Source organism: Trifolium pratense, linkage group LG1, assembly GCF_020283565.1.
Source record: "Trifolium pratense cultivar HEN17-A07 linkage group LG1, ARS_RC_1.1, whole genome shotgun sequence".
Classification (NCBI taxonomy): domain Eukaryota; kingdom Viridiplantae; phylum Streptophyta; class Magnoliopsida; order Fabales; family Fabaceae; genus Trifolium; species Trifolium pratense.
Window position 1 is genome coordinate 221,804 of NC_060059.1, and position 142,818 is coordinate 364,621.

The 142,818-nt window shown below is 34.4% G+C and overlaps 16 protein-coding genes, 3 long non-coding RNA genes and 3 pseudogenes across 25 annotated transcripts; 11 read left to right on the plus strand and 11 right to left on the minus strand.

Annotated features, from left to right (window-relative positions):
• Positions 1-5,230: 5,230 nt before the first annotated feature.
• On the plus strand, positions 5,231-10,598 carry LOC123921644 (extensin-2-like). Of its 3 annotated transcripts, none has more exons than XM_045974291.1 (4): positions 5,231-6,542; positions 8,452-9,256; positions 9,377-10,112; positions 10,198-10,598. In XM_045974291.1, exons 1-3 carry the CDS (start codon positions 5,372-5,374, stop codon positions 10,074-10,076), a joined length of 2,676 nt encoding a protein of 891 aa, XP_045830247.1. In that variant the 5' UTR covers positions 5,231-5,371; the 3' UTR covers positions 10,077-10,112; positions 10,198-10,598. The 3 variants fall into 3 exon arrangements, with proteins under 3 accessions (XP_045830247.1, XP_045830238.1, XP_045830230.1); XM_045974282.1 differs by having other exon boundaries at positions 5,231-5,821; positions 5,870-6,542; positions 8,452-10,112; XM_045974274.1 differs by having other exon boundaries at positions 8,452-10,112.
• LOC123921662 lies at positions 10,599-12,252 on the minus strand. The gene is made up of 3 exons (XR_006814140.1): positions 12,109-12,252; positions 11,664-11,877; positions 10,599-10,715 (listed from the first exon to the last, which is right to left on the minus strand). It is a non-coding gene; the product is annotated as an uncharacterized LOC123921662 (long non-coding RNA).
• A 2,588-nt stretch (positions 12,253-14,840) lies between these two features.
• On the plus strand, positions 14,841-17,343 carry LOC123883798 (protein NRT1/ PTR FAMILY 7.1-like). The gene is made up of 4 exons (XM_045932735.1): positions 14,841-14,990; positions 15,086-15,303; positions 15,431-15,987; positions 16,145-17,343. Exons 1-4 carry the CDS (start codon positions 14,921-14,923, stop codon positions 17,013-17,015), a joined length of 1,716 nt encoding a protein of 571 aa, XP_045788691.1. The 5' UTR covers positions 14,841-14,920; the 3' UTR covers positions 17,016-17,343.
• Positions 17,344-17,583: 240 nt separating this feature from the next.
• Positions 17,584-18,564, plus strand: LOC123910532 (AP2/ERF and B3 domain-containing transcription factor At1g51120-like). Its single transcript, XM_045961679.1, has one exon. The coding sequence runs from the start codon at positions 17,584-17,586 to the stop codon at positions 18,562-18,564; it is 981 nt and encodes a 326-aa protein (XP_045817635.1).
• Positions 18,565-21,377: 2,813 nt separating this feature from the next.
• LOC123898398 (non-structural maintenance of chromosomes element 4 homolog A) lies at positions 21,378-23,798 on the plus strand. Its single transcript, XM_045949335.1, has 6 exons — positions 21,378-21,692; positions 21,799-22,105; positions 22,209-22,302; positions 22,661-22,877; positions 22,969-23,060; positions 23,261-23,798. Exons 1-6 carry the CDS (start codon positions 21,536-21,538, stop codon positions 23,516-23,518), a joined length of 1,125 nt encoding a protein of 374 aa, XP_045805291.1. The 5' UTR covers positions 21,378-21,535; the 3' UTR covers positions 23,519-23,798.
• A 301-nt stretch (positions 23,799-24,099) lies between these two features.
• Positions 24,100-26,411, minus strand: LOC123898388 (cytochrome P450 76A1). The gene is made up of 2 exons (XM_045949326.1): positions 25,334-26,411; positions 24,100-25,105 (listed from the first exon to the last, which is right to left on the minus strand). Exons 1-2 carry the CDS (start codon positions 26,273-26,275, stop codon positions 24,464-24,466), a joined length of 1,584 nt encoding a protein of 527 aa, XP_045805282.1. The 5' UTR covers positions 26,276-26,411; the 3' UTR covers positions 24,100-24,463.
• Positions 26,412-28,202: 1,791 nt separating this feature from the next.
• LOC123907568 (protein adenylyltransferase SelO) lies at positions 28,203-34,701 on the plus strand. The gene is made up of 8 exons (XM_045957887.1): positions 28,203-28,863; positions 28,947-29,056; positions 29,168-29,224; positions 29,296-29,595; positions 30,120-30,367; positions 32,728-33,034; positions 33,118-33,391; positions 34,174-34,701. The coding sequence occupies exons 1-8, from the start codon at positions 28,516-28,518 to the stop codon at positions 34,426-34,428; spliced, it is 1,899 nt and encodes a 632-aa protein (XP_045813843.1). The 5' UTR covers positions 28,203-28,515; the 3' UTR covers positions 34,429-34,701.
• A 110-nt stretch (positions 34,702-34,811) lies between these two features.
• On the plus strand, positions 34,812-37,314 carry LOC123907578 (extensin-like). The gene is made up of 3 exons (XM_045957897.1): positions 34,812-35,492; positions 35,854-36,870; positions 37,013-37,314. Exons 1-3 carry the CDS (start codon positions 35,411-35,413, stop codon positions 37,042-37,044), a joined length of 1,131 nt encoding a protein of 376 aa, XP_045813853.1. The 5' UTR covers positions 34,812-35,410; the 3' UTR covers positions 37,045-37,314.
• A 1,193-nt stretch (positions 37,315-38,507) lies between these two features.
• LOC123902523 (inositol transporter 1-like) lies at positions 38,508-40,322 on the minus strand. Its single transcript, XM_045952281.1, has one exon. The coding sequence runs from the start codon at positions 40,210-40,212 to the stop codon at positions 38,713-38,715; it is 1,500 nt and encodes a 499-aa protein (XP_045808237.1). The 5' UTR covers positions 40,213-40,322; the 3' UTR covers positions 38,508-38,712.
• Positions 40,323-40,736: 414 nt separating this feature from the next.
• LOC123899651 (inositol transporter 1-like) lies at positions 40,737-43,582 on the plus strand. Its single transcript, XM_045950840.1, has 2 exons — positions 40,737-41,600; positions 41,882-43,582. Exons 1-2 carry the CDS (start codon positions 41,426-41,428, stop codon positions 43,288-43,290), a joined length of 1,584 nt encoding a protein of 527 aa, XP_045806796.1. The 5' UTR covers positions 40,737-41,425; the 3' UTR covers positions 43,291-43,582.
• A 2,130-nt stretch (positions 43,583-45,712) lies between these two features.
• On the plus strand, positions 45,713-49,193 carry LOC123914204 (inositol transporter 1-like). Of its 3 annotated transcripts, none has more exons than XM_045965259.1 (6): positions 45,713-45,944; positions 46,050-46,296; positions 46,377-46,783; positions 46,878-46,985; positions 47,060-47,245; positions 47,850-48,699. In XM_045965259.1, exons 2-6 carry the CDS (start codon positions 46,146-46,148, stop codon positions 48,510-48,512), a joined length of 1,515 nt encoding a protein of 504 aa, XP_045821215.1. In that variant the 5' UTR covers positions 45,713-45,944; positions 46,050-46,145; the 3' UTR covers positions 48,513-48,699. The 3 variants fall into 3 exon arrangements, with proteins under 3 accessions (XP_045821215.1, XP_045821205.1, XP_045821226.1); XM_045965270.1 differs by lacking the exon at positions 45,713-45,944 and adding an exon at positions 49,059-49,193 and having other exon boundaries at positions 45,984-46,296; positions 47,850-48,459; XM_045965249.1 differs by having other exon boundaries at positions 45,925-46,296.
• LOC123914211 (DNA damage-repair/toleration protein DRT102-like) lies at positions 48,815-49,945 on the minus strand. The gene has a single exon (XM_045965284.1). It carries the CDS (start codon positions 49,846-49,848, stop codon positions 49,030-49,032), a length of 819 nt encoding a protein of 272 aa, XP_045821240.1. The 5' UTR covers positions 49,849-49,945; the 3' UTR covers positions 48,815-49,029.
• Positions 49,946-52,426: 2,481 nt separating this feature from the next.
• LOC123914230 (F-box/LRR-repeat protein 14-like) lies at positions 52,427-54,731 on the minus strand. The gene is made up of 2 exons (XM_045965305.1): positions 54,608-54,731; positions 52,427-54,188 (listed from the first exon to the last, which is right to left on the minus strand). The coding sequence occupies exon 2, from the start codon at positions 54,172-54,174 to the stop codon at positions 52,771-52,773; it is 1,404 nt and encodes a 467-aa protein (XP_045821261.1). The 5' UTR covers positions 54,175-54,188; positions 54,608-54,731; the 3' UTR covers positions 52,427-52,770.
• A 1,696-nt stretch (positions 54,732-56,427) lies between these two features.
• Positions 56,428-58,564, plus strand: LOC123902969. 2 transcript variants are annotated; one of them, XR_006807790.1, is made up of 4 exons: positions 56,428-56,762; positions 57,033-57,166; positions 57,461-57,896; positions 58,273-58,564. It is a non-coding gene; the product is annotated as an uncharacterized LOC123902969 (long non-coding RNA). The 2 variants fall into 2 exon arrangements; XR_006807791.1 differs by having other exon boundaries at positions 57,042-57,166.
• A 2,162-nt stretch (positions 58,565-60,726) lies between these two features.
• Positions 60,727-62,483, minus strand: LOC123902310 (annotated as a pseudogene).
• Positions 62,484-70,906: 8,423 nt separating this feature from the next.
• On the minus strand, positions 70,907-74,134 carry LOC123884036 (annotated as a pseudogene).
• Positions 74,135-87,861: 13,727 nt separating this feature from the next.
• Positions 87,862-91,189, minus strand: LOC123883688 (transcription factor bHLH25-like). Of its 2 annotated transcripts, none has more exons than XM_045932601.1 (4): positions 91,066-91,189; positions 90,585-90,914; positions 89,160-89,507; positions 87,862-88,099 (listed from the first exon to the last, which is right to left on the minus strand). In XM_045932601.1, the coding sequence occupies exons 1-4, from the start codon at positions 91,102-91,104 to the stop codon at positions 88,013-88,015; spliced, it is 804 nt and encodes a 267-aa protein (XP_045788557.1). In that variant the 5' UTR covers positions 91,105-91,189; the 3' UTR covers positions 87,862-88,012. The 2 variants fall into 2 exon arrangements, with proteins under 2 accessions (XP_045788557.1, XP_045788551.1); XM_045932595.1 differs by having other exon boundaries at positions 90,561-90,914.
• Positions 91,190-107,898: 16,709 nt separating this feature from the next.
• Positions 107,899-108,843, minus strand: LOC123910597. The gene has a single exon (XM_045961759.1). The coding sequence runs from the start codon at positions 108,841-108,843 to the stop codon at positions 107,899-107,901; it is 945 nt and encodes a 314-aa protein (XP_045817715.1).
• Positions 108,844-109,218: 375 nt separating this feature from the next.
• LOC123910641 lies at positions 109,219-111,917 on the minus strand. Its single transcript, XM_045961811.1, has 3 exons — positions 111,517-111,917; positions 111,210-111,341; positions 109,219-109,624 (listed from the first exon to the last, which is right to left on the minus strand). The coding sequence occupies exons 1-3, from the start codon at positions 111,915-111,917 to the stop codon at positions 109,219-109,221; spliced, it is 939 nt and encodes a 312-aa protein (XP_045817767.1).
• Positions 111,918-113,191: 1,274 nt separating this feature from the next.
• Positions 113,192-127,750, minus strand: LOC123910738 (protease Do-like 7). Its single transcript, XM_045961943.1, has 17 exons — positions 127,561-127,750; positions 127,414-127,484; positions 126,446-126,463; positions 125,831-125,956; positions 120,512-120,570; positions 120,376-120,412; positions 119,789-119,914; positions 119,559-119,648; positions 118,138-118,203; positions 117,983-118,039; positions 117,799-117,864; positions 116,634-116,741; positions 116,041-116,121; positions 115,531-115,580; positions 115,094-115,259; positions 114,046-114,166; positions 113,192-113,437 (listed from the first exon to the last, which is right to left on the minus strand). The coding sequence occupies exons 1-17, from the start codon at positions 127,748-127,750 to the stop codon at positions 113,331-113,333; spliced, it is 1,539 nt and encodes a 512-aa protein (XP_045817899.1). The 3' UTR covers positions 113,192-113,330.
• On the plus strand, positions 120,927-122,814 carry LOC123902312. Its single transcript, XR_006807538.1, has 3 exons — positions 120,927-121,421; positions 122,303-122,354; positions 122,444-122,814. It is a non-coding gene; the product is annotated as an uncharacterized LOC123902312 (long non-coding RNA).
• Positions 127,751-133,790: 6,040 nt separating the features above from the next.
• On the plus strand, positions 133,791-137,789 carry LOC123903076 (annotated as a pseudogene).
• Positions 137,790-142,818: the final 5,029 nt, after the last annotated feature.

Here is a 142,818-nt window from a genome sequence, read left to right on the forward strand (position 1 = left end):
CGGATCGTATGATAATTTGTGTCCACTCCGTTAAATAAATATGATATTCGCGTCTGTTTCATATTGGTGTGGGTATCCGCTAAGCGGGTAATCCACAGATTTTGAGATATCCGCAGATATTTACAAATATCCATTGATGAAATGGCAAATTAGGATTATTATTTTTTATCGTAAATGAAAAGTTGTAAGAAGATAATGAAAATATTTACTTCAAAAGAGACGAAACATGAAAAGTTTTCTCAATATGAAGATAAAACATAATAATATGAGAAGACTATTTTTTTCTAAGATAAAAATCAGGGCCGGTCCCGACTATTTGGAGGCCCGGCTCCGAATATTAAGAATATACGCCTTAATAAAAAAAGATGCAAAAAATTTAAAAGGAATAATTTTTATTTAAATTGTAAATAATATTAATGACATAAAAAAAATTGTCATCCTTGTAACTAACATACAAAATATTCATATTTTAATCAGTAACAACAAAATACATTTTAACTACGTAAACATAACACCTCACTTCTTTAGCAGTTTTTGAAGTAAATTCATCGAAACAAATCTTCATATTGTATTTTTTTGTTCACAAGCTTAGTCATTTTAGTTGGGCCTTTAAAATTATTTTTTAACAAAGACAAATTAAAAAAAATATTGAGTTCTCATTTTATTTTTGTGAATCAATTTTTTTTAATATTTTTGTAGAGACTTACTACCATATAAATTTGATGTTTTCTCTTTAGGCCCCCCATGGTTCTTTTTCCCCCTCTGGATTTTACTTTTTTGCCCTTCAATAAAAACTTCAGTTTCTACGAACCGAATTTTTTTTGTCGTGAAAAAAAAAAATTCGGTTTTTGTTAACTGAATTTGAACTAGAAAAAACTTTGGTTTATGCGAACCAAAATTTTTATCAAGGGCAAAATTGGAATATTTGGGGGTATAAAAGATACATGAGGGGCCTAAAGAGAAAACATCTATAAATTTTTGTTGAGGCCCCCATAAAATGGAGGCCCGGCTATGCAGCACACTTTGCACTTGCTAATAGCCGGCCCTGATAAAAATACTAGAGTTTATATTTAAATAGGATCATTTAAGTAATTTTGCTAATTTATTAGCGTGTATGGATATTCGCGGGCACAAATTATATTTTATCTGCGGATATCCAGTAAACTATCTGCTCTGTGTTCATGACAGATTTTATTCGCAAATATATGGTGGTACAAATATTTTTGTCATCCCTATCTACGGGTTTGCTAGATGTTTGCCCAGCCACCATAATAACATCCATTATTTTCAGCTCTTTTACGATTAAGCTCATAAAATATTGATAAGTGATAACACACGATCGAGATAATCTTTTGATTGATTGCTGCCTAATTAAAATGAGGATGTCAAATCTACGTGGGGAAAGAATTTGCTACTTTTTGATTCTTTTTCCTCAGACAGAAGATACATATTCAAGGGGTCAATAGAGTGTAAAGGAAAAAGGAGGCGAGTAATTGTTCTTTTAAGCAATTAAAAGTAAAGGAAAAAATAATACTAGTAATTAAATTCTTAATTAGTACCCAAGTTACAATATTATATATCCTCTAGAACAAAATTCATTTAAAAAATAATATTTTTAAATAAAAATATAACAACATCAAATTTTACTTTAGAGATGTCATGTCGATTCCAAACCAACAATATAAGTTGGATAAAAAAAAAAGTTAATGAGATTTTACTTCTACAACTAGATTCTCTTTGATTTTAAATATAGGCAACAATTGATTGAACAAAGTTATATATTTAGCCTAAATTTTAGATTAATGAATTTTTAGTATTAAAAAATACAAGAGATACGGTATAATTTGAGAAGGTACGTACTAAGGATTTTAACTAACTAACTAACGTAGTATTATTGTACGTTTTATGAGGAAAACAGAAAAGCAACGTATTCTTTTACACATTGGATGACCAGTTTTAGAAGTTTCTACCTTATCCTTGTAAGTTGTAAGTTGTAAGTTGTAACTGTTAAATTATACTATACTAAGAATTACTAGCTAGATGCAATGCAAGCAAGCAAGCATGTGTACGTACGATCTGTGTAAGGGATATAATCTGAAAAATCAGCATCATCGTGGATGTTTCTTGTTTGTTGGATTATTCGTACATGCATGCATGTTGCACGAGTTTGTTTGTGAGTTTTTGTATAAAATTAATTTGATATTTTCTCTCCCCCCTGAATTTCCAATTTTGCCCTTGAAAAAACTTCGATTCGTAGAAACCGAAGTTTTTTTTTGCCTTGAAAACAAATTTCGGTTTCTAAAAATCGAAATTTGTGCTTGTGCCCATAGAAGAATACCTCAAACATCGAGGAATACTTCTATAAGCACAAGTATAAATATATAGTGTTAGGCACACTCATATAAAAGAAGTAAAAAATTAAAGAGAAATAGTTAAAATAATATTGATTGATGTGACTTAATTATTTTTCTTTTATTTTTTTAGATTTATGTATGTGTGCCAAAATAAAATTAATTTGGGCTTGTGCTCATAGAAGTATACCTCAATTTTATTTGAGGCACGCAACGCAACGCAACAGAACTTCTTGTTGTACATGAGTTGAGAGTGCTCGCGGAATCCAGAATTGTAACAAGATAGATAGATAGATAGATATAGTACTACAACTACACTACACCTAAACATGGGAATTTAAGAACCAAAAGTGGTCCTCTAAATGACTTTTAACATGAGAATTAGCTGTTAAAAACAAAAGTCATTAATTAATTATAAGCCATTTGAATTGAAAAGGGACTCACTCACGGTTATATTAATTATTTCATTCCTATTCCTTTTCTCTTTCTAGCTTTTTCACCCCACTAACACTACCGCGCTTATTGCTTGCTTGCTTGCTTGCTTCTATTACCTAATCAATCAATAAATTTGTGTTTGAAATTATCAAATCATACCAAGATTATTTGTTTTCCCTTCAATCCAACTACCACCAATGATTTGATTTATGTTATATTTAAAATTTAATTAAGAGACTTCCTATTATACGACATTGACTATTGATAAACGATGATATTGTATTGTATTGTATTGTACTGTTTGAGAAGGAGAGAGAGAGAGAGAGAGAGAGAGAGGTGCACGCTGGCTGGCTAGTGGCTACTATTAATTCACATGGAAAACAAACACATCTAATCTAAGAACACACACACACACATTCTATGAAATTTCTGATTCATGTCATCATGTGCCACATATACATACATACTATTACTATAATAATACTGTATGTATGTATAAGTATAATGTATAAAAATAAATGACGCATTCACTGCCAGCCAGGTTATTAAGAACAATAATAGTAAAGAAATAGACCTACTATGTATGCTCTAGTCTAGTATGTATGTATGATGTAACAAAACCAAAAAGTTACCATATTTCCTTCCTTCAATAAGTAAAGACCGCATCTAATAGGATGGATGGATGATTGTCTTTTTCTCATTTCCAAAGACAGATATTTGTCCAAAACATTATATTATACTATTGTATCATACAAAAATACCTGATTTTCTCCCTCGATCTACCACTTGGTCTGTGACTGTGAGGGCTATTTTTTAATTTGAAATCTAACACAAGTGCAGAAGCAATAATGGGCACATTTCATTTGTTTATTGACGTCATAATTTAATCATGTAATGTTAGAGCCGACAATGATCAGTTGCTAAAAGCTATGCACTCACCAAAATATTACTAAAATATTCCATTCATTCATTCATTCATTCATTCATTCATGAGGAAGCAGCCCTCTCCTCTATCTGGTCTGTTAGCCACCAAAATAATTCAATCAATTGGCATTGAAATGTTTCCATTATGTATGTTATGTACTACTATTACTATATATATATATATATGAATGAGTGTGCGTTTCGTTTTTGGAATCATTTCTTCTTCGATTTCTGTTAGTGAAATCACTCCATCCCAAAACAAGACAAAGTAGATACTGCCAAATTCATACCCCCACCATCAATGGATTCAATTGAACTTACAGACATTAACAAAAGGTTTAATATCATTTTCTGCTAAAATGTCCTACAGACCAAGACATTACTAAAGTTCAAGGCCGAAAATAACAATTATTATTAATTTCATTCGTCAAATTTAATTACTAATCTGTAAGATACTAATCTTTTCCTGATTACTGTCTGTTTCTAACTCACTCACTCACTCTCTCTAAAGTTAGTGTACCTCGAATATAACCTGCAAAAGCTGCAACATGCACTTTGAAGAATTCATGCATGTGTTGACAACAATCACATGTTAATTATCATTATTGAAAAATCACATGGCTGAGAAAATTCAAAAATAAAGAGAAAGTGAAAGCAGTTGAACTAAAGTGGAGGACTAGAGTAGAGGCCAACTTGTACTCTTATTCCCTCCCTCCCTCCATTAGCTACTAGCTAGCTATTATACATTTATTTAATAAAGTGCATAAGTGTATAATTAGGGAGAGGAATACCATTGAGAAAAATGATAATTTTCTACTACTGATTTTAGATTATCATGACAATCTGTATCGTACCTAACGAACACGTGTACCTGTAGAAAATAAGGCATATTCTTTATTATTACAAACTGACAAAAGCTTATGTTCAAAACTTGCAAAAAGAAATAAAGAAAAGTCAAATATCTTCAATTTATTATTATTAAACCAAATATATAAAAAAAAATGATCCAAAGTTTGTAATAGCTGCCAGCCATTAAGGACTTGAACAAAATAATGAATCAGTGATGCAAAAAGTATACCATTCACTTTCCCTTCCTGTTCCTGCTAAAACAATAGAAAAGAAAAAGAGAGAAATAAAGCATTTTGGAGTAACTTTTTTGTCAAGATAGGCAACTAAGCAGATGTGATAAAAGAATAGTAAGTTAGGGTAGGGTAACTTGTGTTGGATACTATACTATTACTGACTGAGGAGGAGGAGGAGGAGTAGAGATGCTGATTAGTATGTAGTATTTAAATTATTAGTAGTAGTTGGAAATTAGATGGTGACTTGTTGATGGCCATTTGGAGGAAAACAAATTGGAAAGAGAGAGTAATTTAATTTGTGCTTAAAAAAAAAAAGTCACAAGGCCAGCTGGGGGAAACATAGTTTAAAGCATAAAAATCCAAATTGAATATTTTGAATTGGTCCCTCCCTCATGACAGCTCTCTTTTAACGACTCATTACTATCACTATAAGTATAGCTCTATGTCATGCACCTTATATCAGTCAATCACTAACACCAAACCTCCCACTCCTTTCTCTCTGTATCCTAATCCATTTCTAATATTATAGTGGTGAGGTTCTTCTGATCAGATACATTGGCCATCTTTTGCCTTCTCCCCATGACTGCTAGGGGCAGTGACCCCCAAAGGGGTCGATTTCGGCCGGAAATGGCCATGGCATTGCTCATTGTTCTGATTTCTACTACTGTGGTTTCCGTTGCTGCTGATGGTTACCCATACAATTCTCCACCACCACCTTATGAGTACAAGTCACCTCCACCACCATATGAACATAAGGCTCCACCTTACGAGTACAAGTCTCCACCTCCACCTTCCCCGTCACCTCCACCTCCTTATGTATACAAGTCACCACCTCCACCACCGTATGAGCACAAAGCTCCACCATATGAATACAAGTCTCCTCCACCACCTTCTCCATCACCTCCACCTCCTTACTACTATAAATCTCCACCACCACCTTCTCCCTCACCCCCACCACCTTACTACTACAAGTCACCTCCACCACCTTCTCCATCACCTCCACCTCCTTACTACTACAAATCTCCCCCACCACCATATGAGCACAAAGCTCCACCATACTATTACAAGTCTCCTCCTCCACCTTCTCCCTCACCTCCACCACCTTACTACTACAAGTCTCCTCCACCACCTTCTCCCTCACCTCCACCTCCTTACTACTATAAATCTCCTCCACCACCCTCCCCCTCCCCTCCCCCACCATATTATTACAAGTCTCCACCACCTCCAACACCAGTTTACAAATACAACTCACCACCTCCACCATCACCAACTTACGTGTACAAGTCACCACCCCCACCAACACCTGTATACAAACCCCCGTACTACTACAAGTCACCTCCTCCTCCAACACCAGTTTACAAGTACAATTCACCACCTCCACCGTCACCAACTTACGTGTACAAGTCACCACCTCCCCCGTCACCTGTATATAAACCCCCATACTACTACAAGTCACCTCCTCCTCCAACACCAGTTTACAAGTATAATTCACCACCTCCACCATCACCAACTTACGTTTACAAGTCACCACCCCCACCATCCCCTGTATACAAACCCCCATACTACTACAAGTCACCTCCTCCCCCAACACCAGTTTACTACTACAAGTCACCTCCTCCTCCAACACCAGTTTACAAGTACAACTCACCACCTCCGCCGTCACCAACTTACGTTTACAAGTCACCACCCCCACCATCACCTGTATACAAACCCCCATACTACTACAAGTCACCTCCTCCTCCAACACCAGTTTACAAGTACAATTCACCACCTCCACCATCACCTGTATATAAACCCCCGTACTACTACAAGTCACCTCCTCCTCCAACACCAGTTTATAAGTACAACTCACCACCTCCACCGTCACCAACTTACGTGTATAAGTCACCACCCCCACCAACACCTTACTACTACCAGTCTCCACCACCACCCACATACACTCCACCTCCATATTACTACAATTCACCTCCTCCACCTGCTGTGTATCCTCCACATCCTTACCCACATCCCTACCACCACCCATTGATTGTGAAGGTAGTAGGTAAAGTCTACAGCTACAGTTACTATAACTGGGAGTATCCTGAAAAGTCTCATGGCAAGAAACACCTCAAAGGTACATTACATTCATTTTTTATTCCTTAGATTTTAATCTCCCTTTTCTACATCGATATTTATTTATAGCCAAATTCTTGGTGGTTAATTTTTTTTTTTGAAGAATTTTTGGAATGAGGTTCATATTTAATTATGTTTGTCTCAAGGCTGATGTTTGATATATTTAAGTTTAGTTATTTAATTTTCAAACAACAAAGCATTTTATCTTCTGCATTATACCCTTTACCTTTGAGAACACATATCTAATAATAAAAACCAACTTAATTCCTAAATAACATACTCCCTCCGTCCCAAAACATAAACAAAAATGAGGCAAAAAATTTGATATATTTAGTTCAAAATTTGGATCAAATACATTCATTTTTGTTGACCAATTTTTACTTATATTTTGGGATAGAGAGTACAATGTTTATTAAGAACCAACTGCATGATGTAATAAAGAAAATCAATATAATAGATAACCGTTACCTGGCTTATAAATATTAATATACTTTGGTACAGAGATAACTAAACTTGCCCTTCTTTAAGTAAGACTTTGTGATGTTTAATTGTTTGTCTTTATTTATATTTCACCTAGTTGTAACTTGTATGACATGAATTTCAATTGATTGTGTGATAGGTGCTGTTGTTGAGGTCAAATGCAAAGCTGGAAGGAATATCATCAAGGCGTACGGTAAAACTAAAAGCAATGGAAAGTATGCCATCACAATTCCAAACTTTAACTATGTCAAATATGGCCCCAAAGTGTGCAAAGCCAAGTTATATGCTCCACCTAAAGACTCTCCCTTCAACATACCTACTAAGCTCAATGAAGGAACTGAATTGACGGTTAAATCTAAAGACAAGTATGAAGTTGTGCTCAAGGCTAAGCCATTCGCTTATGCTTCTAAGCATAAGCCTTCACCAACTCCTTACTACTACAAGTCCCCTCCACCTCCTTCACCAGTTTACGTATACAAGTCACCACCTCCACCATCACCTACTTATAAGTACACGTCACCACCTCCACCTGTCCATTATTATTCTCCTCCATATTACTACAAGTCACCACCCCCACCATCACCTGTATACAAACCCCCATACTACTACAAATCACCTCCTCCCCCAACACCGGTTTACTACTATAAATCACCACCTCCTCCAACACCAGTTTACAAGTATAACTCACCACCTCCACCGTCACCAACTTACGTGTACAAGTCGCCACCCCCCTCCATCACCCGTATACCAACCCCCTTACTACTATAAGTCACCTCCTCCTCCAACACCAGTTTACAAGTATAATTCACCACCTCCACCGTCACCAACTTACGTGTACAAGTCACCACCTCCCCCGTCACCTATATATAAACCCCCATACTACTACAAGTCACCTCCTCCTCCAACACCAGTTTACAAGTATAATTCACCACCTCCACCATCACCAACTTACGTGTATAAGTCACCACCTCCACCGTCACCTGTATACAAACCACCATACTACTATAAGTCACCTCCTCCTCCAACACCAGTTTATTACTACAAGTCACCTCCTCCTCCAACGCCAGTTTACAAGTACAATTCACCACCTCCACCATCACCTGTATATAAGCCCCCATACTACTACAACTCACCTCCTCCTCCAACACCAATTTATAAGTACAAGTCGCCACCTCCACCGTCACCAACTTACGTGTACAAGTCACCACCCCCACCATCACCTGTATACGAACCCCCATACTACTATAAGTCACCTCCTCCTCCAACACCAGTTTACTATTACAAGTCACCTCCTCCCCCAACACCAGTTTACAAGTACAACTCACCACCCCCACCATCACCTGTATACAAACCCCCATACTACTACAAGTCACCTCCTCCTCCAACACCAGTTTACAAGTACAATTCACCACCTCCACCGTCACCAACTTATGTGTACAAGTCACCACCTCCCCCATCTCCTGTATACAAACCCCCATACTACTACAAGTCACCTCCTCCACCAACACCAGTTTACAAGTACAATTCACCACCTCCACCATCACCTGTATATAAGCCCCCATACTACTACAACTCACCTCCTCCTCCAACACCAGTTTATAAGTACAAGTCCCCACCTCCACCGTCACCAACATACGTGTACAAGTCACCACCCCCACCATCACCTGTATATGAACCCCCATACTACTACAAGTCACCTCCTCCTCCAACACCAGTTTACAAGTACAAGTCACCACCTCCACCGTCACCAACTTACGTGTACAAGTCACCACCCCCACCATCACCTGTATATGAACCCCCATACTACTACAAGTCACCTCCTCCTCCAACACCAGTTTACAAGTACAAGTCACCACCTCCACCATCACCAACATACGTGTACAAGTCACCACCCCCACCATCACCTGTATATGAACCCCCATACTACTACAAGTCACCTCCTCCTCCAACACCAGTTTACAAGTACAAGTCACCACCTCCACCATCACCAACTTACGTGTACAAGTCACCACCCCCACCATCACCTACTTACAAGTACAAGTCTCCTCCTCCTCCTCCAACACCAGTTTACAAGTACAAGTCACCACCCCCACCATCACCAACTTACGAGTACAAGTCTCCTCCTCCTCCAACACCAGTTTACAAGTACAAATCACCACCCCCACCATCACCGACTTACGAGTACAAGTCTCCTCCTCCTCCTTCTCCAGCACCAGTTTACAAGTACACGTCACCACCCCCACCATCCCCATCACCTCCCCCTCCATACTATTACAAATCTCCCCCACCACCTTCCCCATCCCCTCCCCCTCCATACTATTACAAATCTCCTCCACCACCCTCACCGTCACCCCCACCTCCTTACTATTACAAGTCACCCCCACCTCCATCTCCATCTCCACCACCTCCTTATTACTATCAAAGTCCTCCTCCACCATCTCCCGCTCCTCATACTCCCTACTACTACAAATCCCCTCCACCGCCAACGGCGTCTCCTCCACCTCCTTACCATTATGTGAGTCCTCCCCCACCTACATCATCTCCTCCTCCACCATACCACTACACATCACCACCTCCTCCCTCCCCATCTCCCGCTCCCACATACATTTACAAATCACCTCCCCCGCCAGTGAAATCACCTCCCCCACCAGTTTACATTTATGCTTCCCCACCACCACCTATCTACAAGTAAGCTCAGAATGCAGCAACGCCTCCCCTTATAAATCATGTAAGTTTGTAATCTTACATACATAAATATGCATATATTATAATTGCATGCATGAATCTTAGTAATACAAATTATTTTTTTCCAGGTTTTAGCTTTCATCAAAGAATAATTGCAACCTTCATTTGGAACAGAGTGAAACATTTACCTTCTTGTCGAAGTTCGTTGAATAAAAGTCTGAATGTATTATCTCTAGGCAGCAATATTTGTGATTCAGACAAGATTGAGTCGATTTCTTTGGTGGCCATCTTGCACATCTTGGTCTTGTTGTACTCAAGTGACATACAGATCAAAATGAGGAAGCAACATTTGAATGTAAATGTCAAGTGAAAGCCATAAGTACAGTCCACTTTTAGTGATCTCTTTAATTTATTTGTGCATAGATAAACGTGGTCGTGTATGATTGCTTTTATATTTATTGTGGCATTTTTGTATTGTGTTTGAAATAAGTGTTAGTAACCAAGAAGAACATTAGATTTCTATCCACAACATAATTTGTGTTTATTTCCAACAGCATTTGCATGATTGTCGCAATTTCAAATAGCCCCAAAGGCTCACAAAAAAGCTTCTAAACACCACAAAGAAAGTTGTCTGGTTCACATTTCTCTAAAACAAAAAAAAAAAATAGCTCATTTAAAACATTTCTATTATTGAAGTTTGAAGAGTTATGTTGTTACTGGCCAACTGCCTAATGACTATGTTAAGAAGTCTCACATCGGATGTGAGATGACCTGAGCATGGATTTATAAGTAGAGGCAATCATCACCTTACAAGTTGGTTTTATAGGGTTGAGTTAGGCCTAATTTGATTATTTTTTCACACATACACATATACCGTTTAATTTAGCTACAATAATCAACTAATTTCCTCCATCTATAGTGGTTGAAAATGTCAGCGTCAATATTTTAGTTACAAACTCTTAAAAACAAAAGTATAATCAGCAATGTTCAAAAAAAAAAAACATGAATCAATGTGGCAGTGGTTCAGTCTGCGGGGAGGAATCTATGGAGGAAGTCTAATATCCAAGTCAGAATTAGTAGTATCTAGTAATAGTAAACAGCATGGTAGTAAAATTCGTGTTCCGGAATGTAGAATCGCATGTTTCTACGATCTCGCAATCCCTTGGTGTGTTCGGCTATGCTCATAAACGTAAATTGGTTGAAACAGCTAAGATTGCCGCTCAAAAAGGTGGGAATGGGGGGAATCGTGTGATTCACGGGTCCAGTTCGCAACCCGGTTACTTAAAAAGTTTAAAACTCTAGAAAAAGCTTTTTTTTTACTGTGAGCTGCGAAGGTTAATTTCTCACCTGTTAGATTCCCACTAAGTCTATTAATTTGTTGAAACCTTCCCAATACCCCCACACTAAGTCTAGTAATTACTTTTGTAGTTACTATATAAAATTATAACTTCCTTTGTTTTTCATCTTGAGGTAATGACATACGCGTCCAATTTAGTTACTCTAAATATTTGAATTAAATTTATATTTAAAGTCATGCATAACCTATCTGTTTGTTATGATTAAAAATAAATTGTTCAAAGGTTATAGTATGAACCTTGTCTGAGTGGAGAGTTTCTTGACTGAAGACAATAAGTTCCACTCTTGCCGTGCTTCTCAGGCCAATTGCAATATTGTAGGTACGCTTAAGCAATTAAGTAGCAAGAGGGGTCAAATTAATGATGATATATATATATATATATATATATAATCTTCCCATTCACCTCCCACCGACGAGTTTCATCTGTGAAAGAATATGATGATTGCTTACTCTGCAAATCCATGTGATAAAAAATGAGTCAAAAGTCAATCAGAATAATTCCGTCTCCCTGTACTGTACATATATGCATATATAAAATTAAAATAAAATTAAAAAAAAGAAAAAGCAATATAGAATGTGTTTGGTTGAAATGATGTTGGGAGAGAAGTGATTTATAATAATATGATGCAAGTAGGGTAAGAAAAGGGAAACATATTCTACTGCTAGGCATTGAATCAAACACCTTACAGACGCGGTAAGAAAGAAAACAAGTGAACGAACAAACGAACGAGTAGGGTAGTGGTTGATTGATACTCTGACTGAGATAGTGATACGTTTGTGTTTGTGCGATATCGTTCAATTATTACGGCCTAACATCCAATTTGGTGTAACAACATTAATTATCTCATCAGATTCAGATTTGAGGACCACAAACATAACTATTTTCATTTTCACGGACTGCACTATTTCTTTTCTTTATTCTCTCAACGACCTCGTTTTTATTCAAAAATTAATTCAACTTTTTTACTAAATTGCACACAACTCCAAATAAAAATGTTTGGGCACGCACACTCACATAATTAAGTAAAAATAAATACTAAATAATTAAGTCACATTATTTAATAATAATTATTTTTATCTTATATTTTTTTACTTCATGTATGTGTGCGTAAACATAATAAATTTAGTGTAGTGCCTATGATAGATAAATAAGTTATATGTTTAATTACACCTCCATTTACTCTAAACATAATATATTTTGCGTAAACATCATCTTTTTTATATATGAGCATGAGTTGCTTGCAAACATCCTAAAATTATTTTATGTTTGATGATCACGTCTGACTCTACTTCCATGTCCTTAACAGATAATAAGTACAACCACAACCCATAACCTTAATAGATAAATAAGTTATAATTCGTTGAAGGTCCCAGAAGAAATGACATCCACCAAACACAATGTCTTCAACTGTACATCGCAGCTCTTTATCAAATAAAATAGTTGCATGTGAATTGGTTGTCACGTTCTTAGGCCAAAAAAAGTTTGAAGATATCAATGCATGATCGAAGTAGAAGTAGATGCATTAACTCAACAACCTTGACATTCTCTTTCCTGAGAACCCCCTCAATAAAAACTTTATCCTGAACAATTTCACTCCCAACACGAGCCTCTTAATGTCTAATGGAAACAATCCCCCAAGAAGTTTATTTCCATCATACGATGGTTAAAAGATCTCAATCTTACAAATATTTAAATCAAGATCCAATCTTAAATCTATCTCCCAAATTATATCAAATGTTTTAACTACTTCTCTACATCTCCTTAATTTATTCTAATTCTTCGCACGTACTTTAATTGATAGTGATTTTCTTTATGTAGTTTTGCAGATTAGCCATTGATCCGTACATTGTATTAGTATACTTTATATATTATTTTATTACGAGGAGTGCTACCAAACATTCTCTTTTAAATTGTCTCTCAAGCTCTCTCTAACTTTTCACTCTTTTATTTGTTAAAATTAATATGGTGTGTCACTTTGGAAATAGATCCCACATAGTAATTAAATTGGTGAGATTCATGTGAGTTTCACCCAATTAAAAAATGAGTGTCGGAAAGAGTGTTCATTCAAAAGAGAGTTAAGTGGCATGTTTGGTGGTTTTATACGGTTCGAATTTGCATGGAACCAATAATGAGCAATTCATGATAATATGTTATTATCAATTTATCATGGCTTATGCCTTAATCAGCAACCAAGGTTGTAGTAGTAGTACTTAATTCAGATGACCATGGGCATGGCTAAAAAAAAATAATAAAAAATTAGAAAAAAAGAGAATAGAATTAAAGTAGGACTAATATAATGACCATCATGCAACTTCATGAAATTTAAACTCCGTCCATTGTGATCAGATCATCCCATACAATCATCTTTATACCTTCTTTTTGTGGTTGTAATTACTTTTATAATATGGGTCTTGTTAACATGTGCCCTAAGGGCACATGTTAAGATATACCAAAATAGAAATTCAACATTTAATGATACAAGAAATTTAATGCTTCAAAAGTCAAAATGCACAAATTAGCATTTAATAATTTCTATTTTTGCTTCCTTAACATGTGCCTTAAGGGCACAAGTTAACATTCTCCTTATAATATTTTGCTTCTTCTTAAATTAATTAATTCTTTATTAATTATATGTGTGAACTTGCCCCCTTGAAACGGTAATCAAAATGAAAAAGAATCATTATATTGCAAACGATCATTTTACACAAAGGTATACGTAATATTGAAGGGACATGTAAAACTACAACAATATCATACTCTATACTACTATCTTTTAAGATTGATTTGCATTTATAAAAATAGGATTATTGGTATAAACTAAGAAATATCTTTGATTAATACACAAATTTTAATTAACTTTAATATAAGTGTAAAACAATTGATAAATAGCTGTAAAAAAATTGATAAAGTAGGTAAATATAACTTTTAAATTTAAAACAACTGATAAATGAAAAAATTATAAAAAAAAATTGACGATTAAGATTTAACTAAAGGAGAGCTTTTTTTTTTTTCTTTCTAATAATATAAATTTAAGATGAGAGGATAGTGCCTTAAGTTTTATTTTAATTTAAAAAAATACTTACAAATAAATTTACATTTATATATCTCTCTTTCAAATACTAAATCTTGTCCTTTTGCCACTAAATTAACTCGTTAGAGTTAAGAAAGTGATTTTGAATGTAATCACATGTCTATCTCCATTTACACTTAATCAATTTATTCAATTTGTGCCGAAAACCTTTGGTATCATGTACAACTATTTTTGTAATAATAATTTATATGCTATTGACCATTCTAAAAACAAAAAGTTACACGTATTACATGTCTTCTGTCCATATAGAATAGACCCACTACTACCTTAATTATCTTTTTTTTTTTTTTTTTTTTAACTTGAGAAGTTGCAAGACATGGTGAAAAGGCAAATGATTATAAATTAATATGTAGTAGTAGTAGTAATGAAGGAAATGAAGATTAAAGAGAAGAGGTAGTTATTATGGAAAAAAGTGGCAGAATGAATGAGATGAATAAAACAGGAGGAATCAAAGTTGCAACCCTTTTACTAGGTTCGTACGTACTACTAAACAAATGGTTGCTATTTTATCTTTGATTTTTCATTTGTTTGTTTTACTATTGAATATTTGAAATAATGAATATGCAGTGAATCAAGCACTAGCTACTTTAGGTTTCTTTGGAGTTGGGGTGAATTTGGTTCTTTTTCTAACTAGAGTTCTTGGTCAAGATAATGCTGAAGCTGCAAATAATGTGAGCAAGTGGACAGGAACAGTTTACATGTTCTCATTAGTAGGAGCATTTCTCAGTGACTCTTATTGGGGTCGATACTTAACCTGCACAATCTTTCAAATTTTCTTTATTCTGGTAACAAACATTCAATATATATTAATTAATTTTACCATCCATCATTGTAATTGTAACTTATGGTTAACAAATTATTATATATATTTTAAATTTTCTGTATCTGTTTTTGTATAAATAAATTGAATAGGGGTTGGCACTGTCTTGTTTGTCATCATGGCGTTTCTTGATCAATCCAAGTGGATGTGGTGATGGGCATATTCCTTGTAAGCCATCAACAATTGGAGTTAACATTTTTTACTTTTCCATATATTTAGTTGCTTTTGGTTATGGAGGACACCAACCAACCTTAGCAACATTTGGTGCTGACCAATATGATGAGAAAAATCCAAAAGAAAGGAGTTTAAAAGTAGCTTTCTTCTGTTATTTTTACTTTTCTCTCAACGTTGGATCTTTGTTCTCCAATACTGTATTAGTGTATTATGAGGACACAGGGAAGTGGACAATGGGTTTTTTGGTATCATTCATCTCTGCTATCATAGCCTTTTTGACCTTTTTATCAGGATCTCCACAATATAGATATTTGAAGCCATCAGGAAACCCTGTGGTAAGAGTTGCTCAAGTATTTACAGCTGTTGTCAGGAAATGGGGTGTTGATCCACCCAAGGCAGACAAGCTTTTTGAGCTTGTTGGTTCTAAATCTGCCATCAAAGGTTGTAGAAAGATTCTGCATAGTGATGATCTACGGTAATATTTGATTTTGCTATAGTGCATGGTTATATATATATATATATATATATATATATATATATATATATATATATATATATATATATATATATATATATATATATATATATATAGTCTTGACTCTTGAAACATATTAATGTTGATGGGTGTGCAGATTGATGGACAAGGCAGCAACCATTACGGAGAATGATGACGAGGAGAGTCGAAACAATCCATGGAGGCTTTGCACAGTGACTCAAGTTGAGGAAACAAAATGTGTATTAAGAATGCTACCGATTTGGCTATGCACAATTACTTACTCAGTTGTATTTACCCAAATGGCTTCACTGTTTGTTGAACAAGGAGATGTGATGAACTCCAAGATAGGAGAATTTCGTTTGCCAGCAGCTAGCATGTCTATATTTGACATATGCAGTGTCCTTGTATGCACCGGAATTTATCGCAAAATCCTTGTGCCATTAGTTGGAAGATTGAGTGGTAATCCAAGGGGAATTAGCGAACTTGAAAGAATGGGAATTGGCTTAATATTTGGAATGTTGTCAATGGTTGCATCAGGTATCACTGAGATTGTAAGACTGAGAAATATTATTTGTAGCCAAAAAACAAGTTCAATGAGCATATTCTATCAAATTCCACAATATGTTCTAATGGGTGCTTCAGAGGTTTTTATGTATGTGGGTCAATTGGAGTTCTTTAATGGTCAAGCTCCGGATGGTATAAAAAGTTTTGGGAGTTCACTTTGTATGGCTTCAATGTCTCTTGGAAACTATGTGAGTAGCATGCTTGTTAACATAATAATGGAAATCACTGCAAGAGGGCATGACAAAGGTTGGATTTCAGAGAACCTCAACAAAGGGCATATGGATAGATTTTTCTTCCTTCTTGCAGGACTAGTTTCTTTTGATTTTGTGATTTACTTATTTTGTGCTAAGTGGTACAAGAGCATCAATGTTCAAGGTGACCAAGAGGAGTTAGAGTTGGATGATTCTAATAATAGTAAATCTGCATCCAAAGGCCAACCTTAATTTGTCAACAGAACAAGATTGGAGCTGAGTGTTTATTTATTAATTAATAAGGATTAAAGATTATATATGATTTAAACAAAGCCTGTTGGATGGTGGAGAAATGACAAGACAATAAAAAACGGTTCATAATCATCATAACATGAAAAACAATATTATGAGCCAAATAGATTCAGTTTTCCTAAATTAAGCCCAAGAAACTTGACATTATGTTCGTAACTTAAACTTTGTTACCTAGTTAGTAGTTTGGTTTAATTTCTCAACTAACTGATAGAGTTGTTACTACAACCGAATATAGTTCATACCGATGATGATTAATTATCATTTTACACGACAACAGAATACCATATATAATAATTAATTGTCCTATATATATATATATATGCTTTCATCCATAAATCAATCATATGCATGCATGTGTCTGTGACCTTAATATATTAATTAGGATTCAACACCAACCCAATCACATTAATATTTGTGTACCACTTGCTGTTTCATTAATTATTTGCGTTGTTTTCTGAATTTTCAATTACAACACAAAATAAATAGATGATTCTAAACTCTGTAATAAATGGCCGGGAGCTATGAAATGTCATGTTCAACTGAAATAAACAAATTGGCAAAACGTGCGAGGTATGAAGCAGAAGGGTCTCAAAAGTTCAAAGGTATTGTTCCTCAACAAAACGGACATTGGGGTGCACAAATATACGCAAACCATCAAAGAATATGGTTAGGGACATTCAAATCCGAAAGAGATGCTGCCATGGCTTACGACAGCGCCACCATTAAGCTTAGAAGTGGAGAAAGCAATAGGAATTTTCCATGGAATGACCAAACAGTTCAAGAACCTTTTTTTCAAAGTCATTATAGCATGGAAACAATTTTGAGCATGATTAGAAATGGAACCTACCAATCTAAATTTGCCACGTTTCTTAGGAACCAAAGCCAAAGTGGCATTGTTGGGTTGAAGAAGAAGAAGGGTGGTGGGGAACAATTTTCTTGCACACAACTTTTTCAGAAAGAATTAACACCTAGTGATGTTGGTAAACTAAATAGGCTTGTCATCCCCAAAAAACATGCAGTTACTTATTTTCCTTTGGTTTATGACAACAATATAACTGCAAACGAGAACGAGGATCATAAGTGCAGCAGCGATGTGGAGGTTGTGTTTTATGACAAACTAATGCGATTGTGGAGGTTTCGATACTGTTATTGGAAGAGCAGCCAAAGCTATGTGTTCACTAGAGGATGGAATCGATTTGTCAAGGATAAGAAATTAAAGGCTAAAGACACCATTGTGTTTTATACGTGTGAACCTATAATAAATTTCAAAAAATGTGGTGATCATCATGAACAACTCTTTTCATTGATTGATGTAATATATCATAGAAAAAAGGGAGAAGATGCCAAACATGTTTTGGAAAAAAGGATAATAATTTCCAATGAAGTGGATGATGAAGAGACTCAAGGTAGAATAGATTTGAATGCATTTCATTCCACACATAATAATTCAGATACAAGATTTAAGCTCTTTGGCGTAAGTATCAGCTGAAGAAATATTTAGTTTGCAGCTTTAATGTTCTCCATCGTCCTTTGTTTTTTAGGGAAAAAATGTTACTCTTAATGTGCAAGCAAAATGTATTTTATTTGAGTTTAGAAATCATATAAACTAGGAATTTCAAAGATATAGGAAGAAAAGTGAAACAAGAGTTGGGATATTTTTCTAGTTGTACAGCTACTACGAAATGCATATTAATGTATTAGACATTTGATGACAGTCAATTATATGATGTTTTTAGTACTATTTTAGAATAGTTTTAGAAGCAATTGAAGACCAAATGCAAGCAAAAACTTAAATATACGAAGTTACTCGATCAAGAATCAAAAAAAGTGGAAAATGCACAAAAAAAAAAGGGAAAAAAGGAAGAAATTGAAGAATTCCTAGTTCATGAAATTTAAACAACCTCCATTGGGCATAAACGAGGACAGTGCAACGATAGGACAGGTTTCATTGTTATTTTGGTGCATTTGACATAATCGAAACGACAAGATTTGGAATGACAATATTCAGTCCCCGAGCCAAGTTGGAAGCATGACGTTCGTCGTATGGAATAAGTGGTTTACCGTTCACCAACTGCAGCGTCATAACATTGTTCCTGTTGAAGATCCTAGGCTGGTTCAGAGGGAGAAACCGGGAGTGGGGTGAATAAAATGCAATGTTGATGTTGCGTTTGTAGTTGGGTCCGGTGTTACTTCTATGAGTCTTTGCTTTCGTGATACCAATGAGCATTTTGTGGCTGACTTGACTCAATGGCAGCAGCCTTTTTTATTCCATAGTGGAAGGCAAAACATGAGCACTATTACATGCTATGAAAGAGGCTATCCATCGTGGATTTGAGCAAGTTCAATTTGAAAGTAACTCAAAGTTGTTGGTTGACGCTATCCATTCGAGAAGACGGGATGATTCAAAATTTAGTTTAGTTGTTAACGACATTATTCTTCTTATGTCATCTTCTTATATAAACTTTGAGGTAAAGTTTGGTAGGAGACAAGTGAAATTGGTTGCTCATACTCTTGCTAGAGCGGCCAATGTTTGGATTAATTTCCATAAATTTGAGATTATTCTTTTATATATTAAAATTAGTTAATGATATGAATTAAATTTGTTTGGTTAAAAAAAAAAAAAACTACGTCCATTGTGAATTGTGATCATCTTATACAAATCACAATTTATACTTTTTTTTTTCCACAAATATATTTTTATACTTCGGAACTCAATTATAACTTTGAAAAAAGAAGCAAAACTTTGGATTACGTTTGCATGTCAAACCGAAAAAAGAGTCGCAAAATCATTTGAGTTTTTTGTGGTTGTAATTATTACTTTTATAATATTTTGCTTCCTCTTAAATTAATTCTTTATTATATGTGTGAACTTGCCCCCTTGAAACGATAATCATGACGAGTCCATGAAATGAAAATCATGAGTCCATGAAATGAAAAAGAATTTCCTCAACCACATTTTACATAAAGGTATATTGAAGGGACATGTAAAACTACAAGAATTTCCTAAACTCCAAAATACTCTATATACTAGTATCTTTTTGCATTTATAAAAATAGGATTATTTGCGTAAACTAAGAAATATCTTTGATTAATAAAACAAATTTTAAATAACTTTAATATAAGTGTAAAACAATTGATAGCTGCAAAAAAAATTGATAAATAAAAATATTTGATAAAGTAGGTAATATAACTTTTAAATTTAAAACAACTGATAATGAAAAAATTATGAAAAAAATTGACGATTAAGATTTAACCAAAAGAAAGATTTCTTTTTTTCCTAATAATATAAATTTTTTTTTTTTTTTGGTTTTTCACCACCAGTTGAATCTGGTTTGGAGGTCAGTTATGGCATCAAGTGGTTCCAGTCCCCTCCCGATCGCAGTTGTGGGGGATCGAACCGCGGTCCTCCCTACCAAGTTCAGCGCCAATCACCACTGAACCAACTAACGATTGGTCTAATAATATAAATTTAAGATGAGAGGATAGTGTCTTAGTCCTTTATTTTTTTAATTTAAAAAACACTTACAAGTAAATTTAAATTTATCTCATTTTATCCACCTTAATGGAGAAATTTTTTTTTAGTTATTAGACTACTTGACCAAAACATATCTACTCTCTTCTACCATACTTACTGAGAGGTCATTGGAGAAGATGTAATAAAGATGACGTTTGATGTCCGTAATAACAATGGGGACTCAACCACCTAAATTCTACCCACATCTACCTCATTCCTAAGATAAACAACAAAACCTTACCGAGTGATTTTAGACCCATATCCCTTTGTAATGTCAATTTGAAGATTATAACAAAAACTATAGCTAATAGAATCAAAACAATCCTTCCTGATATTATTAGCTTCAACCAAAGTGCTTTTATAAAAGGCAGACTTATCAGGGACAATACACTTATTGCTTATGAGATTTTCCATTATCTTTCCCGCACTAAAATCATATGTTTAGAATACCATACAAGATGGCCTATCTCATTAGGCCATCTTTGTTTGTTTTTTATGATGTTTTCTCTTCCCACCGCCCATGAATTTTTTATCCTCCTTGAATTTCTAATTTTGCCCTTGAAAAAACTTCGGTTCGTAGAAACCGAAGTTTTTTTTTGTCTTAAAAACAAATTTCGGTTTTTAAAAATCGAAATTTACTCTGAATTTGCACTAGAAAAAATTCGGTTTCTACGAACCGAATTTTTCTGCAAGGGCAAAATTAGAATATTGGGGGTATAAAAAATTCATGAGAGGGGAAGAGAAAACATCGTTTTTGATAGGTGGCGCAAGAATGTTTTAGTGATGGACTTTTGTTTGGAGGAGAGGTCCGAAGTTCGTGGGCCAGATAAGTAAGCCTATATTGCAGCGAAAAGAAAGAGAAGTGAAAAAAAGGGAGGTTAATTAGATTTGAGCAGCGGGAAAAGTAACCCTCAGTTCTGTTCAGTACTGTACTTAGGGTTGAAAAATGTCTCGCAACAACGACGAAAGAGAAGAAGAAGCGTTTCGTCGCGTGAAGATAGAACGCCTCAATGCCAATGATAACGCACCGGAAGACCACCAAGATTCTTCCAGCCGCAGAATCATCCGCTCCGAGTTTCTCAAACTCAAGTCTCTCATCAACGGTATTATTATTATTTCTTTCTCTTTTTATTATTATCATTTCAATTCAATTTCAACAAGAAATAGAAACTAACCCTACTAGTTACATTGATTCTTCGGGGGTAACAGAGAAAAAGGATGATTTGATGAACACTGATTCTGACAAGTTCGATTCAATCCTTCATGAGTTTGACAAATTACATGACAAAGTCAAAAGACCTCGAGAGCAGGTTGCTGACGCTGAAGCACTTCTCGATCTAACACACAATTTGCTTGGATCCGTTAAATCTCTTGTCAACGAAGGTGTTACTCCTTCTCAGTTTGTTTCATCTCTTCTCAAACATTATGCTCACCCACCCAACACTTCAATTCACTGGCAAAAACTTGGCATTGCTGTTTCCCCTATTTTCCTCACGGTTCATGCTCCATCTACCATGTTAGTCTCTTTCTTATTTTCCATTTTCCTCATTGCGCATCTATTTTTATTCCTTTTTTTTTATTATTCAACTATCTTACCGTTTTTCTCTCTTTCTTTCAAGGCTCGGCCCCATGGAAAACCAGTTGAAACAGCGCAAAGCGATCATGCCTAGAAAGCGAGCTCCCCGTGCAACTACAACTGCTAGGCCTGAACAGGTAACATACATTACTCACCTTCCTTTTTAGGTTCCTTATTCTTGGTTTGCCGCCTTTACATTTTCAGGGTTTCTATTATATGCTGTGCATTGATTTCCTTGTTTCACTTTTTCTACTTGTTTCCCCCCTATACAACAAACAAACCCTAACTTCATTGTGTGCATGTAAATAATAAAGTGAAGGTTCTTACATAAATCCTGGACAGTTTGTTTTTGAAATGTTCGACTTAGTAGTAGCTCTTTTGTTGCTTTGGTTGTTCCAATTGCAAAACAGATTTGGAATTGATTTAATGGTGTTTTGATTTGTATGCTCTTAAGTACTTTGGTTTTTATTGCTGCTTATTGTTTATTTGGAACAGCTGGATGATGCTGTTGGAGGCGAGAAAACTGATACTGACAAAAACATGTCTATCATGTTTAACATATTAAGGGAAAAGAAAAGGGTCCAACTTGAACACCTGATTTTGAACAGATTTTCATTTGCTCAGACAGTGGAAAACTTGTTTGCCCTCTCATTTTTAGTGAAAGATGGCCGTGCTGAGATCATTATGGATAAAAACCGTGTGCACTATGTTGGTAAGACTTGCTTTTGTCACAATTAGCTAACTACTTGCTTCTGATTTCTTTTTTGTATTTAAATTAAATATATGCTATGCTATCTTTTCAGCACCCAAAAATGCTCCGGCTGCCAACTCTGTAATGTCAAAAGAAGTTTCTTACACTCATTTTGTCTTCAGATATGATTTCAATGACTGGAAGGTATAAACACACCCTCTTCTTGTTAAGTGGAACTTTGAATCATGAATATTAATGGAAATTTCTTACACTTTTTTTCTACGCATTTTGGTTGCTATGTTAGTTATGCTGACAAATAATACATTACTCTGTGTTCATTAGAGGTCCTGTACATTAAATTATGATTCTTTTGGTAACTCTGTTGACACTGTTTCCAAATTCAGATAATGAAGGATGTTGTGGCTGAGGGTGAAGAGTTAATGCCACATAGGATTCAATACAGCAACATGGTTAACTCACCGGCAGAAACAAGCGGTGACAATTCACAACAAGCTGCAGCTGTGACTCCGATTAGAAAGATATCCAGAAATCGGGGGCGGGTTCTGCAGGAAGAAGTTGTTGTGGAAGAATCGCCCGAGTGCAGTGATGAACACTTTTCTAGAGCTGCTGCAATACGAAGGTGTAAGCGTAAACTTCCTTAAGAAGTTTCATATTAGGTACTGAATCAACTTAGAATGTCCCTTATTAAGTTTTTTAATGTAGAGAGGATGTAAATAAATGTAGATCTGTAGAAGTACAATGCCTTTGAAAGGCTGGCTTTGTTATGCAAGTGCTTATAATGCACCTTACATTCCCTCTTTTGGGTTTTTGGAATGTCAATTCTTGTGCCATTTCTTTTAAGTACAGTCTGTTGAAATGTGTAAACAGGTTAAGCGATTGGTGATTGCCTTGTGAATATGGTGTCTTTTTTTGTTGGTCAAATACATGATTTGAAAACTCATTAAATCTCAACAAGTAAAACGGTTTGTGCAAGTTTTGGGGGGTGGGGTGAAGGCAAAATTCAAACTGTAGTTCTTACATTTATCTGAAGGATATTTTATTAGTACTTTTGTGGCTATGTTTATGTAGGTGAAACTTCTGTGAAAAATGAGAATTTAAAAGGAAAACTACTTTATTTTTAGTTATAATTGAATCTCCTTTGATCTATGTGGATTTAGGTAAGTTTTGTGTGTTTATTTTGCCGATTCTGGTTGAATTTTGTCAGAATAGGATAAGAAAAACTGATAGAGAAGGTGGACTAATCAACATAAATGGTAAACTACAGCCAGTGCATGAAATTGTTTTGTTTGTTGAGACTTCTGGGCTTGTGCAAAGAGCCAATCCAGTGTGCATGAAAGGAATATGTAATAGATACATCTTCATATGTAGCAGTATTTTACATTCAAAATGTCCGCACATTAATCAAACCACGATTCTTAATAAACAATATGCAAATCAGGCAGAAAGTAATTAACTCTAATTTACTACTAGCGTAGCAAACCAAGATGTAGAAAAGCATCAAAGCAACTGTTCATGATGATGACAAGTCTTAGACAGCAGCATGTTTGTACATTTTTGTTTAATTTGTAGCTAACTGGTAGATGCCATTATTGTTTCGCTGCAACATCAACAGGGGTTCTTTTGTAAGGCACAGGTATGGCTTTCAAAGGAACAGCTTTTCTCAATGTTATTCCCATTCCCTCTGTCATGTCCATATCCTCTGGCTTCAGGCCATCGGGCAAAATCCAATCAAAGTAGCTGAGGAGTGAGCCTAGTGCCAGTGGAAGCACACGCGAGGCAAGAGGCATTGCTGGGCACATTCTTCGACCTGAACCAAAAGGTATAAACTCAAAATGGTGTCCCTTGTAATCTACCATGTTTGGCTCCATAAACCTTTCTGGCCAGAACAATAAAGGAGCATCCCACACTTTTGGGTCCCTCCCAATTGCCCAAATATTCACTAAAATTTGTGTTTCTTTGGGAATGTAGTAGTCTCCAATCTTGCAAGAGTCCATGGCCATGTGAGGAACCAAAAATGGAAGAGGTGGGTGAAGTCTCAACGTCTCCTTGATAACTGCTTTGAGGTAGGGAAGTTTCTCTATGTCATTTTCCTCAAATTTCCTATCTGCTCCTATTTTGCTCCTTAGTTCCATTTGCACTTTCTTTAGCGTTCTTGGGTTGTGTAGAAGTTCTGCCATCGCCCATTCTAGTGTGCTTGTTGTCGTGTCTGTCCCCGCAGTGAACATTTCCTACAACCGTATATTCTTATCAATGTTACAATCGGCCATGTTTCTCTCTATGGAATCTTCCATTTGACAATATTTTTTTTGACAAATTTTTACAATATTTTAATCTTACTCTTATATACTTACGCAATATAACGAGTGCTTGAAATTCGAATTCACATATTAGTGTACATATAATAACAAGTAAAACATATATGTTTTGTATGGCAAATTTAAAGTGAAGGGACTTACAAAGACAACAACGTTAATAGTCCTCGAAGTAAAACTGTAGGGCCCGCCGACACTGTCGCCACGAAATTGCAAGAGTACATCCAAAAAGTCTTTGTTGTTTTCATTCCCACCGTCAACAATATCATTTTCCATCCTTTGTTTGATGAACCAACCTGCTATCTCAAAGGCTCTTTCAACATGAAACTGTGTGTTTCTCCTTATTCTTTGAGGGTCAAACCTCTTCAATATAGGAAAGAAATCTGCAACGTTTGGTTTCCCAGCATATTTCATAACCTTAACCACATGATGATAAAATCTAGCCCCTCTCTCCATTTCAGGGTCTAACAAGTCCTTTGAAAATATAAGGTTCCCAATGAGATTAAAAGCCATCAAGAAAAAGAACTTGCCAACATCAACACCATTCCCAGACTCACGAGCAGCTTCATCTATCAAGTGAACCATGCGGTCTATGCATTTTGCACGCACACCCCGCATAGCATCTAAGCGACTTGTGACAAAGAACTCGGTGGTGCTCAAGCGTTTCAGCATGCGCCAGTGGGCGTTGTATTGAGAAGTTATGAGTGAACCTTCACTACCATGCCCATGATTCCCTTTCATGGCCTCATAAATCTTCCTTCCAGCAAGAGCAACATCGTTGTTTTTGAACATGTCACAAGCTACTTCACTCGAGGAGACAACGACGGTGCACATGGAACCTAGCCAAAGGGTCATGATAGGACCATGTTTACGAGCAAGTATTGTAAAGGACTCGTGTGGAGGTGACAAACCTATCTGGAAAATGTTGCCAACCACTGGCCAACATCTTGGTCCAGGTGGAAGTTGATGACCAAGTTTCGTTTTTTTATGTTCCATCACCATTGCCAACCATATCCACACCAAAATGGCTAATACCAAACACACAACCCCGTAATATTCCATATTCTCACTTCCCCTGCTAATCATAATATTGATTTATATACTTGCTTTGTGGTACCACCAAACAAAAGCATCTATGTCATTGTCAGCCAATGGGGGAAAAATCATTTCCTATCTATGACATGTTGTACCCTAAAAAATGTTTTTATAATGTACACCCCTTGCAATAAATAGCCAAGCCTTAAACTGTCTTATAAATCGAGGTTGACTACATGGAGCATATTCTCTCATGATTATTTTTTTTGGGTTCAAGTTGTCAATATATACTAAAAAATTAAATTAAATAAAACTAGTAACAAAGATCAGTGACATAAAAATATGAAATTACTCTCCAATTAATTCGTCACTAAATTTTGTAACGGATTTAGAGAGGAATTTTATGTTTCTTCTCTCTAAATTTCACTTGCTAATTTAACCTTTTTTAGTATGACTCATAATTCAACCTTGCTAAATCAATGACAGATTAATATTGGCCCCTTCACTAAAATGAAGTCGAATTTTTTATTTTGACAAGAGAATGTTTATAGTATTTCATTCATAATAACCCACTTGGGTTGATGCATTGGTATTGACTTGGGACCTGGGAGTGTGCTCCTTTTGAGGTCTGAGGTTCGATTCTCTCTAGCGCCAATTTGGGTGGGTTAATTTAGCTTCTTAAAAAAAAAAAAGTATTTCATTCATAATCAAGTTCCACCGATAAACATCAGAATAGGCGATATTCACCGGGACTTATACATGTGAGAGCAAGCTATAGATGAGGCTATTCTTGCGAGAGCATGAACCACCTCATTCGCTTGGTTAATAATTAATTATACAACTCAAAAGATTAGAAAAATAAAATTATAACAGGTCTTAAACAACAAAAAAAATGTCCGAGGTTTCAATTTAATTTTTATAGAATATTTTTGAGATATCATATATGGTCCCCCTAATCTAGATGACTGGTGAGCTTGAACAATGCTTATTGGTTACACTATACTCCGTACCAATTTAAAATGCTAGTATATATTCACAACTGCCCTGGAACTTTTTATACGTCGTTTGTGCATGACCATATATACAAGCTTATGTTTCATAGTGAATTTTGTAATATTTCTGAACCACATAGTTCACAATTCAAACAAAAAAGGGAAACAATTATTGGGCTTATTTATTTTATTATTAATCAAATCCATATCTTTTGCTCAAGATATACTCTGTCTCATTAAAAAGAAAAAACAACACCTATAACATAAGCAATCTTGTTAGAGACGATGCAACTTAAAAACTTGACACCTTCCAATTAAATTAGGATACTATATCTCATACGAGATGTTACACTAATACCTATATAATATTACTAGTGTAGCATTTTAAAAAGATACAATGATATGTTGGTTCAAATAAAAAATGGATAATTTATGTCTTTGTGTTTTGGCTTAGCTAGGCTGGTTATTTAGGTGGATGTAAATCACTAGTGCGTATGCTTTCCATTTGGACGAAAAAAATCCACCAGCCAAATTCAAGTTCAAACCAATTCAAATTTAAATTGAAGATATATATATTTTTTTTTATAATAAGTAGTCTTGAATGCAATTTTGACCATAGATTTACCAATTGCTCTATTTTGTCCCCTACTTTCAAATGCTCGGATTTAGCTCTCGAGGTTTACCCCCCTTTTGCATTTTGTGGTCCCTCTTGATAATTTTGATCCATTTTGACCAAAATTTTACTTATGTAAATTTTCTTTTACATGTGTCAAAAAGTATGTGGTCATGTTAATTAGTGCCCCGAACACTAGTTAAAGATACAAAATTCAGAAATATGGTAATTGATTTCAATCACAAAATAATATAATTGTTTTTTATTTGTTCGACAGAAATAGTAAAATTCATTTTATTTACCAAAAATATAATTTTTTTTATCAACAAAAAATATAATTCATTTTAGTGGATGAAAATGTAAAATTAGAGTTAAATTTAGAGGACGTTGTTACGTGTATGCTTATGAGCAACAGATAAGGCAGTGTGACACACAAAAAAAAACCCACTATGAATCTAGTCTAGTATGAAACTAGGATGTCGTGAAGAACATGAAATTAGAGAAATTGTAATGCAAAAATTTTTGAATGATAATTTTAGTTTTTTAAAGAATAATTTGAATTGCAAATTAAGGATAGTGTACCTAAGCTACGTGTTGGTGTTTGTGTTGACCCGACCGAAATGGAAAGAGAGAGAACATGAAATGAAATTTTGATAATATTGATTGAATAGAAAAGAGAAGAAAACATGATGGTATTACTAACTCTGAGTCTCAATACAACAACCTTATTATTCCCTCGTTTCTTTTCTCATTCTCACTCTCTTCTCCTACGACGCTGCGCCACAACAACAAGAAGGAAATTCCATTTATACCCTCGCCGCAGTCGTACTGTTGCATGCTGCAGACTGATGGATTCGCCAGAGGATGGATTGTCGGCACCGCTGTTAGACTCTGTTACTCAAGATTTTAAGAATCAAACCCTTCTCATCAGCCCTAATAATAATAAGAAGAAGAGCCTCGAAGATCTCAATTGGGATAATTCCTTTGTCAGAGAATTACCCTCTGATCCCAGAACCGATCCCTTTCCCCGAGAGGTTCTTATTCAATTCAAATTAGGTCTTTACAATCTCGATTGATTAAAATCTCTGATGATGATGTTTGTTTTGTTCTTCTTTAGGTGTTGCATGCTTGTTATACAAAAGTATCTCCATCAGTTCAAGTAGATGATCCTCAACTCGTTATATGGTCTCAATCTGTTGCCGACCTACTTGACTTGGACAATAAAGAGTCTGTTCATTCATTCCCATTCCTATTCCTATTCCTAATTGTACTCTAGTATTATTATTATTATTATTAGATCCATCATCATGTTACTAAATTCATCTCTTTCAATTTCAGATTTGAAAGGCCAGATTTTCCCCTTTTCTTCTCTGGTGCAACACCTTTGGTTGGAGCGTAAGTGTACTTACTATCATATATCTTTTGCCTGATTAATATGCCCTATCATTCACATTCCTTCTATACAGGTTGCCTTATGCTCAGTGCTACGGTGGACATCAATTTGGTATGTGGGCTGGCCAGTTGGGTGATGGCAGGGCAATTACTCTTGGGGAGATACTCAATTCAAACTCTCAAAGGTGGGAACTGCAGCTTAAAGGTGCCGGGAAGACTCCTTACAGTCGTTTTGCTGATGGCCTTGCTGTGCTCCGTAGCAGCATCAGGGAGTTCCTTTGCAGTGAAGCTATGCATCACCTGGGGATACCAACAACCCGTGCTCTTTGTCTTGTTAACACTGGAAAGTTGGTCACTCGAGACATGTTCTACGAGTATGCTTTCTCAACTTTCACCAATGCTCACTTTTTATAATACGTGTCTCAACTTACACTATTGTTAATTGCCTCTAGCTTGTTATGGTTTATTCCAAATTCCAGCCTCTGCATATTTAGATGATAAACCAAGTTCTTGTCTTGCAAAGTCGTGGTTCATAGAATGAATGACATAATGAATCCTTTTTCCCCTATATACCATATATGTCATGAATAAACTTCTCTATATCTTAGCATTTTCAATATCAATTTTTTAAAATTCAAGTGTCATATTCAATGCATAGTAGACTTAACCCTTAGTTCACCAAACAAAAAAACAAGTAAAAGTTGTATTTTAATTTTGTATTATAAAAATATGGAATTGGAGATCAAAACCTAGGTTTGTGGAAGAGTCTGCACATATAAAAAATTAAGTACTTTTATATGTTGGAATGGGAGATCAAACCCTGAGTTTACAGAAGTGTATTATTCTGCACTGATGAAAAATTAATTACTTTAATATGTTTTTGATATCACACATGCAGTGGCAATCCAAAGGAAGAACAGGGTGCAATCGTCTGCAGAGTTGCTCAATCTTTCCTACGTTTTGGTTCATACCAAATACATGCCTCCAGAGGTAATGAGGACCTGGAAATTGTTCGTGTTTTGGCAGACTATGCTATTAAGCACCACTTTCCTCATATCGAAAACATGAGTAAGAGTGAAAGCTTATCTTTCAGCACTGGCGATGAAGATCATTCTGTCGTGGATCTTACATCAAACAAGTATGCAGGTAAATAATTCTTTTAGGAGGGGTTACTTTTTTACATCTAAATTTATGTTGAAGGACTGAATAGCGACGAAACATTGTTGCTCAGTTTGGAGTTTGAGAACTGAATAACCACTTTTGAGTGGTTATTCACTTATTTGGCCCTTCAGCTTAAATATCAGTTTGGCTAATGCCCTAATTTCCTCATTCATTGTTTTTCGTGTAAATTGGTTACATGAATTCAAATGAGTAGCTGAAACTTGGGGACCAAGTAATCCTGAACTTAATGCCCAAACTAAAAAAGTCAGCTGTTACAAACATAAGTAAGAGCCCAAATACCTTACAAATTAAGAAAAAAATCACAAGACTAAATCCCTTGCGTAGACAATGGTAGTACTAGTATCCAATGTTGTCAATGAAGGATTGGCAGTTTTTGCCAGAGGGACAAAATTCTGCCATATAAACATGGGAATGCAACCTGTGGCGCCGCCATGGCAGGTGGTGTTTCACACATTGCCAATGGTGGCTGACACAAAACCTGCGATGCGACACCATTCCGTCACAACTGCCGTTTAACAACACTAGTAGTAGTACCTGATTTTGTAAGGCAATAAGATGTTACAGTCTATAGAGATGAATAACATAACTGTTCTAGAGATGAATAACATAACTGTTCTAAATTGTAAGGCAATAAGATGTTACAGTCTAGCCCAACACACAAACTAGTGAAACTTTTTCTATCTTGGACTGGTCAAGCTTATATTTTCTGGATTAGACTGTCTTCATCATACTATGATATGATATCAAATTTTGTACAAAACTACTGTGTGGAGGTATGGCTGTGATTTTCTGTAATTAGTGTTGAGGCTATAATACAACTTCCAATTTTGGTTGAAAAGGAACGATGATAATTTGCACCATCTATTTTCAGTGTTTTTGGTTTACTTGAATGTAAATAAAAAAGAAAAGAAACTTCATTTTTCTTTCTAGTGAAAAAGCACTTGTTAGTTTTTGTCATGTTATATCTTCTAGATCATTGCTATTCATGTGTCATAAAGAAGGTTATTTGGCTCCTTTAAAACTCAGACAACATATTTATTTTTATTTCCAACAAGATGATTCTGGTATCTATGTTATGAACCACGTCATTCAGTTGCTTTTTCTGCCTCAGACTTGGAAGGCCACTCAGCAGTGGTCTTGACCATGCTAAAAGCTACACGATTGGCCAGTTGCAGCATGGGGTATATAAGGGATCTGACACCCTAAACAGGGAGACTAAGAAATCAGGGTGTTTAGACTATGGAGTGAAAATCTTTACCTTTATGTATGAGGACTGTTAAGAGTGCCACATTGGATGAGAGATGGCCAGAAAATGGGCTTATAAGTGAGTGCAACCCTCAATAGTGTTGGGCGTGAGGGGGTGTGATAACTGATAAGAGTCCCACATTGGATGAGAGATGGCCTTAACGTGGGTTTATAAATGAATGCAACCCTCACCTTAGTTTTGTAAGATTGAGTTAGACTCACCCCAAAAATTCTAATAAGGAGTTTGGGAGGCATTGTTCCCCTTGCAGCATGATGATGCAGATTTTTTATTATTACCAACAAGATGATTCTGTTAACTATGTTATGAACCTGAACATTCAGTTAATTTTCCTGCCTCGGACTAGGAAGGCCACTCAGCAGTGGCCTTGGCCATGCTAAAAAGCTCTACAATTGGCCAGTCGCAGCATGGGGTATATAAAGGATCCGACACCCAAAACAAAGAGACTGAGAAATCAGTGTGTTTAGACTATGGAGTGAGGAGATAACACCCAGAATCATCTTTGTCATGGTCATGGAAAGAAATTTCTTTATACACCAATTCCATCGTATTCTGACGGTTGTCCAAGTGTATCGCTTCATTATGTTGAGTAAATTTAATTAGCCAGGTCTGTTATTCTTGGTGTTGGATGTGGGTAGCCTGGATGGGGTCCAAGTAATAGGGTTGGTCTGGTGGCAGGACTTTGGGCCTTGCCTAGTAGACCTGTATGGCCCAGTTAATTTTTTATATAAATTGCTTTCAAGCACTTTTTGAAAGTAGGGAATAAGAGGCTGTATGAAGTTAAAATCTTGTGTATGATTTTGTAAAGTGGCTGTAAATTGTCAACATTTCCACTATCACTCCAAATTTAACAAACTGTCTTATGTAGTTACACACAGTTACCAGAGTACACTTAACCTCTGTATTATAACTTTACAATTGAACCATTTTTTTTACTAGTGACATGATTCTGTCATCTTCATTTTTATGGGCTTATTCAGTTGCTTTTCTGAATTTTATTTAAAGTATAACTACAATGCTGACTAAATCTTTTGTTCTTTTTAATGGTATTCTATATCAGCATGGGCAGTGGAGATTGCTGAGCGCACTGCTTCCACGATTGCTAGATGGCAGGGGGTTGGTTTCACTCATGGTGTGATGAATACGGATAACATGAGCATTTTGGGTCTTACTATTGATTATGGTCCATTTGGGTTTTTAGATGCTTTTGATCCTAAATTTACCCCAAATACCACAGACCTTCCAGGTAGAAGGTACTGCTTTGCAAACCAGCCTGACATTGGTCTATGGAATCTTGCACAGTTTACCTCAACACTGGCATCTGCTCATTTAATAAATGAGAAAGAGGCTGACTATGCTTTGGAAAGGTAACATTAACATTTCTAATAGCCCCCCCCCCCCCCCCCCCCCCAATTGGAGAAAATTTCACCTTATGGTTGGTCTGTTTCAGATATGGAACCAGATTTATGGATGATTATCAAGATATAATGACCAAAAAGCTTGGCCTCCCTAAGTATAATAAACAGCTGATTGGCAAACTTCTTACTAATATGGCTGTTGACAAAGTTGATTATACAAACTTCTTTCGTACACTCTCAAATATTAAAGCGGACACAAGCATTCCAGATGATGAATTGTTAGTGCCACTAAAGTCAGTGCTGTTAGATATTGGTAAAGAGCGTAAAGAAGCATGGACAAGTTGGTTGAAAACCTATATACACGAGGTATAATTGTTTTATGTGTTTTTCTTTGGTTATCTAATGCACTTGTAGAAAATAATGCTTGAACCAAAAAGACAAATAATATGTCTAAGCTTATTATGCCATATTTATAGTGAATTATTTCATTTATTTTGTATCTATGGGGTTTGATTGCACAATTTTTCTCAGCAAATCTGTTGCCTTGAAACTTATGTCAATTTTTTGGTTTGGCTTATATATATTTATAAAGAACCTGCGGAACTGTGATGTTGTTAGGTGTTCATATCCATTTGCTAGTCATCCCCATTTATTCTTCGGCACAAAAGTTATAATATGTACCGCTCGCATCATATGATTTGACTTTTGACAAGGTTCTACCTTAATTCCTCTCCCTTTTAGAATTTTCAAGAGGCACAATCTCTTGGATCAATGCTTGTAAAGTTTTTTGGTTTATTTATCTTTATTTAACCAGAAGTTTCTAAAACGCATACTATCATTGCAACATTTCTGTTCAGATTACAGATACAGATGAGCAAGTACTCGTTTTTAAATTAGCTGAAGGCTTTGAATATTATTGGGCTTTCCAAGTAGTGTCATGGATTTGGGCACCTTCTGAAATTTTGGTCGTCATGTCCATGTGATATGATCAGTGTCATTTACTTTTTTCCTTGTCACAAATTGTTGATTTGATAAGATATCGACCTTCTTGTTGCATAAGTTGCAGTGATAATTTATGTGTGATTAATCAATTGACCAAGATGGCTTGTGCTTTTGACACCTCCCTTTATTGCTTTGGGTTTATGCAGCTCTCTACCAGTGAAATTTCTGATGATCAGAGGAAGACCTTGATGGATATGGTAAATCCTAAATACATTCTCAGGAACTATCTCTGCCAGACTGCAATTGATGCTGCAGAAATCGGTGATTTTGGAGAAGTTCGTAGACTACTCAAATTAGTGGAACATCCTTTTGATGAGCAACCAGGAATGGAAAAGTATGCTCGCTTACCCCCAGCATGGGCATATCGACCAGGTGTATGCATGCTTTCTTGTTCCTCGTGAGTTGCCTGCTTAGGTAGGCATGTTCCAAATAGCAGCAGAAATAGGAGAGAAGGATTTTAAAAAGTTGAAAACACAAAAACTAGGAATTAAACAAAACAAAAAATAGTGTGTATTTGTATTGTACTAGTATTTTTATTTATTTTTATTTTTTGTCAAAAATATTGTACTAGTATAGATGAGTTGGAAAATGATACTGGAAGAAACATCTCCAGTTAGACACAAAATTGGATGCACTTTATATAAAGTTATGTTACAATTATTCATTTTATTTAATTCTTTGTTCTCTTAATTTTTTTATCAACCATGAGAGAACTTCTATGCATAAATTCTAATTGAGGTTTATAATACTGAGTCGTTTTTCTGTTTTCATATCTAATTGACAGTTGGTTTGTATCTAATGTGACAAATCCCTCTTTCTCACGCCACAAGAAGGGAAGTTCTAGTCTTTCATCGAGGGAAAAAGAGAGTTAGCGAGCTTTGAGTAGAAAGCAAGCAAATAAAAAGGAGCTTAAAAAACCAGACTTTCAACTTTTCCAAAGGGCCAAGTAAGCATATATACCACCATGAAATGAGCTCATGGAAACACAAAATTATAGTAATTGTTTAGACGGTGCACTAATAATACCTATAAAATACACATTTATGAGAGACTTTTTCTGCACTTTTACCTTTCCTTCATGAATACAATACATCTCCAACCAAATATAGCAGTGCATCATCAAAGTTGTCACCCAAAGAATCAATCTTTATCCCAAACAGAACCCCTTGTCTACTCTTCCCCAAAGTATCAATCTTTATCCCAAACAGAACCACTTGTCTACTCTTCTTCGTTTACTCTTGGCAATTCTATAGGTTGCCAAATAGCTTGTATATGTATATAAAACCTCCCATCGTTCTATCTTTAGGTCTTTCAGTGCACTGGAACTGGAGTGCAATATAATAGTGAAGTATCTGGTGGCATTGCAGTAACAGCAAGTGGATCATGGCAACAAGCAGAGGAAGAATGAATGTTGGAATACTAATTTTCTGCCTGTCTTTAGCTACTATTTCTTTCACTCATTGTGGTAAGCAAAGCCATCTTTATCCAAGGGTAAATTTGTTCATCCACGTGTCTTTTTTTCTTACCAATTTTCTAAATTGAAAATAGAGGGAAATCGTACAAAACATGTCATCCTAAATTCGAAGTTACTACTAAAATAACTAACCAGGAAAAGGAATCCATTATCTTGCATAGATGGGTCGTATATGGAAGTTGTTTGCATGTCATATTTAGATGCATCTTTATAACTTGTTTGTGATAAATAATAACCAAGAGTATAGTTACAATTGCATTGCATTATTATGTTTGTTATTGAAGTCAAACAAATCTTATATGACAGTAACTTCATTCACAGTTGAAAAGTCTCTTTACTTCCCACTTTGCAGATGCAGATAAATCAATAAGACTATTGAAAGCCCCTAAACACAGAAAGAATGTAATCAACACGAATCCAAAGAAGTTGAAAATAATGAAACATTTTGATTTTTACCCATCTATATATTCATCAAATGCACAACCCTACAGTATTAGCTCTCCATTGTCTTTGCCTCCTTATGAATCAATAGCTCCAGAAAACAGCCCTCCATATTGTGTATATCCACCACCAAGTAGCAGTACTCCTTCTATCAATGTTCCACCAACACCCACAGGCTCTCAACCTACCCTACCATCACCAGATCTTCCAGCCCAAAGCCCACCTCCAACCCCAACAACCATAACACCTCCTTACTATTACTCTTCACCTGATCTTCCAGCCCAAAGCCCACCTCCAACCCCAACAACCATAACACCAAGCCCACCAGAAAATTTTCCAACACCTACACCAACACCCGAAACTGTTCCAAGTCCACCCAGTAATATACCAGGCTCACCAGAGCCTATATTTAATCCACCCATCATTTATCCAGGCCCACCCGAGTCATCGACGAGCCCTCCTTATTTTGAGCCTGCCCCACCATACTATGAACCCACACCACCATTCATACCTTCCCCTACTGGCGGCAGTGGATCCATCCCCAGCCCACCAAGTACTTTTCCATCTCCTAGTGGAGGCACTGTCCCAAGCCCTAGTGGAGGCACTGTCCCAAGCCCAACTGTGTTTCAGCCACCCGTGGTCTATCCACCACCAAGTGTCCTGCCGCCTCCCAACACTGCCCCACAAGCAACCTTGTGGTGTGTGGCTAAGGCTTCAGTTCCGGACCCAATCATTGAAGAAGCTATGAATTATGCTTGTTGGTCAGGAGCGGATTGCACTTCGATTCAGCCCAATGGGCCTTGCTTTCAGCCCGACAGTGTATATGCACATGCTTCATATGCCTTCAATAGTTACTGGCAGAGGACTAAAGGTTCTGGTGGCACTTGTGAGTTTGGAGGGACAGCCATATTGGTTTCGGTTGATCCTAGTGAGTCTCATGATCATAAAAATTATAGATTTGATTATACATTTTAATTAAGTAAACTTTTTTGGTTAGTTTTATGCCAAAGAAACTCATAATTGATCCAAGTTTTGGTTTATCACTAATGCTACTTTTTGCTTTTCAACAGGCTACGATGGATGTCACTTCATCTACAACTGATCATGGGAATTTGTTTTATTTTTCCTTCTGCCTTTGGAACCAAGCAATGTTTGAAGAGTGGAGACAATCTTTCTTCCATAACTCCCCGTTTTTCTAGTGAAAATATGTTATCTCACAGACACAACACAAGCAGATTTTGTATTTTGTAGGTAGTGTAGAATAATATCATTAACTATTTTTCTAGTTTATTGTCGTTATCTAAGTAAATTAACTACTTTGTAGTACCCAAAATGGAAAAAATGACAATCACCAATATTAATTTCCTCTTTTTCTCTAATTGATACATCTATTGCTTTACAAAATTTATACATTGTTACCAAAAAAAAATTTATACATTGTATTTCATATTTTAAATTAATTTATATATACACTCTGTGTAAATAAATTTTACATTTTCAATTGATCATAACTACTTCTAAAACCTCACACGTGATCGGTTGTGATGTATTCATAGTGTAAAACTTTACAATGACATGACATTGCATGAAAGTGCGTTTCAAAGGTCCCGTATGGTCAATTTTAAATTAAAAACAAAAAAAAACAAAAATTATATATGAAGTGTGCCTCTTCATTTAGCATGTACACCAAGGTCCAAGGCTTCTTATATTTGTCACAAACTTTAAGTGAAGTTATTTCATTAACTTTCAGATAAAGGTTTCCAATCCTTGCTTTGCCAGATTAGTAGGAAAATGATTCGAGTATTAAAAGGTCTTTAAGTTTTGCGTTTGTATCAAATATATCATTTAAGCTTTTTTTCTTCTTCAAATAAGGCCCTTTAAGATTTTAAAATGTATCAACTGAATCCTTCAAATTATCATCAAATTGGGAAAATCAATAAATCTGAAGAACTATAATCATCTTCGTCCGTCAAATAGGTCCTTTATCTGAAAGTTAATGAAATAACTTCACTTAAAGTTTTTGACAAATATATACGTGGTGCATCAAGAAGCCTTGGATCTTGGTGTACATGCTAAATGAAGAGGCACACTTCATATATAATTTTTGAAATTTTTTTAATTTTAAAATTGACCATACGGAACCTTTGAAATGCACTTTCATGCAATGTCATGTCATAGTAAAGTTTTACACCATGAATACATCAAAATCGATCACTTGTGAGCCTTAGATCTTTGTTCTGTTAAACAAGTGTGATATTTGAGTAGATAAACACATGTAATTAATGACTCGTGGGTGAGCCTTAGATCTCATATTCTGAGCTCGGTTTGTAACAATGAATATAATTGATCATGCAGCTTGCAGCTGTAGTAGCACTGTATGTGTAGAATGAAGCTGATAGAGACGACTTCTTAGGCTGGGTTTTGAAGCATTTCACCACAGTTTATTCTCTTTGTTAACAAGTGTATATGACTTGCAATAATCATTTTAGAGATTTCAAAACAAACTTTAAGGGAGATTTGGAAGTTATTTGACATAAGCCTCAAACAAAAGTTGAAGTATTCATAACATACATATATAAATGTATTTATTCATTTGTATCAAAATTCAATCCAGGTAATATCCAAGCTTAAAAGAAAAATATGAAAGACTTGGAGCATGGATCACTCTCTAGTGAGCTTAGTGAATGATCCATTCCACACATAAATACATTTATGTTGCATATATATGTAGAAGGAAGGATAGAAGACTTAAACATATTCATGTAAAAATTCATTCACTTGCTTTCTCCGCATGGCTTTCTTTGTTGTAGTTCTTCCCATAGGCTCTCTCCTTCCATAATAAATCGACTTCTTCGAAGGTCAATCCTTTGGTCTCTGGCATGTAGAATATGATAAAACCAAGAGCAACAATAGACACACCCAATAGAACCATGAAACTCTGACCAAGCCCAATAGCATCGACAACAGAAAGGAAGCTGGTAGACATAATGACACTGCAAACCCAGTTAACAGTCGCAGACATACCACCACACATACCTCTATACTCTTCAGGATAAATCTCAGAGTTAACAGTCCAAGGTACAGGTCCCATTCCAGGTGCAAAGAAAGCAATATACAAAGCCAAACCAAAAACAGCAAGCCCACCATATAGTTTTTTTGTATTTCCCTGTCCTATAATATAGCACGATACTGACAAAACTATCAATGCTCCAATAACACCAGCTAAACTACCAAGAGCAAGCTTTTTCCTACCCAATCGGTCAATAAGGTAAATTCCAAGAATAGATCCTGCAGCATTCATACCAGATACAATAAGGGAAAGGAAAAGAGCTGCTTGGTTTGATTTAAATCCAGCCATCTGAATAATGGTAGGACTGTAATACATAACAATGCTAATACCAGCAAATTGCTGGAAAGCCTGAAGTCCACCACCACAGATAAACGCCATTCTGATTTCCTTCTGCCTGAAAACATCACTGTATTGAACTTTAGCCATACTCTTACGTTCTTTCTCCAAATTATCTTCCAAAAGTTGAATCTCATCTTCCAATCGAGGAGAATCGTATATCTTGGAAAGAACACGAGTTGCTTCTTCTTTCCTACTCTTCATGTATAGCCATCTTGGTGATTCAGGGAGAATAGTCATGAGAATAAGTTGAACAACAGCAGGTGTGCCAGCAATACCAAGCATCCATCGCCATGTACCAGGAACTCTTGTCAAACCATAATTCACAACAAATGAAAGAAATTGTCCTCCAGTAATCATAAGATTATTTGCACTCACCAATCCACCTCTGATTTCCGTGGGAGACGCTTCCGCAATATAAACGGGAGCAGTTACAGATGCCATACCCACACCAAAACCAACAAGCAACCGACCCGCTATTATAACATATGGATTTGGTGCAGCAGCCATTATAAGAGAACCGGCGATGAAGTTAATGTCTGCGGTAATAGTGGCTATTTTACGTCCCAAAGCATCGTTTATAACACCTCCAATGGCAGCGCCGAAGATTGCACCTAACAACGCCATTCCAACTATTAACTCTTGAATGAAGCTGCTTTTCTTGACCATATCAAAATCCTCTTTTATGTATAGAAGCGCACCGGAGATGACACCGGTGTCATAGCCGAAGAGGAGACCACCAATGCCGGCGGCAAATGTGGTTCCAAGAATGTATGGATTTTGGAACATGGAGATTTTGCGTTCAGGGTGCATCTCAAGGTAGCCGGAGCTTCCGGCCATATTCACTGGCATTCCGGCAACCATTGTGACTCCTCAGTGGCAGCGGAACCTTGTTTGAAATTGAAATTGAAGAAAGACAAAATGAAGTAAATGCAATGGAAATTAGGAATAGGCAGTGATGATGGAATGAGAATGAGAATGAGAGAGAATGGTGTTAGAGATGATATATATATATATATATATATATATATAGAGTGTGGACAATGCTAAATATGGATGGATGGAGTTGAGACAGTTGTGTCTAGAGAGTTCGAATGAATTGTTCCAAGTAATTCTCAACCATTTGAGGTTTCAAATTTAATAAACAAAAAAAGGAAAGACGGCGTTCTTAGTTGTTAATTTGCTTGCAAGTAACTAACTAACTAACTAACTGCTGCATTCATATTCCTATTTTTAGCTTAACTTCCTCATATTATCTCTCCTGTTCTAGTTACTTTAAACATACAGCTCAAGTATCGCTAATACAACTTTATCTTAACCACTCATTAATTAGTAAATAACCTCCCTCAATTTTATTTTATTTATTTACTACTTTTTTAATACGTACTGCATGTGGGTGGGTATGCTACAAAAAGTTATTATTATACATCTAAACTCTTTTATTTACAAATAAATTTTAGAATTTTATCCCACAATTTAAAGATCAAGTCAAGAACCAATAAATTTGTTGTAATGTTATATTATATGTAGACTTGTTCCATAAAGTAGAGTTTTGGGTGGCTGATTGTGAGGATCTAAAATGTTGGTTCGTTCATTGAGTCCATAGGGAGGGAGGAGGGTATAGTACGTACTGATTCATTCATTCATTCACTCACTGCATCTGTTTTTTGTCTTTACAATTTTTAATGTTAATAGAAAACAACATTATTAACATCAAATACTAATTATTTATGCATGGTAGAGATATATATATTTTTGAGGAAATGTATTTGACAATCAGAATTAGGAGCGTTTCTAGCTAGCTAATGGTATAATATAATCATCATCTTCCAAATTAATCAATCCTCTCCTCCTAAGGAAAATAATACAATCTTAAAAAAATTCCCAGCCATCATCACCTCACGTACGACAATAAGATCGTGGTTTACATTCAGAATAGGCGAATCTTCTCCGCCTACCATTTTGAGGGGGGGCTAGCTAGCAATTAGCATTTCTTGGCGCTGCTGCTGCTGCTGCGACTATATATATATATAGTGGCAATTAATTGTGAGAGTCATTTTAATTTGGATTTAGGAGGATGGCGGATAATAATCTTATTACTACTAGTACTACTACCATACAATCTGCGCCAGGAAGCTCAGGGTATTTGGAATTGTATCCTGAACGCAAAATGTCCTTTTTTAAAAATCCCTATATTCTTGGTCTCGCTGCTGTCGCTGGCATTGGTGGTTTGCTTTTTGGTTACGACACAGGTACTTTCTTATTATTATTATTATTTCAATTTCAATTAGTAGTGATCCACACAAACATCAATATTAGCAGTAGAGAAGCATCATATATATATATATATATATATATATATATATATATATATATATATTGCATATACATACATATGTTTGATCCATGCATCCACTAACTAAGATCTTGTCATGGCATATGTTAATGTGGTCGTAATATATTAAGAGCGACAAGAGTGTGAATTATTTCAAGCCTTGCTTCATGTAAAAATTTGGCACATACATGGATGCAGGTGTGATATCAGGAGCTCTTCTATATATAAAAGACGATTTTGAATCGGTTAGAGAAAGTAGTATGCTGCAGGAAACAATAGTGAGCATGGCAATAGCTGGTGCAATAGTTGGAGCAGCAACAGGTGGTTGGATCAACGATGCTTACGGACGGAAAAAGGCAACTCTAATTGCAGATGTTATCTTCATTATTGGAGCATTTGGTATGGCTGCTGCACCTGATCCTTACATTCTCATAATTGGACGCCTTCTTGTTGGTTTAGGCGTCGGTATTGCTTCTGTCACAGCTCCCGTCTACATTGCGGAAGCATCGCCTTCCGAAATCAGAGGTTCATTAGTCAGTACTAATTCTCTCATGATCACCGGCGGACAACTCTTATCTTACATAGTTAACCTCGCCTTTACTCATGTCCCCGGTACTTGGCGTTGGATGTTGGGTGTTTCGGCCGTCCCTGCACTTATTCAATTCATTCTCATGCTTTTACTTCCTGAATCCCCTAGATGGCTCTTCATGAAGAATAGGAAAAATGAAGCTGTTGATGTTATTTCCAACATATATGACTTGGCTCGTCTTGAAGACGAAATTGATTTTCTAACGGCTGAGGCAGAACAAGACAGACACAAAAATAAGAATGTTAAATTCGGGGATGTTTTTAAATCTAAGGAAATCAGATTAGCGTTCATGGTTGGAGCAGGACTTATGGTATTCCAACAGTTTACTGGCATTAACACAGTGATGTACTACAGTCCAACCATTGTTCAAATGGCTGGTTTTCGATCTAATGAGTTGGCTCTACAAATCTCACTCTATGTTGCTGCAATGAATACTGTTGGAACAGTTCTTGGTATTTACCTCATTGATCATGCAGGGAGGAAGATATTAGCTCTTTGCAGCTTAGGAGGAGTGTTTGCGTCTTTGATTCTCTTGTCTGTGGCATTCTCAAATCATTCATCAGCAGCAGCAGTATCAAATATTACCGGATGGCTTGCGGTTTTGGGTTTGATACTATATATTGCATTTTTCTCCCCCGGGATGGGACCGGTGCCGTGGGCAATGAACTCAGAGATATATCCTAAAGAATATAGAGGAATTTGTGGGGGTATGTCAGCTACTGTGTGTTGGGTTTCCAATCTCATTGTGTCTCAGACATTTCTTTCTATTGCTGAAGCTTTAGGCACTGGTCTCACTTTCTTGATTCTTGCTGTCATTACCGTGCTTGCGTTTCTTTTTGTGCTTATCTTTGTTCCTGAGACTAAAGGATTGACCTTTGATGAGGTTGAACTGATATGGAAAGAGAGAGCTTGGGGAAGCACCAACATTAACAACATCAGAAACAATAACATCAACAACAACACCAACAACAGAAATAACTCTGACTCGCAAAATCTTCTTGGGAGGGACAATGATTAATAATCCTAGCTAGCTAAATTATTTATTTTCCTATAAAAATGAATAACACAGTACATGTGTAAACTTGATAGGAAAATTTGATAGTTTTGAGCATTGGGAATGCTGAGGAAGAAAATGCTTGATTCGGCCTTTTGTTTCTTTGAGTTATTATATCTGTAAAATTAGTATTTTCAAGCAATACAAAATAGAGTAAATTCCAACAATAAGATTGAAAACTGAGTCAATATATACATTATTTAGTGTCAATCTTACACATTACATTTATTTCAATCAAAATTCTCCATTTTAGCATTCCAAATTTGCTACTTGTTCACAACCTACCTTGGTAGCAAGTTTAGTTTTTAATTGAAACATGAAAGGAACATTGAGAGAAATGTGTGGATGATATACATGTAAAAGTACTCTCATGTTAAAATTGTTAAGACTCATCAAGCATAATAATATCATATAGTTATTGTTTGTTAGTTCTAATTGTTAATCCTGAAACCAAGAAAAAATCAACAGAAATCCTAAAACCAGTCCCTGTCATCGCATTTTAACAAGTAACACCACACATTTTTAGCTAAGGGACAGTGGCGCAATACATGGATTGTATCCTCAACAATGTCCACACAATGATTACACCATGGATCACCAATATGCATTTTGCTCTTCCGGTAATTTGTTATTAAGCGATCATGGCGAGCTAACCAAATAAAACTCCAAACACGCTCCGGAACAGTTAGCTGCCATATGCTTAACCACTCTTCCTCCCAGTTTTCATCATTGAATTTTCATAATAAATTGTAAGCTGAAGCTATTGTAAAGCTGCCATTGTTGGTTCCGCACCAAGCTATTGTCAACATCGGCATCTATCTCCCTGAGACGGCAGCATAGCATGCAGTTTAGCAATAACATTTTGTGGCAACCAACCATGGGAGAAGTAAATCAACTCTCCAATCACCATTTGTGTCAACTAAGTCCTTCACCATTAAATTATGAAAATTACCTGGAACTATTATGGCCATTTCTTCAATATATTTTCCCGGGAACAACCATCTATCTTTCCACGCATTCACCGAATTTCCATTTCTAACAGACCAAAACTCATGAGCGTCAAAATCTTCTCTCCATAACTTAACCAAACTCTTCAATAGTCTGGAGTCGTGAGTTTTAGCTTCAACATGCTCAAAATTGGAATTTCCTCTACCATACTCTCCTTTGATCACATCAATCCACAAGGCCTCTTTTCCACTCTTACTGGCCCATCCTAGCTTCATGAGACAAGCTGTGTTCATATGCACTAACCTTCTTAAACCCAAACCTCCATACGCCTTTGGTTTACTTACACTCTCCCAGCTAACCGCGTGATATTTTCTACCACTGTCATCATCACCCCATATATAAAGGCTCGTTGAATTTTCTGGATCATGATGGGATAAATAGGAATTGCTTCGATAACCGACTTCGAAAGCGTGACTCTCCCAGCAAAGGACAATTGCTTGGCCTTCCAAGCTGACAATTTCATCTTTACTTGATTAATCAAATAATTATAGTCCGACCATTTTGGCGCTCTCCCCTCAAGAGGAACACCAAGATACTATCCCAAAGACGATGCTTCATTAAAACCAGACATCATAACCAAGTTTTGCCTAACTTGTGAGCATACATTTTCTGAAAACACGAGGCTTGTCTTTTCCTGCGACACCTGTTGACCTGACATTTGGCAAAACTGGCCAATAATATTTAAAACTACATTCATTTGAGCAACAGTAGCTTCAGCAAAAAGAATTAAGTCATCAGCAAAGGAGAAAGTGCATTCATTTGAGCTTACATTTTTTGAAATATTTTAAGTACACCAAGGACAAAGTTTTGTGTTAAAAAAGAGTAATATTTGATTTCTTTAGTATATCCTAAGAGCTTTTGTTGATTTTCTCATATTTTATGAGGAGTAATTAAAAGGAAATCTGAATTTTATATTTTGGGTTACTATTATATTGGTGTGAAGTTTTCATAACCGTTAGCGATGACTAATCTTCGTCAGGGAATCTGTGGGGCACACAAGGCTTCTAGAGATGAGGCTTTTTGGCGAAGCCAAGTCAATTTCGGGACACCAAACCCACCCCATGTTTCAAGAGGAAGGTCTATCTTTTAGCTCCTCCCTTAAAAGTCGAATGTAACAAGACCGTAGAATATTCGAGGACCACAAAAAGGGGAAGTCAACTGTTGCCTCTAATCTAAAAGGGTCCGTGAGTTCTCCCCTTCCAATCGAAGAATTTTATATTTTGGTGAACACTCTATTACTCAACTTATATTGTTGAGCTTGAGCACTCGTATAATTTAAACAAAATTCAATGCTATATCATATTTTTATATTAGTTTATATTTAATTTTTTTAGAAACTGACCAACATATATAATAACGGACAACAAACTGCGCCGTTATCTTTATCGGCTGGTAAAATCAATCCTCGTAAACGCTATATCTTTGCAAAACCAATCTATTAAAAATTCATATTTTAAAGATGTAGTACTCGAGTATATAAATTGGATAATGAATAATTGGATAAGAAATAGTTTGATTGATAAGAGGAGTGGAGGTTGAGCTGAGTCAGCTGAAGGTGGCATATAACGATAGGCACGCACGTTGGCAATTAAGTAAAGGTAACTAATAAGGTAGGTAGGGTCGTGTACATTTGTTTTTTTTTTTTTTTTTTGATACAGTGAGTGTATATTCATTCATTTTTATTCCTCATTTCTATTAATTCTATGTCCCGCCAGAGATTGCCATTTTTGTTTGGGAGTTTTCAATACTACTAGTAGGAAGGAGAGAATGTGACAATACAATTTGGGTTGGTTGGTTGGTTGGTTGTTACGATGACGATACCAGCAGTAGCAGCAATTGTTGGAAGCTCTGGTTACTTGGACATTCATCCTGAAAGAAAAGTGTCTGTGTTTAAGAACCCTTACATTTTGGGACTCACTTCTGTGGCTAGTATTGGTGGATTGCTTTTCGGCTACGACACTGGTAAGTACCTGCTATGCTATGCTATGTTTCTTATACATTATAGTAATTTGTTTGATTCCTACATACATACATGCATACAGGTGTTATATCTGGAGCTCTTCTGTATATTAAAGATGATTTTCCTGCCGTCAAAAACAGTCATTTTATCCAGGAAACTATTGTCAGCATGGCAGTTGCTGGTGCTATTGTTGGAGCAGCTGTTGGTGGTTGGATTAATGATCATTATGGAAGAAAGAAAGCAACCATCATTGCAGATGCTATCTTTATTCTTGGAGCAATTGTCATGTCTGCTGCACCAAATCCTTATACTCTCATACTCGGCCGTGTTTTTGTTGGTCTAGGTGTGGGTATAGCTTCTGTTACTGCTCCTGTCTATATTGCAGAATTGTCACCCTCTGAAATAAGGGGATCATTAGTAGCCACAAATGTCCTTATGATAACTGGTGGACAGTTTATTTCTTATCTAGTCAATCTTGCTTTTACACAGGTTCATTCTTTTTCATTACATACCTATTACCTATAACATTCATTCATTCTATCCCATATACTATATAACAAGTTATTTATTCTTAACCAACCAGGTCCCCGGGACATGGCGATGGATGTTGGGAGTTTCGTGTGTTCCGGCAGTAGTTCAGTTTTTTCTCATGCTCTTGCTGCCTGAATCCCCAAGATGGCTCTATATAAATGTAAAAGAATTTCTATATGTTTGTTTACCTTCAAAAACTAATTCTTTATTATAATTATTTTCCTTCATGTGCAGAATAGAGAAAGTGAAGCCATTATTGTGCTCGGTAAGATATATGACTTTGATCGATTAGAGGATGAAATTGCTTTACTTACAGCTCAGTCGGAGCAAGACCGCCAAAAAAGGGATGATGTCAGTTACGGGCATGTTTTTAAATCAAAAGAGATCAGACTTGCATTCCTTGCTGGAGCTGGATTGCAGGTAAAACATAATTTAGAGATGCCCTTATTGCAAAATAGTATAACTTTTCTCATATTGAAAGGACCAAATGTCCCTTCTAGTTAGGCTTAGACATAATAAGCCTTTCTCTAAATATGTGCTTCAATGAACGATATTGAGAAATAAGTAGAGTACTTACCTAGAGTTATGATTATGTACTAGTGAGTAGCTTGCAGCACGCCTCTTTCTCTTTAACTTCTGAACGATAGTTTTTGCAAGTTTGCTGATAACTATGTTTCTTAATACTAGTATACACATGTTCTATGTTATGCCCTTAAAGGTTCTTGGTTACTAAAACTTTTTAAAAAAAGAACAAAAGAAAGACTAATTGTTCAGCTGACTAATGACTATCCAGTGTGATGATTATGATAAAGCAACATCTTCAGCCACATTGCATAAAATTGTTTCCGTGACGTGGGAGGACCATAATCAAGTAATCATATTGGTTTTCAGTCTCACATTATTTTCTTGTTGCTTGTTGTTGAACGTAATATACATGCGATCAATCATATCATACTTATATTCTAGAAACACTTTGGTGTTTGGTTCTGAACTATTTATAATCCCATACTTATTGGTTGTACAGGCCTTTCAGCAATTTACAGGTATAAACACAGTGATGTACTACAGTCCAACAATCGTCCAAATGGCTGGATTTCACTCTAATGAGTTGGCTCTTCAACTCTCTCTCATAGTTGCCGGATTGAATGCTGCCGGAACAGTTCTGGGCATTTACCTTATTGACCATGCAGGGCGAAAAACATTGGCCCTATATAGTTTAGGAGGAGTAATAGTTTCTCTGATAATCTTATCCGTATCATTTTTTAACCAATCATCTGCCACTACTACAAATCAAAATGATTTGTATGGGTGGCTTGCGGTTGCTGGTTTGGCCCTATATATTGCATTTTTCTCGCCAGGGATGGGACCTGTGCCGTGGACAGTAAACTCGGAAGTATATCCACAAGAATACCGAGGAATGTGTGGAGGCATGTCAGCTACTGTGAATTGGATTTCAAATTTGATTGTTGCACAGTCCTTTCTTTCTATTGCAGAAGCTGCAGGGACTGGTCCTACGTTCTTGCTTCTCGCTGTCATAGCTGTTGTTGCATTTTTGTTTGTGGTTTTCTTTGTTCCAGAAACCAAAGGATTGACATTTGATGAAGTGGAACTGTTGTGGAGGGAGAGAGCTTGGGGTAAGAATCCTCACACTAAAACCCTTCTTGAACGTGGAAATCAATCCTACTAAGAATCCATCCTTTTGTAGTCCTCCTAGGAACTGTATCCATTTTATACATTGTGCTTATTCTACGAATGAATTTTGATTCATGGGAGGTGGGTATGATCAGGTAATAAATGTGTCGTTGTTGCTATGCTATGTAATTCTTCTTTCAAAAGTTAAATAAATGAATACATATAATATAAGTTCCTATAAATATTTACTTCTTTTTTTTTTTTTTTTTTTTGGTATTCAATATTTACTTCTTTAGGTTTATTGAACAATGGCCTTAGACACTTATTAGCATTTTCTTAAAAAGGAAATATGAGATGTTTTCTGGTGAATGAATACTTTACTGTCTCAAATTATCAGTAGTCCATACTAATTCTATTTCTATGAATGGTTCTCTTACCAGCCTCACATATAGGGGCTACATTTGAAAACAAATTTAGTAACCTTAATTAAAATAGGAATATTGAAACAAACAAAGTAAGACAAGTGAGGTTATTATTTATTATTATTCCACACAAACCTAGAACTAGCATAATCAGTTGGGTAATTCTGTATGAATTGCAGTATTGGCAGCAGCATCATCAATATCCTCATCAAAAAATATATCCCAATGACCATCCCACTTGATGAAGAGCTCAGTGTCCTCATAGTACTTCACTCTATGCACATCACCAGCAGGAGTAAACAAGTAATCCCCAACTGTTAGATCGTACATCTCTTCCTTTGTCACATTCCAAACACTCATCTTCCCTTCAATCACTACGAAATCGTGCCCAAACGTGTGGTGATGTGCCGGCTCTATGCTCCCCGCCTTGAACCTCACCAACGCTGATGTCGGACTCTCCCTAAAAATCTTGATTGACCCTCCCGGAAGCAAATTGATTGGGTTCAGCTCCCTGTTGTTCACGGCCAAAGAGCAAACCGCACATGTGTCAACCGTATCTTCCTTTCCAATCTTGGGCATTTCAATTTGAGACTTGTCAAGAAACTTGTCCATCTCATGTGGCCACGGTCTGTTGTCATTTGCGGGACAGGGAGACTTGAATGGCGTGTTCAACCAGGCGTCTACGATCTCAATCGCTGTTTCCGTTGAAGTGTACCTGCCGGATAAGGCGAGTACATTTGAGTTGTTGATGGAGCGGGCGTTGACGGCGTCAGATGGAGTAAGACAGGTGGTGGCGAATACACCTGGGAATTTGTTGGCGAAGATGGAGACGCCAGCACCGGTGCCACAGGCGACGAGACCACGGACCTCCTCCGGGGAAGAAGAAGACAATGCAGATTGAGAGACTCGACGACCGACTTGAGCTAGCGCTGATGGAATAATAATAAAGGGTAATAGAGTAAAATTCATTGGTGGCGTGTTTTCGTGGCAAAAATACTGCAAGGTAAGTCGTGCTGTTTAGTTTGGTGTAGTGGTTGTGTACTTTTTTGGGTGTTTTTGTAAGTTGCAATTGCAATTCTTGTGAGTTATTTATGGTTTCGTTACATTGACTTTTATTTTTATTATTATTATTACTACTATGATTTTATTTTTTAATGGAAAAATTACATTAATTTTTTTAAAATTATTATATATATATATATATATATAAAATATAAACAATTCTATCAAAGTAGCTAGGAAATAATATAAACAACTAAATTAGTAGTAATTGTTGACTTATCCTGTTTAGTAACTGTTGTGGGTTGAAGATGACACATGTGTGTAATGGTATGCTGCATCACAGCTTGAGCGCAACCGTATGTGTTTGTTTGTGTTTTGCCTCAATGCATGCCTAAAGTCAAGTCAAAATATTTCCATTTATTTATTATAATAACATGCTGTTATACAAGTGGTGTACTATGTCTTTCCTTTGTTGGTGGGTTATCTTTGTTGGTGGGTTATTTGTGAAGTGGGTAACTCAACTAGTTTGAACTAAGTGTTATAAGGTAAAAAATAATAACTATTTGATCTTGATCTTCAAAATATTTTTTTAGATAAAAGTGTATAAGAGACTTATGAGTTATCCTCAATTTTTGTTTCTGATTTGTTTTGAAGCTAGAGTAATATCATGTTATTTGACCTCATATTTTTAGAGAATTTGCTTTTAAAATATGTCTCAACTTTAATGCTATATTCGGTACTATTTGTAGGTTGCTAATCAAAAGGAAAGAGTTACTACAAAAAACCCAAAAAGAAAAAAGGTGAGTATTATAAGCTCTATGCTGAATGTGTATATATATATATATTCTCTGATTTTCTAATGATTGAAACATTTCATAAATCTAAATTGTCAACAACACTTTTTGGTTATTTGAAATGTAACTGTTTTTCCCTTCTGTTTTTAGTTACATGCTTAACATCTCTCGATGATGCTTTTTGTGCCTGCAGACTTTAGCTGAACTAAAAGAAGAAGAGAGTTTGTTATCGAAAGAAAGGAGAAATTTGAAAAATGTACTAGCCATCGTTGTCTAAACCATTCAACTTGGAGATATACATTTTATTATGATTTGTATTATACTAATAAATATTGTTTGAATTTCTCAACAGGAGCTGGCGGCTTTGCGCCTAGCTGTCGAAAAAGAGAGAGACACTAATGAAAGTTTAAAGAGAATGAAGGTGACCTCTCTTGTTCACTATTTGTAGTATTCTGTATTAATTTGGATATAATCTGGTGCATTATAATCTAATATGCCTCGGCCTTTTATAACAGCTTGATTTCGAGTCACGACCGAACTCTAATAACGCTACAACCTCTAATTCATCCCAATTTGTGGAGGCAGTATGTTGTCCTTCTAATTCAATCTCCCCCAAAATTGTCACACATAAGGTTCTTATTGATGATTCACACGTTAATGCTGCAAATGCTCCTCCGAAAGTAGAAGAGATTGGTAATCAAGAACCTAAATTTGTTCTCCCAGACCTAAACTTGCTTGTGGAGGAGGATATAAGCTATTAGCAAATGATAACAGTTTGAATCTTCTCCTCGGCCATTGAATTTGGGTTACAGATGATGCGGTATAATATATCATATAACACGCCGGCCAGTCTAACAATTTAGGTTTTTCTAATGTAAGTGTAGATACTAAACCATTCATTTCCTCACCGACTCAAAATTGAGTGTGGTTGTTTTTATTACATTTATGAATTTAGTCTAAAACTTCCAACATTTCAAGTTTAGTTTGATTTTTTATTTGTTTTTGAAATTGTTCAAAATTCTTTGTGGCAACCCTACTTCTTGATCACCCTTTATTATAGAAATTCATAAGGTAAATTAATAAATGTAATTACGTGTTCTGCAAGTAGTTGAAGAATTTTGGTTCTTGTAGTGAGTGAGGTTGTATTGTATCCATTATGAATGAAGATACAAACTTAACAGCCCTTTGGTGGAACTCTCAAATTAATAGACTGAAACGTATTCTCACGTATTCTCAGTTACTTTGAAATATTAGTCTCTGCAGTTGCGAGTAGATAATATCTTGATTTACCCAGAAGAAATGTAATCGATGCCACATTAGCCACTGATTCCTTTCTTTTCTTTTGTTTTTTTTAAAAAAGAAAAAAAATATATCTTTTTGACCCGAGATAAAAAAATTGCGATTTGTTGGGTTATATACTTCATTTAATTCATTGGACTAAGCAGATGTTAGGCCCATTTTAGTTTTAGTGGTGTAGTTCAATTTTTTTATTGAGGTGTAGAAGTAGATTGATAAAAAAAAAAAAAGAAAGAAAGAAACTACTCCTCAATAGCTAAAATAATATAGATATTCACTCCTCCTAAATTCCTCCCAACCAAAAGCTCACTATAACATTCTCCTTCAATTAAACCAAATTAACAATTTATAAACTTTATAATTTTAAAAGGTTTAACTAAATGTATTATTTTTATTGAGTTTTTAGTAATATTTTTTCAAAAATCAAATGGAGATGTTGATCGTGGACTCTGTCCTTCAATCCAATATCAGGTTTTCATGGTAATGAAAGGTAGGTGGACATTACAAGGAAAATGCCAAAGCATGGCACAGAAAGATAAAGCTTGAAAAAAGCTCCAATTTCATTTGTATTTTGTAATGAAACATTGATTGGATAATATACATCACATATTGCTAGAAATCTATTCTTCTTTTTTGTGACAAGAAATACATTTATTTGATGTAAAACAAGATGTACAAATTAAATACAAGAGAACAATCTTATGTGTGTGTGATATAGTACAACATATATAGATATAGATATAGAGCAACATTGTGGATAGTCGAAGACTTTTCACCATGTCTATAAAACCCAACAGATTCAATACATCCAAGATAAATCTTGCCTGAAAGACACAAACTTTGCAGCTCCTTGGACTCCTCTTTCAGAAACTTGAGGACAATCTTCAACGGCCAAGATATCCAACTTGAACGATCCAACAAGCGGCTTTAATCCATCATCTGAGATTCCCAAACACTTGCATAACCGTAAAATACACAATCGAGGAAAATGACTCACAAGCTGTAGACCCTCATCACTAATCTCTTGGCACCTCACAAGTTCAAGAGATTCAAGATATTCTGCAGTGCAAAGAGCTTCCATTCCAACATCATTGAAGGAATAAACGTGATCAAGGGCAAGCTGCCGAACCGGGCACATTTGTATTAAGCAAAGTATTCCACTCAATGTGAATGAGGAGGACGACGGAAACTCCCCATCAGAAAAAGATATGCTCACTGATTCAAGCTTTGAGCAGTTTTGAGCCAAGGCGTTCAGACTCTCATCGGTTAATCTCAAAGGATTATTCACCAAGGAGGGAAGAGAAAAATCAGATGGAACTCTAAATGAAACCGATCGAAGGTCACTTGATCTTTGAGACAAGGAAATTATGTCAAAGTCCCTTACACCAACACACATGTCCAGGTGAACTTTTTCCAAGTTCTTGCACTTGCCTAACACACAAGCAAGTCCTCTTCCAGGGCTTATGATGCAATTCACCAAAGTTAGTTCTACCATATTTTCACAAGGGACTTGTTGCTTTTGCCAGCTATCTACAGATAGTCGATCATAAACTTTCATATATCGGTAATTCGCATCAACTTCAAACTGCAACCTTTTAAGTTTCTGCCAACCAGGGCCAAGCTTAATCAAGTCACCTTCACCAATAGCTCTACAATTCCTAATGGAAAGATCCTCAAGTGTTCCAAGTTTGCCAAGATATTCAAGCCACTCGACACTACTCACATTGAGACACCTTATAAGGTGAAGCCTAGAGAGATTCTTGCAACCAACAACAAGAGACAGTATTCCACAACCCGTTATTCTCGGATTGAAATTCAAACTCAAAGATGACAACTTGGAAGAAGAAGCCAAGTAACGGAGACCAACATCGGTAATAAAAGTGCAGTAACTTAACGAGAGATCACATAATAAAGGGCAATGATTTGAAAGAATTAAAAGACCCTTATCATCCAATTGTTTCCCTAATTTCGACATCCAGCCAGAATCTGCGATCTCTACTTTAGACAGGTTGAGAAACCTAATACATAAACTCGTTAAAGCTTCATTCGCAGGATCCATTCCACATCCAACCTTAAGATAATGTCTCTGTGCATTATCTAAATAGTAAAGCCTTTTACAAACCAATGAAACATTGTTTCTGTCACTAATTTTCTTTATTCTACTCAATATATCCCATACTATATGATCTGGTATATTATCCATCAAACTATTCTCCTCTGCAAACAAAATTATTATTCAAACAAAATCATCATCTCAGACTCATACATTACATACTTATTGTGACACAAAAAACATGTTTTTTTAATAATCCAACATCATGTGTGTTTGATCCTGTGTCTGTCATCTAATTTCCAAAACCAAAACACAAATAAAAATAAGATCATGTAATGTAATAATTAATTAATCAGTCAGATCTGAATTTTTTTCCGAAAAGGGGTGATTAATAGTTAATTCAAATTTGGGATTAATTATAAAATTAACCAACTGGGTATTTGAATTGTGTGAGAAATTGAGAATCAGGTTTAGTGTGGTGTAAAATTGAAATTGAAAAACAATATATTGTTAATGTTTTGGGTAGAAAAAATGATAATATGATAATTAGTGAAAGAATGAAGTGATGAATTGAATCGATTACCTTAGAAGTTGATATAATGGATCAGAAATTCAGAATTCTGGAAAATGCCACACCACCAAGGAAGGAACGAAACTCATCGAAAGTTGCGAATGAATTATTAGATACGGAGGAGTGTATTTTTATATTATTAATATGAATTTACAAAATTGATAGTTCCATTGAAAGTTTATATCGTATAGATCATTCATTAATTTTTTTAATTTTCTTGAAAATAATTTAATACGTTATTGACACCCATCAAGATTTATGTTATTTAACAACGGTTAATCTTGAACTTTCAATCAAACGGTGAATTTTGTAAAATTCGTATTCTTTGTAATGTTATTCGTGACTGATCCACCATAGACCACTTGATTAAATGATCCATATTAGAATTTACATATTTTTATATTTTTGGTCGAAACGAATATTTTGGTAATTGTTAAATCTTCTACGGATCTATTACAAAAAAAGAAAAAGAGAAAGAAAAAAAAACTCTTCTCACCCCGTGTTTCTTTTCTACACTCCTTTTTTCATTTTTGATCTTGTATAAAAATTTCGGAATGTGTTTTTTGAAAAAAAAAAGTTTAGAAGTTTTTCCTAAGGCAAACAAAAATTCGGAGAACGCGTTCCGAAATATTTATTCAAGGAAAAAAATTGGAGAGTAGAAAAGAAACAAGGGGTGAGGAGAGAAAACTTTAAAAAAAAACTTCAATGGATCTCAAGGCCCAAAACAACTTCCTATATTGGGTTCTTTTTTTCGTGCCACAGCATTTTTTCACGCGTCTCCTAAAATGACTAAAATACCCCATTGATATCTATGTAGCAAATTCATTTTGTACCATACATAGCGAGTGAATTTTTTTATTACTTAACCCTAACATTTGCACCCTTCACATCTCCCATATCTCCCATGAATGAAAATAATATGAAAAAACACGGTTCGCTAGTTAAAATATGAACTGAAACACTGTTCGTTACTTGGAGCGTGAACTAAAACACAATTCGCTATTTAGATTGTTAATTTAGTTTGCACTTTAACTAGTGAATCTTATAAAGATCATATATTGATTGGCCACTGGAACGACTGGTATATTATCGACCAATCTCTCTCTCTCTCTCTCTCTCTCTCTCTCTCACACACACCATATAATTCTATAAATTGAATTTTTTTAATCACTCGCTTTGTGTTTCATTCAAAATATTTTTTTGGGATGAAGGAAGAGTTCACACTTTAACTTGCAGATCGTGTTTCATTCAAATAAAATCATGAGAGGTGAGTGAAGGGTGTGAGGGACACAAAATTTAAATTATATAAGGTTCTCTACCTAGGTAACGAACTTTGTTCGCTACTTAGGTGACGAACTGTTTTTTTTCTCAATTATTGGTACTTGGGACAAATAATTTTTGGAAAAGCGGTTTTTTTCCTCTTATAATTTGGGATAAAGAAATTGAGTTGTTTCCCTTATAATTTTGAACGGATGGAGTACTTAAATAAAATTAAAAATTCCAACTACGACCTCATTTTCATTTTTACAATTGAAATAATCATTTAATTGATATCAATTTGATTAAAACAACGAAAAATAAACATATAACTTATATTGAATTGACATCAATTATGTCATTATTATAGTCGTGAAGATTTTTTTTTTGTTACAATATAGTTGTGAAGATTCGTGATTTTTACTTTTAAAAAAATATTATTAATAATTATTAAATTTTTGATAATTTTAAACACTTTGGAGGTGGGGGATCACGGCAAAAATTAATGTCCATAAGTCTAAATTTATGTATGATGCATAAGTGAATTACAACCACTTGATCATGTAATTCTTTTTGCCACGTGTTACGATCTCAAGTTGTCACCCTGTGAACCTGAGTCACAGGATCACACATCTCTCACTTCTCCACTTCGCCTTCTCTTCTCTGAATCGCCACCGTCTTTCTTTTGTTCATCGCCACCGTGACTTCGCCGTCGTGTTTGTGTTTCTTCTCTGTATCGCCTTCGCCGTCGTGTTCGTGTTTCTTCTCTGTATCGCCACCGTGACTTCGCCGTCGTGTTTGTTCTGTGTATCGTCTTCTCCATCACTCAAAAGCTGCGATTGAATTCTCAAAATTGGAGATTCAATTTGCGCCTAACTCTAACGATATTCTAATTTCATCTTGGGATTATGTAAGTTTCGTTTTTCCTTGTTAATTTGATTTTGTTTATGATATTCTATTAGCTTCTAGGTTTTGATTTTTTATTAATGTTCATGATTTTTAAATCCATCCATGAATGTTGTTTTTGCCTGAAACCATTAGGCAAGTAGTTTGGTTTCACAAAAAAGACTATCAAAACCATTAAACATTTTAATTAGTTGGTTTTAGCTTATGTATTTTATTGTGTTGTAATGTGTGGGTTGATTATTGTATTTTATTGATTCTGATATTGCTGGACTAGAGTATGCAGCAAAGTACAAGACCTTGATCTACCTTATTGATTTAGCATCTGCTGAGATTATTGCTGACATGCCCAGCGTGAATCGATTATTCAGATAACCACTGGGTCAAGAGAGCTTGACAAGATATTGGAAGGTCAGACTCAATCATAAATACTTCCTTTATGTGTTGATTATAAAATACTTCTTCTTACTCACCTAGTATATATCTTAGTCAAGTTGAAAGGCTTGTCCAGTTTTTATATCTTAGATTGATGAACATTTTATCAATCTCTTCAATGCAAAAAACAGTAGCTAAGGTTTAATTATAAAATTATGGCACTGCTAATGATAGATTTGTATATATATTTTAAATTCCTAGTGTAACCTTCATTTACTGTAGCTTCTATGAATATGAGAGAGCTTAAATATCTATTATCTAAATATGCAGTTAAATCTTACATGGATAATGAATTAAGTCCTACCATTGATGATGGAACAAGTTTGCAGTTGCTCCCAACAGAAGAAACTGACATTCTAGCTAATCTGCGAGAATCATCAGATCCCGTGTAAGAAGGGATACAATGTTGTGATTATTGATGAGTGCCACATCTTTCTGATAGAACAACTGATGAGAATCTCACCAAATATTAAACCTTGTGTAAGAGAAGATGCATTGAAGCTAACACTTGATTTGAAAGCTAACATGAAAGAAAATACTGAAAATTCTTTGATGGTTCTCGGTTTTCTAATGCTTTTGTCGATTTATGGATTGGTTACTTATTTCAATGAAGATGAAGTCTGTTTGGAGCTTTTTGCATTTGTTGCTCAGCACAAAATAGCGGTGAAGCTGTTTGAGGCCCTTGGTTTTGCAAATAAACTTTCAGGTGTGTTTTAATTTAGATATGCTTTGTTTAGTCACCGGTATGTCGCTTTCCGTCTAAGTTTTGGCATGTTACATCATAAGATTATCAAATCTATATTGCATATTTGGATCTTGTCATGTCTTGTATGTTGTTTTGGATATCAATTCTTGTTGAAAATAAGTGCAAATTGTGAACTTGTAGAAATTGATAGAATGTTGTTTGCATCGTATGTTGAGAATGTGGAATCTTAGAACTGTGTTTCAAATATGCTTTGCAAGTGTTTTACATCTGTTTTCTTAGTATTGTGTGTGGTTCTTTGGATGAACTTGGAACCATTAAATATGTTTCAATGCTCCTGGTGTGTTTTGATGATGTGAAGGTTTCTTGCACTTCGCAGATTTTGTCGAGAAACTTATCAAGAGGAAGCAATTTGTTGTGCATATTAATTGGCTGAGAAGAATCAACAAATTTTTGTGCTAGAAATGCGGTAATGGAAACCTACTAACATATACACTATTATTGTTCGGGTATATATTCACGTGTAAATGATTTCGACAGGACTCTCAGTTTCGTAGTCTTAGTTAATTCAAATGAGGCTTGTACCATCCTTGAATCTAACTAATAAGTCACAATAGTTACATTTGGTCTGCATCTCAGTACCAGCTTGTGCAATAAAGTGATTACATACATGTGACAGACGTCTATGCCTACATGTTTTTCAATTAAAACTGCCTGTTTTGCTATCAGCATAGACACTGAAACCATTAATATTGGTAAATAGTTTCAGTATATAACTTACTGAAACCATAAAACCATACGTATGGTTTCAATGTTATATTTCTCTTTTTTTAGGTGTTTAGTATAGTGAATGTGTTCTTGATTTTGATTTTTATTGATTCGATTGTGTTTTTGTATAGGTTTTGATTCAATTGTGTTTTAAATGATTGTATATACCCCTACATATAAGAGAGGAGAATTGTCTTCAAATCAACCCATGAACCTAAACCTCGGAAGAGAGACAATGTGTTGGATTCAAATGCACGTCCTTCAAATGGGTTGATTCGAAGACCATCCTTATATTTCTCATGTTGGGAGAGCATCCTTAAGGAGGTTTCAACTAATGGAAGTTCCTGAACCTTTTATCAAAAGTGTATAAGTAACCGAAACCATTTAACAAGACTAATGGTTTCAGTGTATAACTTACTGAAACCATTTATCAAACATAATGGTTTCAGTGTACAATTCCATCATGGGCTAATAATATTCAAAATCAAGGTTATAATATTGAAAAGCATAAGTATGAAAACTCAAATCAAGAGTTATTTCCTTTCACCAAAATAGCAGCGTTTTACGTGCACTCAAAATAGCAGCGTTCGCAGCGTTTTCCACTGAATTTCCACAAGTGGAAATAGAAGCAATTACGTGCACTACAAATAGCAGCGTTTTACACTGCTTTTCCACCAGTGGAAATAGAACATTTTACACTCCTTTTCAACTAAAACTGCATGTTTTGCTATCAGCATAGACACTGAAACCATTAATATTGGTAAATGGTTTCAGTATATAACTTACTGAAACCATAAAAGCATGCGTATGGTTTCAATGTTATATTTCTCTTTTTTTAGGTGTTTAGTATAGTGAATGTGTTCTTGATTTTGATTTTTACTGATTCGATTGTGTTTTTGTATAGGTTTTGATTCAATTGTGTTTTAAATGATTGTATATACCCCTACATATAAGAGAGGAGAATTTTCTTCAAATCAAACCATGAACCTAAACCTCGGAAGAGAGGCAATGTGTTGGATTCAAATGCACGTCCTTCAAATGGGTTGATTCGAAGACCATCCTTATCTTTCTGATGTTGGGAGAGCATCCTTAAGGAGGTTTCAACTAATGGAAGTTCCTGAACCTTTTATCAAAAGTGTATAAGTAACCGAAACCATTTAACAAGACTAATGGTTTTAGTGTATAACTTACTGAAACCATTTATCAAGCATAATGGTTTCAGTGTACAATTCCATCACGGGCTAATAATATTCAAAATCAAGGTTATAATATTGAAAAGCATAAGTATGAAAACTCAAATCAAGAGTTATTTCCTTTCACCAAAATAGCAGCGTTCGCAGCGTTTTCCACTGAATTTCCACCAGTGGAAATAGAAGCAATTACGTGCACTACAAATAGAAGCGTTTTACACTGCTTTTCCACTAGTGGAAATACAACATTTTACACTGCTTTTCAACTAAAACTGCTTGTTTTGCTATCAGCATAGACACTGAAACCATTAATATTGGTAAATGGTTTCAGTATATAACTTACTGAAACCATAAAACCATACGTATGGTTTCAATGTTATATTTCTCTTTTTTTAGGTGTTTAGTATAGTGAATGTGTTCTTGATTTTGATTTTTATTGATTCGATTGTGTTTTTGTATAGGTTTTGATTCAATTGTGTTTTAAATGATTGTATATACCCCTACATATAAGAGAGGAGAATTGTCTTCAAATCAACCCATGAACCTAAACCTCGGAAGAGAGGCAATGTGTTGGATTCAAATGCACGTCCTTCAAATGGGTTGATTCGAAGACCATCCTTATATTTCTCATGTTGGGAGAGCATCCTTAAGGAGGTTTCAACTAATGGAAGTTCCTGAACCTTTTATCAAAAGTGTATAAGTAACCGAAACCATTTCACAAGACTAATGGTTTCAGTGTATAACTTACTGAAACCATTTATCAAGCATAATGGTTTCAGTGTACAATTCCATCATGGGCTAATAATATTCAAAATCAAGGTTATAATATTGAAAAACATAAGTATGAAAACTCAAATCAAGAGTTATTTCCTTTCACCAAAATAGCAGCGTTTTACGTGCACTCAAAATAGCAGCGTTCGCAGCGTTTTCCACTGAATTTCCACCAGTGGAAATAGAAGCAATTACGTGCACTACAAAATAGCAGCGTTCGCAGCATTTTACACTGCTTTTCCACCAGTGGAAATAGAACATTTTACACTGCTTTTCAACTACTTTGAATGTACTACGATTTTGGCAACAAAACAATTAAATGGCGATATGACTGCGTCATAATGGTGTACTACTATTTTACGGACATTAAATTTACAAAAGCTGGATTTTCAAAATAAGATGAAATATTCCAATCCTCAGTAGTAGAAGTTATTGTCATAAGAGCAACCACAACAGATCTCATGCTTGGACATAGTTGTGGATCCTTTCATTGTACATGCTTTGGCTAGTTTTGCTATCTGCAATGTTGAAAAATGGACAAAACTTTATTAATGTTGAAACTATTAATTATCACACAATAAATTTAATACTTCATATTATTTGTACATTGTAAACTGAATCAATTGAGTAGTTATCTCCAAGTCTAGGATCCGCCAGATTTTTTAGAGCTTCTGTCGAATTCGGTTCATGATCAAACACTTCATCAAACTGTCAAAAAAATCAACAAAATAACTTCAACCAATAAGAAAGGGAAATATGTCATTAGTCTTCTTAATTATTTATGTAAGTAAATTTCATACTATTTTGTATCTTAACAAACATAATTTCTGTTTATATAAAATTATTAGGATACTACTTGAAAATAATACATGAGAATTACCAAAGCTACAAGGCCTTTTACTTCAGGACCATCATTGATTACAGCTTGATTAGCAGAAATTAGTTCATATAGAACAACTCCAAATGCATAGACATCTATTTTCGGAGAAAGAGCGATAACACCATGCGCATATCTGTCAATAAGGGAATGTATCAGAAAGAGACAAAAGAGCTAAACCCGTAGGTCTAGTTTAGATTAGTTTCTAACTTATGGAAACTTTATAATAAAAATGAGTTTATATGATTCATTTTAGTGAAACTTATTTTTCAGTAAGTACTTATTGATAAGTTTATCTAAACTGACTCATATCCATTTATTGGTCTCAAATAAGCCAGGTTCTTTGTTTCTAAATATCGCCAAATATCGCAAATTCTATGAAAAAGAAAAGTTTGCTATCCACTGGAAAGATTAAGAATTCATCATACTCAGGTGGCATGTAACCGAATGTACCCTCCGCAACTATAGCAGATGAAGTTGAATTTTCAACATCAGCAAGCTTTGATAATCCAAAATCTGCAACCTGCAATGTAAAAGGAACTATGAAGGGTCTCACATCTTGATCCCAAAGCATAAAACCAGAAGGAACATCTTCAACAATATTACCGCCATTGCTAGTTTTTGAACGATCATCACATATTCTGTCACATGAAAGTCTTGTTTCTGTGTTTTCATCTGCATCTTTAAACTGAACATCTTCCAAGACAGGGTTACAATCCTTAACAACAGATGCCAAAGGAGTTAGAGTGTTTTGTTTTGGAGGTGAACTTGAAGTTTCAACAGAAGGAATAGAACTAGAATTTACAGAGGACACAGTAACAGTGCCAACAATTTTAGGATCTCTACATTTTGATGAACTTGCTCTTATCTTCCACCATTTTTCATAACGTGTGGTAACATCGGCATCCGAAAATCTAGATGGAAAATATACACTTGTATCCAAAATATAATTAGGAAACCATTTAGTACATCCAAAACATCTAAAAAAAGTGAAATATAACATTGAAACCATAAGTATGGTACAAGTTTGTAGCATATCAGAATCAAAATCAAAGTAGGATATAAGAATAATGTGAAACCAAAATACTTGCCTAATGGTTTCAGACAAAACATAATGCGAAATCAAAATCAAAATCAATAACAGAATTCATGCATATCAGAATCAAAATCAAAAACAAAATCAAAGTACAATATCAGAATCAAAATCAAACATAATTCTCAAATCAAAATCAAAATAAAAATTTAGGTCTAACCTGTTTTCTTTTCACCATTTTGTGTTTGGTTCGTTCAAATTGGGGGTGTGGATAGCAATGGACTGGACTTATGGACGGTGCATAAGCTTGGGCTTATGCACCAAAACTGGACCCGGGGACCACTGTGTTATGGCAGACCCATTTGACACCAAATTCTATCCATTTATTTTTTTATCTAATGATTAAAGTTTATTTGATATCTTTTTTTTCTTACAAAAATATAAAATAAATCTTCTAATAATTAAAGCAATAATTTATTTCCTAAATTATTTCTGGCTTACTTCAAACTACAAATGTTCCTAAATTTTGCAATTAAGAAATACTTATTTTTAGAAAACAGTTACAAAACCACTTTTAACGATTTTATCTTACTCTGTTGGAACAAAGAGCACAATATTGTGTAAATTGAAAATAAAATTTTTGAGTCTCACTTCGGGTACTAGAATATACTAGTGTGTATAGTATACTAGTGTGTATTTGGAAAATAATTAAATTAACTCTTATTTATTTATTTATTTAATTCATGATTAATTTGGAAAACATCACGTGGAGAATGCAAAATGAAGTAGTCAAAGGTCTTGAGTTCTGGTACCATATATCTAGCATTGTTAGTTGTTGCTTGATAGGGTAATATATTGGTTTAAGGGTTAAGCCTTTACAATTATTATAACTGCTAGCTGCCGCCACAAAAATAGAAAAAAAATAGATAATTGAGCAAATAGAAGTCGGTGGTATTGGTGTGAGCATTTGAAACCTGTGTCCTTCATGAGGTTAGTAAGAATTATGTCATTCAAAGATACTCTTGTCACATACTATTATTACTGTTAACCCGTTGGAAAATCAAATCAAGTAGTATGTTGAAAAGTATAGAGAGTACATATGGTCAGGTATTTTTTCTTCCGTTTTTGGAATATTATTAGTCGAAATGATCTTAATGAATCATATGATGCTAGTTTTATTTAAGCTCTAAGATTATGAGATGATCCGAATACTAGTGATGCAGTAACTAATACATATTTACCTGCAATTGTTTTTACATCTTAAAAGAAGTAAGAAACTCTTTGAATTTTATTTGGCTAAGATTCTTTAAGGTGTTGTTATAACTAACTAGAATGATTTTGCAAATTAGATAGTTTTGCAATAATTTTTGTTCCTAATAGTTTAGCGAAGAATTAAAGTTATGTGGTGAGTAATACTAGTATTAGTATTATTCTTATATTCAAGAGTGATTCTATTATCACAGTTCCTTCAAATTTAAAAATGGTCATAGCGTCATATTCCCTATGATTTGAATGGTCTTAGTTACCATATAAAAATGGTCTCGGTACCATATTAGAACGGTCATAGCACCGTATTAGAATGAACTTAAAACCACCATAGCGCAATGGTTTTAGTATCATATTTGAGGGTGTAATTCTTGCCCGATATCTACGGTGCAGTATTTATCGGTATCAGTAGAGAACTGGGCTGTTTTATCCTGGAGACTTCGTGGTTGATCGTCTGCCTTGCACAATTTTGGGCAGTGCCGCGAAACGTCTTAAAGAAAGCGTATTCACCCGCGACTCAGTCCAGTAATCTCTTCGGTGGCTGAAAATTATTTTTTAACGATTTTGAACATCGGAAACAACAATTTTAAGACGTTTCTTTCTGCCATGTCTACCGAAGAAATTACTGGCTCAAATTATGATGTTGCTAACTAGAACAAACCATTTTGGTTTGAAGGGAATCACTTTAAAGATTGGCAATAAAAAAAAAATTATGTTGTTATAATAACAACAGAGTTGCTATTATTTTGAAGGAAGATATTCCAATTTTACTTTAAAAAATTTAACAAGCTATAAGGATAAATGGCTAAGTAATATTCCCTCAAATGTCTGATAACATGTCTTCGCATTGACGAAGAAGTTAGCAAGAACATAAAAAGAAAGTATTTGTTGTCTCGAACAACAACACTAAAAAGTAAATCCACCATTATGGAATGACCCTGGATCACAATGTATCTTATACAATTGTGATATACTATGTCATATGGCACATAAGTGCAGTACCGAATCAAATACCGCTACACAGACTATAACAAAAGAGTTAATTGTTATATAATTTACTAAGATCAACCTTGTTGGTAGATCAAGTGGGTGGTGGACAGTTTTTCCTTACGGGAATTTCTATATAATTTTTTGTCTTACTTTGTACTATGGGATTCAATACCTAATATAAATGGACATGAATTGATTCCATTCGTGCAATCTTCATATAGAAGCACAAAATATAATTTCCCATTTATAACGAGTACGAAACTATTCATGAAACAATTGTCTCTTATATAATGGTAAAATGAAAAGAAAGTATAAATTCTTTGATGAGCTGGTTGTTATAATCATACTTAATTTCGGCATTGAAACTCATTTTTATGAATTGGTTGTTTTGTGCTAGATAAGTGTCTAATTACAAGAACAAATTTCTAATTATGAAATTTTGAAGAAAAGACAATCTAATTTGTCTTATTTTAGAACTTGGTTTATCTGGCCTATGTTTAAATTCCAGAAATCAAGAGAGTTAAACTCACTAGTAGAGCCTATGAATATGTACTCATTGAGTATATAATTGATAGTAAAGCTAATAGGGTTTATGACCTATATGCTAAAATGGTGATAGAATCGAATGAAGTTGATTTATATAAAAACAAATTTCTCTTTAAATTGAGAAATAGTGGGGGCACTAGTGGGGGTATTGCAGCTGATCACATTCTAGTGATCAGAAGCAGTTATGAGAACATCGAACAAGATGTTACGGAACCTCGAAGAGGTAAGATAGCAATAGTTGATAAAGAGTGTGAACCTTGTTGCATGGTTTATACATTAGAAGAGAATCTAACTAGCTTTCAAGAAGCGTTGTCTTCCTTGAAGGTTGATATATGGCAAGAGGCCATAAAAGATAAGATAGATTCTCTATGGTCTAATAAGACTTGACATTTGAAAGAATTGCCTCCTGAGTACAAACCAATGAGTTGTAAATGAATTTTGAAAAATAATCTAAAACATTATAGAAATTTTGATAAATACAAGGCTCACCTTGTTGCCAATAGTTTTAGAAAAAGAAAAAAATAGATTTCTTCAAAAGTTTTTCTCTGTCACAATAATAACATCCATAATGGTACTAAAATATTTTGATGCTATTTATAACTGAATAGTACACCAAAGGGATGTCAAAACTATTTTTCCTTTGTTTTTATGGTGACTGGAAGAAGAAATTTATTTAGAACAACTTGAATATTTTGTAACTCATGGGTGACAAGAAAATTAAATTCTATAAGTTATACAGTACTTTATATGGTGTTAAATAAGCCATAAGAAATGTCATGAAGAGTTTGACAATTTGATGATATCAAATGAATTAAAAGTGAATGAAAGTGACAAATGTATTTACTATAAATTAGTAGATAGCATTTGCATTATCATATGTCTCTATGTAAATGATTTACTTGTTAGAGCAAAAATTCATGTTGTGAATGGAGTGAAATCATTGTTGTCTAACAACTTTGATAAGAAAGAGTTCGAAAAGGTAGACGTAATCTTATTTATTAAGATTATTAACTCATAAATGAGAATTCTTTAAATCAATCTCACTATGTTGAGAAGATCTTTAAGAAGTACAATTACTTTGGCAGTAAACGTACCTGCACACCTTACGATCCAAGTGTAAAATTATTTAAGAACATTGTGAAGGTGTTAAACAAATTGAGTATGTGAGCATCATTGACAGCCTTTGGTATGTCACTGATTGTATTAGACCCGACAATGCATTTGTTGTGGGTATTGTTGTCCAGGTTTATCAGTAAACCTAATAATGAGCATTGATATGCTATTGACAGGTTCATGAGATACCTTAAAAGGACCATGAATCTCAGATTATATTAGCAGAGATTTCCTGTTGTACTTGAAGGATACAGTGATGTAGATTGGAATATATTGTCATATGATTCCAAAACAACTAGTAACTATATTTAATATATAGTAGAGAACTGTATGTTGGAAATCAAAGAAACAGACCATATTGGCTCTGTCCACTATGGAATCTGAAGTGATAGCATTATCGACTGCTAATGAAGAAGCAAGACAGTTGAGATACTTGCAAGATGAGATTCCTTTGTGGAATAATCAATGCCAGATGTGTAGATCCATTGCGATAGTACCGCGGCTATTGCATAAATTGAGAACCGTTATTATAACGGTATGAGACGTCAAATAAGAAGAAAGCACAGCATAGAGAGAAAGTTACTCTCTAAGAGAGCTGTAAGAATGGGTCATGTACACACTGATGAAAGTTTAGCAGATCCTTTGACGAAAGGAATAGCTAAAAATGAAGTCCATAATACATCAAAGAAGATGAGACTAATGCCTATGAATTGCTCATAATGGTAACCCAACCTAAAAGACTGGAGATCCCAAGAATTAGGTTCCAATGGGTAAACAACAAGTTGTGAGTGGTAGTAAATGATCATGCAAGTGAAGAAGCATGAATCCTGAAGCGAATGTGAAAGGATGAGATAATAGAAACTCTTAATGAGATCTATACTCTAATATGAGTGGAGTACCAAGCTTCAGGAGTACTCCAGATAGACTCACCTATATGAATGTGGAACTGAGGCCGGTTCCTATGGAGTTTTGGGGTGAACTCCTAGAGCGTTCATGAAACCGGGATACACGTGCAGGGCCATTAAAGCACGGGCTTTTAAGATACACCTTAAGAGAGGTTGTGTGCGGGTTTGAGAAAAATCTGAGATAGAGTTCAAGACAAGCGTCACTCTTGTTAAATCGGGCTCTTACTTGCTATGTGAAGGTTCAAGACAAGCGTCACCTTTGCTTATGCACAATCTTATAGAAGCATTCTATGCTATTTTGGAATTTTCTTTTAAATTCAAGTGGGGGATTGTTGGAACAAAGAGCACAATATTGTGTAAATTGAAAATAAAATTTTTGAGTCTCACTTCGGGTACTAGAATATACTAGTGTGTATAGTATACTAGTGTGTATTTGGAAAATAATTAAATTAACTCTTATTTATTTATTTATTTAATTCATGATTAATTTGGAAAACATCACGTGGAGAATGCAAAATGAAGTAGTCAAAGGTCTTGAGTTCTGGTACCATATATCTAGCATTGTTAGTTGTTGCTTGATAGGGTAATATATTGGTTTAAGGGTTAAGCCTTTACAATTATTATAACTGCTAGCTGCCGCCACAAAAATAGAAAAAAAATAGATAATTGAGCAAATAGAAGTCGGTGGTATTGGTGTGAGCATTTGAAACCTGTGTCCTTCATGAGGTTAGTAAGAATTATGTCATTCAAAGATACTCTTGTCACATACTATTATTACTGTTAACCCGTTGGAAAATCAAATCAAGTAGTATGTTGAAAAGTATAGAGAGTACATATGGTCAGGTATTTTTTCTTCCGTTTTTGGAATATTATTAGTCGAAATGATCTTAATGAATCATATGATGCTAGTTTTATTTAAGCTCTAAGATTATGAGATGATCCGAATACTAGTGATGCAGTAACTAATACATATTTACCTGCAATTGTTTTTACATCTTAAAAGAAGTAAGAAACTCTTTGAATTTTATTTGGCTAAGATTCTTTAAGGTGTTGTTATAACTAACTAGAATGATTTTGCAAATTAGATAGTTTTGCAATAATTTTTGTTCCTAATAGTTTAGCGAAGAATTAAAGTTATGTGGTGAGTAATACTAGTATTAGTATTATTCTTATATTCAAGAGTGATTCTATTATCACAGTTCCTTCAAATTTAAAAATGGTCATAGCGTCATATTCCCTATGATTTGAATGGTCTTAGTTACCATATAAAAATGGTCTCGGTACCATATTAGAACGGTCATAGCACCGTATTAGAATGAACTTAAAACCACCATAGCGCAATGGTTTTAGTATCATATTTGAGGGTGTAATTCTTGCCCGATATCTACGGTGCAGTATTTATCGGTATCAGTAGAGAACTGGGCTGTTTTATCCTGGAGACTTCGTGGATGATCGTCTGCCTTGCACAATTTTGGGCAGTGCCGCGAAACGTCTTAAAGAAAGCGTATTCACCCGCGACTCAGTCCAGTAATCTCTTCGATGGCTGAAAATTATTTTTTAACGATTTTGAACATCGGAAACAACATACTCTCATAAGAATAGAAACTTACCAGTTCACCATTCACCATTGAAGAAAAAAATTTAAAGTGTTTTATTCTTGTTAAAAGCTGAATTGTGTAGGTGAGCATTTGTTAGCCATGTGAACGGATAAGATTAAGAAGCACGTGTTTATCATGTGAGATGCGGACGGGTGAAAAGTGAAAACGCAAGAAAAATGATAAGAGATAGAAGAAAAAAATGAACCTGCATCGTTGTCTGGCAATAAATATATCCAGCAGTAAGTGATAACTGATAAAGGAGAGAGGGAAGAAAAAAATAAATAGAGGACCATTCTTGTCTGCCAAAAATAGACATGTCCGTAGAATCTCTCATCAACCTTTAACCTCACCCATAAATAGAAATAAATGTTTACTACCGTTAGTAAAAGATTTAATCTCTATAAATATTATTTTTTTATTTATTGCTATAAGCGAAGATTATAACCACTACTCTACTTTACAATAATTTTTTTTTGAACTTGTTACTATCTACTCCCTCCGTCCTAAAATATAAAGGAAAATTGGTCAAAGAAAGTTAATGTATCTAGTTAAAAATTTAGACTAAATACATCAACTTTATTTGACCAATTTTCCCTTATATTTTGGGACGGATGGAGTACTTAATAGGCCGAGACTCTTACAATTTGGACAAATTTATTATTGATAGCATTCATATTTTTTTACTCTAACTTTTAATGTTAAAAACACATCTTTCAATTTTTAAGTGAATTTTTTGGGACACATCTTATTTGAAGTATCGATACATATCAAAATAAAATATGTACGGAAGTTTCACTTTTTTTTATTTAATAGTGATATTGATAGTTGGACGCGAGAAAGAATTGTCTCAATTGAACTTTTCTCATGTTTCTCAATTGAAAAATGCTTACCCTTAGATTCACTTTTCCTTTTATTTCTTCTCTCTCACATGCCAAATCAAGGTCCGCGAATTTATTGGACTCCCAAGTTATAATTGAGAGAATCCTTTCTCATGGGACGGGACACACATAAATGAATGCACATGTATGTAGGAGTATTTTTTTTTAAATTTATATTTGACCTTTTATTTTTAATTTTTTTTCTTGACTTTTTATTTTTCAAATGCTAAATAGTGTTATTTTGAATCAAAAATTAGTGGATTAAACTTTCTTAGGTTAGTTGTTAAAATAATTTTTAATTCTTCTTTGTTTCAACGAATCTAACGGAAAAATTTGAATCTACATCTTAAAATATCAAATGTTGTTAGTGTGATCTATAAATGAGTAAATATTAGATATATAAAATAAATGAGTTAATTTGGCAAACTATTGTGTACCTATCTAGAACTCTGGAGAAATGACGTTTTCTTTTCAGAATGAACTTTTTCTACTAAGTGTCTGGAAACTTTAATCTTGGAAATGGTTTTTAGGTAAACATCAGGGCTCCCCTATTCCTTTTATGTATGGGGGTATGCAACCTATCTTTTGCTGGAACCGGTAGAGTTTGTTGGGGTATTGAGCTGGGTTTTGTGAGATCTAATTGATTGGTAGTCTCTTGTGTCTGTCCTACTTGGTGGTTGATCCTTGTCTCTCTCACTGAGGGGTCCTTGGATCTTCTTGTGGTGAGGAGTTACCAGTGGCGGATCTAGGACCCTGAACCAGTGGTACATATTTTGCGGTCATATTTTTTTTTAAATTGTTTAGTGGCAAAAAAATTTACCTTTAAAATGAATAAGAGAGAAATTTGCTTTCGCATTCGACCTCTACATGTTATAATGTTTATGTTTACAATGACAAGTTTTTTTACTTTGTTAATATTTTTTATAGCACACGAAATATATATTCTGAATTAGAAAATTGCAATTATATAAAATTATTTGATTAGTTAAAAGAGATAAAATTAAAAATAAAAGGATAAACTTTAGTAGAAAAAACTACATCAATATATAATATTTATCATGACTATACTAATGCATAGGCAAAACATTGAATAACCGCCAAATTGGTCTCTGACTCTGTAACTCACTCTCAAATAGGTCCATGACTCTGTCAATATCTCAAATTAGTCCCTGTCTTTGTCAAACGTTTCTCAAATTGGTTCATCCGTTAACTAAAAAATGCTATAAGTTACAAAACCAAAAATATAACTAACAAACAGAAGTTAACGGAGGGACTAATTTGACGGTCCACGTCAACAAAGTTAACGGAGTCGGCAAACACAAGTTAATGGAGGAACCAATTTGAGAAACGTTTGACAGAGACAGGGACTAATTTGAGATATTGACAGAATCAGAGACCTAATTGAGAGTGAGTTACAGAGTCAGGGACCAATTTAGTGGTTTACTCGCAAAACAATTTAATTATTAAATCTATACGTTTTTTAACCAACAAATGTACATTCATCTCTTTGGCCTAGTGGTGTGGTATTTGATAGTTTTGTTACAAGGCATGGGTTCAACTCCTACATATGTGGATCCGCCACTGTAAGTTTCAGTTTCTATCGTTTTTATTTCGTATTATATATAATATTATTTGCCTTTAAAATTAAAAAAACATTTCACACATGAGTACACATGATCAGGTCATCATGTTCGAGGATTTGGAGAACTACTCATCAGCAATTGCCTTACATTATCCACCAGATCGACCACCCTCATTTTGAATGCGTCGTCCATCTGTAATTCATCAATATACATAAGTATGTTTTTCACCGTTAAATCAATAAGCCGCATTATATTTATTTGATTTGATTAAATGATGAAATTTATTAAACAAGTTATTGATAAAAATTAACTTGTAAATTATTATATATTAATGTAGAGCATAAAGATTTGGTGATGCGTACATACCTTGGCAATGATAGTAATGCCAAGAGTTGAACCACCAAACGGCAATATGCTGGTACCAGTGATTAACAAATGAAGATTTTCAAGCATTTCTAATATTTTGAGTTCAATGCCATTTTGTTTCTCACAAGTGATGTATAAGAGTATATTTTTGTCCAACACTTTTGCTTTGACATAAGGGAGCAATTCATTGTGGAGTATGATCATATATAGGTTCTTTGCCTCTCTTGTTTTGTTGTTCCTCGTTTTTGGAGTTGTTTCACGTGATTGATAGTTCCCATAACTATAGAAGCCTTGTATGTCTGTATAGGGGGGAATTAGTAAAATATACAAAATGTCAAAAAAACATTTGATTTTAATTTCAATTAATTCACATGGTTGTGGTTCACTACTAGAAGAAAACATACTTATACACCGACAAATCAATCGCTAAATGGAAAAAATTGGTCCCTAAATCAAATAGTGACTGAAAATTAAGAATAAATAATTAAAACTAGTACTAATTTATTTTGTTTTATCTCTTATAACTCTGCATTTTTATTTTCTTTAAAAATTGATTTATGTATAGTCAGTTAATTATGATCTATAATACCATTTTCTCTTCAATTTAATTTTAACACTATATGAAATCCATCAATTTAGTTTATGTTATTATAATTTTAGTATTTTTAGGGATTAAATTATTAAATATATTCTCTTATTTTTTTAGGGCTAAATTTGTGAGAGTGATATTTTGGGAAGTAAATTGACGGTTTATAAAAAAAATATTATTTAATGAGGTTTTAACTAATTTTTAGGATTTAATTTTTATATATTGCCAACTATAAATTATTCATAATTATTTTTAATGCCTTTTAACTGAAGGACTTTCGAATGTAAAACTTTTTACACTACTAATTTATACAGATTAAACTCAATTTTTGTACTAAAACAAATCCAAATTATCATATTTTTTACCAAAAAAATTATGTATATTTTCTTTTCTTTTTTAAGAAGCTAAATTATTTTCTATTCCTCTCAAAAGAAGTATATATAGAAGAAAAACTGTTTAAAAAGAAGTATTTAACCAATGGTATGATTGGATTCCTTGCAACAGATACAGAGTTTGAGAGAGTGGAAGACTTGAAAAAAGTTAGATTTATAATATGAGGGTATTTATCTGTGAAACAATGAGAACAAGTCATATGCAAATTTACATGCAAATTCAAAAATTTGTTACAAGTTAGTTGCAGGTACCACAGATAAATCCGCTTATGCGACTTATTCTCATTGGTCGATGAAAACTATTATCAAATTATGAAGGGATAAAGTAGACATCGCTGTATATAAATTTGTAGGCATCACCATATAGAGAGTGGATCATAAAAGAAAATTTCCAGCTCCAATACCATATTAGCTTTAAAAAAAGAAAACCTTGCATTCATTAGAGACTAAGCCTTGTATTTATGCAAGAGGAAAATGAAGCAAATTGTGGCTGGATATTCTGCAAATGTATTGTCTAAAGTCATGTGTAATGTGATAAGTGATAACAATAGTACTTTCTTAGGCATCTATATATGCACAACTTGTACTAGTATGTTTCTAAAATAATTTGCTTAAAAAGAAATCAAATCAAAAGAGAGAGTAAATAATTTGTTGAAATTAATAGTACGTATTACCTTCTTCGAGTGAGGAATTGTAGCTGAAAGCTCTATGAACTTGTGTGCCAGTTCAAGTCTCCTTTGCCTCTCTACCATTGTGTGTAGAGTCTTAGATCTGCTTCCGATAATCTTATTTTCTCCTTCTTTTGTAATTGCTTTTGCTTCCGAGCTCTTTAGTTTCTCAGAAGTCCTCTTTTTTGCTGAACATGGCGGAAGCGGTGGCTTGGAAGATGTCACAGATGGTTTTAAGGGTATTATCGCGGAGTTATCAAAAGAGGCACTAATGCAAGTTTTAGCGGACGTAGACAGATGAAGTAGCTTTGGTGACCTCTCAGAGCATACAATCATCTCACTGGAAACTACCGTTGGTATATGGCAAATTTCTTGTAGTGTATCCTCTGTGACAGTCTCGGCCACGGCTGGGGCTTCTAAAGACGATTGATGTACCATGTAGTCACCAAGGTAGTTTTCTTCTTGTTGGCACATCTCCAACCAATTTTCAATATCCATTTCCTATATATAAAATTAAACAAAGTGTCATATTATATTATATACATATTGAAAAGTTAATATATTTTCAAATTCTTTGAATATATACCGTATGAAGATGCCATATATCCTCCCATGACTGCTCCATAAGAGTTAAGAAATTAAGGACTAGATATGGCTTACTCCCTATGTTGTTTCTACTTTCCCAAGTCACAAGTCAAGTGAGGATAACTGAAGTGTACGTATATAAATTAAGGTGACTACTTCTCTACCCTCACATAAATTGAGGGTAGTTGCCCTATGCTGATGTGGCACCAATGAAATTCATCCACGTGTATTTAAGTCAAACATAATTAATTTCTTACCATAAATTATTTTGACTACTTTTATTTTCAATTAATTATATTTTATGTTACTAGTTTTCTTTAATTATATTTTAGACTATGTGTAAATATAATTAGAATTAATTTGATCATTGAATGCTTGTTTCTAAATGTTATATATTGATTCTAAAATACCAATGTTATTAGTAAAAAAAAAAATCAATGTTATAGATTCGAAAAAATAAATATATATCAATGTTAGTTTAAATAAAAATAATAAGAGAACAAAAACAACAAAGAAAAAAAAAACTAATATCTCTAATTTAAATATACAATTCCACTTGTACATTTATTAAATGAAATCAAATAATGCTTCAAAAAAAATCAAATCAAATAATTCATGCTATTCCGGTGTAAATACTCCCTCCGTTTCAAATTACTTGTCGTTTTAGAAAAAAAAAATTGTTAGCTATCTAAGTCACTCATGTAAATTCCAAATATTTAGGAGTAGTTGAAACCGTAAAAGATTATATATTTGGAAAATTAAAGTTTGTTTTTTTAAGTTTTCAAAAAAAAATGTTTGTTTTTCAAAAAAATTGGTACATAACATATTAAATTTATTGGAAAGATAAAGTGCGTGGAAAAAAACAAAATAAGCTTATTGGTGAATTAAAATAAGGGTATAATAGGAAATTAAGTGCAAAAATACACTTTCTTAAAATTTTTTCCTTCTAAAACGACAAGTAATTTGACACAGAGGGAGTATATAGTATTTATTTTTTCAATCTCTTTAAATCATTGCATAGATTAACGTTGGTCGATATGATGTCGATCTTAGAAAAAAGAGGGGAAAAAATTAGGTTAAGTAATTAGGTTTAGGTTTGCGACAATGGTCCGACCTTTCTTTTAGTTCAGATGAACTATTTATATTTTTACTTGTGATCAATAGTTAAACCCTAAACAAGTTCAAGAGTTAGTTCGTCTTCTTAAAATAGTCGAACCTTTTCATTTTGATCGGATAAATTTCAGGTAGACCGCACTTGTGATCGATCAAGCTTCTGTGTGATTGTTTTGCGACAATGGTCCGACCTTTCTTTTAGTTCAGATGAACTATTTAAATTTTTACTTATGATCAATAGTTAAACCCTAAACCCTAAACAAGTTCAAGAGTTAGTTCGTCTTCCTAAAATAGTCGAACCTTTTCATTTTGATCGGATAAATTTTAGGTAGACCGCACTTGTGATCGATCAAGCTTCCGTGTGATTGTTTTCCGACAATGGTCTATATTTCCTTGATATAGTGCAAGTTTAAGAGTATGTTACTTGATATACCTAGTCTCTATTTCCTTTTATGGAAAGGCAAAACAAATCATTTTTATTTATTACTAGATCATTCCTTACAAAACCCGTGTCTATTGCATATTGTAACCCGAGTAAACTGTGAAATACCCCCTGAAATTTTAAAATTCGTCAAATACCCCCTGAAATTTGGAAATTGACAAATACCCCCCTGAAATTTTAAAAAGTCAACCAAATTGTCTTCTGGCGTGGACTCTGACTGGTAGTGCAAGGGGGCAATTTGATTGACTATTTAAAATTTCAGGGGGTATTTGCCTATTTCCAAATTTCATGGGGTATTTGACGAATTTTAAAATTTTAAGAGGGTATTTGACGGTTTACTCATTGTAACCCATTACTTGGTGCAATTAATTCGATTCATTTGAGTTTTGAATTTTCAATAAAATGGTAATAAACATTGAATTATATTCCTTATTAGTCAACAATCATAAATCAAATTCTTCTTAACTCAGTGGCCAATCAATTGGATCAATTTTCTTGATTACATTCTCCTAATTTCATTTTGTCTTCTCTAAACTATTTTGTTTTTAATTTTTTTCCGATATGGACAACCAAAGAAAACAAAAACAAAATGACGATGAAAAAATAAGTAAAAAAAAAAACAGGAAAAAATACGCTAAAAAACATAACATCTAAGAAATTGAAAATCACAAGTTTTAGAATCTTGAAGAAATCCGATAGATCGGTGGCGAAGACTACAGTAAAGATTGACATCGGATAACACAAAAGCGGAGGAGCCGTAGAATGCTAACATGACGGTGGTGGAGGCTGCAGCAGAGATTGAAAGCATTAAGAAGAAGAAGAAAGTTTTTTGACAATAAGAAGAAAGTTTTTTTTTTACGCGAAGAAGAAAGTTGTTTGAGACGTAATACAATTTGAAGAAGAAGCAAACAAATCAGAAGTAATTAGGTCCAAAATATAAATTCATAGAATATAATACATAAAATATAATTAAATGAAAATAAAAATAAAAATAGTCTAAATTACTTTATGGTAAAAAATTAATTATGTTTGACTTAAATAAATGTGGATAAATTTCATTGGTGCCACATCATCATAGGGCACCTACCCTCAATTTATGTGAGGGTTAATTAGAAAAAACCATAAATTAATGACTCTCATTTTTCCACCTCAACTGTCAATTTAAAAATACTTCACACAATCTAGAAAACGTGTTTTTATTATTTTTGGAACGGAAAATCTAGAAAACATGTTATTACAGGTCATTAAAATTTGTGACCAGAGGTAAATATTAAAAAAAAAAAATTGTGAGATTGTACCAAACGAAAAATTAATTGTGATAAGATATTTTTATTTTTTTTAAAACTCGGTATCCGGCCTTAAAACCAATTGTGATAAGATATTTAATGAAGAAAAATATTTGGTAAGAGGAGTAATAATTTAGGGTTTGGATCAAATGACATAAATATGTCAAACTTAATAATATAACACATATATGATAATTGTATCACAAAATTGACCGTTGGATTGAAATATATTATGTCAAATTTGCTTAAAACATTAAATAACATGATATTAAAAATAAAATAAAAACATGATAATAAATAATTATTCAATAGATACAAAATCAACAAAACTCTAAGACATTAACGTGATTAAAGGCCCGTTTGGATTGACTTTTTTGAACTTATATGTACACAGCTTATACAAATAAATATATTTTTAAGTATTGTTTATAAATTTGTTAAGGAATTTTATGAAATAACAAGGTGAATAAAATAACTCCCTTAAAAACTAAGAGCAGCTGATTCTGTAAGAGCTTCTTCCTCCACTTAGCTTATAGTCATAAACTCATAACTATTGTTAGATTCTCACTATCATAAGTTATAAGTGAATAATTGGAAAGAGAATAACAATCTTACCAAATTAACTACTCCATATAAAAATGAAATTTCTAGTAACTACACAAAAGAATTAACCAAATAAATATGTAAAAAAGAAAAAGTTAACCTAAATAATACAATTATCTTTGAATGTTCTCATCTCTACACGTGACATTGCACTAATCAGTTGGAATATTCAATAGATGTGAATGCAACAAAAAAAAATCCAGTAGATGTGAATCTGACCTATCTTTTCCGCTGCTAAGCAACAATTTTCCATCAATATATCGTGATAACGTAAAAATTCCTATAGATGTGAATCTGACCTTTTTTCTTGTTTTTGAAAAACATAATCACATGTGTTCTCAGGAGAAAAAAACAAGAAGAGAGAATTTAATCATGGCAAACTCCATCGTGGATCCTCTATTAGCAGACACCACCTAATAGAGGAAACTCCTATATTCCACAATCTCATTCTCCCCTTATCTACAATGGAGCTCTCATTTGCATACATTATTTATTTATAATTTTTTAATAATATAATACTTAATAAATACTCAATCGATTTCTCCAATTTTTCTAACAGCTCTGCATTCTCATTTTCTAACACCAAAATATTATCTTAATGATATAACATGTTGATCAGAAGAGGTGAATGACCAATGAACCGTCGTACTGTAGCGTCAAACAACAATCGTCCATCGGAGGGGGGTTTGTACCTGCATGCGCTCCGATGCCAAAGTCAGAGAAAACACAGACACAGAAAATAGAGAGAGTAAGAGTGAAAGAATGAGAATAGAATCTCTAGCTCTCCTGTCAACACCAGATCAGAAAGTAAGAGCTTTTTCCATTACTACCTTGAAACCTTTTTATTGATCCCATATCACCATCAACCTACTTTTCAACCATTACTCATCTTTTAAATCAACATCTCACCAACTACAAATCAATAACAAACAACCTAAACTACCACTTTACAAATTTCAAAAACCATTAAACTACTTTTTGTCATGTTATTGGCTGGTGCACAACCGGAGAGGAGAAAGAAACTGCCAGAGTTTGTTCGAGTGGCAGAAGAGGAATGTGTTTCCTTCTTCTTTACGAACTTCCCGCCATCGACTACTGAGATAGAGCTATGAAAGACTTTTGGAAAGTTTGGAAGGGTGGGGGATGTCTTCATCCCATCCAAGAGAAACAAGTTTGGTCAAAAATTTGGTTTTGTGAGATTTAGATTGGTCACAGATGTGGAGAAGCTATTGGATAAGTTACAGCAGATATGGATTGATACTTTTATCCTTAGGGTGACTGTTTCTAAGTTTAGGAGAGATAGTAACAAAACCCTTCCCATTGACACACATGAGGCTCCTTTGAGAACTAATGGTGAGAGTGAGACTGCAGTTAATGGGAGTTCTTTTGTTGATGTCCTCAAAAGCAACAGGGGGATTTCATTTGCAGTAGCAGCTCTGCCTTTGCCACCACCTCGTACTATCATGGTTGATGTGTGCAATGAAAGATTAACATCTCTAAAGGGGAGTCTAGTTGGTTTCCTTAGAAATGATATAGATTTTCTTGCTTTATCTGATAATCTATTCTTGGCTGGCTTTCAACAAATCACGGTTTGTAAACTTGGAGGAGGCTTAATTCTCTTTAGATCAGAAGTTTCTGGCTTGTTAGATAACTTTATGAATTCAAACTCTAAGTGGTGGTTGGAGTGGTGCACCAAAGTAGTACAGTGGTCACCAGAGTTGATTACTTACAAGAGAGAAGTTTGGTTGTCAGTTTGGGGTGTTCCTATTCATCTATGGGGACAAAGCACTTTTGTTAAGATAGCAAACTGCATAGGGGATTTTATCAAGTTAGAGGAAGCTACTCTAAAGGAAGATCGTTTGGATAGAGGTCGTATTCTCGTATGGTTACCGGCAACGGCAAAGATGGTGGATGAAGCGGTGGAGGTGAGAGCTGGGGCGGCCTCTGTTATGGTAAGGGTTATTGAGGAGAGAGATGGAGAGCTGCTGGGTGCGTCGTTTTGTTCCCGCAACGAAGGCTCCAGTGTTGGTGAAGGTTCCGAAGCAACCGCAGAAGGTTTCCGGCATGCTCCAGCCGACTGGGATTCCAACGATGACTACAATCCTACTAGATTGGAAGTGGAAAATCTGACACAAGATAGGGTTTCAGAATCGATGCAGAAAGACAAAGAAAAACTTTCTCCTTCTAGGTGTTGGTCAAATAGTCAATCTCATGGTACAGACTCTAGTTTTGTTGCTACTGCTAGGTTGAGTGAGGATGAAGCAGAGTTTGAATTGGGAAGTGAGAGGAGAAGATAAGTATCCTTGAGGTGTCACAATTATATTGGTATAGAAGAACAAAGAGTTTCAACTTTGTCTCCAAAGTCAGCAACAAAACCGACCACGCGCGTGTGTGAAGAAAACGTAGATACACAAAAGTTTTGGGAGATGTGGATGTATGTGACAAAGTGGGGCCTGTTGTGGGGTCCACCTTCCCCCTTGCTTTTAAACATGGGCTGAATCAAATTGGACCTCTGTACTTGGAATCAAACCATCAAAGGGAGGTGCAAATAGAAGACAAGGCTTTGGATGTTGTTTTGGATCCCCAACGAGTTTTGAGCGAAGCTTTTGAATCTGTTGACCAAGAGAGGATAATTTTCACGAGGCTAAGAGATGAAAGGATGGCAGCGTTGGAGAGCCCAAATTCGAGCACGAAGAGTTGTCAAACCCTGACACATTGTGTGGGGTCTCATATTTTGTCTCCGACGTCTTTTTCTTCGTTTCTTTCGGACTTACCACCGGATCATGTTGTTTCTCCGCCAGTGCGAATCCAAGGACGTCATGGTCGACTGCCTAATTTCAAAAAACCTTTGTTATTATCTCCGCATGAGCTGCCTCAACCAGTCATTATCGTCACAAAAGAAGGAGATAGGGGTATGTCAGCTTTGGTGAGTGCACAACCAAGCAGGTTATCTTCTCAGCCTGTCCAGGTTGATCCAGGTATTACATCCTCTCATTTCTCTGTTGGACTTGTGCATTGTGGGGAACCTATCCCTATTCCATCGGGGGTATGGGCAACCCAGGGTATTAATCTTACTATCCAGTTGGAGAGTTCTCCTCTCCATTGTTCTCGTCAGTTGATTCCTATGGTGAGTAATATCCCAGGGGGCTCAGGTGGTTCACTTAATAGCAATATTTCCAAGAAAGTTTCATCTAGAGCTAAGGAGATTGGTTTTTCTTTTGAATTGAGTGATTCTTTAGAGGTAGAAAGATTGGAAGTTTTAGAAGATCAGGATAGCGTGACTAGGGTGGGTAAGGAGAATCAGAGTGGTGTTAGATGATAGTGGGATCTATTAATATTAGAGGTTTAGGGGGTAGAATAAAGAAACAAAAGGTGAAGGGGTTTATAACCTCTAATCACCTGGATTTTGTGGCAATTCAGGAAACTAAACTAGAGTTTGTGGATGAGGGTCTTTGTCACTTTCTTTGGGGTAACAAATTTTGTTGTTGGAGTTATAACCCCGCTATAGGTAATAGCGGGGGAATCCTCTCTATCTGGTGTTGTTTTAAAGGGAATGCAGTGTTCTCCTTTTGTGGCCCGGGCTTTGTGGGAGTTTGTTTGGAGTGGGGAGTTGCTCGGTCTCGCTGCTTTGTTGTGAATGTCTACTCTAAGTGCTCTTTTGCTGAGAAAAGGATTTTATGGAGTAATTTGGTTAATCATAGGAGAAACCTTCTAGGGGATGTTTAGTGTGTTGTGGGGGACTTTAATGCAGTTTTAGATCCGTCTGAAAGGCGGGGTGGGGTGGGTCGAAGTGTCACGAGGATCGATAGAGAGATGCGTGAGTTCGGCGAGTTTATTTCCCTTATGAATTTATTGGAGCTTCCTCTTTTAGGGAGACGTTTTACTTGGTTTCAGCCAAATGGTGGCACCGTCAGTCGTCTGGATAGGTTTCTGGTCTCAGAGGGTTGGTTAGATGCTTAGGGAGAGGTTAGTCAATGGGCACTTCCTAGAGATGTATCAGACCATTGCCCTCTAGTGCTGCGGTATTTAGATCAGTTGTGGGGTCCAAAACCGTTTAGATTCAACAACTATTGGCTTAATCATAGAGATTTTTCGGACGTGGTTCAACAGAGCTGGGGGCAAGAGACCCCCACAGGTTGGATGGCATTTATGTTAACTCAAAAGTTGAAAACTCTGAAAGGGGATCTAAATAGATGGAATAAGGAGGTTTTTGGAGATATTGAGCTTAAGATTAAGTTGGAAATTGAGTCCATTGAGAACTTTGATCTCAAAGCTGAAGCAGGACAACTTTCTCTAGAAGATGATAGGGCTCGAAAGTTATGCCAGGAAAGTATGTGGAAGTTATTGAGATTTAAAGAGACTCAGATTTTTCAAAGGTCTAGGTCTCGTTGGTTACAAGAGGGTGATGCCAACACAAAGTTTTTCCATAACAGTGTCAGACAAAGGAGGAGGAGGAATTCAATCCTGGCGCTTAGAGTAGGAAATAGATTGGTAGAGAGTGTTCATGAGGTTCGTACTGAGATTGTGGAGTATTTTAAAAGACATTTTTCAGAATCAGTATTTAATCGCCCGACTCTTGATGGTATGGATTTTAATAGCCTGGCGGATGATGATGTTGCTATGTTGTCAGCCTCATTCTCAGCTTTAGAGATAGATGAGGCGGTGGCGACCTCTGAAGGAAACAAAAGTCCAGGACCTGATGGTTTTAATTTCTCTTTTTTTAAAAGATTCTGGAATCTCATCAAAGGGGAAGTGGGGGTCATGTTTAACCAGTTCTTTACATCTGCGAATCTTCCTAGGAACGTTTCTTCATATTTCATAACCCTTATTCCAAAGGTGGACTCCCCTTTCAGGATTAGGGATTTTAGGCCGATCTCTCTTGTAGGGTCTTTATATAAACTCTTGGCTAAGGTCTTAGCAAGTAGATTGGCGAATGTGATGGATAAGCTCATCTCGCCCAACCAGTCGGCTTTTATACGGGGAAGACAACTTGTAGATGGGGTGGTGGCAGTTAACGAGATTATTGATCTTGTGAAGAAGACTCGAAAGGAGTGCTTGATTTTTAAAGTGGACTTTGAAAAAGCGTATGATTCGGTTAGTTGGGGTTTTCTTGACTATATGATGCGTAGATTTGGCTTTGGTATGCAATGGCGTAGGTGGGTTAGGGCGTGTATTTTCAGTGGGAATCTTTCTATCTTAGTTAATGGGAGTCCAACGGAAGATATTAATATTCAGCGAGGGCTTAAGCAAGGGGACCCCCTGGCTCCATTTTTATTCTTGTTGGTGGTGGAGGGATTAAGTGCAGCTGTCAGAACTGCGGAAGAAAGGAATTTGTATACAGGGTTTAAAGTGGGTAACTCCGGGATGTCTGTCTCACACCTCCAGTACGCGGACGATACTCTCTTCTTGGGGGAGGCCACAATGGAAAATCTTTGGTCAATTAAAGCCATCCTCCGAGAATTTGAGCTTGCTTCGGGTCTTAAGGTCAATTTTGGAAAGAGTAAAGTCATGAGGGTAAATGTTAGTGGTGAATTCCTAGATGTGGCTGAAAGGTTTCTACATTGTAGTCAGGCTTCCTTGCCCTTCACCTATCTAGGCCTTCCAGTCGGGGCTAATGCTCGAAAATTGTCTACTTGGAAACCTCTTATTGACACAATTTCAAGGAAGTTGGGGTCTTGGAATAATAGGTGGATTAGCATGGGAGGTCGGGTGGTTCTTCTTAACTCGGTTCTTAATTCATTACATGTCTTCTTCCTCTCTTTTATGAAGATGCCAGTAAAAGTGTGGAAGCTGATTGTTGGGCTTCAGAGGAGGTTCTTATGGGGGGTACTGGCTGTAATAAGAGGATAGCTTGGGTGAGTTGGTCAAATATTTGCAAACCAAAGAAAGAGGGGGGGGGGGGGGGGGGGTTAGGCATTAGGGATCTTCGTTTAGTCAATAACGCCCTGCTTGCTAAGTGGCGGTGAAGGATCCTTACTAAAGGACTTGGGCTCGGGCGTGATATTATTTTGGCTAGGTATGGTTCCTTGTTCCCAGCCCCGCATCTTGCAGGTCGTCCCAATGGTGTAAGAGGGGTGTCTTTGTGGTGGAGTGATGTCTCCTTACTAGGGACTCGTGTGGACTCGCACTCAGATTGGTTTTCTGAAGGAGTGACTAAGCGGATTGGCAATGGGACTTCGACTTCCTTTTGTTTTGACCCTTGGGTTGATGGTGTTCCTCTTCGGACTCGATATCAATCTCTCTTTCAAGCGTCTGACCAATGTCTTGACAGAGTCGCTGATATGGGTAGTTGGGTGACAGGAGAGTGGGAGTGGGAGCTTAGATGGAAAACGGATCTTGATATGCAAGACCAAGATCTTCTTAATGATTTGATGGAGTCCTTGCGTCAGGTGCGTTTTTCAACTACAGAAGACGAATGGTGTTGGAGGCATGAACCAAGTGAGTTGTTTTCGGTTAAATCAGCATATTTAGTTCTTGAAGATGGAGCTAGACTTCAAAGAACTCTCCCAGTGATTGACTTCATAAATCTTGCTAGGGTTTGGGATTCTTGGGCCGCGTCCAAAGTGATTGTCTTTTCGTGGCAACTAATTCAGGATAGGGTTCCAACTCGACAAAACCTTCGTAGGCGGAGGGTGATGGTAGGAGCTACTGATATTTCTTGTGTGTTTTGCGGAGCGGTTGAGGAGTCGGTAGATCACCTTTTTGTTTCTTGTGATTGGATCTCTCCTATTTGGTACCGTGTTTCTAGGTGGTTAGGGATCGAGTATGTGCCCGCCAATAGTATTATGCAAGTTTTTGAGAGTTTCTTTGGGTTAGGTGTGGGGAGTCGGGTTCAATTAGGTTTGATTCTAGTATGGCATGCTGTTGTGTGGACTATCTGGACATCCCGGAATGATATGATCTTTGTCGGTAAGTCTTCAACTGTTGATGATCTTATGGATATGGTGAAACTTTCCTCCTGGAAATGATTTATAGGTAAAAACCCTGATAGCCCTTGCTCCCTCTACGAGTGGGAGGTGCAACCTATATTGTGTTGGTCCAGTAAGACAAGGTGAGCTTGTGGTGCCTGGATCTATCAGGTTTTGGTTGAGTAGTATCTCTTCGGGTGCTCTCGTTTAGTTGGTTTTTTCTCTTTCCCCCTATTTTGGTGTCTTCTCTGGGCGGTTGTGGTGGTTTATAACCTTTGGGAGTTTTCTTTTTTTGTTTTAGATCTTTTTCCTTTTTTGTCGATGAGTACTGCTGGTACTCCTGATTTGTACTCAGACTCTCATTATTTATATATATATTTATCCTTTTGCCATTCAAAAAAAAAAAAGGAGAGCTTATATAGTTTCCCCCAAGCGTTGGGCCAAAGGTCCCTTTAATGGGCCGTGATGAGCATCCCAATAAGAGTGAGTGCCAAGATAACTCCCAGGATTATGGGGAAAGTTGTTGTCAGCTGTTACCTTGGTGGAGCGGTTCTACGATCCTATGAGCAGTGGATATGCTCTGTTGATGCGTGTCGATGAGCACGTGGAGTACGCGACATGCTAGGCTATCGAGCAGGGGTAGGTCCTTGTTGGGCCTGCCCCATGACCCGAGCAAAAGTGGATTTGGGTCAGCTCTTGACCTTGTCCAGAGCATTTAACATTAAAAGATGTTGCTCGTTCAAAAGAAACATTAAAAGATGTTAGATCCCAAAGAGAGAGTATGATCACTGTAAGCACCAATTTTTTCCTTTCAAACAGAGATACCTATAGACATTAGAGATGGTCTTATTCACGGAGAGGAGATTCTCGGTGAAATCATGGCCATCAATTTGAAGGCGCTAAACAATAACTCACTTAATAAAATAATTAAATGAAGGATAGATCATAGCAGTGCACTCTCTCCAATTTTTTTTTTCACGGGAGAGGATCTCCTCTCTTATTCACAGACTATATACAAATTAAAAATTAATGTTTCTTGTTTGCTGTTCATAAAATAAAAATTATTATAATATGAAAGTTTATCCAAAATGGTCCAAGGGGGAGACACGTGGCGATTTTAGTATGAAACGAATTCCATAACAATAAAAAATAGGAAAGTAGTATAATATTTTATTAAAAATTATTAAAATTTATTAAAATAATAAGGTATTGCAAACATGTTAAATTGTAAGTTTGTAACAAAAAAAAACATGTTAAACGCCTCATATTTATTAAATATTAAATTATTATTTTTTTGTCAAGTTGCGATATACGCCCAGGGAGATTAAATATTAAATATTATATGGTGAGAGTTAGGAGAGGAAATAACACAAAAAAGAATGAGAGAAAGCAATTTAATTTGTGGAGTTGATATGATGGCTGTGCTGTTCCAACGGTTCATGCCAAGGATAAAAATCACTTTATTCTTGTAGTTGGCTGTACATGTCTAAAAATAATTGCTCTTCTTTTTGCTGATCCTTTCATTTTTGTTGAACTTTCTCCTGATTTTGAAATATTTAATAATTTAGGGATTAGTTAGAATTTACTTTTATATTTGTTTATTGTAATAAAAATCTCTTTTTTTAATAAAATAATTTTTAATTTGTTTGGATATAACATGTAAAAGTTATTTATTTTAATTAAACAATAACATCCTTCTTTTAATACATGTTTTCCACATCGTTTAAAAAAAAACTATTACAGTATTTGAGAAGATATTCTTAGCAGCTTTTCATTTTTACCTATTTTCTGATTATATATTTAGATTCTGATTTTTTTTTTTTAAAAAAAAATTGTAAAGAACATGCAATATTTTTAAAATTTATAAAATGATTTTTTTTCTTTCTAAATCAAAAAATGATATTCATTTTAAAAATAAGTTAAATATATTAAAATAAGGCAAAATTATACTGAAGTTCTTTATCTTATTTTTTTGTAACACTTCAGTCATTTATCTTTATAAACTGGAACAAATAATTAATCCTTTGTTTAATTTTTTATTAATAAAACAATGATGTGGAAGACACATGTGATAAATTTATTTTAATAATTTTTAAAATAAATGGAGGAGTGTTAAATGGAGTGATTCCAAACTTCTCTCTATATCTAAGTTTTGATGGGTTTAGATCTAATTTTTGAACGTTAATGTGTGTTGTTGTTGCTTAAACTTCCTGACATGTGTATTTTTAACGCTAACTGAGACTCTGCAGGTCCCCCTTAATTTTTTTAAATATTTTTTTTATATACTAGTATGTGATTATATTATTAGTTGAATTTCATTTTTTATCGTTCAATTTTATTAAACTCGCGAAAATGTTCTCTCATTCTATATTTCAACTTTTTAAGCTCTATTTATACTTTGTAAATTTGATCACAATAAATAAATGGTTTCCTCCTAAAAATGGTATTTTTTTGTACCAAAAAAGGTGATTTATATTGCTCAAATTTTAAATTTAATGTCCAAATATATTTTTTAATTCTAAAATTCACTTTATTTTATGCAAAAAATTAAATCATATTTTTTTATGACAAAACGCATTAATTAAAACCAAAATTATAATAAATGTGAAAATAGAGTGGCCAAAAAATTCGACTAATGACAGAATCATAATATTAACTTTACATTTATATATTTATCTTACGATTGATTCTATATGTTATGATTTGAAAACTTATTTATTTCTTTAGTAAATTATACTTTTAAATTTGGCCTCCTGTTCATAGGTGTGGGTTTTTTTTTCTTTTTTCTGTCGGTGGTTTTTGATGTGGAAGTGGCACAACGTTTTTGTATTGGCAATTAGTGCCTATTGGTTTGTATTCTATTGCCTATATTTTTTGTTTTAGTGATTTTTTGCTTCCTGGGTATTTTTCTCTGATAGATGCACTTTTTCCGTTGTTTCTCCCTCTATGGTACTTCTTGTATGTTGGATTTAATAGTTTGCTCTTTCAAAAAAACAAAAAAAAATATCTGAGTTTTAATTTAAAGATCTATCATGGTTTTTTAATTTGAAGGTGGTGATGAACATCATGAAGAATATCATGAAGACCATGATGAATATTTATCATGGTTTATGGAAAACGTTTATTTCAATTAAAAATTATTAAAATAAATAAATTTATCTTATGTGGCCTTCCACATCATGTTTTTTTAATAAAAAATTAAACAAAGGATTTATTTGTTACATTTTATAAAAATAAAGGACTGAAGTATTAAAAAAAAAAATGACCAAACTATTACAAAAAAATTAAGATAAAGGAGTTACAGTGTAATTTTACCGCTAAAATAACGTTTATTGTAAAAAAAAAAAAGGGAGTAGTCATGAAGGATAACTTAGACAATAGCTTTAATTTTATTTTACTTTTATTGAAATTGCATAAATTCAAGAACAAAACATTTCATTACACATTATTCGATCAAATTTTACTTTTTTATTTTATATAGAATATTAAACAAATCACTTTAAAAAATAATATATTTGTAATTACACTGTTATTATCGTTTTGGCTTAATTACATTTTTAGTTCATTTTGTGACATAAGCAAAGGAATGTATTTCACAAATTAATTCAATCTTTAAGAAAACAAAAAAGAAAAAACTTGACATCTCATGTCAACGATTTGTAGAACCATCATTTGACAGCAATTGCCTTACGTTATCCCCTAGATCCATCATCTTCATTTTGTATGCATCACCCATCTGTAATGTAATCCACCAAATTAATGCAATAAATATTACGTCAAGCATACATACTATAATCTATACTACATTATGTGCACATACAAATTAGTTTTGTACTAAGTATATGATGAGATTAATAGACTTCATTTCATTGATTCGATGATAATCATATAAGTATGTGTATATACAACAACATAGCCAATATTTTGGGGTACAAGATAGAAACTATTTCCTTAAAATTATGTTGTCATAATATGCCAAAATAAATATATATTAAATATAAAATATTTATGTATTTTAATAATGTTAATTGTGTGAGTTTTGTGGGCTCATTTCTAAATTGGCTGAACATATATGTTTGTTTTTTTGTAGTCAAGCTTCAACACTTTGATATGGTATTTTTTGGTTGTGCTTTCCGTTGGTGTCTCCTTGTGGTATTCATGGACTTTTGGAGAGTTTTTTGGCATGAGTGTGGGTAGAAAAAGTAAACTATCTAAAATTCCCGAAACAATGTAATCATTTCGGAGGGAACCTTTTATGTCGAGTATCTGGTGGATTAGATGAGACTTACTTCTTGAAAATGATTTTTGGGTAAAAAACTACGGCACCTCTTTATTCTTCTTTGAGTGGGTGGTGCATTATATTTTGTGTTGAAGCCATTAAAGTCTGTTGGAGTGTGGATCTGGATCTTGGTAGTCCTGGTTGGTTGGAGGCCCTCTTGGTGTTGATAGCCTTAGTGGTTGATCATTTCTTTTCTTCAAGAAGAGTCGGGTCTTCTCGTGGTTGAGGTGTTAATAGTGTAGTCTTTGATGTGTTTGTGTTTTTGACTTGATTTGAAGTTGAATTTTTGGTACTAGTTTGTAATCTGATTTTTTCCTTTACTTCATATATATAATATTATATTTATCATCATTCAATAAAATAGTAGTAATCAGTGGTTAGATTAATATTTTTCTCCTTTAATCTTAATTAACTCTAAGTAGTTGAGCTACCAATAAATTTATTCTCTAATAACTAATAATAAAAATTAATTCGTGCATGATGTATGACTAATCTTAATTTGGTGATGCATACATACCTCGGCAATGATAGTAATGCGAAGAGTTGAATTACCAAACGGCAATACGGTGGTGCTTGTCACTAACAAATGAAGATTTCCAAGCTTGTTTAATATTTTGAGTACAATGCCATTTTCCTTCTCACAATTGATGTAAATGAGTATATTATTTTCCATCACTTTTGCTTTGACATGAGGAAGCAATAATTCATCGGGTCCAAGACAATTGTCAAGATTTGGATCACTTGCCATATTGAGGAGTATATTAGGTTCTTTGCCTCTCTTGTTTTCATGTTCTAACTCCATCACTCGTTTTTGAAGTTGTTCCACGTGATTGATAGCTCCTATAATTATAGAAATTTTGTCTATCTATATAGAAAACAAAAGTACATATGCAAAAAGTCAAAAACCTTTTAATTTGAGCCAATTCATGTAATCATCATACTACGTATGGTTGATGGTTGTCGCTAGCTGCTGCTAAATTATAAGTTGTATTTACATAATGAGTTTACATTCGTTTTATATAGTGCAGGACCTCCATTTTTTGGGCTAAAAAAAATTAGGGTTAATATGTGTTTATCTCCTGCGTGCAATATGAGCGAGTTTTGGTTTACTTTCTGTAATTCTTTTTTTTATATTACCCTTGTAATGTAAAGATTCAGTTGTTTACCCCCCTCATGGAACATGTTAACTTAAAATTCTGTCATTTTGCTACTTGTAATTGGAGCGAATTTTGGTTTACCCCTCACTGACAATGCTACGTCATCACTTATGTAGAATCTTAAGTCAAAATATTCCTCTAAGGGTGTAAACGACAGAATCTTCACATTACATGGGGTAATTCGAAGAAAAAATATATTACAGGGTAAACAAAAACTCGCCCACATTGCGGAGACCAAATTAATCCAAAAAATTATATAATAGTAAGTTTCTAAAAAAAAATATTTAAAATATAACAAAAAGGTCCAATGTTTTTTTAATCTGTCTTTGTTAAAAAACATTTTAAAAGACCTGATTCAAAGTGATTAGGTCCATTAATGCTTTAACAAAATGGGTAACCTGAACAAAAAACAATTTTTACATGTTATTGATATTATTTATAATTAAAATGAGTATTATCTTTTCAAATTTTCTGTTTTTTATTATAAAGAGTCTATTTTTAACATTTGAAGTCGGACCTCCAAATATATATATAGGTCATGGTAATTTGTTCCATCTAAACCTAGAGAGGAATTTTTGAATGGACCTGTGGCATCATGAATCATGATTAGGATGAAGATTGTTTGTGATATTTGTGGAACGAACTCAAAGAAGTTGGTGTTATAGAGGGTGAATATAAAGAATGTATAAGAAAATAAATTTGGCAGCTCTAATATTCATATTAACTTTGAATAAAATGGAGACTTTAAGCCAGGAATTAACCTTCTTTAAAAAAGTAAAATTAACCTTCTTTAAGCCAGGAATAGTAGCTGAAAGCTCTATGAATTGGTGAGCAAGTCTACGTCTCCTTTTCCTCTCTAACATTGTGTGATGTTCAATCTCAGATCCACTTCTTATAATCTTCTTTTCTCTTTTTGCTTTTAAGCTATTTAGATTCTCAGAACTTCTCTTTTTTCTATAACAAATTGGTGGTTTGGACATAGCGGCAGCTGGTATAAATGGGAGTGTCATGCAATTACTAGAGGACGGAGGAAGCAGCTCCCGCGGCAACGGTGGCGGCGACAACTCATTGGTGGCGGCAGCTCCGCCTACTAAAGATGATTGTTGTGCTATTTCCTATAATAATTTTTTGAATTAAATTAAACAAAGCATGCACCAAATTATATTAATTATTATACATATTGAAAAATTAATACTATATATTAATAATTTTTTTTTTTTAAAGAATACTATATATTAATATATAATAAATAGCTAGTAGTATTACCGTATGAAGAGGCCAATTATTCTCCCATGGCAGCTCCATAAGAAAATGGAAGTTTTTTCTTTTTTTGGTGAACAGAAAAAGCTACATATATATTTGGGTGACTCTCATATGTTTCCACTTTCATGAGCAAATGAGGATGAGGATAAATGAAGTGTATAAATAATAATAATAATAAAATAATAATAATAATGATAAACGTGAAATATGCAATAATTAATAATTTTATTTCACATGACACAATTAAGTTTGTCCAAACTGAAATATCAAATGATTTTTAAACATTTTTGTGTAAAATGATTTTTAAACAATTTATAAGTGAAAAATATCAAACAATTGTTTTTTTTCTTTCCCTATCGTTGTTTTTTTAATGGCTTTCCATATTGTTGTTACATAAAGAAGTTTCACAAGAAACTCAAGATTTTTATCTGAAGAACATTATTTCTTACTTTCTGATTTAGTCACATGCCGGAATTTGTTATTTAAAAAAAGAATATTTTAAATATATTACTAATCATATCATATTGTCCCATTTGTTATTTTAATCCTTAACTTTCGGTGGATTACCAACCTGATAAGGATTACTTAAAACATATAACACGCCAAATTCTATTCCAAGCACCCTTATCTCCATTAATGCAACTCCAATTGTTGCATCTTATTCTTATCCAGATTATTATCCTATCATGTCTCTATCTTATCTATGCACCAAATGGACTTTAAAAGTTTGGTTTAGTGGTAAAAAAGACAGGTCTTGGATTTATGAGGTCCTAGATTCGAGTCACTACAAGAAACTTGACATATAGCTACGGCGAAATGTTGTTGCTAAAGGTCCAAAATCCGTGGGTACAGGCCATAAAACCTATACCCACGGGTGTTTTGTTCCGTCTACTTTATCTCGATGTACCCATGGCAATTTGCCGTTGCTATAGCCTATAGCAACAACATTTTTTGGCGTTGGATTAGCCTAGGAGCTATACCCACGGACATTACAAACTATTGTAAATCGATTTACCCATGAATTTGTTCGTTGGTATAGGTTTGGATTTTTTTTTTTTGCATTTTTTTTTTACAAATTGTACATTTTTTTTATAAATAATAATAATAATTTGCCAATATGCATGTTTTCTACACACCAAGTCAACTATAATTATAAAAGAGAATTTTCATTATATTGATTAAAAAAACTAATAAGTCTTACAAACTAACGGAGTACATTAAAACACCAAAACAGTGACACATAGCTAAATCTTCCAAATTGAAATTGCACCAAATAACTTAAGAGAACTACTAGGTACTTCTAATCAAATTCATCCCAAAATTACAACTCTAAAAACATATATATGTATGACATCCCTACCAAACAATAAACTCCAACGGCTTACAGCCCACGACATAGTACATGACATTCCTACCAAGCAATAAACAACAACAGTTTACATTGTTTACTTCTAATCTCTCTCTTCAATCTTCGTCAGTGTATGGACTTTGAGAATCCGTTTGGTCGGGGCACTAGAAGCATCTGTAACCTATAGAAAATAAAAGAGATCAAATTACAAACTCAAGTTAATTGATTTTTTCATAATATTCGAAATATAAACACGAAGAGAAAATAAAATATACCTGTCTTGCAGCTCGTAAAATGTCATTCACATCTTCTCCAACAAATCATTAATGACAACACATTTGCCAACATCACATTTGTACTATCTTGATTTTTCATTTGCTTTATTTTCAAAGAGAAAGAAGCTTTCCATTTTTTGGGTTTGGGAATCTTGCCAATACATCGTGCAACTTTTGATTAGCAACTATGATAATGTTTTTTGACGGTCAATGAGACATCAAAATACTATCAATAATTTATATAATAAATAATATTAATTGATTTCTTCCGGGTCATTGATGCATCCAATAATCCATCTCTTATATTAGGAAAGAATCAAATTCAATTCATATCAATATCACATCAAAGTCATCGAGCAACTTTTACATTATGAGTAGAGTTCATAATGTTTTTTTACAGTCAATGAGGCATCCAAATACTATCAACAATTTATATAACAAATAATATTCATTGATTCTTTTTGGGTCATTGAGACATCGAATAATTCATCGCTTATATTATGAACGAATCAAATTCAATTCATATCAATATCACATCGAAGGCATCAAACAACTTTTACATTATGAGTAAAGTGTTCATAATGTTTTTCTTACGGTCAATGAAGCATCCAAATACTAGCAACAATTTATATACCAAATAATATTATTTGATTCCTTTCAGGTCATCGATAATCCATCCCCATATATTATGAATGAATAAAATTCAATTCATATCGATATTGCATCGAAGGTGTAACAGCCCCCGGGCCCCATCTTGGCGATCCCGGTGCTTTACCTCACGACCTTCTCCACCCCCTCTCTAGTGGAGTTTTTGCCTTTCGTGGGAATCGAACCACGTACCCTGGGGTTCAAATACGTGTTCAATCCATTCCCACTACCAATTGAGCTATGTAGCTCAATTGGTAGTGGGAATGGATTGAACACGTATTTGAACCCCAGGGTACGTGGTTCGATTCCCACGAAAGGCAAAAACTCCACTAGAGAGGGGGTGGAGAAGGTCGTGAGGTAAAGCACCGGGATCGCCAAGATGGGGCCCGGGGGCTGTTACAGAAGGCATCAAGAAACTTTTACATTATGAATAAAGAGTTCATAATGTTTTTTACGGTCAACGAGGCTTCCAAATACTTGCATCGAAGGCATCAAACAAAAAAAGTACACACATGACATAGAAAAACCCCAACAAAACTGAAGAAGAAAAGTGTGGAATAGAAACCTTACCCAAAATCAAACGTAGAGCTTAGAGAGGGGAGTGTTGATCTTATCCTCTAAAAACCTTTCAATGAGAAATCAAAACCTAATCAAAATAAAAACCATTAGCCGTGGATAGAAATCGAAAGAAGAGAATTAAAGAAAGGGATTCATGTGAGAGTTCGAGAGAGAAATTGAGAGATCGATGAGTCGCATGTTATATCCTGCTTTTTTTTTGTTACGTATCTTGAGTGTTCATTTCTCTCTTTTTTTTTTTTTTTTTTTTTTTTTTATATAAAGTATTTTTTGTTTTGTATAAAGTGAGTGTTGTTTTCTTTCTCCATAAATTCCTTAATTTTTGGTTATATATATCTTGAAAATTAAAAATTTAAAAAGGATAAGTTTATACTTTTATAGTTTATGCGATTCATTTTTTTTTTAATTGTGAGTATAGATTTGTTTCTACTTTTATGTATACATTCAGTTTTTTTTTCCTTCTATTTTTATGTATAGATTCATTATATTCTTTCTATATTTTATTTGTTTTTTATCTTATATTTTTTTCAATATTTTTTATTAATAAATTCAGTGGTATATATATAATACTCTACTTCTTAAAAGCAATATATAATACTATACAATACAAGTAATAAGATTGATTTACCACAAAAGCTACTAAATTTGATATAGTAGTGAGGGATGTATGAGGTCTTAGGTTAAATCCTCATTGTAAACATTGTAAACAAAAAAAAAAATTACCACCGAATTTATTAATAAAAAAATATTGAAAAAAATATAAGATAAAAAACAAAAAAATTGTTCGTAACAGAACTCAAGTTTTATCGTAAGAGATAAAAAGAGGAAGAGAACTCACATTGATGGATCCGTGGAAGGATGCTCCGAGCTGGAGGTTTGAATCCGAGCATTAGGGACGACCGACAACACCGAAAGGGGGGTACCTGCAGATAACGCTCCGACGCCCAAGTCAGTATAAGCTTGAGGTGGAGGTCGAGGTTAGAGCCATGCATACCTTGTGAGGTTTGTGAAGGTCGTATATATAGGCCAATGGATGTGGCATTGGGCCAGTGGATTTGACATTGGGCTTGGTTCAGCCCAAAAGTCTTGTCCAGAACTGTTTAGTCAATGGAAGTTTAAACTCATAACCAAGTTTGCAAGATTTGTTCATGCTCATTTGTTTTAGCAACAAAACTGTTCTGGGCCGAGCTTAGAGCTCGAGCATCAGAGGGTGTCGAACATACACATCATCCGAGCACGTCCCAACGGTCAGATACCCTTGCGTATCGTAACGGCCGTAAACCGGAATGATGAGCATTTACTGCTCATCAAGGCCTCCAAGCCGTTTTCCGGCAGCCACTTGATGGCCATTAATGCCATCAAGGGCCTTGGCCCAGCGCTGGGGGCTATATATATGCAACTCATCTTCATTTGCAAGGTACGTATTATTTTAGCCTTGAAAACCTCACACACACACACTGACTTGAGCGTCGGAGTGCCTGCAGGTACACAACCCCCCTCCGCTCCAACAGGGGTTTGAACACTCGCAACCGCCGTGTACGCCGCCGGACTCGCAACTCTCTGATCAAGCACGATCAGTGGCGCCGTCTGTGGGGACGATAATTATTTCGTTCTCGAATCCAATCTCACACTCACGATGGATCTTGGAAGAATTAAATCGATACGATATTCATCAATGGCCCATGAATTCCATCGTGAATTCATCAAATGGGGGCTGTATGCTAGCACCTGCAAACAGGTCAAGCCTTACCTTTTATTTCTGATGTTGCATATCTAATGGTGACATTGCCTTCTACCACTGACTCCAAAGTTGTTACCGAACAAAGGAGGTGATATTTCAATTATTGGAATGCAAGGCTATATCACACACTAATAACTTCTCAATCTGTGCACGAGAATCAAAAACAACTAAATGATTTTGGAAAGTCAAAACAGATGAGAAAAGTTCATGTGTGCCAACACTCGCAGGGTACATTCAGTACTACAATACAAATTGAAATTTAGCTAACTGAAAACAGTTAGTGCCTATATGTTTCTTTTGTATTTCCTCGAATGTCTACTCTTGCTATATCACGAGAATATCAAAGTCCACTTTGACTCTTGATCGCGAGTGAATGCTCTGGCCAAGCACCCCTGAGATCAGCGTCGGTTCTATTCATCGTCGGAATCGACACACGCTGTCGAAAAATATTCCGTCATACCGACCAAACGTCTCCGCCGGCATCATCGTCGGTTCAGGATCTTTGATTTTCTGCAAATTAATGTTAGACACATTAATTCAATTATTATACCACAAAATGGTTACATATTGAGTAGCCAATAATACTAAAATTCATTGGTTACAATACAACTGTTTAACATCAATGACAAATTATGCTCAACCGTTACATAATAATGGGCATATACTCCCCGTATTATTAATCATACGGTTTGCCATAGCTGAGTCAGATGATGGTTATGGCCAAGGAAAATTCAATAGGGACAATAGACAATATGTACAATTGTTTATTAAACCCATTTAAAGGTGGTTCTTGAAAAGAGAGAGTTACTAACTTATTCTTCAAGAAGAAGCTTGAACGATTAATGCCAGGAGCTTGACCAAGCTTGCATCATTGTGCAAAACACACCATAAGTTAGTACATATGGTTGTGAGTTTATATCGGCACAAACCATTCGATTGAAATCATTTTGAAAACAAGAGAGACCATTTCTCATCAAAATCTCACCACTTTAATGATGATTATTGTGGTTAATACTTGAAAAACCATGTTTCTGTCAAAAAAATTGATTACACAGTAGCCACGATTTGAAATCATCAATTGGCAGATGAATTTTGTGGTTATACATTAGTACAAAATACTATATAACATGTGTATGGTGATTAAGTATGAAGTGAAATTACTACTACACCTTCATACACGCAGCTGGTTCTCTATCAAGGGATAACCATCACATGGCATGAAAAAACTACAAGTAAATTCAATATAAACGACATTGACATGTCAACTCAAGCAAATGTCTTGGCCAAACGCTTTTGACATCATCGTCGGTTCTGCTCACCGTCGAACTGGTGATATTAAAATACACTTGAGCTCATGCTCTCATCATGGAGCTCCGTCGCACGGACCAACCGTTCCGGAAATTATCGATGGTTCAGAACAACACTCCGAAATTAGAACCAAATGTCACCGATGAGATGAGGACATCACCTCAGCGTCACCGGCATCGTCAGTTCAGGTTCTTATTACTTAGTATTTGATTTTAATCATGATAGTTGAGAATAATGCTTTATATTGAAGGACTTTATAGGTCGAACAATTAAGCTTGATTTCATCTACATCCTATCAAAAATTACTTTACCAAATCTGCATAAGGTTATGAGAAGCATAAGCCTAGCACACATTTGAAAAAATACATACAGGCTGAAATCAAAGTGAAAACAGCCGAGTGGTTACAATTCCCCTTGACTTCATCATTGAAATACATTGGTCAAGCACCATCACATCATCTCGTGACTATCCGAGGCATGCAATACCAGACTCCATATCCGGTGGTACTTCTAACGGTACCAACCTGATTCAACGTCCCCGACATTATCACCAATTCAGCTGTAATAGTATAATATAATGCTTCATCATTATTATTATTGGATGCTTGAAACTAATGAATAAATTCCAATTTATCTCCAATATTTGTTTTGTTGCTAAAACAAATGAGCATGAACAAATCTTGCAAACTTGGTTATGAGTTTAAACTTCCATTGACTAAAGCAAATGCAAAAGTCTATTGGTCTTGCACCCAACTTCTCCGTGTTTCTAAAAGCACTACCGATATCGTGGTCGGATCAGCTAAAAAAAATAAAAGTATCCAGAATTTTGCAGGGATCATATAGACAAGTGCATCTAGCACCAAAGCTGGACCCCTCAATTTATCTATGCCATATTATTATACACACTATATCAGTAATAGTATCCATGAAAAGTTGATATGATAATTTAAGAGTAAAGGTCACAGCATCATAACTCGTCCACATGCCAAATCAACACCACTTTATAATAATAACTTCTACTTCAAGTTTTTTATTTTTGGTGAAGGGGATCGTGAATACAATCACTCCTCAAGACCTCCATGTAAAGATCGAGAAGCTATGTGCTCGATGGTTTTTATCAACTATCCGACATAGTCAAAATTACTAGAGTCAATTACGACTTAAATCGACAAATCAAAACTATTCCACAATTGATGTGAATTCAACAAACATATTCTCCCTTTAAGCTCATACGCTTGGTTGAGAGGATGTTTATCAACAAATACATAGGAAAAACCTTCATCCCACAGCGGATATGGTTTACGCTTCTTCAAAAAGAAAAAATTGATGCCCGACGTGAAAAAAGGGGTAATCAAGAAAGAGTGTGAGGTAAGCAATCTTTTACTAAGACAAAATCAGAAAGACCCTGCTCAAGGCAAACTAGCTCCTAATTCGGGAGGGACTATACAAAGTCCGGTCAAAAACTGAAAATGTAGCATACCACCTCGAAACACTCTCTATGGGGAAACAATCCCTTAAACTTTGAACGCTAAAAAGCTCAAACAATATTATAGTTGAGGGAATCTCGAAAGTCATCCCTCAACGAAGGCTGTGTCTTCGCCAATGAGAAGCACGCCTATACAACGGAGGAGTGCTTAGGTACGGGCACGAATCTTAAAGCATAAAACAAAATCGAGACACCAGGGCTCGATGATGTTAGGCGAGGAAAGTTCTAGACCACGGAACATCATCGCCTTAGTACATGCCCGGTAGAACCCCAGCTCGCGATGGGATGTTCACACCCCGAGGAGGAAAGCTTAACAACAGCTCCTCTCCTCGTTATTAGTTTGGATAACATCTCCAAACACTTAGAACGGTTCCCCACACCTTCTAAGCTAGGCATCTACGACACCAGCTGTCAAACGATGACCAATAATTTAAACGGTGCACTAGCGCAAAGATATTAATCCAGCGTATAGAACGTTTAAACTTCACCAAGTTAAAAACCTCAAGCTTGGTCGAGCACAAACAAAAAGCATCAAGCATACAGGTCGTCACAAAGAAAAGATAATCGAAGCACGAACCTAAAAGTGTTGAGCATGCAAAACGTTCGATTCGACATTCAGAGGAAATTAAAACATCGCACACATAAAATCTAAGTCTGAATAAACATCGATGAAAAGATAAAATGTAAGCGAACACTAAAACGATTACGCTTATAAGTCGACTCCTCATGTCACCATAAGCAATCGACTGGGGGGCTCCTGTTCTGGACAAGACTTTTGGGCTGAACCAAGCCCAATGTCAAATCCACTGGCCCAATGCCACATCCATTGGCCTATATATACGACCTTCACAAACCTCACAAGGTATGCATGGCTCTAACCTCGACCTTCACCTCAAGCTTATACTGACTTGGGCGTCGGAGTGTTATCTGCAGGTACCCCCCTTTCGGTGTTGCCGGTCGTCCCTAATGCTCGGATTCAAACCTCCAGCTCGGAGCATCCTTCCACGGATCCATCAATGTGAGTTCTCTACCTCTTTTTATCTCTTACGATAAAACTTGAGTTCTGTTACGAACTCGAGTTTTATCGTAAGAGATAAAAAGAGGAAGAGAACTCACATTGATGGATCCGTGGAAGGATGCTCCGAGCTGGAGGTTTGAATCCGAGCATTAGGGACGACCGACAACACCGAAAGGGGGGTACCTGCAGATAACGCTCCGACGCCCAAGTCAGTATAAGCTTGAGGTGGAGGTCGAGGTTAGAGCCATGCATACCTTGTGAGGTTTGTGAAGGTCGTATATATAGGCCAATGGATGTGGCATTGGGCCAGTGGATTTGACATTGGGCTTGGTTCAGCCCAAAAGTCTTGTCCAGAACAGGAGCCCCCCAGTCGATTGCTTATGGTGACATGAGGAGTCGACTTATAAGCGTAATCGTTTTAGTGTTCGCTTACATTTTATCTTTTCATCGATGTTTATTCAGACTTAGATTTTATGTGTGCGATGTTTTAATTTCCTCTGAATGTCGAATCGAACGTTTTGCATGCTCAACACTTTTAGGTTCGTGCTTCGATTATCTTTTCTTTGTGACGACCTGTATGCTTGATGCTTTTTGTTTGTGCTCGACCAAGCTTGAGGTTTTTAACTTGGTGAAGTTTAAACGTTCTATACGCTGGATTAATATCTTTGCGCTAGTGCACCGTTTAAATTATTGGTCATCGTTTGACAGCTGGTGTCGTAGATGCCTAGCTTAGAAGGTGTGGGGAACCGTTCTAAGTGTTTGGAGATGTTATCCAAACTAATAACGAGGAGAGGGGCTGTTGTTAAGCTTTCCTCCTCGGGGTGTGAACATCCCATCGCGAGCTGGGGTTCTACCGGGCATGTACTAAGGCGATGGTGTTCCGTGGTCTAGAACTTTCCTCGCCTAACATCATCGAGCCCTGGTGTCTCGATTTTGTTTTATGCTTTAAGATTCGTGCCCGTACCTAAGCACTCCTCCGTTGTATAGGCGTGCTTCTCATTGGCGAAGACACAGCCTTCGTTGAGGGATGACTTTCGAGATTCCCTCAACTATAATATTGTTTGAGCTTTTTAGCGTTCAAAGTTTAAGGGATTGTTTCCCCATAGAGAGTGTTTCGAGGTGGTATGCTACATTTTCAGTTTTTGACCGGACTTTGTATAGTCCCTCCCGAATTAGGAGCTAGTTTGCCTTGAGCAGGGTCTTTCTGATTTTGTCTTAGTAAAAGATTGCTTACCTCACACTCTTTCTTGATTACCCCTTTTTTCACGTCGGGCATCAATTTTTTCTTTTTGAAGAAGCGTAAACCATATCCGCTGTGGGATGAAGGTTTTTCCAATGTATTTGTTGATAAGCATCCTCTCAACCAAGCGTATGGGCTTAAAGGGAGAATATGTTTGTTGAATTCACATCAATTGTGGAATAGTTTTGATTTGTCGATTTAAGTCGTAATTGACTCTAGTAATTTTGACTATGTCGGATAGTTGATAAAAACCATCGAGCACATAGCTTCTCGATCTTTACATGGAGGTCTTGAGGAGTGATTGTATTCACGATCCCCTTCACCAAAAATAAAAAACTTGAAGTAGAAGTTATTATTATAAAGTGGTGTTGATTTGGCATGTGGACGAGTTATGATGCTGTGACCTTTACTCTTAAATTATCATATCAACTTTTCATGGATACTATTACTGATATAGTGTGTATAATAATATGGCATAGATAAATTGAGGGGTCCAGCTTTGGTGCTAGATGCACTTGTCTATATGATCCCTGCAAAATTCTGGATACTTTTTTTTTTTTTAGCTGATCCGACCACGATATCGGTAGTGCTTTTAGAAACACGGAGAAGTTGGGTGCAAGACCAATAGACTTTTGCATTTGCTTTAGTCAATGGAAGTTTAAACTCATAACCAAGTTTGCAAGATTTGTTCATGCTCATTTGTTTTAGCAACAAAACAAATATTGGAGATAAATTGGAATTTATTCATTAGTTTCAAGCATCCAATAATAATAATGATGAAGCATTATATTATACTATTGCAGCTGAATTGGTGATAATGTCGGGGACGTTGAATCAGGTTGGTACTGTTAGAAGTACCACCGGATATGGAGTCTGGTATTGCATGCCTCGGATAGTCACGAGATGATGTGATGGTGCTTGACCAATGTATTTCAATGATGAAGTCAAGGGGAATTGTAACCACTCGGCTGTTTTCACTTTGATTTCAGCCTGTATGTATTTTTTCAAATGTGTGCTAGGCTTATGCTTCTCATAACCTTATGCAGATTTGGTAAAGTAATTTTTGACAGGATGTAGATGAAATCAAGCTTAATTGTTCGACCTATAAAGTCCTTCAATATAAAGCATTATTCTCAACTATCATGATTAAAATCAAATACTAAGTAATAAGAACCTGAACTGACGATGCCGGTGACGCTGAGGTGATGTCCTCATCTCATCGGTGACATTTGGTTCTAATTTCAGAGTGTTGTTCTGAACCATCGATAATTTCCGGAACGGTTGGTCCGTGCGACGGAGCTCCATGATGAGAGCATGAGCTCAAGTGTATTTTAATATCACCAGTTCGACGGTGAGCAGAACCGACGATGATGTCAAAAGCGTTTGGCCAAGACATTTGCTTGAGTTGACATGTCAATGTCGTTTATATTGAATTTACTTGTAGTTTTTTCATGCCATGTGATGGTTATCCCTTGATAGAGAACCAGCTGCGTGTATGAAGGTGTAGTAGTAATTTCACTTCATACTTAATCACCATACACATGTTATATAGTATTTTGTACTGATGTATAACCACAAAATCCATCTGCCAATTGATGATTTCAAATCGTGGCTACTGTGTAATCAATTTTTTTGACAGAAACATGGTTTTTCAAGTATTAACCACAATAATCATCATTAAAGTGGTGAGATTTTGATGAGAAATGGTCTCTCTTGTTTTCAAAAATGATTTCAATCGAATGGTTTGTGCCGACATAAACTCACAACCATATGTACAAACTTATGGTGTGTTTTGCACAATGATGCAAGCTTGGTCAAGCTCCTGGCATTAATCGTTCAAGCTTCTTCTTGAAGAATAAGTTAGTAACTCTCTCTTTTCAAGAACCACCTTTAAATGGGTTTAATAAACAATTGTACATATTGTCTATTGTCCCTATTGAATTTTCCTTGGCCATAACCATCATCTGACTCAGCTATGGCAAACCGTATGATTAATAATACGGGGAGTATATGCCCATTATTATGTAACGGTTGAGCATAATTTGTCATTGATGTTAAACAGTTGTATTGTAACCAATGAATTTTAGTATTATTGGCTACTCAATATGTAACCATTTTGTGGTATAATAATTGAATTAATGTGTCTAACATTAATTTGCAGAAAATCAAAGATCCTGAACCGACGATGATGCCGGCGGAGACGTTTGGTCGGTATGACGGAATATTTTTCGACAGCGTGTGTCGATTCCGACGATGAATAGAACCGACGCTGATCTCAGGGGTGCTTGGCCAGAGCATTCACTCGCGATCAAGAGTCAAAGTGGACTTTGATATTCTCGTGATATAGCAAGAGTAGACATTCGAGGAAATACAAAAGAAACATATAGGCACTAACTGTTTTCAGTTAGCTAAATTTCAATGTGTATTGTAGTACTGAATGTACCCTGCGAGTGTTGGCACACATGAACTTTTCTCATCTGTTTTGACTTTCCAAAATCATTTAGTTGTTTTTGATTCTCGTGCACAGATTGAGAAGTTATTAGTGTGTGATATAGCCTTGCATTCCAATAATTGAAATATCACCTCCTTTGTTCGGTAACAACTTTGGAGTCAGTGGTAGAAGGCAATGTCACCATTAGATATGCAACATCAGAAATAAAAGGTAAGGCTTGACCTGTTTGCAGGTGCTAGCATACAGCCCCCATTTGATGAATTCACGATGGAATTCATGGGCCATTGATGAATATCGTATCGATTTAATTCTTCCAAGATCCATCGTGAGTGTGAGATTGGATTCGAGAACGAAATAATTATCGTTCCCACAGACGGCGCCACTGTTCGTAACAGAACTCAAGTTTTATCGTAAGAGATAAAAAGAGGAAGAGAACTCACATTGATGGATCCGTGGAAGGATGCTCCGAGCTGGAGGTTTGAATCCGAGCATTAGGGACGACCGACAACACCGAAAGGGGGGTACCTGCAGATAACGCTCCGACGCCCAAGTCAGTATAAGCTTGAGGTGGAGGTCGAGGTTAGAGCCATGCATACCTTGTGAGGTTTGTGAAGGTCGTATATATAGGCCAATGGATGTGGCATTGGGCCAGTGGATTTGACATTGGGCTTGGTTCAGCCCAAAAGTCTTGTCCAGAACAGGAGCCCCCCAGTCGATTGCTTATGGTGACATGAGGAGTTGACTTATAAGCGTAATCGTTTTAGTGTTCGCTTACATTTTATCTTTTCATCGATGTTTATTCAGACTTAGATTTTATGTGTGCGATGTTTTAATTTCCTCTGAATGTCGAATCGAACGTTTTGCATGCTCAACACTTTTAGGTTCGTGCTTCGATTATCTTTTCTTTGTGACGACCTGTATGCTTGATGCTTTTTGTTTGTGCTCGACCAAGCTTGAGGTTTTTAACTTGGTGAAGTTTAAACGTTCTATACGCTGGATTAATATCTTTGCGCTAGTGCACCGTTTAAATTATTGGTCATCGTTTGACAGCTGGTGTCGTAGATGCCTAGCTTAGAAGGTGTGGGGAACCGTTCTAAGTGTTTGGAGATGTTATCCAAACTAATAACGAGGAGAGGGGCTGTTGTTAAGCTTTCCTCCTTTCACTTGATCAGACGGCGCCACTGTTCGTAACAGAACTCAAGTTTTATCGTAAGAGATAAAAAGAGGTAGAGAACTCACATTGATGGATCCGTGGAAGGATGCTCCGAGCTGGAGGTTTGAATCCGAGCATTAGGGACGACCGGCAACACCGAAAGGGGGGTACCTGCAGATAACGCTCCGACGCCCAAGTCAGTATAAGCTTGAGGTGAAGGTCGAGGTTAGAGCCATGCATACCTTGTGAGGTTTGTGAAGGTCGTATATATAGGCCAATGGATGTGGCATTGGGCCAATGGATTTGACATTGGGCTTGGTTCAGCCCAAAAGTCTTGTCCAGAACAAAAACAAATATTGGAGATAAATTGGAATTTATTCATTAGTTTCAAGCATCCAATAATAATAATGATGAAGCATTATATTATACTATTGCAGCTGAATTGGTGATAATGTCGGGGACGTTGAATCAGGTTGGTACTGTTAGAAGTACCACCGGATATGGAGTCTGGTATTGCATGCCTCGGATAGTCACGAGATGATGTGATGGTGCTTGACCAATGTATTTCAATGATGAAGTCAAGGGGAATTGTAACCACTCGGCTGTTTTCACTTTGATTTCAGCCTGTATGTATTTTTTCAAATGTGTGCTAGGCTTATGCTTCTCATAACCTTATGCAGATTTGGTAAAGTAATTTTTGACAGGATGTAGATGAAATCAAGCTTAATTGTTCGACCTATAAAGTCCTTCAATATAAAGCATTATTCTCAACTATCATGATTAAAATCAAATACTAAGTAATAAGAACCTGAACTGACGATGCCGGTGACGCTGAGGTGATGTCCTCATCTCATCGGTGACATTTGGTTCTAATTTCAGAGTGTTGTTCTGAACCATCGATAATTTCCGGAACGGTTGGTCCGTGCGACGGAGCTCCATGATGAGAGCATGAGCTCAAGGGTATTTTAATATCACCAGTTCGACGGTGAGCAGAACCGACGATGATGTCAAAAGCGTTTGGCCAAGACATTTGCTTGAGTTGACATGTCAATGTCGTTAAGAATTAATTATTTCGATTGTTAAATTTGATTTTTTTTTTTTGACAAATATTTGGGAATTTGATTTAAATTTGTTAAATTAGAGAATTTGGGAATTAGGAATAAATTATTTTGATTGTTAAATTTCGGTTCTGCTATTTTGTGTTGATGTTCTGCTGTTGGTTTTGCTTGTTGTTGCTGATTCATAGGCTTTTAGGGTGATGAGAATTTGGGAAGAACAAGAAGATGGAAGACTAAAATTGGGATGGAAATTGGACAAGTGCTTACTGTGCTGTTGCGATGGAAATTTGGGATGGGAATTTGGGAAGAACAAGAAGATGGAAGACTAAAATTGGGATGGAAATTTGGGATTTAGGGTTTTCAATTTCATTTTTAATTTGGTCAAATAAAAAACATTATAAATTATCATCTGTTTTGTTTTAAGTTCAATTTTATTTGTTTTTAGTTTCTAATTTGTAAATGATTATTCACTTGATGAAGGACTCATATACAATAAACAAAAGTTTGTTAAAAAAAAAAATCACTATAGACTTGCGCTGATGTGGAATTAATTGATTTTCTATTGGTCAATTAAAATGACTTCACCTATAAAGTCAAAATGAGAACTTCACCATAGAATCTCCCATTTTAATAACTCCTAAGTACTACTACTATAAACTATAAAGGCAACAAAACGACAACGTTAAATACAAAGTGTCTATTATTAAATATTTTTATTTTACTCATCTCTATTTATAATCATATTTAATATTTTCACGTATATTAAAAAATTGTATTAAAAATTGTATTGCCTATGACTATTAATAAATTTTTCCTTATGTAAATGTGTTGAATATTACCTTTTTATCTAGTTTGAATTCTTTAGAAGATTTGTCTTTAGAAAAACTCATTAATTACTTTAACCATACAAAGTGTGATGAATATGAATATAAGGAACTATAGAGCATGTGATTTGCAGGATGTGAGACCAGAGATAACTGATCGTCTGTAAAGAAACTTCTTTTTGAAATTATCAAATTGCTAGTGCAACATTAATGGAATAAAGATAAACCCATGTTACTGCATTTAAAAGATAAAACTAGTAGATGTGTTCTCGATATTGCTAAGCACAGACAAGTTATATACTCCCTCCCGTTAATATCCTCTATCTCTCAAAGAAGAAAATTAGAGTTTCAATTGAAAAGATATATGAAAAAAAATATATTGAAAATTTTTAATGATGAAAATTAAATATTTAGTCTCTTAATTTATTTTGTAATTTTAGTTTGCTCCTATAATTTCTACAAATCTCTATTAACTTTTCCAGTGTGATATTAATTGTGTGTGATTAGGATTTTTGTAAATTTCAATTCCCCTTTCTTCTCCAAATTAGAGTACTTCCTTCCTCTCAATGTACACTTTCACAAGAGCAAGTAAATTATGAAATAGAATCTTCAAAGATTTAATGGTAATTTGATGTAAAGGCTGGTTTCACATTTTATTATTGCCACTTATTATTGGTACATTAAGCTCTGGATTCAATTTTTTGAATATCAAATCAATAATGCGGATTACTTAAAATTTCTAGTCACACCCCATAAATCTTGGTTACGCCCCAAATCGACCAAAATACCCTTAAAATAAATTAAGTTTTCAATGTTATCCAATAACGTGTTTCTCATTTTCTCTTCCATTCTCCGCTTTATAACCCTCATACCGCTGTTGCAATTGGCCAATCCGCCATGGTCGTAACCGTTCATCTCCGCCGCTTAAATTTTCTTCATGTTTCTCCATCTCTGTGGCTTGTGTACGTGCATATAAACTCGGTTTACATAACCTTATATAAACCGAGTTTACTTAAGTTCATGCAAATCGAATTAACGTGAGTTTAAGTCGAGTGTAAGTGTGAACTAAGGTTTATGTAAACAGAGTTTAAAATTAACTAAACATTTTAAACAATGTAAGTGTGAACTAAACAATGTAAGTGTGAACTAAGTTTACAGAAGGTTTATGTAAACTGAGTTGACTTAAGTTCATGTAAATTGAATTAACGTGAACCTTTTAAATGAGTGTAAGTGTGAACTAAGTTTACCGAAGATTATGTGAACTGAGTTTACTGTACATTGATACTACAATATCAATCAACATTATGACACTGAGGTCATTCTAATATGGTACTAAGATCAATCTCAAATCAAAGGGATAATGGTGTTAAGATCATTCTTAATTTTGAAGGAACTAGTGATACGTTCATCACTCTTAAACCAAATTAGTAATAATAAGGTTTTTCTTTATTCAAAGTTCAACTTATGAAGTATACAAAAATTAGCTTACTTAGACATCAAAAAGGTTCAAAATTGATATCAAATTCTAAAACATAAATTCTTCAAACCAGGGACGGAGCCAGGAATTTGACTTGGCGGGGGCCAAGATTAATAGCATAATTTAATAAATAAAAAAATTAAAATTAAACTGCATAACATACGCAAGAAATTATAAAATATATCAATAATTAATATCGTCAAACAAATATAAAAAGAAATAATTTTTATTCCTAAAAGTGCACTCGTCGAGATTGAATACACTTGAATTCATCAACTATCTCATTTGAGGTAAATTTTTCAGTAATCTCATCTTCAATATACACAATCATGTAATCTTTGAGAAAATCATCTTCCATGTTGCGGAGCCTTGTTTTTATAATTTTCATGGCTGAAAATGCGCGTTCGGTGGTTGCTGTCGAAACAGGAAGAGTCAACACAAGGCGAAGCATTCTATCAATCAAAGGATAAGAATTCGATTTACCACTCTTAACTAATTTTTGACATAATTCACCAACAGTGGACAACATCTGAAAATTGACATCTTTAAGCACATCAAACTCATCGTGTTGCAACTCATATTCCAATTGAGTCTTTTCTTGAGTAGAAAAATCTGAAGGATAAAATTTCTCAACAAGATTGTAAATGTCGTCAGCATTATATGACTTGAATGCATCATTGGGATTTAAAGCTGCACTCAATACGAGAAGCTCAGTTGTCTGCTCACTGAATCTATTATTCAACTCCTTTAATTGATAATCTATGATAGCATTAAATAAGTCTACACGATAATGATGCTCAACTGTCACAGAATCCATTTGACGACGAGATCGAATTAAATCGGCGAAAGAAGCACTCATATCAGGAATTGGAATCTTCAGAGTATTACAAAAAGATTTTACTTTTTCAAAATGGGAATCCCATCCAAAGTCCCTGAGCTTTTGAATTAGTGTTTTTGTGCTAGAAACCAAACACATAGCATTCAATATGTCTTGAGATTTTTGTTGCAAAGCTTGACAAAGTTTATCAGTGATTCCCATTAGTTCTTTCATCACATGTAGAATAAAAACAAAATCAAATGACATCATTGCTTTAAAAGTATAAATAGCATCACCTCGCTGAGCAGCAGATCCTTCAACCGCCAAATGTTCAAGAACTGTAATAGTTGCATTATACATGCGTAGAAGGCCACATATTGAATTGAAATGAGAGCTCCGTCGAGTATCTCCAGGTCTTTGTAATGTCCCAACTTGATTCTCTCCTCTTCCAGTTTAAATCTCATCATTTTCAACCAAACGATTAATTTTGGTTTTATATGCAGCTTGCAACTCATCATTACGTTTACAAGAAGAACTCACAACATTGACAATCATAGTCAAAGTTTGAAAAAAGGTATGAACGTCAGCTACTTGTTTAGATGATACAACAAGAACGAGTTGTAATTGATGAGCTAGACAATGCACATAATATGCATAAGGACATTCTTGAAGAATCAAGACTTGTAAACCATTTGACTTTCCACGCATATTACTAGCTCCATCATATCCTTGACCTCAGACATTTTGAATGTCAAGATTAAGACGAGACAATGTTGAACAAACCTCTTGCTTAAGAGTGGATGATGTGGTGTCATCCACATGTATGATATCTAAGAAACGCTCCTGGACAAATCCATTTTTATCAACAAATCTAATAACTAGAGCCATTTGTTCTCTTTTAGATTCATCACGAGCTTCATCAACAAGTAAACAAAACTTCGCATTGCCAATCTCTTTTCTAATGTCACATTGAACTTTTCTAGCAATTACATGTAAAATTTCCTTTTGGATATCCGGGGAAGTGTATTTTGCATTTTTAGGGGCATTTTCCAAGACTACTTCTTTATTATAAGCAGCCAAAAATTTTACCATTTGAATGAAATTTCCCCGATTTCTAGATCCCTCCTTTTCATCACATCCTCTAAAAGCACAAGCTTGAAATTGTGAAGAAGATTTCCTTCTTGAACTTGGCTGGGTTTTGATTATAACAAACTCACATCACAAAAGAAGAAAGCTTATAGAATCTCAAGATGAGGAACCGAGATCAAGATTAAGACTTAGGCTTGTTAATTAAAATTATTGTAAGTATGGTCCTTATCTTTGATCTATTATTTTTAATAATTACATAACTTAGAATGCACAAAAATTATTTTAAAATTAATTACAAATAAGTTTCTAAGTTAAATATAAAAGTCCGTATGAAGCAAGCTTTTAAAAATTATAAAAAACTTTTTTGAAAAATAGCTGTCAGTACATTTTAAATCAGTTTGGTCGTATAACCGATTTAAAAGGATCTGTTGCTGTTTGTAATTCCAAAACAGGGCAACGTTTGAATTTTCAAAACAGACCCTTTTAAATCAGACCTGCATATCAACCGATTTAATATATCCTGGACAGAAACCATTGTGATTTTAAATACATAACTTTTTATTATAAGATTTTTTTAAGAGTTGCCTTGCTTCATGGACATTTTCTATAAAGCCTCTATAAATATATTTGTGATCATTATAATTAAGAACAACCAACTTTCATATTGACAAATTTTCTAAATTATCAATATCACTTTTCTCATAAACTTTCAAATATATATCTTTTTTTTTTTTTTTTAAGTTTTCGTATATATAATGAGATAATTACACGTGAACCAAAGGTAGACAGGCAACAAGCTGCGCCGCTAGACCTTTCTGTATAGCAAAACCTAATCTTTGGAAAACTACGTTCATAGACCTAGGCGACACAATATTACTATGCATGACCTTTTGAACTCTTTTCAAAAGGTTTACCGCCTCTGGTGCGAGAAAGCCAAAAGTGTCAAATGCAAACGGTATAAAAATGTGTTGATTATCAGGGCAAACTTCTTTTGAAACTTGGCCTATATTTTCATATCCATAATAGTTTTGAGCACTAAGATATATACATTATTAAAGTGATGTTGATTTGATAACAGACATACATAGTTTTCTTCATTAACTTTGTATTATTGCTTGTTGTCCAAGTTTGTGGATACAAGTGTGTTTTGAGAGAAAGTGAGTTTCTTTCTCTTGTGTTGTAGGAGAATTTTTCATCATAGGGTTTGGTGAAGATTCTTGTTGTTTAAGATAGTGGGGTGCTATCTTGTGTTGTATTTGGGAAAAGGTTCTTTGAATCGGGGAGATTCAAAGTCCACCATAGGATTGGTGCTTGTGAAATCAAGGAAGTGGTGTGCTTCTTTGTTATGTTAGAAAGATTGTAGGATAGGTCTTGGGGTAAGGCTTGTACAAAGATTCTAACATAGTGAATTCCTTCAATGGTGTGAAGGGAGTGGATGTACCAATAGGGGAACCACTATAAATTTTCTTGTGTCTTGTTCTTTCCGTTTTCTCTTTTATTTTTCTGCATATGATTCATACCTTTATCAATAACTTTCAAGAAAAATAAAAGAACCACAACATCTCTAAAATAACCAAAGAAAGAAAAAAGTCTTAAAACCTAATTCACCCCTTCTTAGATTACACCTTTAAACTTACAGAAATGTTAACCATCTAACAGCATCAATGGATGCTTTAAGTCGCAACCGGTTACTCAAAATTTGTTGCTCAATTTGCATAGATAGAACTGTTTCAATGTGACATGAGTGATTCTTGAAATCTTCATAGCATCTAAGAGAAACATTGTGACGAATTTGGAGTTATTCCCATATGAGATAAAAATGCACAATCTTTTCCATTATTTACTTTTTTCCAATTTCTAAATCCATTTGAAGTAAACGGACTTGACTTTTTAGAAAATAAATAACACGGAAAGCAAAATAAAGCATCTTTTTCTGGTGAATACTTTAACCATGTAAAAGTTTTAAACCAACGAGCTTGAAATCGACGAGGATGATCTTCTTGACCAGAAAGTGGATACACATCCATAAAAAATTGATACGGTCCGAACTTGATATACTCTGTACGAATTCGATCTTGTTGATTAACACAATAATTCCAGATTTGTGGACGTTTTCCAGGATCACGGATCAAAGTATCGATATTGATTCTTTCTTGTTCAATCCTCGGAACTTTGGTAAGAGGTGGTTGCTCTATAGTTGAACCTATTAGCTGTTCAACTTCACCAACACTTTCAACATTCATATCTGAGTCTGCTGCAATTGCAGGCGTGTGACACACAGTTTGTACTTCATCATTATTTCTCTCTTTTCTCTTAAAAAATGAGTGAATTGTTTTTCTAACCATCGTTCACCTAAAACAATACACGATCTTTTAATTAAGTTTAAAGAAAAAATAATATTGCACATAGACTTTTTAATTTATAATAACAGAACAATGAGCAAAAACAATAGTATATATTAAAGAAAAACTAAGGTAGAACTAAGCAAAATAAGAATCAATTATTTGTTTCTATGTTGTGGTATCAATAATAAAGAAAGCAATAAACAAATTCAAATAGGCAAAATAGAATGAAAGTAAAGAAAAGAACCTTTATTTTGATTGTTGGTGAACTAGAGGGAAAGTGAAGAACTCGATGGAATAGGCAAAATAGTGAAGAAAAGAGAAATTAGGTTTTCAATAAATTAATCATCATATTTGTTTTGTATTTCATTTCCCTAAAAGGCTCTTTTCTTTTTGGTAATATACTTTAAAGGCTTTTTAATAGTATAAACTTAAGTCCAAATTATCTTTAGAGCCCAATATATATGTCGAGTAAAAAAATTGTGTTTAAGTCCAAATATACAATATCAATTATAAAATATAGACACAAAAAACATATAGTAGTATATTAGTATAAAAAAAAATTCAAAAACTTGGGGGAACCGTGGCCTCTGCTGGTCCCCTACTGGCTCCGTCCCTGCTTCAAACTAAAAGTAGTCATTTGATAACCAAAACATTTAGGCTTTGTTTGGATTGGTGGTATGAGATGGAATGGAGTGGTATGTGGTGGTATGAAGTGAAGTTACATTGTTTGTATTCTTTAAAAATGAATGGAATGGAGTGGTATGTGATGGTATGGATTCCATCCCATTCCATCATTTTCTCTTATTTTTCTTCCCCTCCAATTTGGGGTGTATGGGATGGAATACAAAATGTCCAAACAATGGAATACATTTTATGCTCTATTCCATCCCGCTCCGCTTCATTCCATCTTATTCCATTCCGCTCCATTCCGTTATGTACCATCAATCCAAACATAGCCTTAACAAAAGTGTCAAAACTTAAACACACGGTCGTCATCCATGAAAATCCTTTTTTGGTTTTTATTTACAATTATGACTAAGAAAGATAATTTTACACCAATCACAAATATAATTAGGTGTAGGAGACACATTTCTAATAACATGAAACAATGTTGTTAACTCAATATTATAAGGAATATTCAATGGTCTAATAGAGCATTCTAGCAATTATACAAATTTCAGCACATGCATATTCTGATTTACAACTAAAATATTTGCTTCCAAATTGTATTTTGGTTTTATTTTTTCATATGACCACTTGAACATTTTCATATTTGCTTCCAAATTGTATTTGCTTCCGATGTTATGCTATGGAGACTCTTTCTCTTGTCTCTTTTAGCAAGCTTGAGAATTTCTAATCTGTGTTTAGCTATGGAGATTCCCATGCTTTGCAGAAACTCATGGTCGAAGTAATTCATGTCTTCTTCTTCAAGCGCTCATTTTGTGCAAAGATGAGACCATACTCATATACTAGTGATGGCTCAAGGTTGGTTTTTGAAAGCCATGAGAACCAATCCATAGCTGCTGAGTTAAAGGAGTTAACTCAAGTGAGTGTGAACTTGATATTTTGTATTACTAATATTATGTTTTACCTTCAACTTCAAATCTGATACCTGTGAATATATATATATATATATATATATATATATATATATATATATATATATATATATATATATATATATATATATATATATATATATATATATATATATATAGATATAAAAGAATGTGGCAAGTGTAAGGAGTAGTTTAGACTTCTTCAAACTTGGCAATATATGTGCTTTTGTAAGTTAATTGATACATTATAATATCATATATTTGGAGAAGACTTTTGATGAGTGTCACTTTTATAAAAAAAATTATGTGAGTTGGATTTTGGAAGTTCATCACAGTTGGAAAAAGCCTTTGGCACAAAAAATGTTGACATAAGTATTTACATATTACCTACAAATGAAATATCACATTGCAAATAGAAATCTAATCGGAAGTTCTTGTGGAATCTGAATTGAATATTTATCAATTGGATCAAACTAAATTGACGATATGAGACTTTTTTTGAAGTTTTTTTTATCGTATTACGAATGCAAACTATCCAAATCTAAAGACAATCTAGATAGAGGACTCACACTCGGAAGGGGAATCAGGCTGAAAAGCAGGCTTAGCAATCCAGAGGCCGGTACTGTCGTCTCGAGTGTATATCTGGGGAGGTGCATGCCATTCATGGCAATCAACCGTCACCATCACCAACTGCAGTCATCAGACAAGTTCATGAAACAAAATTAGAAATGGGTCATGCTTTTATGAAATCTCAGTAAACTGAATCACCAAAGGAATATTGATACAAAATATAAATATACCGCTCCTTCGATCATGAAACTGTTGTATTATTCATAAACCGTAGAACAAAAACATTGTTTTAGCCTAGGCAGACCGTGGCTGCAGTATTTGTGTAACGTTTGGTCTATGAAACATTGTTTTAGGAGCAATTCATCAATATTATCCTAGTATGTTCAATATATCCCATTGATTTACTAGCAGAAAAATTATCGAATCAGAAAGTTAATCTAACATTAAAATCAATAAAAATATTCAAGTTTGTCTATCCACAAAAACATGAAAGATCAAACATCAATGACAAACAGAGACTCAGAAACATTATTATATGTAACACCACTTTAGAGTTACATCATTAAGCATATTGTTATAATATTTTTTTTAGATAAAATCCAAAATAATATCTTACAGACTGAAGAAATGGAAAGATAAATGAATAAGAATATGAATCATAAAAAAAATTCTTTGAAATTGTTAGAATATAATAAAACATCTTATAGTATCTTTGATGTCATATTAAAGTATCTTAGTGTATCTCCTAAGATTCGTTTCTAATCTCCTAGTATTATTTCTATTTTTAATTGTTAATATTATGATTTGTTTCCTGATTTCCCTATTTATTTAGGATCACGAGTCTATGTATGTATCCCTATAAGTATGGGTCAACGTTTAGTCTTTTATATCAAGTTATCATCAATAATATTCAAGCTCTTATTAGTTCTCTCCTTTTATCTAAAAGACCATAACTTAAACAGAAAATGAACCACATCGACAATTTTATTGTATGTAGCAAATATACATTTATTTATATCATATATCTTGATTGGATAGTAACCTTACCTTCCTTTGATGACGATCCACATGGCTTATATACTCTAATGGTACTTGAACACCCCATGATAGCTTAGAAAGAACTGATATCAGTTTCTCAAGGCAAGATATTTCTTCCCAAGCAAATTTCTTAATTATTGCATGCCGAGGAACTCTTGCTTCAAGAAACTTATCTCTGCAAAAGGTAATTGTTAGGTCGTGAACAACTTTTAAGTAATTAAATTTAACAATTTCATAATACATCAAGAAATAATACTATACATGTATATTATGCATTTATTTTTTATATTTATAAAAAGAAATTTTGAAAACAACTAACCCAAAATTAATAATTTGTACAAAAACAAAAGCATCAGCCACAAATTGAAAATGATTTTGTATCTAAATGTATGTCCTCAAAGTATACTTTTAGTATTATGGCAATTAGTTTCTCTAGGTATACATACCCTGGTTCGGCCACATAAACAAGACCACAATGGAATCGGAAGTTTCTAGCCTGCATTAAAGGTGACAAACATAACCACAATGAGAAAGGTAGCTTAAAATCAGAAGAGCAACAAAAGCAATTTTTTTTTAAATGGCAACAGAAGCAACTGTTGGAATATGTTATAAGTCTAGAATAGATGACTATATTGTAGTAGTAACCCCAAGAAAAAAACAAACTAGAGATGTATAAGATGTATAATCGACCATTTATGGGAAAAAATAATTTAACAGAAGGCACATAGAGACAGATGCACCAATAGAATGAAACCACAGAAAACATGATTTCAAGATAAGTACTTATTTCATATATTTCAGGAAGATGTTAAATATTCAAGATAAGTATTTTCATATCAGGCAAAAGAAAAATCATATTACTTTTGGACTCTTAAATGCAGGCAAAAGAAAAATCATATTACTGCTCCACTGACAATATAAAATACGGAAAACATTACAAATATAATCTAACTAACCTGCTGATATGAAAGAGGATGGATTACTGCTCCACCGATCTCCAGGAAATAATCGGGAGTTATTGAGTGCAAATCTTGTACCTGACATGACCATTTAGAAAGTTGGCACAGCATTAACCAATAATCTTGTTTCATGGGTACAGTATTGATTCTCGGGTAAATATTTCCCTATTTCATGCTGGCAAAGTGCGGGTTTCATGTTCGATTTGAGTTGAGTACTCCATATCACCGTGTGAGGGACGACCGTGTCATATGTCAGGCCAAGCCAAAATTATAACCACCACACATTTGGTTATAAAGGACAATAAAAGCTTAAGAAAATCATTGGCGGATGCTTCAGCACTTTCAAACAAAGTTGTTGAAACTGTACCATTCTACGCTACTGAAGTTGTTGAAACTATATTTTGATTAAACTATATTGTGATAACATTTTTAATTTATGAAGTTAAGATTTCTTCAAACCCTATCTTCAGAAAGGGTGGAATAATCACCATGGTGCCTTCCCATAAAAAATCTAAAAAAGTTTGGTATGTCAAACCATACTAATGTGAAACCGTACTAAAAAATATATATCCAAGTCATAAAAATCTCACCAATATAGTTAAACACTTTGATGAGCCACCTCTTTCAATTTGTAATTCAATATTTGAGTTTACATTGGCATCAAGTATAGTCTCCAGTCTCAAAAATTGGGTAGTGACCTGCAATAATGTCAGAGTTCAGTTCTAGTAATCAGAAAAGAAAAGTGGATCCCACATTTGAGACCAATAGAACAAGGACTACAAAAACGCCATTTTTTGTAGCTATCAAATGCAATTCATATTGATACTTTTTCACAAACTATTCTCCTTATCATAGTACCTAAATTATGTATATCATAAGCAGCAGTAAGGATGTACAACAATACAACTACTTCCGTCCCGATGAGTTGCTCCTAACAATTGTTTTTCCCATTACCTCAGACGTCTATAACCTTTGTATGCAGGCTCGTATTCTAACAATGAAACATATACCATAAGAGATTCAGCAAAGACAATGAATGTGCTTGCAGATTTTGTTTGACTAACTTATAAGGTTTCTGAGAAAATTAGATGTCTTAAGTTAGAAGTGATAATGCGATTTGTCGAGGAACATTAGGATTGGAGAAGTGGTCTATACACTAGTAATAGTATTTCTAACAACCACTTACTAGCATTTGTCATTTCGAAAAGAGTAGAAAGATGTTTTTGATAAATGTGCTTATCCCACTAACTTCTAGTGTTTTATTTGAATTTGAGTTTTCTCTCAAACGATTCGTCCTAGGGGAAATCTTATTGTCTTATTTTAATCCATACATTTATCAAAACTCTAAAAAAAAATTATCTCTTTCTTTCTCTCTCTCATATTTTACCTTTCCTATTATTGTGGGATACTACTTTTTAGGTATTTATTTTCATAACATTACAATACTTATTGTTGAATTTGTGGGGTTTTAGACAAAAAAACAGAAAGAACAAAGACTTTAAAATACGATAATGATAATGATTTGATGATCAAAAAAGATTAAGCACCGACCTCTATTTATAATCCTAAATCCAATTAATGATAACAAATAACTAATGTTAAGAGATAAGATAAGAAACCAATCCATGGGATAAGATATAAACTAATTCTAAGATATAATATCAAGATATCAATTTTTTATATTCTAACATTTTTGTTAATTATTAGACAATCCATGTTTGGGAGGGAGTGGGATTTCCCAACAAACAAACTTACCTGACCATTGACACGAACAAGTACATCACCTGGTTCCAAATGTTTATCGGCAGGACCACCTGGAACCTAAGAAAGACAAAGATTAAAGCTGAAGAGATTGATCAACCAAAAAAAAAAAGCTGAAGAGATTGAAATGGCATGTCAACTCATAGAAAATTAAAATCCTAGATAACAATTTGCTTACCACAGATTCCACAACAAGCATTCCAGTTTCGCTGGTAGGAGAAGCATGTCGTACTGTCTAAGAAAGTCAAATGTAGTGTAAATAATGCAGGGCACATTTAGAGGAAATTGCTACTTGTTAAAGAGATAAAATGAAAAACCAAAGACTAGAACAACCTGCTCTGTCTCACTTCTGAGGCCAAGCCTACGTGTCTCATCAAACACTTTATGGAGAAAAGTCACCTGTATCATATTTAACACAGCTATTGCCTCAGATCCAAAGGAAATGTCCATTGTGACATAACCAAGAAGAAAAAAATCTCTGCAAACATCTCATTCAATTGTTAGTGTAGTCGTCTTTGGACATTTTCGAGCAATGTGGAATGATGACAGGAGCATATACGACTTGTGGACATTTTCAAGAAATGTGGTTAAGTTCTATATGCTCAATTTAGGGGAGGATTTGTTGGTATAGTTGTCTTTGAGATTGTGTTAGACAGATTACTTGTTTGGCAAGTAAACTGGTTAAGTGATGTTAGTTATGTGTTTTAGTTAGTTATAACTTATAGTTGGTTGTTAGCTTTTAAAACTGATTTGTAACTGACATGTATCGTACCTTTCGCCTATATATATGGTCACAATGAAAAGAGGAAAAATAAAAAAAAGCACATAAACAGATTAGACATGTAAATTAAAAGGAATTAAAAAAACAAAAAATTTAAGGATTGCAAAAATATTGACATTACTAGTTAAAACAGAAGTCTCTACAATCATCTCAAATTAAATATGGAAACACATAAGTATATAACAGGCAGACAAGGAGTCCAAAAGTATTTGAATCATCCACAAATATTTGACTTTTCATGGGAAAAGTATAGCAGTTTTACAAAATATATAACATGCTGGTATCACTTTCCATGTCTATAAATGTACACCAACAAATAAATATATAACATGTTGGTTCTTTCAGTCACATGGACACAATAACTGCACTGAAGAAATTTAGCATCGGAGACATTTTATAAAAATAAAATGGAAAACTTTAGGCTGGTAGCTACACAAATACAGCTCCTGCAAAAGTTACTTTTCTTACAAATAAGTTTGGAGGGGAATGACCACTCCCTCCCTCAAACCCAAAGCAAATATAAAGGAAGATCAGAGAAAAATACTCTAAAGATTGAGGAACAAATAAAACAACAAAATTGCCATAAAGTTATTTTGGGTTTTGAATTCAAAATATTGAAAGCACTCAACTCAAGTGTCCTGGAAAAGGGCCAAGATAATAACGTAAAGTTAAAACCAATGCTCGAAGACATCATTATGGCTTACTGTCTTTTGTCACAGACAAATGTACCAATTTACAAGGAAAAGTGGAAAGTTCGACTGAAAATATTTTAAACATTGCAAATCTTATTGGCAGCAATGTAGTATACAAATATTCCGAGCTTCATTATAATAAATAATAATAATTATACTGAAACACATACATTATTTGTTTTCTAAAGGCAAGAGGACAAAGCTTAGTTGAAAAAGTAAAGGCATCCCAATTATGTTGACACCCCTTAAAAGAAAACCATTAAAGGAAGAACCTGACAAACCTGAAGTGTACCACGGGGTATAGAAACTGGCATCCATATATCAACATAAGTTTCACTCCCCTTTTGAAGAAATCTTAATGCCCTCACAACCTGAAAAACAATTCACTGTATTTAATTTTTCACTTGTCCAAATTGAATTAGTTACTCCTCACTAGAAGAGTTGTGCTTCTCGTTGGTGACTACAGGAAGTGTCAGCAGACAAGTTCAGTAAATATGTATCAAGAGCTCACTCGTTCTAGAGGTAAAAAGTATGCCGATTTACGTGATGTATTGCCCCCTGCATTCAGGGCCACTGCCCTACCTTGCCAATCTATAACTGGGGAACCACTTGATCCAGCTTTGGTCCCAGATACTGCCTGTAAAACAAATATCAATAAGCATATATCTATGGTGGCAATCAAGTAATGGCTAATTGCCAATTACAAAAGTCTGAACATGCAAAGTTATTGTAAACCTGTCTCAAAGAGGTTTAGAACCCATGTCAAACAAATCACTCAATCCACAGATTAAGTTGCCAAATGAAAGCATAAAATTGGTTTTGTCCCCTAAAGCCAGTTTTCCTAGCCGAGCATTTTAAGTAATGAACCCCCCCCCCGCCCTTTGGCATAACCTTCCATATTTCAAAGTAATAAAGAAAAACCAAGGAAGCCTTTAAGGTGGCATTGGAAATATTATAAAGATGCTTTGCTTTAACAATTCAAATACAAGCTAGGAAGAATATCAACACAAAATAGAAGCAAAAAGAAAATAGCATAAACTCATAGTTTGAGATTTTTAAGAAATATAAATAAATTTATAAGCATTTATTCTCACTTACTTGAATATAGAATGAGTTAAAGTCATTATACCCATCCCTGCATCGGAAAAAAGTTTAACAGTCTAAATTTAACTTGCTTTGAAAGGAGCCATAACATACACATAAAAGAAAAATGTACAATTATTTCACGGCATACTTGTTATAGTGAGGAGCACTCCTATCCAAACAAGTAATAATACCGGGCGATATGGAAACCTAGAAATAAAAGCCAAAATTATAAAATCTCATTGGGATAAAAGAAACCGGGTAATATTAGAAGTCATGGTCCATCTACATCAACAAAAAGCAAGTGGGAACGATAAACAAGACTTAACCATGAAACATACTAATGTGATCTACCAACATTAAGAGAAAAAAAATTTATGACACTTGATTTTAGAAACCAAAGTCCAAGAGCATCTTAATAATATACAAACTCAAAACCATGTTAGGGAAAGAAAGCTTATTTGTCCACCTCTAACCACATTCTTGCCAAATCATCATTAATTAATATTACTTTCATTCCATATTTAGCTTATGGTGCCAACTTGGATGCTTGAGTTGGAAGAAAAATTTAAATTTTGAATTTCCCTCTTCTTTTGGTTTTGTTGGGTCTTATTTTTGCATTCAAACAAGTGAAAAACTGATCTGGCCCAGTTGTTGAAGCCCATTTCGCTACCAAACAAAAAAATACTTACCTGGAAAGGAAAAAAAAGAAGCACGCGTAAACATTTTGGGCAATTCCTTTCTCCCTCCACGCGACCCAACCAGAAAAACGCTATCAAATTGATGCAAGCCTACAGAAATCCTCTCTGACTCTTATCAGTACACTCCCAGCGGATTTTATGGCTTTAATCGATCTCTCTTCAACGTTGAACAGAACAGAGCAACCAAATTCAAATTTCCCCTTCAATCTCTCACTCTGTTCTTTATCTTCTCTCATTTTTTTTGGATTGCTTCATTTCTCCTTCTCTTTTGACAAATCCAGCAACGGGAAAGAATGAGGAATCATCGCACACGACGGAGGCGAGAAAGAATGAGTAATCAGCATACACAAAGACGTTAAGGTAAGCTGAATGTCATTTATGTTTTGGATTTAATTTTTTTATTGTGAATGTGAGCACTCACAAAGTGCTTGATGAAATGTCTCAATATGAAAACCTGATGGCTTTGTGGTATTCTTCTTCAATGTTGAGTATTCTTTCATTATTTGTTCAATTTATGCTTCCACCATAAGAGATTATTCGAACCCGATCTCATTTTCATTTCAGGAAAGAAAGTTCTTAGAAAGTTCTTAGGTGACAGATGGGTTCCTCTGTGTTTAAAGGAATTTGATCCCTTTTAGGAAAGAAAGTTCTTAAAACTCATAAAGGTCTCAAACTTTTGGTATTTACTATTATAAACATAAAGCAAAAGCAATTTCAGGAAACACATGATTGAATGTTTAAGAAACATGAGATTAATTGCTTTTGTGAACTTCTCAATACTTTTTTAATACTTTTTTGAAAAGAATGACAGACAAACAGAGATTTTGATCATAAGAAAAAGATTTTTTAAATACTTGGACACTATCATTGTTTGATTACTATACAGAGATTTTGTTGATTTTCAAAGTTGAATCCTTTCTCATGAATGAATATTGTTCTATTCTCAATCCTTTGATTTTATAATTCTTGAAGAAGCTTTTTTTATGTATTTAAACGATTTATTTGTTCAAATATGTGCTTTATGACTTATGAATTTGTATTTAAATAATTTTTAGGGTTTTGATTTGAAATTCAAAATTTTCCCTTTTTTATCTGCTCCTATTTTTTCTGTATAAATATGTGTTTTGGGGTTTGTAAATCCACACCTACACTCGATAGTTGCTTTCATTGTGATATAAAAGATTTTGAGTTTTATTTGTTCATTTAGATTTACAAAATAGATCTTCTGTTTCTTTTTCTAGGTGTTTTAGAAAAAAGGAACCTGTGAGTGGCCATGGATAGAGTTGTTCTCAAGTAAGTTTTAACCTTTCTGCAGCTTTATTTATTTATGTTTTTCATTTTTTGTTTGTTTCAAGTGATTGTTCCCTATTTTATTGAAACAGGACTATTCATACCTTTGACATCATCGGTACAATTGAAGTGAAATTTGTAAGCATTCACATCCACCATTGATAGTTTGCTTTGTAAGAGTCTTTAACATAGTAAGCAAAGAGAGGGGTATTATGTAACTTTAGTATAATTAAGTTCCAAATTTATTTTAGAAAAAACATGGGCGACGTCCCGGAAGGGTTATGTTTATGCATATATCAACTTTGTTAAATATTATAGAGGGATGATGTTATGTAACTTTATGATAATTAAGTTTCAAGTTTTATATCTAGAAAAAACACGGGAGACATCCCAGAAAGGTTATGTTTATGCATGTATCGACTTTATTAATATTTGATTTGATTGAATATAGTAATTTGTACTTCGTACTTCCTGCTAAATGATAAGAGTAACTAACAAGTATGCCATCTAAATTGAGGGGTGAAACTAAAACACAACATTTTGCCATTTGATTGAATTTAGTTAGTAATTTAATTTGTACTATATGCTTCCCCGTAATTCTTAATGGTAACCAAGAAATATTTTATCTAAATTGAGGGGTGAAACTAAGAAACAATATTTTGCCATTTTATTTATCACAAATTTATATAGAATTTGCAAATTGATAATTGTGTACGAAATTACTAAAAGACGGTGTTTCCCGTGCGTTAGCACGGGCACCAGAACTAGTCATTCATTAAATTGAGGAAAATCTGGTTATCGTCCGTTATTATTAGACTCCTAATTAATCTCATCTAACTGTCTAAGTGATAACTCCAGCGTTCACTATCAAACACATAATCACCCTCCAAATTGGGAACATAAGGTGGGTCATTTTCTTCTTTTGGGTTTGGAGGTTGTATCATTTTCAAGTACAATGGAAGCCATAACATTAGCTGAGTGTGTCATGGCTGAAAATGCAAATGCTTACAAATGAAAATGACTTAATCCAAAAAATGCAAAAACAAAAAATTAAATCCAAAATAGCGAGTAGAAGTAGAAGCCGTAATATTGTAAGTAACAGGGACACGAACAATTTCAACCCTTTCAAGACACCCTAAAACAAATCTTTCTTGTTAACAGATCTAGCTACCATTTAGTGTGTGTTTGGATTGGAAGAGTAAATGAAAACAGCTTATGACAGTTTTCCAAAAAAAAAAAAAAACTTTTCTTTTGCCGTAAAAATAGCTTATTGAATGAAGTCTTGACTCTTGACCGACAAAAATAAATTAAACAGTAAGCACTTATGTTCTACGTTGCAAATAAATTACTTATCCAAAAAAGCCCTTAATCATAAATGTCCTTATTTAAGTTCTGCTTTCTCTCCTGTTTGTGTTTATGGTTATGTTGTGAAACTACGACACTTTTTATCTCACCATTTTAGAGGATTAGCTAAGGATGCCTACAATTTCTTGGGTGAACTGTCTACAAAGATTCCTATATATACAATCAATCTATTTCAGCCATACAAAATGAAGATAAAGGAATACCTATAATAGTGAAACTCTAAATACAACAATTTTAATTTTGTCAAAAAAAAATACAACAATTTTAATATACCTTCTTCATGTTCAGTTGACACCACACCTTGTGGCAGATCAGTAGAAGAAAGGGAACATATTATGTCTTTATTATGTCTTTATTTGAAATTATATGTAATTATTTAATATAATAATGAGTTGTAATTATGTGATTTATTGTGCCTAATCATTAATGTTTAGGTGAGGACTCACCTAAGAATTTCTCAATATTTTTCAAGAAGTATATAATTTTTTTTGTTTCAATTACTTCCTCGAATTAAGCGAATAATTGATATGATTAATTGCTTTTTTTTTTTTGCTATAAATATTGCTCTTGAGTATCACATTTTTATATATCATTAGGAATCATTAGGAATTAGGAAATATATTATGAAATTCTTCTAAAAATCTTTTTGGTTTTTTCTTCTTCGTTGAAACAATTTTCTTATGGTCATATATTTTTTCACATGTTCAATTCCAAAATCTTATTTATTTTATTTTTGGTATGTTTTTTATAGTATGACAATACATTTTAATCATATATTTCTATCAATATGATTTTATGAGTTAGTTAGTCACCTTTTTTACATTTTATTTGCGGATATTATGATTTTATGAGTTAGTTAGTCACTTTTTTTACATTTTCTAGGGAACATATATTTCTTATTTTCAATTCATACATCAATATGGGAGCCTATTTTTTATTGTAATTTCTACGGGAACGTATATTTCTTCGTATGCATTAATATAAATGACTTTTTTATTTTATAATTTCTACTCTTTTTTGACACATTATAATTTCTACTTCGATCTATATTTTTACTCATATTAATATGAAGACCTACTTATTTATAATTTTTTTACGGTAATTTTTATTTTATAATTTTTATAGATTCTATATTTTTAGTCATATATTAATACGAAGACCTATTTATTTTATAACTTTCAACGGGAACCTGTATATTTCTGCTTAAATATTAATACGGGAATCGGTTTTTTTTGTTATTTATATTGTAGTCTATATTTCTATTCATATATTGTTACACAAACTTTTTTTTTTTTGTAATTCAAATTCACCTCAAAGCCTTTTTACGAAACCTCAAAGTCTCTTCCATATATTTTCGATCAACTTTACGATTCTTTTAGTGGAGAATAATATAAACAACAATTATGATATATTTTTAATTTGATAAGAAAAAATACTAACTATAGGAATCTTCCTTAGGAAGATCTATGACACTATACATAAATTTTACGGTTAGTTTTTTTTTATCACAGGGTATTATTTTAATTATTAAATTTTATATGATTATAAATATTTATGTAGTTGTCGTTAATTATCTTCTATTAACGATTAAAATTTTAATTTTTCAGTTTGAAGTAAAGTATATTATTTATAAGTCAATAAATCTACAAACGTGTTTTTACCCGTGCTTGGCACGGGTCTGAATACTAGTTTACATAAGACAACACATGGATGTAGGTTGGTTACGTTCAACAGGCAATTAGTTGTGACGCCTTGCTACATAAATTAATAATCCACCAGACGTAATTAACTACATATTTAAACGGCATTAACCATTTAAACTGTTTGATTTATGTTGTCAAAATATCATTTCTACAAAAAAAAAGTCCAATAACTAAATAAAACTGCATAAGACAACAATGTCTTCAAGCTTTTTGCGACAAAGTTCTATTAACTTTGTCAATTATCCAAGAAAACTATCAAATAATACAAAACTCAATTAGCCATGTTCCAACAAGAATCAATAAGACCAAAAAAAAAACATGCAAGAATGCAAACCAGGAAAGAGAGAGCAATTGAACAATGTAATGAAACATGCTTCTCTAAAAAATCTAAAATACCAATAAAGCTCATACCTTCTCATTACCAACAACTCTGATTTCTAATCCAACACAAGCAGCTTCGGGAGCAAGAGCTATCTCTTCATAGTTTAGAAATTTTATAGCACTGGGATCATACTTAAAAAACCCAAAATCATGTACCTGGTTGCATCAATAGCCATGCAAATTAAATAAAAGGAATCACTAGTATTTCTCATAGTTCATAGATAATTTCTTTTCCTTGTTATTTTAAATTTCATTCATAATATATACTAATTTTTTTGCGAGTTTAATTGTGGTGCACAGATCGTGCAAACACACATTACAGTCATCCAATAGTATTCTGACACCTCATTTATTTTTAAAATATATTTTTGATTTAAAAAATAACCTAAAATTAATTCTACCATCATCTTTCCCACTTTCCCTTTCTCCAGACTTAAGAGTGACGCATTTCTCTCTCTGCATCACTAACCAAATTCAGCTTGGCATGCAGAAGTAGAATAAATCAACTTAACGGAAAAGAATCTTCTAGGACAAAGAAAATCAAGCTAAAAAATCTCACAAACACACTAACAAAATCATAACAATAAAATCAATAAAAGCTACCCAAAATCAAAACAAAAAAAAAGCTTGGTTTGAGAATCATACTTCCACGATCGAGCAAAACTATTGTGGGAAGAGTACCAGGCTTAGATTTGAATGAAATTCCAGAATCGTTAAACTCCTTACAACCCTTCTGATTATACTTAAGGAAACACAACAATACCAGCCACTAATCAAATAAATATGAATCAATCAAATCAAATAAAAGAAGAGTTTAATGGAGATGTGTAAAATAGTTTTACACAATCAACCAATAAATAATTATCATTTTGTCATTTCATATAAAAAAGTTTAATTGATATGCACCGACAGTGTAAAATAGTTTACACCATCGTCCAATAAATAACCATTATTTTGTCATGTCATGTAAAGAAAGTGGGGTGATATGGTATTGGTTGACAGTGTAAAATTATTTTACACCGTCGATGCATATCAATTAAATCCAAAGATGCGAGGGGTGTAGTGGGATGACGTGGCGGAAAACATGGTTGATATTGGTTGACAGTGTAAAATTATTTTACATTGTCGGTGCATATTTATTTTTCTCATAAAAGAATTAATAAGAATAGTCCCAATACTACACAAGTTGAAACAAGTTGGCAAAAATTTGTAATGCCACCTGCAATGTTGCTGCTCTTATGGGGTGTTTTTTATAATTTTTTTTTGTAATACTTACTTAACTTACTTAAGATATTATGATGTTTTTTTTATAATACTAGTTATGTCCATTTTTTGTAATACTTATGTAATCGTCATTTGTTTGCTCAGATTGAGTATTTTGAATATTAATTTGTTAACATTATCGATTTTTATTATGTTTATATATTGCGCATTTATATATTTAATTTTAAATTTAATTTTAAAATAATGTATCGCGGTAGTATTGTATCGGGAATTTTGAAAATCTTCCGTATCGATTTTGTGTCACATCACCGGACTTCATTGGACACGCCTAATCAGGGTAAATCACACAAAATTAAGCGCCATAAATTAGGGATCAATTTATCACTCACTGGATCTCTGTAAATTGGATGAACAGGAACCTCTTCCCCGTTCGAAAATATGGCGTGAGCAACAACAGGTCCTGTAACCAGGAAAAAAATCGTTAATGCGAATGGAAATGAAGATAAAAGAATTTGAAGTAGGCAATGCGAACTTACCAGGACGGACGACATGGCGATTTGTGAGAATAAAACCACGGCGTTTGTCGACGACAAAGCCCGTAGCGGAGCCAACGGAAGCGGAATAGGTATCGAAAGCACAAGCACTTACTTGAAGGACTACCACGGCGGGGATGACTTTTCTAAGAGTCTTCCCCCAAACTCCGGCAGTTACAGCATTGAACTCCATCTGTTATTTTTTCCGCGTGTGCACACTACAACAAATATGAAATTTAGTAACATTTAGAAATTAGGGGTGCAGAAAATAAAAACAGAGGCCCCAAGCCCAATCTAAAGCCCAGACGCCCAAAAAGGGCTTCGGTCAACCAAAAAAATCAAAAGGCTACCCTGGCCGTCTGATCTGTATACCTCCTTGATCAAAGATCAAGTGGCTGTGATCCAAATGATCACAAACCACCTGATTGTAACACGTGTCGCCTGAATATATAATAATAAAAAAATAAAAAAAAAATGAAAGAAGCAACAGAGCTTCTTCTTCGTTTTCAAACGCGTTTTTTGCGACTTGTCCTTCTTCTCACATTTCCTCGCGAAGCTCTCTCTCATGGTTTCGTACTCGTCACCGACGGGAACCTCTCTCGCTTTAACATCTCTCAGATCGGCGATTCCTCGCGAGTTCTTTCAATCGATCGGAATCGATTCCGGTACCGGCAAAACCACCGCCAAACGCACCAACTTATCGGTAAAATCCCAAATTAAAAACCCTAGGCTCTCACTTATCGGTTCAGGCATCACGAAATCGATGGAAAAAGCAAAGAAGGAGGTCAAGATCGGAACCTGCGATTTCAAGCTTTTTCCAACTTTGCAATGAACTTTGAGATCAAAATATAATAGTGAATTTCCCGCTTAATTATAGTGTTTAAATGAAGGTTATATCTTTAGTCAAAAAAAAAAAAATGAAGGTTATATCTGTCATATTTGTATAAAATTGCCCATATTCATTCTAATTCCATATTTCTGCTGCAGACAAAATTAACTATGGTTAATTTCTCCAAGATTATAGGTATGTTTGTTTCAGTTTTAAAAAAATTGATTTTTTCTTTGTATTTTTTAAAATAGATTTTATAAAATCGTTTTTTAAAATATTACAAGTTTTTTTATATTCGTTTTTTCTAAATTCAAACACTAATTTTGACATCATATAACATAGACGTACATTATTGAAGAACAAAAAATAGTCAAAATCTCAATTTTTATAAAAAATTGTATTTTAAAAATGATTTTTATGAAAATCTATTTGAAATAGCTTCAAAAAAAAGTGATTTTTTTAAAATTTTGATATCCAAAAATTTTTTCAATAAAATGATGAAATACCTAAAATAACATTTTAAGAATAACTATTCGAACAAAATTTTCATTTGAAACTTTTATAAAAAATTTCTTTATAAATTTTTTTATACAAAATTTTCTAACGCTACAAAATCTATTTTCAAAAAAAAAAAATCCAAAATAAACGGGCCTTATGTTTAGGGGCATATAGGAAATTTCATTTTTAGATGACACACGGCTCAATTGAACTTTCTACTAGGCTTCTATGATGTGAATATATCAACTCTAACATCTAAAACTTTGCTACTACACTCCATCTCTTACACAAAAATCTGCAAAAAGATTTCATCCATTCTTTGGTTTAGGTAATATACATATCATTTACCATTTTTTTCTCGATTGTTCATTGTTATTGTTAATTTCCTCCTTTCTAATTCTTTGAACAATTATTTTTTTGATTGTTCATTGTCACAATTCAATGGAGGGATCAAAAAAGGTGTGTTTTTCTTAACATTTATTGATTTTATTGTTTGTTTTGTTAATAATACTAAGGATTTATTTTTGTCTCATTCACTTTTTGTCTTTAAGAAATCAAAGCATGTGTCTTCTTCAATTGAGGCGGACAAAAAGGTAAATATAATTGTAAAGTTTCAATTTTTTGTCCAATGTCTTTGTGTACAATGTATAAATCCAAAAGGTAAGTTTTTTTCTTTTAACATTGAATTTATTGGTTGACATTATAGTTAAGATGTGGTTAATCTGTTGCTTAACTTAAGGTTGCTGGAATGGAGGTTGTTAACATGCCTTGTGATTATGTTAAAGATACAAAGAAGAAAGAAATATGAAGACTTGGCGTCATTTTGGATACTTTGTGGATTGTGTCCAAAGGAGAAACTGAACTGACCTTGGAAATGTATCTTAATTTTGAGAAATTCTTGCATGGATACTCCCTTAACATTTCATTCTTGAACACAACCAATTAAAACACTACACCTCATTAAAATTAAAATAAATAAAATCAGACTCAATATTGTTGAAGATTTTGTCTCTCTCTACCCAAATCTTTCCATTTTCGCTAAACCTTTCTTTTTTTTTTTATTAATTGGGGTTGTTTGGTGAATGATATGTTGGAAAAAAGCCATTGTTCACAGGTTCATATAATAAAATGAATGGATCGTGCTATGATCTTCCTCGACTGCCTATTCTAATACTCACAATTTTTCTTCTTTTTTGTGTTTTGTTGAATGTATTTAATTGTCATGATCTGCATGCGTTGCACTTTCAATAAAAGTGTTTTTCTATTTAATTCTCATCTTATCAATTTGGGGGACAATTTGAGAAAGGTTACTTATTTGATCTCATAACCATTTTGAAGGTTATTCACAAAATACAAATTGAAATACAGATGTCATTGATTTACTATTGATGAGAAAACAACATTTCCTTTAGTTTTTTTTGGAGGAAACAATTATAATTGATGGGGTTGTGATGAGACTTAGTGGGTGGCTGCGCTAGGTGGTATTGTTTTAAGGGTTGTCGATTGGTTATAATTGATGGGGTAGAAGAAAAAACACCATTTGATAAAAATGATGATTTAGCAAAAATGGATGATTAGGTAGAAGAAAGTGGAGAGAGAGATACAAAATCTTCAACAATAATGAGTCTGATTTTATTTATTTTAATTTTAATGAGGTGTAGTATTTTAATTGGTTGTGTGCAAGAATGAAGTGTTAAGGGAGTATATATGCAAGAATTTCTCCTTAATTTTGGCAATTAAATAAATTGTGTATTTATATTTTCTGCCATTTATTATTAAGAAAATTTCAATTGTAGTTTCAATTCTAATATATCTTTTTATTTTTCTTATCTTAATATTTATATAAATAATATTGTTTGTTTAAATAATCATAGTAATTATTTTATTTCTTATTCGCTAAATGTTTACCTATGAAGCACGAACACCTCTATGATTAGGCGTGTCGCAGTGTCCGACACTCCTACGACACGTGTCGCATAACTCATATCGGTGCCCGAAAAAATTCAATTTTTCCTTTAGTTTGACACTCTTTTGATCGGTGTCCGACACCTGTAAGACACTCGTACCACACGTGTCGGACAAGTGCTCCCAAAAAAATTGTTTTTTTTACTTATACTTTCCTTAGGCACATATTAGATATATCTACAAGAGTTAAATATGTGTCGAAATAACATTATTGATTAAAGACAGATTGAAAATATTATAATATTTTTTAGCTTTTTTGAAGAGTAGATGGATAAATAAAGGTAAAATACTATCGTATCTTGTTTTAAAACTTTTTTTTTTTAAGAAATAACTTCTTTAACTTAGATTTACATGTATATGTTTTGATTCTCAATTTATATATTTTATAATGTGTAGCGGTGTCGGTGTCCTATATTTTTTACATTAGCAGTGTCGCAATGTCCGTATCGGTGTCGTGTCGCGGTGTCCGTGTCAGAGTCCGTGCTTCATAGATGTTTACTGTTATTCTTAAAAAATAAAAATAAATTACTTGCAACCTATGGTGGGCCTAATCTTATTTTGGGACGTTAAAACAAATTAGTCTATTTTTTTACATATCAGACAAAATAAACTTTCCATATAAAATCCAAATTTCCATTAAAGATCAATTAAAAGTACAGAGTCATATAGTTTATTTCACTTTCAACATTCTCTTTTGAACGAATTCCTCATTTCAACAAAGATCGGACCATGGCATCTTCGTCAAAAAGGTAAATCTTCTATTTCTTCTAATGTTTTTGAAATGTATAAAGACCAACTTAAGACCTAAAATAAAAATAATGGATCATAATTCATAAGTATAATTAAGCAAAAAAATTAACTACTAGATTGATTGATGCACACACAATGCTTTTTTTTTTTGTCTTAGAGCACACATGATATTCTATTTCCCAAAAAATCAATAGAACATAACATTTGTTGTACCAAACATATTTCAGTGAGACCTCTGTTTCTTTTTTTTTTTTTTTTTTTTGTAACAATCGTGTTTACTCATTTTTATTTAAAATAAAATATAGTAATGCATGTTTGAACTCTCTTAATCCTCATTGAAAGATAAAACTTTCGTGATTGGCTGTATTTTTTAGGGTCAAACTCTTCTAAAATGAGTACTCATATAGTCTCGTATATAATAAACATTTTACTTTTTAGATTTATTATAGAATTAATGTATTTAAAGTTTAAACTATATTATTGTCTAAATACATCAATTCTATAATGAATCTAAAAAGTCAATTTTTTCTTATATATGAAACTAGATGGAGTACCTCACTCACTTTAGAGAATAAAACGAGTGATATCATTTCCAACCATGTATAAATAAATTAATGGTTGATAATGTCACTGTATATTATCTCGCTTTATCAATTATTCACTTTATTAGAAGAACCGTATTTTTTTATTTTTTTTATATATCTGTTGCCTTAATCATAGGAACCGTTAATTTGTTTTTGTTTTTGTTGTTTTGTTTTTCCTTTCTGAAGAAGAAACGGTTGATTTGCTGTCTTGAGTTATTATCGCTACACTCTTTCTGATTCATCTTCCATTGTTATTGTGGAAAAAAAAATTGATTTGATGTTTTGAATCTTTCTTTTAACATGTGATATTTAGTTAGGTCTTCTCAACATATTTGGCTGTTGCAATAGAGAATTGTCACTATGCAACAGTCGACTAGATAGTTGAGTTATGAACCATAATATTTATCTTCTGCAGCAGGAAGTAAGGAAAGTCCTGCAGCTCAAATGGCCGAAAGTAGACAAATAGGTAACAATAAATAAATATAAGATAAATTAATTATAATTACAAAAATAGACAAATGAGTTTAGTAATAAAAAAAACTAAATCAAGGCCCAACAAGGCCACGGATAAAATTGGAAAATTTAGAATTTTTAGAATGTAGCCGGAAGGAGGATAAGTTTTCTAAAGTTTTTTTTTTTTTTACGATGGCAAACTCAATTATTTCGTTAATTAAGGTGTTCTCAATATAAAAAGGAATCAAATTAAAGAGATGACTAGACCGATAATAGGTTGCCTAGCTACGGTGCGAGCAATCATATTCGCTTGCCGCTTAGTAAAGTTTCTAAGGTTTATAACAACGAAAACAGTATAAGCTCAAGAGCACATTTAGTGAAATATTCTCTCTGGTCTCATGTATAAGTAAATATTGTATTTCTTTTTCGAATTCATCGAACAACTGGTATAATTGGTCGAGAAATGGATCAGATACATCAGTTATTCAAGAAATATAAAAAAGAAATTTTACTTATATACGATATCGGATGGAGTACTTGTAAACATCACAAAATTACAAGCATCCAAATCATATAATTTAGCTATGCAATAACGAGAATTTTTTTTGCTAATCAAGCATTTTCCATATGCTCGAATACATTATAAATACACTTTTGAAAATGGAAAAATATTTATATGGTCTTCAACGATTGTATTTATATCTACCATTTGTTCACACTCACATAAAAATACATATAATTTAATTATTTAAAAATACACATTATTTAATTATTTTATCTTTCTAGTAGTGCTCATCCAAAACTTCCTCCTCAAAATGTGTTTTCAGATGAAATATACTACCAGAATCATGTTTCAATAAGTTGACTTACAAATTATCAAGCAAACAAAAAATGACAAACGGGTTTAGTACAAATAGTAAGGTGTTTCTTTTGGCGCCTCCGAAGTTTCTTAACACAGTCCGCTACTTAAGTAGTGGAGCGGACGGTGTTTTTTCTCGATTTTGTTTACTCATCGCTATGCGGAGTAGATGAGTAAAAACGAGTGTGCGAGAAATAAAGGGGCGCTAAAACAATCTCTCCAAATACTTAAATCATAAGCCCAATATCAGGCCCATTCCCGGTTGGCGGAAGAAAAAGACCCTAATTGATCACTTCGTCCCAATCTTCTTCATTTGAACCCTAATTGATCTGTAGAATCAAGCAAGATGGTTCTCGCACAGTTAGGAGGGAGCATTACTCGTGCTCTTCAACAGATGAGCAATGCAACAGTGATCGACGAGGAAGTCCTCAACGATTGTCTCATCGAAATCAGTCGAGCTCTTCTTCAATCAGATGTTCAATTCAATCTCGTTCAAGACATGCAAACCAATATCAAGAACATTGTTAATCTCGAAGATCTCGCCGCCGGTCATGACAAACGCAAAATCATTGAACAAGTAACAGATTCTATAAATTTTCAGTTTGTAAATAAAAAACTGTTATTAAAGCAAAAATTTGTGTTCATGAATGGTAGATTTTTGTTGTAGGCTGTGTTTAACGAACTCTGCAAAATGTTGGATCCTGGAAAATCATCTTTTGTTCCCAAGAAAGGGGAAACAAGTGTTGTCATGTTTGTTGGATTGCAAGGTTTGTTAATTGCTACTGTTATTTTGTTAATTCAGTTCAATTTCAAATTTTGATTCTTTATGTTTATGATATGATATTGAATTTAATTATTATGTAATGATGGAGATACTAATGTTATGTATTTTTTTTAAATGAATTTAGGTTCTGGAAAAACTACTACGTGTACAAAATATGCGCGCTATTATCAGGAGAAAGGATGGAAGCCGGCTTTAGTTTGTGCAGATACATTTAGAGCTGCTGCATTTGATCAATTGATGCAAAATGCTACTAATGCTGAAATCCCTTTCTATGGAAGGTACATGTTTGTATTTGTTTGTTGTAGGCTAATATTGTTTATCTGTAAGATCCCGATATAGTATTGTTGTCTTGTTGATGAGGAATGCAAAGGTGGAATAATGAACTGAATGAACCGTAGAGTCAGAGTGTAGAGTAATGATTTATTGTTTTGTATAAATGCCACCCAATGACTAAATCATGGATGTTCATGTTAATGGATCATAACCCTTAGTTATTATTTATTCATGCCTTGCATCTTAGCCACTTGCAGTATTTATGTTAATTATGAAACTATGAGATGGACAATCTTAGGCTTAGCCTCCTAAAGTATTCTTGGTTTCGTGCACTCCTAGGAATATACTTTATTTGTGTTTTCCCTCTTTCTCATTCTGTGTGCTAAAAGGGCGAGAATCTTATGTTCCCGTGGAATAAAGGTTATTTTAAAACTTAGCCAACTGTAATTTCCAACCTTCACACCATTCTACCACTTTTTTTATTTTAACTAAATAAATTTAAAATATTCGTGGGAATATTATGTTGTTAATTGCAACTGGAAATTATATTAATGGTAATATTATTCATAGGAACACATGATTCCTGGGAATATATGTTCTTATACCTGTAAACAAATGCACACTATGGAAAAAGACGAGGGTGAACTTTAAAAGTTAAGGAAAAAGGAATTGGCTCATTAAAAATATGATGTGGGTAATTTGGAAGAGATCATATATTTCTAGGAGATAACATAGAGCAAACATGGCCCATGGCCCATGCCCCCCCCCCCCCCCTCTCTCAAAGTTTATCTGTTTAGTCTTTTTTGTGGTTTCACATTTCATTTTTCTTTATTCTTTGGAAGGGTGCATCCATGCCAACCATTTTGTATTCCTGTTAAGTTGTTACCAATCCTTTTATGATAATGCAGTGCTTAATACAATTTACTTCTGGAAACTTATTTATGAGTTGCATTTAATTGTCAATGATTTCAATTATCAAGTAATTGTTGCATTGCCGTGCCCCCATTCCTCTACAGCTATATGGAGGCAGACCCTGTCAAAATTGCCGTGGAAGGTGTGGAGAGATTCAAGGAAGAAAACCGTGATCTTATAATTGTTGATACCAGTGGGCGGCACAAACAAGAAGCGGCTCTTTTTGAAGAAATGCGCCAAGTGTCGGAAGCAACGGTATATCTTGTTTTTTCTGTATGCATTTGATATCTATTTCAAAGCTGCAATAAATGATAGTATATTTTCTTTGCGCTGTTCAGAAACCAGATCTTGTTATATTTGTCATGGATAGCAGTATTGGTCAGGCTGCTTTTGATCAGGCCCAAGCATTTAAACAGAGTGTTGCCGTTGGAGCTGTAATTATTACCAAAATGGATGGCCATGCCAAGGGCGGTGGTTCTCTTGGCGCGTAAGTGTTAATACCAGGGGAAACTATATTTACTCTCAATTTTTGCAACTATACACAACTGAATTTAACAGCAGCTTATAATACACTGTTATCAAAATCATACATGCGAGTTTATTGCATATTTGTTTGTCTAAATTTTGAACTATCCCCGTGGTTTCAATTCTATAGCATATGGAAAATATATTTGTATTATTTGAAAGAATTTGGAAAATTAGTATTATACGCTTTTTGAATTATCATGTTTGTTGTATCCAGCTCATCTAAAGTCAACAATTCACTCTAGAAATTAAAGCAAGTGATCTTAACTGTTAATAAAAAATTCAATTGTTAATATTACATGCATAACAAGTTATGATAGTTTTAAAATATCAGCAGTTGACTTTGTCATCGAGAATTGAGATGTCCTTCTAAAGTGAGAGCTCATTTTAGACGAGGCAAACCTGTATTTGTAATTTTGTATGTATGTATGTATTATGGGCTTTGGGGACATTGCTCTTACTAATGTTATATGTGCAGTGTTGCAGCAACAAAGAGTCCTGTCATATTCATAGAAACTGGTGAACATATGGATGAGTTTGAAGTTTTTGAAGTTAAGCCGTTTGTTAGTCGTCTATTAGGTGTGTACTTTTTTATTTTCTTGTTTCTGCTCACTCAATATTATATATCAAGGACATGCGATACCTACCAAATTCCTATAAATATATAATTTTTAATCATTGTCAAATGGCTTTTGAACTAGGCATGGGGGACTGGTCTGGGTTTGTGGACAATATACTTGACATTGTTCCTGTGGACAAACAGCCTGAATTGCTTCAAAGGTTGCCAGATGACTTGACCTTGAGGATTATGTATCAGCAATTTCAGAACATACTTAGTATGGGTCCTATGAACCAGGTTAATAACCTTATGTTTCATTGACTTTATTTCGTGATATATTTACATTCGATTTGCCATAAGATACTAACTAATAGGCGCTTTTTGATTGTTTCCATATACTAATTAACTATTAGGGGCTGCTATTTTATTTGACTGATTGCGAGCTGATATGTGTAGGTCTTTTCTATGCTTCCGGGATTTAGTTCCGAGTTAACGCCAAAAGTCCACGAGAAAGCTAAGCGTTACATGACAATAATGGATTCAATGACAAATGAAGGTATGCATGGTCATGGAAAATATCAACTTTATGCATACAGTATTTATGCTCTCATTTAAATAATGTATAATCTATCTTGACATTCCAAGCTTTAATCCCTTTCAGAGTTGGATAGTTCAAATCCAGAGCTCATGAATGAATCACGTATGATGCAAATAGCCCGAGGTTCTGGTCGTCTAGTTAGGGAAGTGTCAGTCATGATGGAAGAGTACAAACGTTGTGCAAAGTTATGGAGCAAAATGAAAGGTCATTTAAAATACCAAAGTAGGGGGTGACATGAGTGCCCTATCTCGAAATATGAATGCACAGATGGGCGGGTTACAACACTTAATGAAGCATATGGGATCTTCTAAAGACATGATGGGAATGTTTGGTGGTGGTAAATAATTTTTGGTTGTGCAGGACTTGCTGTATGTTTGGTTTCAATTTTGGAGCAGAATTGATTCTAGACGTCCATAATTGATTGTGACTTGTTTGGTTTCTCAAAGGTAGAATTGATTCTGCCTCTAGAATTGATTCTACTTGAAGCTGGAAATCCTAGCTTCTGTGGTGGGTAGAATCAATTATGCATTTATGACATTCCGGTTAGTATAAATTCTCTATTAATATTTTTTTCGAAGAATTCTCCATTAATATTATGCCCGTCAATATCAATATTACCTCCTTTCATTTTTTTGTTCACCAATTACTCCCATCACCGCTCCTTTCATTTCCGATTTTGATCTATCGATTTTTTTTCTTCCAAAAACTAGAAACAAGGGTTGTAGCAAAATTCACACCAAGGGTGAAGAACGTTTCATCGAATCCCTTATATTGTTCGTCAAATTAGCACCGGTTCATGTTTTTTTTTCAATTTCATGATTGAATTTTGGCTAATTTCAAATTAATTAATTTTTGAAGATTTTTTTTTTGTTATAGATTAATAGTTACAAGTGGGATTTGTGCTGACGACACGAATTAATAGTGCTTATGTTCTTGGATATAATATTGGTTATTTGTAATTTTTATTTGAAGATATTATATAGAAGTTAAATTGCAAATAATCAAAGTGATTGCTAAAGGTTAATTTCACACAAATACATTAGTATGAAGCTTGATTTATTGGCAGCCGGCAAGAAAGAACACACAATTATAATGAATCAATGTGCGGTAAATGAAAAATTAAACCAGATATACTGTATGAAATAAGAATAATAATGTTAGCCTAATTTATTTTCCCACCGTAGTTTTCAATAATGCCCTGTAATATATCTCAATTAAAGTCATATTATGACTGTTAATGGCTACAAAATGGGAATGAAACGAGAGAGGAGAGAGGGCGACGCCATTATGGCTGTTAATGGCTACAAAATGGGAATGAAACGAGAGAGGAGAGAGGGCGACGGAGAAGGTGGAACAAGAGATTAAGAATTAAGATTTTGGTAGTTAAGGAAAAATGAAGGAGAAGAATTAAGAAAGTATTCAAGATAGTAAAAATCAAAATGATTCATATTGAAAAGATAATGAAAATATTACATTGGTAGCCCTTATATAGAGCAATATGATGATTAATTAACTCTAACAAACTATTAACCAACTCAAATGGAAAAGGCTAACTAAAGGGAGCTTTGACTAAAAGTCAATATTCTTAACATCCTCCCTCAAACTCAACATTGGTAAATTTACCAATTTGAGTTTGAATTACCATATTCTAACATTTATGGTGTAAAAAAAAACAATCTAAAGTTGTATTACAGCAAATGAGTATGATGTCCAAGTCCAATAGAATCGCAAGCATCCAATAGTATCACAAGCAACTAACTCTTTCCACAAACTTGGCATGAATCCACTAACTAATACAACAACAATTGTAGAATCTTGTGCTGCTAAAACCAAAATAATTCATCTATCATAGGAGAAGAGTAAGCAATGCTACACCAAACTTAATCCAAGCAATATCCAAACTCACTGATCTCAACACGAAAAAACAATAACAGTTTGCCAACTTCCATTGTGATGCTTCACTTCTATGTCATACACAAGCCTCTTCATATGTAGCACAAAAGAATATCTAGATTGTATGGAAATCAACTCATACAACTCTGAAATCATCAATTGCAGCAATCTACTATAAACCCGTTGGAATTTCACTCTTTTGAGATCACATTATTCCAAGGTTCCAAGGACAAAGAAGTTGGAATTAAACAAATTCAATTCACTCCACTGCACCAAGATTAGAATCAAACTACTAGCTCAAATCCAAATTGAATGATCACAACTATCAAATTTCAGGAGATCAAGAATTCAAACTAGTCTTGAAATATCTTCACCAAAATTTGCAGTAGAGGAAACCAATTCAAACCAAAACTTGAACAATATTGCAGAGTTGACCACTATATTGTAATAGCCTCCCTCAAACTCATAGTAAGAGAATTCTTAGTATGAGTTTCGAAAACAAAAAGAAATCAAACATAACCAAGATTGATTAATCAACCTTCAACACAAAATCCACTCTCATAAACTTTTACATAAGTCTTGATCATATAAACCAATTTTGCACAGAGAAGCATCAAAACACTAACATGGTGCTGCAATACACACAAACATTCTGCAATTTGCAGCCCAGCAATTACCAATAGTGTGAATTGATACTAGCAAGGAGAATAACACTAGAAGCCATAAGCAGCACCAGGTAAATGAAAAGTCCACATCAAGATTATAGTCAAAATGCTTGAATCAACATATGATATAAAAAAAACTAAAGAGTTGCAGTGGTGACTTTTAACAAACACCTTATGCACACAATATTCCATAGGTAGTAATTGCAGCAGAAGTCAAACTTTCCTCTGGGATCGAATATGGTAATGACAAATTCAACAGTAGCGAGCACAATGGGCAAATGAAAAGTTGACATTGGAGAAAATATCAAAGTTATCACATCACGAAGCATTGTGACGGAAAGAAGTTCAACTGCACCGCCGTAATAAAATACGGTTCCGATGGTGATGACCGTATTGTTGATACAGTGAAGCAAGAGAATCATGTCTATCGAAACTAAATCGAGATCAAGACGAATCATACCTTTGAGAATGTGATCAGCAAAGAAGGCAGCGAATAAGAAAACTCTACAAACGGCGATTGTCGTATTCGAAGAACCTGCTCCACCGGGATAAAAAACAACGACGAATGCATAACCTACTCCGTCGAGATTGAAAGCGGCGACGTGTACGACAGTAACAACCCGTCACTCTTGTCCTCCGATGAAAACAGTGTTGCTAACAAATCCATAGCATGACGAAATCATATTTGTGACAGGATCGTTCAATTTCTTGATAAACTCAGAAGAATATTCAATAAATGTTGAAGAAATGGCGAATGTGACAAGGGAACATGCAATTTCCCCAATCTTGATCGCACATCCTTCAATATGTGGTTTAACAGTGTTGATAAACTTGATCGGAGCAATTTCAGAATGAGAATTACCAAAACTGAAATTGAAATTGTTGTTTGTTGTAACTGATTCAAGAACAGAGGAAGATAATGATGAAAACTCCCCCTATACCTCTGGAATTGAAGCATTCAAAGGTTGAATGGAAGGTTCTGGAAGTGAAATGTCGATCGGAGGAAGTGGCAGAAATTTCTTCTCAAGCTTGGAGAGCTTCCATAGATGTCTAAGAATGGAAGAAACCATGATAAAAGATGGTGGATCAAAAAGCACAGTAAAAAGTTCTTTGTGACAAGAGGTTTCCGGTGCTGGTACGGTGGCTAAATGTGGCGGCTGAGTCGCCGAAAAAGTTTGTTGAGAGGCAAAACCAAAACGGTTATGGCAGCGGAATGGATCGATGAAGGCGGATGATACCATGTTAAGATTTTGGTAGTTAATGAAAAAGGAAGGAGAAGAACTAAGAAATTCTTCTAGATAGTAAAAATCAAAATGATTCATATTGAAAAGATAATGAAAATATTACATTGGTGGCTCTTATATAGAGCAATGTGATGATTAACTAACTCTAACAAACTATTAACCAACTCAAATGGAAAAGGCTAACTAAAGCGAGCTTTGACTAAAAGTCAATATTCGTAACACATACATTAGTAACATTACATAGTATTGAACATTACATATTTAATTGCAGCTGCACCGCCAAAAGAACCCACCACTAAATCCTCCTTCTGTTTTACAAACATCATTAAAAAAAGGTATACATGTGTATTAGCATAGGAACAAGTAGACTCTACTAGACTTATTTATCTTCAAAGAGATTTACAACGGGAGTATGATTTGTTCCTGAGGCAGGAAGAGATCCATTGGTATCAGAAGGCAAGAGAAGACTGGATTAAGCTGAGAGACCGCAATACTAAGTTCTTTCACACTAAAACAATTATAAGAAGGAAGAGGAATAAAATTCATGGCCTCCACCTCCCTAACGGCTTGTGGTGTACTGATGATGACTTGCTTAGGGGGGAAGCTCATAACTATTTTAAAAATCTCTTTTGTTCTTCTAGTCTGAGTGCCTTAAATGGGATCAATGATGGTCCTCACAGCCCTACGCTTAATGAAGAGGCTTGTCGCTCCCTCACTAGTCAGGTAACTAAAGAAGTAGTCGCCCAAGCCTTGAATCAAATGCATCCTTTTAAGGCTCCGGGTCCTGATGGCTTCCAAGGTATCTTCTTTAAGCAATATTGGCACATAATAGGTGATGATGTTGTTCGCCTTATATCTACTGCTTTCGAGACAGGTGGTTTCCCACCTTCACTCTCTGAGACCTTGATCGCCTTAATTCCGAAGGCGGATTGTCCTAATAATTTCAAAAAGAGTTTCGGCCCATTAGTCTTTGTAACACAGTTTACAAGCTTATCACGAAGATTATGGTTAACAGGTTGCGCCCCTTCCTGAACCAAATTATCGGCCCTTACCAGAGTAGCTTCCTGATGGGAGAGGGACTACTGATAATGCTATCATCCTCCAAGAAGCTATTCACACCATGAGGAAATCTAACAGGAAAAAGGGGGATATTGTGTTCAAGATCGATCTTGAGAAAGCTTATGATAACGTTAGGTGGGAATTCCTTCAATCTTGTTTAATAAGGAATGGCTTTCCCACTGTGTCGATTAAACTGATCATGTATTGCGTCACCAGTTCATCTTTATCTATTTTGTGGAATGGTCGTCGCCTCCCGAGTTTTACTCCCACCAGAGGCCTAAGGCAAGGCGACCCTTTTATCGCCATACCTGTTTGTATTGTGTATGGAATTCTTGTCTCATATTATTATAAGGAATATTGATGATGGTCTTTGGAAGTCTGTGAGACTGTCTAGGAATGGCCCACCTTTGTCGCATCTCTTCTTCGCTGATGATGTTCTTCTCTTCGCTAAAGCAACCAAATCACAAGCTCTTAACATTGCCTCTAGGCTAAAAAGTTTTGCGGATTACTCGGGGTTGCAGGTCAATGTTTCTAAATCCAAGGTCTTCTTCTCATCCAATATTAGGAGAGGAAAAATCTCCTCCATTGTCACTAGTACAGGTATCAACCGCACTCTTTCCCTTGAGAAATATCTTGGATTTCCAATGATGCACGGTCGTCTACAAAGGAGGGATTTTGAGTTTTTAGAGGAAAAGATTAGTAAGAGTCTCGCTAGCTGGCAACATAATTTGCTCAACAAAGCTGGTAGGATGACATCAGTGAAATCCGTGTTGAATTCAATTCCTAAGTATTACATGCAAATAGCTTGGTT

Coding starts and splice junctions, on each gene's coding strand:
- LOC123910597 (XM_045961759.1), bottom strand. CDS start 108,843: ATGTATAATGCAACTATTACAGTTCTTGAACATTTGGCGGTTGAAGGA.
- LOC123898398 (XM_045949335.1), top strand. CDS start 21,536: ATGTCTCGCAACAACGACGAAAGAGAAGAAGAAGCGTTTCGTCGCGTG. Junction 21,693..21,798: donor ACTCAAGTCTCTCATCAACG/GTATTATTATTA, acceptor CGGGGGTAACAG/AGAAAAAGGATGATTTGATG. Junction 22,106..22,208: donor GTTCATGCTCCATCTACCAT/GTTAGTCTCTTT, acceptor CTTTCTTTCAAG/GCTCGGCCCCATGGAAAACC.
- LOC123907568 (XM_045957887.1), top strand. CDS start 28,516: ATGATGGTATTACTAACTCTGAGTCTCAATACAACAACCTTATTATTC. Junction 29,057..29,167: donor CTTGACTTGGACAATAAAGA/GTCTGTTCATTC, acceptor TTTCAATTTCAG/ATTTGAAAGGCCAGATTTTC. Junction 33,035..33,117: donor GCTGACTATGCTTTGGAAAG/GTAACATTAACA, acceptor GGTCTGTTTCAG/ATATGGAACCAGATTTATGG.
- LOC123910738 (XM_045961943.1), bottom strand. CDS start 127,750: ATGGAGTTCAATGCTGTAACTGCCGGAGTTTGGGGGAAGACTCTTAGA. Junction 119,649..119,788: donor ACTTTTTACCTCTAGAACGA/GTGAGCTCTTGA, acceptor ATTGTTTTTCAG/GTTGTGAGGGCATTAAGATT. Junction 117,865..117,982: donor TGCTTGTTGTGGAATCTGTG/GTAAGCAAATTG, acceptor TGTCTTTCTTAG/GTTCCAGGTGGTCCTGCCGA.
- LOC123910641 (XM_045961811.1), bottom strand. CDS start 111,917: ATGGTTAGAAAAACAATTCACTCATTTTTTAAGAGAAAAGAGAGAAAT. Junction 111,342..111,516: donor AAAACTTTTACATGGTTAAA/GTATTCACCAGA, acceptor TGTTTCTCTTAG/ATGCTATGAAGATTTCAAGA. Junction 109,625..111,209: donor GTTAGATGGTTAACATTTCT/GTAAGTTTAAAG, acceptor TTGTGCTTTTAG/AGGATGTGATGAAAAGGAGG.
- LOC123914211 (XM_045965284.1), bottom strand. CDS start 49,848: ATGAATTTTACTCTATTACCCTTTATTATTATTCCATCAGCGCTAGCT.
- LOC123883688 (XM_045932595.1), bottom strand. CDS start 91,104: ATGGAGCTGCCATGGGAGAATAATTGGCCTCTTCATACG. Junction 90,915..91,065: donor ATAATTGGCCTCTTCATACG/GTAATACTACTA, acceptor AAATTATTATAG/GAAATAGCACAACAATCATC. Junction 88,100..89,159: donor GCATTACTATCATTGCCGAG/GTATGTATGCAT, acceptor ATTACATTACAG/ATGGGTGATGCATACAAAAT.
- LOC123914230 (XM_045965305.1), bottom strand. CDS start 54,174: ATGGATAATATACCAGATCATATAGTATGGGATATATTGAGTAGAATA.
- LOC123902523 (XM_045952281.1), bottom strand. CDS start 40,212: ATGGTTGCCGGAATGCCAGTGAATATGGCCGGAAGCTCCGGCTACCTT.
- LOC123914204 (XM_045965259.1), top strand. CDS start 46,146: ATGACGATACCAGCAGTAGCAGCAATTGTTGGAAGCTCTGGTTACTTG. Junction 46,784..46,877: donor TCAATCTTGCTTTTACACAG/GTTCATTCTTTT, acceptor TTAACCAACCAG/GTCCCCGGGACATGGCGATG. Junction 46,986..47,059: donor CAAGATGGCTCTATATAAAT/GTAAAAGAATTT, acceptor CTTCATGTGCAG/AATAGAGAAAGTGAAGCCAT.
- LOC123898388 (XM_045949326.1), bottom strand. CDS start 26,275: ATGATTAGCAGGGGAAGTGAGAATATGGAATATTACGGGGTTGTGTGT. Junction 25,106..25,333: donor CTATTAACGTTGTTGTCTTT/GTAAGTCCCTTC, acceptor ATACGGTTGTAG/GAAATGTTCACTGCGGGGAC.
- LOC123899651 (XM_045950840.1), top strand. CDS start 41,426: ATGGCGGATAATAATCTTATTACTACTAGTACTACTACCATACAATCT. Junction 41,601..41,881: donor GCTTTTTGGTTACGACACAG/GTACTTTCTTAT, acceptor ACATGGATGCAG/GTGTGATATCAGGAGCTCTT.
- LOC123910532 (XM_045961679.1), top strand. CDS start 17,584: ATGGCCGGGAGCTATGAAATGTCATGTTCAACTGAAATAAACAAATTG.
- LOC123883798 (XM_045932735.1), top strand. CDS start 14,921: ATGGAAAAAAGTGGCAGAATGAATGAGATGAATAAAACAGGAGGAATC. Junction 14,991..15,085: donor AGTTGCAACCCTTTTACTAG/GTTCGTACGTAC, acceptor ATGAATATGCAG/TGAATCAAGCACTAGCTACT. Junction 15,304..15,430: donor TTCAAATTTTCTTTATTCTG/GTAACAAACATT, acceptor TAAATTGAATAG/GGGTTGGCACTGTCTTGTTT.
- LOC123907578 (XM_045957897.1), top strand. CDS start 35,411: ATGGCAACAAGCAGAGGAAGAATGAATGTTGGAATACTAATTTTCTGC. Junction 35,493..35,853: donor TATTTCTTTCACTCATTGTG/GTAAGCAAAGCC, acceptor CCCACTTTGCAG/ATGCAGATAAATCAATAAGA. Junction 36,871..37,012: donor ATTGGTTTCGGTTGATCCTA/GTGAGTCTCATG, acceptor GCTTTTCAACAG/GCTACGATGGATGTCACTTC.
- LOC123921644 (XM_045974274.1), top strand. CDS start 5,372: ATGACTGCTAGGGGCAGTGACCCCCAAAGGGGTCGATTTCGGCCGGAA. Junction 6,543..8,451: donor ACCTCCTCCTCCAACACCAG/TTTACAAGTACA, acceptor CTCCAACGCCAG/TTTACAAGTACAATTCACCA.